This window comes from Copadichromis virginalis, linkage group LG11 (assembly GCF_057382275.1).
Source record: "Copadichromis virginalis isolate Kocher_CV1m ecotype Utaka linkage group LG11, C_Virginalis_male_GT1.1, whole genome shotgun sequence".
Lineage (NCBI taxonomy): Eukaryota > Metazoa > Chordata > Actinopteri > Cichliformes > Cichlidae > Copadichromis > Copadichromis virginalis.
In genome coordinates, this window is record NC_140628.1 from 10302531 (window position 1) to 10414962 (window position 112432).

At 42.4% G+C, this 112432-nt stretch overlaps 5 protein-coding genes, 1 long non-coding RNA gene and 1 pseudogene across 11 annotated transcripts; 5 read left to right on the plus strand and 2 right to left on the minus strand.

Moving 5' to 3' along the window:
* Positions 1-14218: 14218 nt before the first annotated feature.
* paqr7b (progestin and adipoQ receptor family member VII, b) lies at positions 14219-19846 on the minus strand. Of its 2 annotated transcripts, none has more exons than XM_085473074.1 (2): positions 19675-19846; positions 14219-16894 (listed from the first exon to the last, which is right to left on the minus strand). In XM_085473074.1, the coding sequence occupies exon 2, from the start codon at positions 16886-16888 to the stop codon at positions 15830-15832; it is 1059 nt and encodes a 352-aa protein (XP_085329200.1). In that variant the 5' UTR covers positions 16889-16894; positions 19675-19846; the 3' UTR covers positions 14219-15829. The 2 variants fall into 2 exon arrangements, with proteins under 2 accessions (XP_085329200.1, XP_085329198.1); XM_085473072.1 differs by lacking the exon at positions 19675-19846 and adding an exon at positions 19466-19627.
* Positions 19847-24775: 4929 nt separating this feature from the next.
* stmn1b (stathmin 1b) lies at positions 24776-27099 on the minus strand. Its single transcript, XM_085473077.1, has 5 exons — positions 26998-27099; positions 25903-25946; positions 25563-25735; positions 25266-25457; positions 24776-25188 (listed from the first exon to the last, which is right to left on the minus strand). Exons 2-5 carry the CDS (start codon positions 25916-25918, stop codon positions 25129-25131), a joined length of 441 nt encoding a protein of 146 aa, XP_085329203.1. The 5' UTR covers positions 25919-25946; positions 26998-27099; the 3' UTR covers positions 24776-25128.
* A 62-nt stretch (positions 27100-27161) lies between these two features.
* On the plus strand, positions 27162-32766 carry LOC146698089 (uncharacterized). Of its 2 annotated transcripts, none has more exons than XR_014922987.1 (3): positions 27162-27332; positions 29025-29195; positions 32626-32766. It is a non-coding gene; the product is annotated as an uncharacterized LOC146698089 (long non-coding RNA). The 2 variants fall into 2 exon arrangements; XR_014922986.1 differs by lacking the exon at positions 32626-32766 and adding an exon at positions 29883-30107.
* A 23-nt stretch (positions 32767-32789) lies between these two features.
* Positions 32790-44370, plus strand: serinc2l (serine incorporator 2, like). Of its 2 annotated transcripts, none has more exons than XM_085473076.1 (10): positions 32790-32808; positions 33910-34071; positions 37703-37890; positions 38014-38093; positions 38229-38363; positions 38601-38770; positions 40505-40595; positions 41694-41844; positions 41927-42136; positions 42624-44370. In XM_085473076.1, exons 1-10 carry the CDS (start codon positions 32806-32808, stop codon positions 42760-42762), a joined length of 1329 nt encoding a protein of 442 aa, XP_085329202.1. In that variant the 5' UTR covers positions 32790-32805; the 3' UTR covers positions 42763-44370. The 2 variants fall into 2 exon arrangements, with proteins under 2 accessions (XP_085329202.1, XP_085329201.1); XM_085473075.1 differs by lacking the exon at positions 32790-32808 and adding an exon at positions 33008-33167.
* Positions 44371-48302: 3932 nt separating this feature from the next.
* Positions 48303-86798, plus strand: hivep3b (HIVEP zinc finger 3b). Of its 3 annotated transcripts, XM_085473080.1 has the most exons (10): positions 48303-48558; positions 62144-62314; positions 72509-74858; positions 75197-75483; positions 75616-77649; positions 77984-78132; positions 82355-82530; positions 82679-82780; positions 83543-84210; positions 84386-86798. In XM_085473080.1, the coding sequence occupies exons 3-10, from the start codon at positions 72860-72862 to the stop codon at positions 85043-85045; spliced, it is 6075 nt and encodes a 2024-aa protein (XP_085329206.1). In that variant the 5' UTR covers positions 48303-48558; positions 62144-62314; positions 72509-72859; the 3' UTR covers positions 85046-86798. The 3 variants fall into 3 exon arrangements, with proteins under 3 accessions (XP_085329206.1, XP_085329204.1, XP_085329205.1); XM_085473078.1 differs by lacking the exon at positions 62144-62314; XM_085473079.1 differs by lacking the exons at positions 48303-48558; positions 62144-62314 and adding an exon at positions 67135-67197.
* A 3766-nt stretch (positions 86799-90564) lies between these two features.
* LOC146698092 (endothelin-2) lies at positions 90565-93237 on the plus strand. The gene is made up of 5 exons (XM_085472633.1): positions 90565-90849; positions 91281-91437; positions 91654-91767; positions 92387-92440; positions 92552-93237. Exons 1-5 carry the CDS (start codon positions 90732-90734, stop codon positions 92628-92630), a joined length of 522 nt encoding a protein of 173 aa, XP_085328759.1. The 5' UTR covers positions 90565-90731; the 3' UTR covers positions 92631-93237.
* Positions 93238-96113: 2876 nt separating this feature from the next.
* Positions 96114-101942, plus strand: LOC146698093 (histone H1-like; annotated as a pseudogene).
* The last annotated feature ends 10490 nt before the right edge of the window (positions 101943-112432 follow it).

The following is a 112432-nucleotide window of genomic DNA, read 5'->3' on the forward strand; positions in this document are numbered from 1 at the left end:
CAGCACACTCCTTACATACAGAACTATGTGTAAAAGAACATCACCAATGCACTGAAAAGGTATCATAGCTTAACTGTGATTAGATACACTGCTTCAGTATGTCTAACGTGTATATAGTATGCCTACTTCCAGTATTCCTACAGAGTTAGGAATAGAGTCATGCCATCTCATGCCAGTGCAAGCAGTCACTGTGGGCCTTATTACTGGCATGAAATGTGGGGCACATGTGGTCAGATTCAAACCCAGAGCCTTCTTGCTGTGAGGAGACGGTACTGACCACCGCACCACCCTGCTGTCCTATGGAATAATTCATTATAGATTTAGAGTATCATTAGATAAACAGTTCTTGGCTCTATGGGCTACAGTTGATTGAGTATCAATATTCTGTTAAGTTGTTTATATTGAAGCAAAACATTGTGTAAGCCTACCCTAGGTTGCTTTTTCCACAGACTGCATTTCCACCAATTAATCGATCATATTACTACTATCACAACTGATGTCAGAGCCTTGGAATGACATACATTAGTGATTAAAAAGACCTGCAAAATTAGTATCTTTGAGTTGAGTTCCTGTCTGAGACTACACATTTGCTTCCAGTTACTGTTTGCTTCGTATCTATTTGGTGTTAGGTGAGATTTAGGCATAGAAGTAATGGTTAGGGTGCCAAAGGGACGGGTGAATTGTTGTCTCTTCTCTTTCTCATGCCCTTCTTTCTGGGTAATCAATAAAAAGTGCATTTTGTCCTATAACCTGCAAGATATGAGGTCAAGCAACTGCTGCACAAAACATGTTTCTTCTTATGCTTGTTATGTTTGACATAACAATATCACTTGATTAATAACTGTAATCTGATTACACATTTGTTTAAAATATATGACACCAGCAGTGTTAGAAGCTTTATTTCGGGCTTCCAGATTTCTGAGCCCATCAGAAGGTGATATAGCCAGTGCATATTTTATATGCAATTATTCACACTCCCGTTGGGGGTTGCTTAACTTTAAAATGTAGCAACATTTGTCACCACATAACAGCTTCATCAAACAACCTATTTGCTCATTATCTGACCCGTCAGGTTGTTTTTATACGTTCAGATAACAGATTATTTTAGCGTATAAACATATTGTGTTGCAAACAATTTATTCCGAGTTTTGAAAGAGAGGCTGCAATTTGACCTACTGAGAGCCAGCCACTTGAATAGCTTCTGTGCTCACACCAGGACTTCGTTTTTGCTCTTAGAAGTAAAACTATTAACTGAAGTCTCATTCAGATGTGAATATAAGCGCTTCAGGCCTTGTTGTCTGAATTATGTATTGATTCCTGTTCCTGCATAAGCTCTGTGTTCTCTGTCACACCTTGTGAATGCTGAAGATGAGTATCATATTAGGAGAGGTATTAGAAATGGTAACTGAAATGGCAAACAAAGATTCACAAGTTAAGCATTGCACAGAGGATGGATTCACAGTACCAGCAGTTTGGAAATTGCTGTTGTTAGCATGACGGGTTTTTTTTTAATCATCCTTTTGCACACAGTAGCTCAGGGCCAAAGTCAAAAACAGGCAAAATTGTTGTTTTGAAGGAATGAGGTAGGAGCAAACATAATACAACTCTTTCTGTGATATTTCCATATCAGAATATGCAGCTGCAAGTTTGCTTTTTATTTTCCATGTTGTGTGCATTCAGATAGCTTTTTATGCTCAGCAGTAAGCCCACAGCACAATGTATTCTGGGACAAATATTCTGCGTTTTTCTTTTTTTTTGTCAGTGATTATTACAAGACTATGAATGCAGCCCCTAAATAGCACTGAGTTCCAGGGTGAATAAAACTTTGTAGAAATCCTCCTTGACCTTTGCCAAAACGCTTCAAGGTAGGCCTTTAAAAGCTTTGAAACATTATTGTCCCCGAGATATAAACTAGTGCTTGATTAAATATTCTGTGTAAATTCCCCCCGCGTTATCATGAATGAACCCCTACTCCTTATCACCTCATGCCAGTCCCCTCTATAAATATTTACCCCTGAAAGTTGTGCCTGCAGAAGAATACCAATTCTGTGTCAGCAGACCTTCGTGCTGAGGGGAGTGTGTGGCATGCCACTGAGTATTGGATTAACAGCAAGTAAATTAATACAGCATCTGTTCTTCCTCTCATTCACTTGGTTTAATATGCTTATATTTGCTCTGTATATGTGTTCCAACTGCATTACCATCTGTGCTTACATATACTCGAGTTTGGGCTTTTGGGTGGCGGCCACGGGTGTGACGGGCACGTCTGAACTACACCGCAATCTGATCATTTACAACATCCAGATTTAAGCCATGAAAAATAGAATTGACCAAGCCTGTTGTTCTCACAGCTGTAAACTCAGGAGCTTTTATTGTGAATCAAAAGAAAGACAGGAGCCAAATCGAAAGATTGCCAGACACCGACTCTGAATATCTCTGAATGTATGTCTTTATTATCTTGCAGCTGGGTGAGCAAAAGGAAAATGGTATTCCAACAATTTTTGGCAGCTCATGCGTCCAAAAAAATCACCTCTAAATTAGTGTAAATCTGAATTTCACTATTTTACATGTGCAACAATGTAGATCAACAGGTGTATGCATGTTTCAAAACAACTCCTCAAGTGTCTGACTCTTAAAATATCAGTTCTTAAGTCCAAGCTGAGATAACCCCGATGCCGTCACTGTTGCATCACCTTGAAAAGCTCCCCTCAGAGCTCAGAAACATAAGAGTTTTTGAAAACTGCTCTCATGTGCTGATTAAACTGGTCTTGATATCAGTAGTTTGTCCGTTTAAAGAAATTGAAAGCATTACAGATTCGTTTTGGAGCCAGTCTTTGTTTACAACTCTGTGATAGCTCAAAATCCATGCTCAGCATGTGCATCCATTTAGTGTTCTTGGAAACTATGACCTTCATCCGTTATAGTGATCGCTTACACTGTGAGGTATAGTGTTTTCAGATTTAGCTGCTCGGCAGATCTGTAAGACTGAACTCACACAAGGACACAAGCTTATGTCCTACATATAAAGGAATCTGAATAACATTTCACTAGAGACTTCCAATGCAATGCACTATAGAGAGAAAACATCTTTTTTTGGTTTGCTATTCAATCTATTTGAAAGATTTTACATTGAGCATTTGTTATATTTAATTATAGTACTGTGCAACAGTAACTTTGCTTCTCAGGACCCAGACTTTCTTGTAATTGTTTTAAAAGTGGTATTTAATGATAGTTCTCAAGGCATCCTGAAGGTCTTTTTATCATTTTTCTTTGGACATTTGCTGTTTTTTCATGTGTTTATGTTCAGTTGTGAGAAATGTTTTTTGCTTGTTAAGCCAACTGATTTCATAGGTCACTCAACACTTATCTATGAATCCTTCAAGCATTAAAAAAAGTAGCTAACTCAAAGTATGAACCAATGTCTGTCTACATATAGCAGACAACTTTATTTTAAATTGCAGGGCATTTTCTTGCCAGCAAGAGTGTATAATTTGTATGTAGTGTTTATATTCTTCATGCTCATTTTGGAGGGACAACAAAAAAACATTTTTTTAAACACAGATACTAGGTTTTTTAAAATCTACATAATCTTAAAATTGTTGCTGCCAAGTTTAATTTAACTGACTGCTTTAGCAAAGCGGGCTGACTCACAAGTGCATGTGGGTGTGCGCTTCTTAAACCACAAAGAGTCGCACTTCATCTAGCCTAAAATACATTGATGGTCCTTTTCAAGGGCATTTTCTTATAAAGTACACCTGAGTTTCCAACAAAAAATGCAAACCGCTGTTATCTTCAGAGCAGGAATTTATTTGAAGTGAGCATATCATCTGCCTTTCAGAAGATCTACAGATGGGTTTTTTTCTTTTGCGTTTCTGTGGACTGGCATCAATTCCACTCAACATCTCTAATCTTCAGATTGGTTGCAAATGGAATGCCGCCAAACTTTATATACATCTATCAGCAATTACACAACATGTTTGTTACAGACCTTAAAAGGCTAACTCCTGTTTTTATGTGTTTATATTTAGCCCCTTAACAAAAGAGAAATTAGATTAAACTAGGTGGTCGTATCAATACTTTTACCTAAAATCCTTTGTACACACTCGACATTGATATTCGCCTAAAAAACATGTTAAATACAGGTCACGTTCCCCACTTTGTCATACTCTCACAGAACTACTGCTCATGTTAATTAGGATCAGAAGGAGGTTCTTCACGACCCCCGGGCATCTCTCTAAAAAGTCTCACAGCAAGTGTAAAAGTACTGCTTTCACACAACAGAGGGGCTGGAAGAAAACCTTAATCAGAAACAGTGTGACAGTCCCAGAGTTTTTATCAGCCGTGTCCCTCCTCCCTGTGATTTAGTCATTGTGGCAGTGTTGTTGGGCTGAGAGCCATCTATCAGCCTCACAGAGCTGGGAGTTCCAAACCACAGCCACTGCCTCCAACCATTTCTTGTTTTCCCACAGACATTTCTATTTAGATTTTGTCAAGATACACTCATCGCATTATATGTATTGTTTCAGACTGATGGGCAGGGAGGTTCTCTTCTTTCCTATATCGTCACAATCGTTTCATTAATACTCCCAGCTCGACTCCTCGACAGATAAGAAAGTGAACATCTTACATGTACGCAGGGACTTGGGGGTTTAGACTATTGTGGGTCCTTCAACAAAGAAAGGTCTTAATTTCTGATATCCTAAGGTTTGAATAACAAAACTATTATGGATCTGTAAATAAAACCCCAAATTTCCCCTTACATGGTGTTTTGCTGTTTTACTCTGATGTATGTAAAATGGTAAATGGCCTTTACTTAGTCCCTAAGGACCCCAAAGCGCTTTACACTACATTCAGTCATTCATCCATTCACACACACATTCACACACTGGTGATGGCAAGCTACATTGTAGCCACAGCTGCCCTGGGGCGCACTGACAGAGGCGAGGCTGCCGGACACTGGCGCCACCGGGCTCTCTGATGTAGTCGTTTCTTTGTCATAGCGATTTACAAAGAACATATTTTTTTTAACAAAAACAGCAACACATATGGACAAAACTCAAACTAAAGATTTGCAATCAGTTTTGAGAAAATAGGAGCTGGGATAAGGGCACATAACCGGGATTAATCACCTCATCTTCAGGGCAGGTCAAAACAGGAAGTTGAATCAAAGGCAGATACTTTGTTACACTAATCCACTTCAAAGAAAAGTAATCTTTGTCATTGGAAATCAAGATCATTAAATTCACATTTAATCACTTTTTAAAAGAAAAACTGCATTATTATAGACTTTCTATTACACGACTCTTGCCTGTATCTATTATCCAGGATCACAGGCAGAAACGTTTTGTGAGCCCTGCCTGGTTATTTGTTTTCTCCATCTTTGTTGCTCTGCAGCCAAACCTATAACACAATATTCATCTGGAGTTGTGTTGCTGGCCAACATATTTAAGTAAAATAAAAACAACTGTTTTTTGCTTTTTTTATTTCTTCTGGTCTCCAAAATTTGAATTTATGAGAACAAGAAATTGCAGTATTGATGCTTTAACATGCAAAAAAGATATACTTTTGAACCAACTAAGTCTCTGACACATCATACCTTATGACAGCAACAATCTTTTCATTTATACCCAAGCTTGTCTTTCGCTGATGTGTCTCCTTTTTAATGCATATATGGAAATGGTTTGACGAATAGGTAAATGAGAGCAAAGTATTAGAAAAATGGCATGAAACCAGAACAACAGAGGCTAAAGAACTCCTCAGATTCTGTGTCGCTGGTGAGTCACCGGATCCATGGTTATTACAAAGCCTGAAAACACAGAGCTGCTGATGAGTTTGACAGTCCAACAGTGCAGTGCATCCTTGTAAGCTTTACGTATATATTTAATGCAAGGCCTAACAATCAAAAACACAACATCCGTCATTCTTTGGTTGCTCAGCTGTTGCTGACTAAGCCGGTTAAGACTGTAAAAAGGGGGATAAGAGAAGGTTTCCAGTTTCAAGCGGCTCTTGGGTCTCCTGCTCTTTGAACAAGAGCGAGTGTATTTAGCAATGCTGAGGCAATGTGCCACATAGCAATATTTGCCTTTATCATCTCTGTACCTTCCCAAAATTCAATTTAACAATTTTGCTACTAATCCTCAGTGTGGATGTAATCCCTGAAAAAGTCACAACAATAACTGAGCCCATCCAGTTGCATAATCCAAGAATTACATTTCAAGTTATCGCTGAAAACAGATAACTCCAATCATCTACAGAAAGAGCATTGCTCTGTCTTGCCCGAGACTTTCATCATTCACTGAGAGGAAAAAGGAAGTCATTTTAACCAATCCATCATAAGAACTCTTCAACAGTAATTTACAGTATAGAAAACCCTAAAGATATTAACAGCAGCGACTGCAGAGAAACTTGAAATGGCTTCTCATTTTCTATAGCAACAAGCGTGAAAAGCCTGTTCGTACTTCCGTCTGAAAATTGAAACCAGCGCTGCAGGTGCATGTGTAATTAAATACCGCGTATGAAGGAACAGAGATCGGCAGAGGAAGCATGCAGATGGGCCACAACAAAATGATCCCGAGCCATCTGGAGTCTTTTGAGAAAATTCATACTTTGGCTGTGATGGGGAGGAAGAGGAAGGGAGGACTCTTTGGCAGGTGATGGGTTTTCAGAAATGGAACATATAGACTCTCTGGTGGGAAAATAAGAAGTGAGAAGATACATTAAGTGTGTGTTTGATATCTAGTTTGAAACATAAGCAACTGCATATTCTATTCATCATTTAAATAAGCCACGCTGACACACACACTGTGGCCACATTCCAGTGTTGTGCGTACAGCCTTTACCGCGAGCTGACAACCTCCAAAAGTAACAAATCAAGTGATTATAACTGTGACACCGCAAAGGTATTGCAAACATTACAGCCAATATCGGACGGCACGATTTAGGTTGCAGTAAAGTAATTGCGCTGCAGAAGCATGAAGTATGGGTTGTCATATCTCAACTCCACTCTGAGCAAAAGGTTATTCAAACAATAACACCCACAAAATAAGTCTATATACCCCCTAAGCAGCTCTAGCGCAAGCCCGCTGTGAGCAAAAACACAGAGTCCAGGCATCTCAAAGTTTCCCACTTGCTGGTTATCTGGGTATAATGTGTTTGGAGTCTGTAACCCAGCTGTATACAGAGAGGTTAAAGGGTCGAAGGGGGGAATTCATTATCCTTGAGCGGCTCCGGATTCTGGCAAGAGAAGGAGAGACCTTCAGATAGGACATACGTGCTTCTTCCTCACCTCTCCCAGCCCCCAGTATCTCCTCAACTAGCTCATGATGAATAGGCCCGATCAGTGGGCGAGCTGATTGGTGAAGCAAGTAGCATCAAGGCAACTGCAAAGATGAAGAGGAGGTAAGAAGTGTCTCATTTAGAAGAGACGGAATCTATGAGGCTAATATTATATTCTGACAGTGTTGGAGAAGAGGTGCTCCAATATATATCTATCAGTGTTAGCAAGGACAATGCAGTGTCTGTGTGATTATTAAAATAAAGAGACTTATTTTTGGATTCTGTTTTAGTGGTGAGTGTATTAGCAATACACAATGAGCCAGTGCCTCTCATTGCCAGTTACATAGTCACTGTGTAACTTTAGAAGGATCATCAGCCTCACAATTGCTTTTAAAGCTTGCTTCATCAACTCTGTTATCTATATTGTATGCTTTTTATTCTTACAGTCTTTATCTGTCTACCACAGTCTGCTTACCAATACACAGTAGGGTGACTGATGAGGAAAAACGGCAGACATTCTTAGAAATACCAGAATAAACACTGTAAAGTACATTAAATTGCTGAACGCTGGAACACAGTGACATTCAACACAGTGCAGAAAGCGCTATTAAGGACAAGAATAGAGCTGCGCATACTGGGCTAAAGTAAAGTAATGTAAAAAAAAAAAAAAAAGAAATTTTCTAATCCGCATCCAGACTAATCTTTAAAAACCCAGAAAATGATTTCATCATCATGGTACTCAAAGTACAGTATATAGTAGTCAATTTTTTGTGACACTATATATAAAAACATATGAGAGTAAAGTAATGGATCCAATCCATTATTATTATTATTATTAAAGTAAATATCTGACTAACGGTGCAAATTTATGCTTTGACACAGCAGGCGATGCGCAAGTGTTTTAAACTTGCACTTTATCTGAAGGCCATCAGATGGAGAAAGCTGTTGTTGGAAAAAGACTCTGGGTCCTTTAGAAGTCTAAGGGAAAACAGCTTTCTGAACTTACAACTTATAAATGATGTCGTTAGCCAATTACAGAGTGGTCTCATCAGTCTATCACTGTGTGTACACTGCCTTTGGGTTCTTTGTAAAGCTCCATATTTTAAATGGCAGTAGGTTGTAGTCTTTTGGTGGTGTACTCTAGATTGGATACACGAAACATACCAACGATTTGTCAGGTCCCGAGGAGTCCCATAGGAACGCGAAAGGTACCCGTCCTGATACGTGCCCGATTGTGGATGGAATCCAATAGAATGACACATGTTCCAGCCGTGTATTCTCTCCCTAACCCTAAGCTAAAACCTAACCCTATACATAACCTTAATCCCTAACCTTAACCACAGTCCTAATCGTGTTAGACAGTGTTAGACAGTGTTTTCCAAAGCGATTCAGTTCAGTTCTCATGTTTCCTCCTATTTCCCCACGCATAACATAGGAATGTGTTGAGTGGCCGAAAGCATAACATACCAACGATTTGGCACATTGCGTAACATATTACGCTTTGGGAGTGAGAACATGTTGCTGTAGTAACCTGCTTATGAGTAATAAATAATAGAGGAGAAATATTTGACACTTGTGCAGCGTCTACATGCAGTGGCACCGTGCCATTATTATTTATGAGTACATTAGAGGGACTGGAGAACAGGTATTACATTTTCCATTTTGACTCATTTCTAATTCACAGTCTGATAATGCATTGTTCCATTCTTTATATGATTACATCCTTCATAACACAGTGAGTTTCCCTAAGCTTTTCTCCAAGTAATAACAAAAGCAGGAGACCATATGAAAATGCCACAATAACAAAGGATGTGGGAACAAAATACCTGGCAGCACAGAAGAGGTTCATCAAAAAAGAGAGATGGGAGAGAAGTTGGCTGTCTGTCACCTGGCAAAAAGAGAAGGCGATTTAATAACTCTGAACAAAGCCATTCCCTCTAGCAAGTCAAACCTTTAATTACAAAACATGATGTGAGACCAAGGCCACCTCATATTGCCTTGGTAACCTTGATACAAATCATATAAAGCAAATGAAGCATTTAAAAAGGAAAGAAGAGAAGAAATAGCTTTGTAGCTCAACTCGCAGACAGAAACAGAGACAGGCAATGGAGAAGAGTGAAGCCGGGAGAGAGACGGTGAGCTGCTCCAGAAGCAGGCATATGAAAATTGATGGAGTCTGAGGAAGCAATTGATAGTTAGAGGACAGGAAGCAGGCTGTAAGGCAATTATCACTATCTCTGCCATTTGATTTAGGACCGTCTGAGTGTGTAATACTGTGAATTAATCACATCCAAGGGAGATATATCAAGAGCCCATTTCAGCCTTAAATTCCAATGATTCTTTTCCATTACTGGAAAACGTAGTTTAGAGATGTTCTAATTATCTCACGATATGAATTTCCACTCATGCAGGGTACAAATGTTATGCATGTGAGCATGTAGGCAGACGAGAGACAGAAGGATGCGCCTGATGAGATAGTTCCCTCATATGAATGCACGATGTACAATGCAGCTTAATCATCATAAACCAAAGCTACTGACAAATAGCAAAAGGACGATGCGATGCAAACCCACACAAACTTATGTGGGAAAAAAAACTGGAATACAGACATATGTAAATAAATACAAGTGTTAACACCCGAGAGACTGAATCCACACGTACAGAACGTACATATGCATATATAAACCATAATGTGCCACCCACATCCAATCTTAGCAGGAAGCCGCTCCAGCTGTTGCTTCCAGATGAACAGTTACATGTAAGACATTAGATTTACTCGTGTAATATTATTCTTAGTCTATTAAGCAAATGTTTGCAGCAATAATTAAGTTTTATTCATTTTCACAGAAGGTTTAATTCAACAAAAGGGGGTAGCATAGACTGTTGTTCAGTAATCCTGGCTGCAGATGGCCTGTAATGAGTTTTGTGTTTCATTACAACAGTGGGTATCACTATCTACAAAAATTATTCAAAAGAAACAAAGAAAAACTTGCCTTGATGGATTTCATTTTAAAGTGGAGTTATACATCCATGATGTAAATAGATATGCAGACCATTTGTGCCCCCTAATGGAAAGATTTATTTTTCTTGTGTAACGAAAATAACAAAACAGTTCTTAAAAGATTTTGGGGTTTTTTGGTAAATGTTTTCTAGTTAGATACCAGTCAGAGCTCTGTGTCCAAGATGAAAGTTATTGTGTGCTACTCCTATTTGACTGTACCCTGGACAGATGAGGAAAAACACCTGTTTGATATTATTGCCATATTTCTACCACAGCATGTTCTGTATTAGCCTAAAAAGCTACTCTATAATCTCACAATAGTTTTTCTTAATCCTGCTAACAGTTTTTAATCAGCTAATTTCCATTCGGCATTACTTTGGTCTTCATGCATTTATTACATTTATTACAAAAGAGCCATTTTAAGTTAAGTGGGGGGTTTTCATTTGTTTTCCAGTCTTTACTGTATACCTTCATGTGGACAACTCTGTCTATTTTACAGTTATTGGGATGAAAAGTATTTTCAGCGGAAAGAAAACCTACTATGAAAACACGAACCATGATAAATACAACATTTGCTTTTGCTTATTTTGTTACCTCACAATACATCTTCAGGGTTTTTTACCTGAGATAAGTCGGTGTGCTGTTGGGCTACTGCCGCTTTCACCAAACGACAAGGCTGCCCTCTGCTGGTGACAGCAGGTACAGTGTGTCTGAGAAATGACTATCCTTGAGCATGTGTCTTTAGTGCATGTTATTTATTTTCACAGTCGCAACAGCTGTAGTTCAGTTTCATTATACTTCCTATGTTATATTATTATATTATTATGTCTTTAGTGCATGTTATTTACTTTTACAGTAAATAACATGCACTAGCTGTAGTTCAGCTGTAGTTCAGATTCATTAGACTTCCTATGTTATATTATCATAGTGTATTCTGGTGCTTTCAGTAGAATTACATGTACTGTTACTGTCCACTTCATTTTACCTTGACCTCTTTTACCTTCAGAACTGCTGTAATTCGTCATGACACAGATTCAATAAGGTGCTGGAAATATTCATCACAGATTTTGTTCATGTTAGCATTAAAGCGTCACACAGCTGCTGCAGATGTGTCATCTGCACATCCATGATGGAAATCTCCTGTTCCACCACGTCCTAAGGGTGCCCTGTTGGATTGAGATCTGGAGGCCAGTTGAGTACAGATGATAATGAGTACAACTCAGTATCATCTTAAAGAAACCAGTTTGAGCCTTGTGACTTAGTGCCTTTAACCAGCTGGAAGCAGATATTAGACGTGATCATAAAGGGATGGACATAGCCGGCAACACTAGTCAGAGAGGTTGTGGCTTTTTAACGATACTCAGTTGTTGTTTGCCAGGAAAATATCCCCCATGCCATTACGCTGCCATCACCAGCCAACAAACTGTTAAATACAAGGCAGGACGCTTCCCTGCTTTCATCTTTAGGCCAAATTCACCATCAGGACCTGTAGTCCAATCAGAAATCAACACTTCAGAACGAGGCCATGTTTTTTCAATCCTTTGTTGTCCAATATTTGGTGAACCCATGCAAACTGTAGCCTCAGTTTCCACTTCCTGCTGCTGTAGACCATCTGCTTCACGGTTGAACATGCTTTGCTGCATACCTTAGTAGTAACAAGTGTTTATTTGGGTTACTTATTCTTCTTATCATCTCAAAGCAACCTGTGCATTCTCCTCTGACCTCTCACTGGACAGTTTCTCTTTTTCAGACCATCCTCTGTAAAACCCCAGAGATGGCTGTGCGTGAAAATCCCAGCAGATCAGCAGTTTCAGAAATACTCAAACCAAGCAGCCACGCTGCGTTCAGAGTCACGCAAATTACCTTTTGTCACAATTCTGATGCTTGTTTAAATTTCAGCAGGTAATCTTCACAATGCCTACATGTGACATGTTGAATTGCTGCCATGTGATTGGCCAGTTGTTAATATCTGGCGTGGCTGTGAGTATATACTCACAAAGAGCTTAATTCTACAAATAAAAATAGGAACTGGAGTCAGTTTCTTGGGTCATGTTACAGAAAGTAACAACCTTGCAATATTTCGATGAGTGAGTGAGAGAAAAACAGTTTTCAGTCATTTATGATTCTTTAAAATATTTAAATCAAATGTCTGAAAGTGATGGACCGAGCAGCGAAGGAAACTTAGGCACAGTTTAAACATAATTGGTTAAATCATGCAAAAAGAATCCAAATCTTGGGCCCATAAAAGAGGTCAAAATAACAGAACTCTTCTCAAAGTTGACAACAATACTGATAAATGGTAAAATGGTAAATGGCCTGTATTTGTATAGCACTTTACTAGTCCCTAAGGACCCCCAAAGTGCTTTACACATTCAGTCATCCACCCATTCACACACACAATCACACACTGGTGATGGCAGCTACACTGTAGCTACAGCTGCCCTGGGGCGCACTGACAGAGGCGAGGCTGCCGGACACTGGCGCCACCGATAACTCAGACAAACTAACTTAAAGAGACAAAGGGGAAACTTAAATAGTGGCTGATCAGCCCACAAAAACACAGAGGGGTAAAACACAAAACCTAACTGAAACTAACAAAATGAACTCCAATCCCCCCCATGGTCCCGAGTTATGGAATGAGCCAATTTGCAGTTTTCCATCAAAGCTTGCTCCGCCCCTTTTCCACCTCTCGGCTCCTCAATCAAGGGACTGGAGCAGCTGCAACTAAGGTAACTCAGAAAACAAAAGATTAATCATACATAACAGTGTAAACTAAAATGTGCACACTTATTTTAGAAAGCAATGTCATGTGGATATGTGAATTAATTCTGAACCAAAACCAGTTATTAATTGTCCTGTAAATTAATTCCTATATTTAAAGACAAATGTGAATGCAATGTTGTGTATAAGGCTCTACACTATTATGGTGGATATCACCCCTGTGTGGCTGTAAGTGCAGCCATCACATTGAAATTAAATTTGGCAGGTAAAATTCAGACGTGACCTCAAACATATTCACACGGCTTCTTTCCCAAGGAAAATGTTTCACAGCTGTTCGGCTGGTGCAGAATTGGCAAACTGGATATTTCAGTTTCTTTAGAATCAGTACAAACAACATAGGAGAATTTCTGAATGTACCGTAACACTTTATTTTCTTAAATACAACAGAATATTAGTACAGTCAGTTACACGTATTTTTAGAGGCAGAAGACATTCTCGTCCCTTTCAACCTACTTTTCTGAACGGGATAAAGGGAAACCCTCAGTAGTATCAGAGGCTACGTTTGAACATACACACACCCACACACACACACACGCTTGCATGGAGTGCTGGCCTTATTCCAGTTAAGATCTCCGGTTTAATCGGCACGTATCGCAGACAACCTGTGACAGAGTGTCTTTGTTGCCACAAATAATCAGTTAAGCAAAGAAATACTTGTTACTTTGTAACTGTTCCCCTCCAGTTTCAAGAAAGTTACGTTCTCTCTAACACACAGAAAAGACATTATAATCTATAAAGTAGTTGTTTTGGTCCCTTTGATGGTCACAACAACACCCTTATGTTACAGATAGGGCTGGGCAGAGGTTTAGGAGACATCGGTTGCCAATTAGAAATGATTAGCCCATAATGGATCATTTCAGTGAAGACTGTGAAGACTGTGTGCAGAAAATCTGTTTTATACACAAGAGCTTCACAACATAATTTCTCTCAGCAGGAGTACAGACTTAACCACGTTATTCTGATTTATGACATTTGAGGAGAAAACCAGAATAACCGCATTATCAGCCTCCATGCATGTAAACACAGCCAGTGCTGTCAGCTACAATATATATATATATATATATATATATATATATATATATATATATATATATATATATATATATATATATATATATATATATATATATATATATATATATATATATATATATGAGTGTGGATTTAGACAGTGCATGATGAGACCAATTTATAATTAGGTTTATAATCAAGAGAATTATGGTTAAATCTCCACTCAAATCGATGTCTTGCATTCTGTCTGTTCATTCATCTTTCAGTAAAGCCATCCCTGAAGCAATAACAGATTCATTGGCACATTACAGCACTGTCATGAACAAGGAGTGCAGTCATTAATATAGATCATTTCTGGCATTTGAGATTTTGTGAGATAAAAATCCAAGCGGCGTTATCACAGAAGCCATATTTGTGAGATATTTTTATAAGAACTGCCATTAACCAAAGAGATAAACCAGAGGACTCTTCAGAGTGAGGCAGTATGAAATTACAATATTCATACCCATTACAGTCTGATGGGCAGGAGGACACAAAACACGCTCTGAAAGGAAGCAGCAAAAGAGTAATGTGCTGTATTCCACAGAAAAATATTGTGCATTCACCTCCGAATGCCATCAGGTGGGGAGAAAATGGGATGCAAAGAAAATTTCAAGAGAAATACAGCTATTTACAGGGTAAGAAAGAAGTGCAAGGCTAAGCTTTCATAGACATTCACACACTTATTATCCACGGTATATACCAAAAGACATGCGTAGAGGCACATACATATTCATCATACAAAAAAAAAAACCATACTAAAAGCAGGTCAGACGCAGCTTTTTCCTTTTTCCACGACTCGAATCGACCAACAATGAAAATGATTCACGCAAAGCACTGACATCACAGGACGTGAAAAGGCAAAAGCTGAAGTTCCAGCCCTTTGAATTAAAGAAAATAGAGAAAGATTAACATTGTCACAACAACAAGGAGACATCAGTAATCTTCCGCTCATCTTTTAACCAGTGTAGAGTGCCAGCCTCCTTTTCAACAGAGTGTCATCGAATCCAAGGAAAAGGGTCTGCTTTTCATAAGGAGGTAAAATATTTGGTTTTCAAATTGGGTTTCCATCTTTGTGGACTGTGTTGAAACATTAGCGTGGCCTAGTGTTAGCGCCTTGGGAAATGGAAAAATAATCCCTGCTTTGATATCCAAACCTAACCAAAACCCAAAGAAACACAAAAGAATATCAGGACATTGAGAAAAGCACCAGTGTAAAACTTAACAGGAGCTAAAAGTTAGTCTGAGGGACTATAAATACTAAATTCAAATGCTACAATTTGATTAAGACAGTCAGATTTTTTCCAAATACAATTAAGAAGGCAACTGAAGAAACTAGCCTCTCAATTTTTTTGCTAATCTGTGCACAAAGACTTTTTTTCTTTCGTAAAGTAAAACATTCCTTCAGACCGTCTAGAAAAGATAAATAAATAAAGAGAAGTTAGGATGTAAGGGTTTGTTGCAGGGTCCGCATTGCTACAGATGAGCTGCAGGAGCCCCCTTTTCCCCCCCCTTTAAGTCACAACAACACCGCCTCAGTCAATATTTAGTTCACTGTTGTTTGGCAGAACACAGAGAAGAAATAATCAGAAGTCACTATCACGAGCTGATAACTTTCCTTGACAAAAACATTTAAGTTATTTTAGAACAGTCACTATAGAGTAAAATAAATGAGACTTTGTTTGACTTGTTTGTTTTGTTTTTTTTAAATAGTCTAAACTCTCACTCTTCCTTCTCGTGGAGAGAGGCCCGCACGCGCTGGCGCACGTAAAACGCGGTGAGGGCGCTGCAGCAGGCAGTGAAGATGAAGAGCGCCACGGCGTCGTGCGCGAGATCCCCGTGAAGACGCTCGTACAAGGGGCGGCGCACTGTGAAGTCTGTTCGCAGCGCTTCAATCTGCACCAGGGTGCAAACCACCACAAACACGTGAAAGATCTGGTGGCCCTGCCCGATGAAGTCACACTTCCCAGGGAACAAGCTCTCTGGGTGAGGGCAGCAGAAGAAATAGGCGCTGATTAAGAAAAAGAGCACGTGGTAGAAGTGGTACGTCACCATCGGGTCGGAGCAGCCCTCCTGGTAGCACCTGTAAATGCGATGGACTACGGGGCTGATGTCTAAGCAGTAAGCCAAGGCTGAGGGCACCACTTGAAAGAGCTTGAGGACCAGCTTGGGCAGCTCGGGACTGGCATATTTGCCATAGCAGCAGCCGAAGCACGTGAGCCAAGCCAGGAATGCCGCAGCGGGCAAAAAGATCCCTTGCACAGTAGTGTGCAACTCTTTCTCTATAGCGTAGTAGTAGTGTGCCAGAGCGCTCCCGTACTGGTAAACGGCAACCCCCACGTAGTCGAGGAAGTAGAAGGTGTAGTAGGAGAGCTCCGACTTGGCAGAGAGGAGATGAGCGAGAGCACTGAATGAGAGGTAGGTGAAAGCTGCCAGGAGCACGATGAAGAGGGGCTGAGCGTGAGGATCTCGCAAGAAGTCCACCGTCTCCGAGATCTCCTGCCACTTCACCAAGATGATGAGGGCAGCCAGCAGATGGGTCCACACGTTGAGGGTCTCGTTGTGCCTTTGGAAGAGGGTGAGAAAGTAGTACCGCCAGCTCAGGTCCGGCTGTCTGTACCCCGTGTGGATGTGGCGCTCGCGGAACACCCACGGAACGTCGGACAGCTTTACAGTGCAAGGCAGGGTTGGAAAGGCCGACTCGAGCAGCTGAGGGATCTGCCGCAGCTGCTGCACGTTGATAAACAGGCGACCGATCTGTTCCATCACCACCGTTGCCATGGCGAACTGTAGACCAAAGAGGAGGGTTAGTCAATACCTGCCTTTGAGCCACACTTGTGTCAACATGTATGAACACATTTATAAACTGCAATACTACTGATATCACAAAGCAAATCTGAGCAGCGGTCATTGGATCACTGAGCAGAATGACACCCAAAAACAGCACAGGTTATGATTTTAGGTCATTTTGGGTGGGGGGGTTTAATCGTCACACAGTTCACCGTGGGCACTGGAGGACTTGACATCTTTTTCATTGTTCACTGCTTTTATTATTTAAAAACAATCAGCAGATTGACTGAATGTAAAAGCCATCAGATGCAACATGAAATTAAATGAAAAATTATAAACTAAATTCATTAATTTAATCTAATGAATTTGTTGGCCACCGGGGGGCAGTGAAACTATGTGACAACTTGACTTAATATTACATCTGTCACATGTCAAACGTCAGAACATTTCCGACTTCTTGGCAGCTAATTATGCAACTGTGTTTCTTCTGTTGGAGGCCCTGCTGGTGGTGTGCAGTGGGTTTTATCTTGAAAAGCTTTCTGCTAAAAATAACACGGCTTCCTCTGGCTAAAAGTGGGGTTGATAAGAGTCTAGATATAAACAGCAGTGATCTATAAATCGGTAGTTTAAACGGCTCCAATAAAGATGACCAACTAGTTGTTATTGTCTGCAGAGAGAAACAGTTTAAGCTCCCCCACAGCCTTTCTGATCCACTGTTGGTAACAAAACATTATGGCTCAGCGCAGCTTTAAGTGTTTCCCGTCTGAAATTAAATTAAATTGTATTTATAATAAAAGCAGATGCCTCAAGGTACTTTATATTGTAAGGTTAAGACTCTAAAGCTGTCATGGTCCTGCGACCATGATTCAGTGACTTTATGTTTATGTTCTTTATTGTTATTACTTTCATTATTATTCATGGCTGTTTTGGGATGGTTTGTGTTTGGGATTTTAGACACTGGGTTCTGGGTTTGTGCTCCCTCTGTTGGTCCCTGGTGTTAGTGTTCCCCTGTCTCGTCAGGTTAATCAGGTCCAGCTGTTTCCCCCACCTGTGTGTGATTTCCCAGTGTCTCTTTGTGTATTTATAGTGTGTGATTTCCTCTGCTCCTCGTCGCGTCGTCTGTGTTCATACCTGGTGTAATCCCCTGCGTGCGCTCCCTGCCGTTCTCCCTTCATGCTCAGGTTTGCTATTTCTTTGTGTAGTTTCTCCCAGTTAGTTCATCCTTAGTTCTGTTTTACCATCCCCACTTTATATTGGATATTATCAATAAATCACCCTCACACCTGAATAAGTGCTGCGTTTTGAGTCCTCCTTCTGCTCTCCACACGGCCGCTGCCCCGGACCGTGACAAAAGCAATACAGAGAAAACCCCAGCACTCAAACGGCCTCTTCGAGCAAGCACTAGGTGACAGTGGGAAGTAAAAACTCCTTTTTAACAGGAAGAAACCTCAGGCAGAACCAGGCTCAGAGAGGTGAAGCCAGCTGCTGGGACCAAAGGTAACTTATCCAAAATTTAATGAGCTGATTTGTGTGTCTGAAAGTGTCCTGAAGCCTCTACGCTCCACTCACCATAATGCATCACTTTGAAGGGTGGATGCACACCACGGGACCTCGGGTACAATAAAGCTCTCACCTCAGCTCATAAATTCTGCACTGATTGAAAATGGGGAGAAATTGCTTCCCAAAAAGTGCAGCACTTGACACACAGTGAATGTTTGCTACTCGGCTAACTTAAAAAATGCACGATGGGTTTGAAAATGGGGTTTGATCTAAAAGACCTGCAGCTGAAAAAGTGTTGCTATTGACATAGAAAGTACTAATGGGTAAAGCAAACTGACGACGGTAATCTACCTACAGTGTGCTACACAGTTATCCAAAAAGACACCGATATCACAGTATAACTAGCTAGTAGTAGGCATGATCTGTGCCTACTAAGCAGCCAAAGTACCACACAGTAGTTTAGCTCCTCCTTTTCAAATAAAGCTCAGTTTGGAGCACGATGTGGGAAAATACAAAGTTTCTATAAATCTTCCTGTAAAGACATCCTTTGTGTTCTGTTGGGCCAATTAAATCAGATTTTGTAAACTACGCTCAGAATGCTGAGTCACGTGTGCGTAAGGGACCCTAAAAAAGGTCATTTAATTCATCAATACTTCTTTTGATTAACATGTGGAGAAGGGACTAGGAAAGGCAGAGAGCGGAGGCAGCAGCGTTGCAGAGATCATTCTGTGTGGGATGAACAAGGGCCGGCGATCAGGAGGGATGGCGTGGAGTGATGAATGAGGGGGGGATTACGTAACATAACCCCATCCGGCGTCCACACCCTCCGCTTCCAACAATTGCGATGCACGTTGAAATATTTATGGATGAAAGAAAAATTCTCGAAAATACTGAAAAAGCGCGCTTGTGTGTGTGTGTGTGTGTGAGAGAGAGAGAGTGCTAGTGGGTATTAAACGCGGGCCTTTACGGGCCTGATGCAGCCAATTCCCCCCCGAGCAAGCCTGCACCTGATCACCATCGGTCTGCTTTAAACTTGACACCCAGTGGCCGGGATGAATTTGCATGTACCTCTCCACCGACCATCGTCTCGCTTCGATTCCCCGTGGACGCCACATAACTCTGCAGTTAGGCATTAGTGCTGAATGAGCCCGAGAAATGCCGCTGCACGATGATAGAAAATGACAGGGCTTTGCGTTCGAGGCGCATCCTTCCACTGATGCAACGAACGTTCTAGATAATTCATAGATTGAGGCTAATGGCAAAATAAATACACATACCTGTTCGACGGGAGAATCAATCCAGAGCCGAAGATACAGGAGAGGATGGACGAGTTAGAGCCGTGGAGATCATGGATAACATTATCTGACGGCGGTGAACATGCAGCGGAGAAACGTGACGGGAGCGGCACCTGGCGGCTCTCACGGCTCAATCGCTGGGAGGGCGGACATCGCTTGGTGAACGGACTGATGTTCTAGCCAATCAGCAAACACAAGGCTTCTTCTGCAAATCCATTCGACCAATGATAGCTAACGCCGGCAAACGAGCCCACTCCCCCACAGAAAATCTTCCACTGTCATATGTATATATAAGAGCTTTATACGTCCAGTCGCTGTTAGCTAAGTGTTAACACCTGTTCTAAAATAGTTTGAAGTTTATGTTAATAAGAGAAAAGAAGAATTTAATATATTTAGTTATTCCTCAGTCTAATGACCGTTTCGTTGTTCCAGCACCACAAAATGCAAATGCAATGCTGCATTTCCCCTCTTGTTTACACACTCACCTGCATGTAGTTTACCCTCTGTGGGAACAGGCTGATGAATCTTTCAGTAGCCCTGATAAAGATTTAAAAGTTTTTCAAATCAATCGTTTTAAACACGAGAGCCACTGTCACCACTTGTGCAAATGAGTTGCACAGTTGCCACACAGTTCTTCCTGAGTACTGTGACAAAGCACTAAAACACGATATCGTGAAGCCCATAAAACTGGACGGCACTGCTTCTTCAGTGTCTCAGCTTCAGAGATACCTTTCATAACACAATGCCAACTCCACTGGGTCAAATTTGCTTATCAAAACAGGCAATTTCCCTGCTTCTTAGTGGTGGTCAGATTACGTTTACAGCCTATAGTCTTTCCATTCTTTAACAAAGTTTCATTTAACTGCAACCAACCACCCTACTCAGTCTATATTCCCAGACGGATTTAAGAGGCGTGCCTAAAACAGAAATAATAATGTGTTGGTCTTTTGGGTATTTATCCTCTCTGTATCTTAATGTCAGCTCGGGGGAACATGAGCTGAACACACATCTTTGTGTAGCAAAAAAAAAAAAAAAAAAGTCTGTCCAGCAATCCAGAGAAATCCAGAAAATACTGAGAAACGATTCTTGAAGTCAGGCCAGCTTTTGTCCCCTGTGTGGTCAGACAGGGTAGGAGCAGTGCACTATAGGACATAGTTCCAGGCTGATGAGTTCAGCTGTTTTTCCAAACACATGACAAAGAGGGATTGTACAGAACTGCGCGCAAGACTCCAACACAAACACTCTTATATAAACATTTTTGCAGCGTATGGTGCACACAGAGTATTAAACTTCCAAAGAAAACCTGTAAGACAGTGCAGCATGGTGGTGCAGCGTTCAGCACTGTTGCCTCACAGGTGAAGGGCCTGAGTTCAATTCCACCATCTGGATGGGGTCTCTCTGTGTGGAGATTGCATGTTCTCCCTCTGTTTACAGTTCAGAGACATGCAGCTAGCGATATTAGGCTAATTGATGATTCATAGGGCAATTTAGAATGTGATCTGAATGGAAAAGAGTTTATCATATAGTCAAATGGATGGTACTGTTTCAGGTGTAGTTCTCAAAAATAGTAACATTCATACTGTTTATTGGATTTTAGCTTGGTAAGATTTTTCTTCTGGTCTGGTCCTGTTCTTTTTCTTTTTATATCTTATAAATATTTTAGAAAAAGATATTTTATATCTTTCTGTTAGATGACAGTTGTAGCCATGGTTGAACGCTTAGGATGGAGAAAAGGTCTTACACTGACTGCCATATAGGATATGTAAAAGATAAGGGTTGTGAAGGATTAGGATGAAAATATGCTGAAAAGAAAAAGGATCGAGAGACTGAAAGCAGTGCTCTGAAGCAAAGAAGGAGAGAGAAAGAAAAGGTTGGATCGTGTGGAGATTGTAGATCAGAACGTTCATGAGGATGAAAGGTATGAGGATTTTCATGGGGGATGGTTTGAGGGATGTTTGATCAGGGATGTTTGACACAATGTGTGTGTGAGCAGAGAAGAAGCATGTTACTGATAAAGTAACAAAAGGCAAATAAATCCATGTAGCAATGAAGTCACGGTAAATATTAGGGGAAGATAGGTTAAGAAGAGATCTAATGATTAATGAGCAGCAAAACAAACACCACAGATGTGATGTTTAATACGAGGTCTGAAAGCTTCTTTTTTTTATTTGCAGACAAATAATGAGGAACTGCATAGAAGTAGAAGTGCGGTGCTGTATGAGGAAGTTAAGAGAGACAGAAATGTGAGGGTGATTGATGAGGGAAGAGAGATGGTAGTGAGGTTTGCAGTAGAAGTGACAGATAGGTTCAAGTTGGAGGATGGATTACACACAGAGTCGATGTTCAGCCCTTTCCTTGAAGGACACGCTGGCAGACAAGATCCCACAAGAGCGTCTGTGGTCTATGCTGTTTGCAGATGACATTGTGATCTGCTTCAAGAGTACAGAGCAAGTCAGGAAGATCCTGGAGAGTATATCCTCTGGGGGAAAAAAAACCCCATGAAAGTCAGGACAGTGCATGAATGAGAGAGAGGACAGTGGATAGGACAGGTGAGAGGATTGGTTAGCTGAGGTGGCAACGGTTGAGGGGTCAAGTGACTGATGCGTGAACGAGAGGTGAGAGGTACGGTGGAGTGCATGTGTCAGAAATGATTTACCACAGATGGGCACTAGCAAGAGTGAAGACAAAGGTTTACACAATGGTAGTGAGAGCAGCTACTATGTTAAATGGACTGGAAATGGTGCCAATAATGAAAAGATGGGACCCTAAAGGATGGAGGTGGTGAAGGAGAATACAGGTAGCTGCTGTGATGCATAAAGATTAAAAGGACAGGAAAAGAAAAATGTGTTGACTTCTAATGGGACAAACTGGAAGATGAAGAGCTGACGTAAATTGGGGAAAAAAGGTTAATCCTTACACAGCACACAAGTCTAATACCCATGAAGCTAGACCAGTGCCAATCATTAAACTATTAACAGAGACACTATAATTTATTCTACAGAAGAAATTTTAATTTCATGTTCATTACATTCTGTAAATAACCAAGCAATAAACAGAGAATGAACTGTATTTCACAATGTGAATAAGATTCCAAAAAGAAAACAAAAATAGGGGAAAATAGGAAAAAAAAAAACATCCTAATATACCAATTAAGGGAATAAAATATGTTATACACCAAAACTTGAAGCTCTTAAAACTCTAAGACTTCAATAATCAGACATGTCAAGCAGGTCACTGAACACAATCAGCACTTACCCAGTGCCACTTGGCAACCGGTTACACACTGACTGCAATTCTGTGCAAGTTGAAGCAAAGGTAAACAAACCCATAAAAACTGACGAGAACTTTGTCCTTACACAAAGCGGAACATGAAAAAGTCCACAGCCACAGGTTCTTTAGGAAAATGTAAAGTCAGCCGTAAATAAGAAAAAACATTAAATAAATATAAGCCTCTAAAATTTCACATAATTTTTTTCAGATCTAGCAGCTAAGAGAGCATTTGACACTCCCTGAGCTCATCTCCCGCACAAGAATGCTACTTTATGACATTTTCTAACTCCACCGTGCAGTTTATGCCACTGCATTTAAAATGGCATTACAGTATATGTAAAGGTGCTCGGATACACGAGTTTTATTCTTTGGCATTTTGACCACTTAAAGAATTATTTGTTTCATTCAGAGAGTTTCACGTAATTTACAGATATTACATCATTAAAAAGAAATAGAGCAATATTTTAAAACACCATCCAGCATTTGATATCAACAAACGTGGTTAATCCCCGATCTAAAAGCTGAGGTATCAGGGAGCTCTAGGCTGTTTTTTTCAGTGAGTTTATTTCTACTGTTCCACCTGGGTGGTTTTAAGAGAATGGATTGGGTGTTCTCCAGCAGCTTTGACTCAGAGTACAATGCACTTCAGTCACAGTTTGATAGTTTAATTTAAAATCCACTGGACCTAAGTGTAATTCAGTGTATTTTCCCCCAGATTTTCCAGTCATCTAAAGAAGGGCATCGCGTGCATAACGAATTCATCATGAGATTTTTGTTGGCAGCAATCTGCATAAGTTAGAGATGAGCACATGCAGAAAATACATCCTTTCATCTGCGCTAAAAAGCACTTCTAGTGACAAAGTTTTGTCATGTTTTCCCAGACAACATGTAGCTGATGTGGAAATTGCCTTGTTGATATAAAGTATAATTCTTTTCACGTCTTGTATCAAATTATTTTTGTATTTAGAATTGCTGGCAGCACGGTGGTTAGCACTGTTGCCGCACAGCAAGAAGGTCCTGAGTTCAATTCCACCATCAGGCCGGGGTCTTTCTGTGTGGAGTTTGCATGTTCTCCCCGTGTTTGTGTGGGTTCCCTCCGGGTACTCTGGCTTCCTCCCACCGTCCAAAGACATGCAGCTTGTGGGGATAGGTTAATTTGATAATCCAAATTGCCATTAGGTGTGAATGTGCGAGTGAATGTGAGCGCGAATGGTTGTCTGTCCCTGTGTGTTGGCCCTGCGACAGACTGGCGACCTGTCCAGGGTGTACCCCGCCTCTCGCCCTATGACAGCTGGGATAGGCTCCAGCGCCCCCCAAAAGGAGAAGCGAATGGATGGATGGATGGATGGATTTAGAAATGCTTTATTGACCCGTGATACCATATCAGTGGCGTGAGACAGTGTCTTTCATTCAATACACTATATCTAGTCAAGTACAGAGGCTACTGGTAACTTAGTACAGCAGAAGCTTGTGCAATATCAAGAAGATACATTACTGTTTAAGTCTTAGCTGTGATCATACCTGCACAACTACAGAATTTGGTTCATGACCTTTTAAATAAAAATTCTTGACTCTAACATTGCTATCAGTTTGCAGTCTCACTGTTAGCTTAAGTTTGCAACCAGTTGAATTGGGGAGATTCCACTCCACTTTTTCCCATTCATATATGCCAGAAGGGTCAAAACAGCAAAAATGAGCAAAACCCTTAAAATGTAAAACTGCCAGCAGGTGTCAGAAGAGTCCTGAAACCATACAGCATGAAGCTATAACATCTTCATTATAATTAGTAGATGAATCATCACAGTACAGAAAGTTGAAAAAGGATAAAAACTTTAATGGTGTAACAATGGGACTGTACTGGACAGTCTACAATAACATCCAGCATTGCCAGCAAGAGTTTACAACAGCATGTGATGTATTAACATTAAGAAGTAGAAGGACCAATTTATTACCAGCAAATGCTTCTTTAAAGAAGGTAATATAACCAGCTGCCAAAGTGAAATCTACAGCAAGAAAGCCAGACTGCATCCTGACTCAATCTAACCAACTTAATCAGAACAGCATAATCCGAACAAAAAAAGAGCACAAAACTGCGTTTAAACGTCAGTCATGAAAATACAGCTTATCTTTGGAGGTGTGAAAACTGCGTGAGAGATCGAAAGGGGATTAATTCTCTCGCTCTTTCATTGCCTCCTTGTTCTTTCTCACTTCTTCAAGCTTCTTGTCCTGTTAAAAAATAAGAACACAACATTATTATTTTTAATGTTACACAAGCTGATGTTGGTGCACCACTGAGAGCCTACCTTCTCCTTAAACTTCTCATTGAGGGCTGCCAACCTGGCAGTGCGGTTCTCTTTGTTCGCCTCCATCTTCTGATTCAGTTTCTCCTGGGCCTGCTTGCTAAAGTTGCAGCTTTCCTCAATGGCCTTCTGGATGACCTCCTTCTCGTGCTCTCGCTTCTCGGCGAGATGTTTCAGCACTTCAGCTTCGTGGCTCTGACAGACAGACAAAACAACTGTTGCACTTTATAGAATTCTAAACACACGGGCTACACTTTTTTCCTTGTGTCTGCTTATAAAGCCAGCTGTCAATCTAGATACCCTGCGTCTTTCTTCAGCAGCATCCAGTTTCCTCTTAATCTCATCCAGTGAGGTTTCCTTTTTCTTCAACGGGGACAACAGAAAATCCACCTTAGCGTCTGGGGTCGAGGGGCTTAGGATGACCTCAAACGCTTGACCCGATGCACGCTTATTCAGCTCTTTCACTTGGATATCTGTAAAACAGGAAATACTAGAGTTGCCAGGAAGAAAGATGGAGCTGCAGGGTAACACTGAACTTCAAATATCAGCTCCACACAGCAACACACTGTAAAATTTAAAAGCAAATAAAGTGTAAAAGCTGCTAGAACAGAGCAAACCATTGCACACAATTTATACCTACCTCCAGAACTCGCCATTTTATCAGAAGTGCTGCCTTTAATACCACTGTAAGAAGATATTTAAAAAAAAAAAAAAACATTAATTAGTATCAACTGGGAGAGCATCAATGACACTTTGAAGGATGCAGAACTTTTCATGTACTTTCCCAATGTATAGAGCTGATGGTAGCAGCTCATGTTTTGGCATTTCACTGTCATGAATGTCTTTGGAAAAATACAAACACACACAGTGGATCATCATCAGTGTGGGCTCCCAGGTGTAAACTTAAAATCTGTCAACTATGCTGGTGTGAATTGATTTATTTCCTTTTTTAAAAAGTGGGTTTGCATGTGGATAAAATGAGTTTTCTCATTAACTCTAATTATAAAACAGGCACCAACTGCATATTCAGTTATAAACAACGTTATATAATACGTTAACTTACCAGTCACAACATGACTTTAATTTAATTGTCTAGCAAAACAAGTTCTGCACCTCTATGATGCCCCAGGTATTCTCAGCTCAACAGAGCACAGAACAAAACTGTGTGAATAAGCCATGCTATAAGACCCCCGCCTGCCCACAGGTGGAGACTGCTGCCTTTTTTTTTTCTTTTACAGGAACTTACATAAAGGCGGGGGCGGGCCAAGACCTCGTTGATTAGACGGTGCAGTGAAAACAAAGACACAAAACTGCACTTGAAAAGTTGTCTGGAAAAATAAAAAACGAAAGAAAACGAAACCCCCAGGTTTGCTAGCAAACTGTAACGACCGATAGACGTTGCATCATAACAATAACATCAACAACAACAAAAAATGTTAGTGCAAAATAATTAATTTACTCTGAAAGTATGGATACATGTTAGCAGAACATTTTCTCGACTATACTTGTCAAAACATTTGAAATTTAAAAATCTATATTTTTCATCTACTTTAATGCAATAAAAATCCATAATTTCTGCACAGCGGCCATAGCAATTAACTCCATTAATAACTACTTCAGTGCTGTGAATCTGAACCTCAAACTACTCAAAAAAAATGTTCAAAACCCGCTTAAAAGTCTGCCAGCAGTGGTCTGAACGGCTGGTTAAACACATACATGAGACCATTGTCCTCACCGTCAAGTGCTTCGTCTTGAAAAGCAGACCTCCACCACCTTATTCTTCCCTCTATTCAAACTGCTAACATCTGCACCTTGGCGCACAAAACCCACCGACCCCATACGTCATCAGTGAGGTTTGCGTTCATTGGTCTGAGTCCGCCAATCATAGCGAGTATTTGCAAGCGCGCGCGCCAGGAAAAGGAAGAGGTGAAAAAAAAAAACAACAGACACAGAAAAGCTGGCTCTGTGGGTAACTTAAAGCTGTACAGCTGTCAGTTAAATGATTATATAAACGGAATATGTCAGGATAAATGTGCAGCAAAGTAAATAGGAGTCTAAATAAAGCTAACGGTAAGCTCAAAGGGTACAGCTAAATAAGTGGTGTGGGTTTTACGGTACAATAAAACAGTAATAAGTTAAAAGTGTTTCATTGGCATACTCATATTAAGGTTATTTTCTCTTTTTTAGGCTAAAAAAATCTCACTGATAGAAAATAGCGTTGTGACTGCAGATCTTTGTATCAAGCCTTTACCAAGTAAATACAGGGCCAGTAGTGCCCATACCAATACTGATACTTTTAACTTATAAATGCAGCTTATGTAAGGGAGACCAGCATGCTATGACAAGATATATTAAAGCCAATAAATCACTGTGGGTTTTTAAACAGAACAAAAAAAAACTCCTGTTAGCTTTTCTCATATTTTGAAACTGTTTTTTACCCCACAGCTGTAAAAGGCTGATTGGGGCTATTGCTGGGTTTTCGGATGGATGAGGTGGACACCCAAGTTTTTGAATGCAATAACTCGAGAACAAGGAAATGTAAGATTTTCAAACCGATAACATAGGTGTATCTACTAAAGATCTCAGAGGTCAGTGACCTCAAGGTCAGAGGTCATGTTATCTGAAAATCTTGTGAATGTGATAAATAAAGAAGGAAGTTACCTAGGATTTATATAATACGTGCATAATCTTAAAATCTCAGACGAGTTCAAAATCTCAAGGACAGAGGTCAACTTTTATAAAAGTCACCTAGGATTTTCAAATTTATACCATAGGTGCATCTGATAGGAGGCAGAGGGGTAGCACAGGTGGCTACCAGTTTTCCAATACTACCAGTGTTTTGGAACACTTAAAATGTAAATGTACCTGTTTCCAAAGCACTGGGTCAGCTTCTGGTGTTTAAATGTGCTATAGGCTATATATAAAATAGACATGACAGTTAATGCAAAAAGGTTCAGGCAATTTTCACAGTGCACGTGTTAGGTGTATTTTTCCACTTTCAAAAAAATATGATTTCAACATGATTCAGTGAACTACAAACTTAACTTGGAGGCTAGAAACAAAGTATCAATATGATCATGCTGGTATTTATCTGATACCAATAACAGTGTTGGTATCGATACTATAAATATTTAAATTGATCCGCTCAACTCTAATAGAAAGTTGTTGAGGTGTCAACATATGTTGAGGCTCCATATTGGGTTAAATAATAGTTACTGCTTGCATAAAAGTCATTATTTATATTTTGGGTCAGTTAACCCTAAACTCTATCTATCCTGAGATAATGCATAAAGCCCTCTGTATGTTTGATTTTGTCACTTTGGCAAAAAATATATAAAAAAAACTGATTAGTTGCTCAGGGATGCAGAGCATGAAATCAAATATAGTAATTCATTTCTGGAAAAACAGGCTATGGGCCATTTGAGAGGACCTATTTTTTCTGTCACCGTTAATGGTAGCTGAAAATATATGGAGACTTTCATCATAGCTCAAAAGAATATTAAAGTTCAAGGGTCATTTAACTAGTAATGGACTCTTTATGAACTATAAGGTATCTGCTGTTTCCAGACAACCTCACAGTGCTTTGCTCTTTTTCTTTCTTCAACCTCTGTGTCTAATATAGTAGTGTTATAACACAGCAAATGTATTCATTCATTTACTGTACCGCCTTCACATTCATTTGCATTTCATCTTACAAGGCACAACAGCGAAACTTTTATGAAAACTGACATGAATGTTTTTCTGCTCTTGTGTCTCTTACAGCTCCTCCTTTAAAGAAAAGACTTCTGAGTGAGTGATGAAGAAGAAGTGATGGACGAGAGGGAAGTTGCAATCTTGGCAGCTGCTTCCTATGGAAAATAAAATAGAGAGACAGACATAAGCTGCAAACAAAGTGAGACAGAACAAAGATGTCATTATAGAGGAGTAACAGGGGTAAGTTGCTATTCCCAGCAGCTGACAAAGGTTTTACACAGAGAAGTACCCAATCACCCACCTGCGTTTTTAAAGTTGAAAATGAAGCGACTGATTCCTAATCGGAAACAGTTCCCAGGTGGCGCATTAGGAGAATAAACATTCTGACATTTGATAGATTTGGTCTTAATGTCTGTTTTTATATTTTCTTGTGACGCTTTTAAAATAACTAAAATTACACCACCTAGTCAAGAGTAAATGGATAAATCTTTTTCTTCTTTGTTTATTAGCTCTCTCCAACTGTGATTCATCTTGTCAGAGGCTTGAAAGGTCCTAAAAAAAGACATTTTGCAGCTATAAACATTCATTTCAGTATAGATTTCAGAAACATATGTGTTAGCTACATATGCTTGGCAGGGATAGCTCAGTAGGTAGAGTGGTGGCCCCCTGTTTGGAAGGTTTGGGGTGCGACTGCAGAGAGGAATTTCCCCATGCGGATCAATAAAGTATACATTGTTATTATATTATTTTTTTCATCCTAAACTAGTTGATAGATTTTTCTCTACTTGTGCTATTTCATGCCTTTGTGTAAAATGTCTCCATCTATAAATGTGAAATGTCACTTGTAGCTTCAGACTTTACTTACATAATGAAATCTGTGTACACTGTGCAAGAACAAGTGGGGAACAGGAGCTTTCCTCTCCTCAGGAACTCTCTGCAGGAGGGGGAGATACAGGAGAGGTGGAGGAAGATCTCAGCCTGGGCGTCTATTGTCTTATGTAGTCTGGAAGATGAGTGGATGGTGGGGTGGGTGCAGTTTTCTCTGTGGTGGGGTTGGGTGGACTGTCCCGGGCTCTGTGGGGCCGGGAGGCGCTGCTGCACTGGGCCCCGGTCTGGATGGGCCTGGGCCCCCTTTCCCTGGCGGGTCGCGGAGTATGGGGGTGCCTACTGGGGTCAGCGGGGGAGCTGGCCCCAGGGAGGGGTCACTTGCCCCTCCCTTCCTTCCCTCCCCATCTCCAGCTGCCTCCCTCTTCCCGCTCCACCACAACCACCCACACATGCAGGGCCTTGGAGTAGGGGTATGTCACCAGGGTGCAGAGGAGGCTACCCCCCCCCCCCCCCCCCCCTGTCCCCTTCTGGCTGCCTCTGCCTCAATTTTATCCCACAACTTAGACATTCACATTACTCACACTCTCATTACACATACATATAGGATCTTGGGGGTGGGCACGATACACGGAGTCCAAATTACCATCAGGGTGTACACCTCACCCCTGGCGTCGTTGCCCACCTCTCAATTTTGAATACACGTAGACATTGAGGGCTAGCAGGAGGGACTATGCGCTTACCTGCTGCTCTCTGGCAGGTAGCTCCATGCCCTCCTGGGTTTTAATTGCACCTTAGAACACACATGCATCAACACTACAATGAGCGGGTGGAGGGAGGTTTGGAGTCTTCTCTCACCCCCGTTCTCTGCGGCCTGCTGGAGCGGGGGGGCTAGGAGGAGTTGGCCGTCCGACTGCGGTCTGGAGTGTGGGGCCTCCCTGCTGCTGCGGAGTCGGGGCGGTCTGCCTCTCCCCACCGCAGGGAAAAGGGTAACACCACCTGGGTCTGGGTGCAGTTCCCCCCTCCAGGGGTAAGGGTACCTAGACCCGGTTCGTAGAGTACGCTTGGGGAGTGTGATCGTGTGTACAGCGTCTCTTCATGTCTGTCTCCACGTTGGTTGAGTGTGGAGTAAGTGTATATGAGAGCATGAGGGTGGGAATGGATGTTTGTGTCTGTGTGTGCCTGTATGTCTGTGTCTATATGTCAGGTTGGGTATCAGACGCCACCTCTCTGGGGACATCTCAGGCCCTCCAAGGTATGGAGGCCTATCTCCACCCACCACCACTTCCCCTGCCAGTGGTGGACTCCCTCAGGTGTCGGTGCGTTGGTGGTTCTTTGTGTCTGGGGATGGGCGTCCGGGTACACACCGGCTCACTCCTTGGCGGCCGCTTATCGGGGCCTGGAGCCTGGGGCTCGCTCGGGCCACTTCGGAGGTGGGGTGCCCCCGGCCTCTTGGCCTGGGGCTCGGTCACTCAGGCACAGCTGGCTGCCGGCGGAGCTCACGGGCGCGTCACTGCAACCCCCCCTGGCTTCTGCTCCGCGGCTGCTGAGTGAACCCTCATCTGGGACTCTCCTCAGCTCTTTCTGGAACAGTGGCGCGGCTGCCCCTCTGTTGGTCTTCCTTGGTCTCTTGTGTTCTGGGGGCCTCTGGATGTCTGGAGTTTTGATCTCCTCCATACCTGCTTCATACCCTGGAGGACGGGGCTGTGGCTCCCCACACTCCCTAGCAGATCGTTACATGGAGAAACCTTTGGAATGCAAGCATGCTGATCCACACAGGTATGCACACAGGTGTACACACGGGTATTCACAGACGCGGACTACAGCTTTCTTGGCTGCTGCCTCAAAGCACATTGTGCGCTGTCTATCTTGCATGCTGCACAATATTGTTTATTATTTAGTAACTATTGATATCTACTGCTAGCTAGTTTATTGTGATGGTGCCGTTTTTTTTTTTTATTATGTTGCTCTTTGTTGTTTGCTTTCTCTTCTGTTTTTTTTCTCCATACAGGTGACCCAGGTGTTTGTTTTTTTTTGTTGTTGTTTGTTTTTTTGTTTTTTTTTCTTTCTTCCCCCCCTTCTCACCGTCTCTTCTCCCCTTTGGTTTTCTTTCTCTCCCTCTCTTTCTTTCATTCTTTCTCCCTGTCCTATCCCCCAGTCATGTCTGTCCCGTTTGTAGCAACTGTAAATAAAATAAATTCATAATTATAATAAAGGTCAATCAAATGGACCAATATGGCAAGGCCATGATGATCCACTTGGTAAAATAAATCCGCTTGGCATCTTTCTTGGCCTTAAGACAACAATTCTGATGGCTAAAGATCCAAACGGGACACAAAAAAAAGAAAAAAAAAAAAAAGAACAAGTGGGGATTATGTCACAGGAGCTTCTTTAGCTGAGAGAAAGTAGCATAAACTGCTGGTTAATACTGCAACCTAGTGTTGGATATAGAAATTAACTTTTCAGTAGTGTTAGGAGCAGTGCCAGTTCAGTGTGGTGATGCTATGAAACGTGTTTTTAAGCAAGCAATGCTTTTTACGCCTCACTTGTAAATGACTGATGGGTTATTGCCGTCACCCCACCGGGCAGACGGGCAGCGTGGACACCTAAGTTTGCAAATGCGATGACTAGATAACAAATAATCATGCAGTAAGTGCAGTTTCACAGCTGAGGTCTCTGAAAGGTGATTTATTGGCTGTGTATTGTTACTATAAGTACATTTTTGACAAGTATGTTTTTAATGTTCGGTGAGTTGAGAAATGTTTGAAGTAGTTACTTGGGAAAAAAAACATCTTCTATTTCTCAGTAATCACACAGATTTCATTAAGTTTTTTCCACGTTACAGGTTATATTAAAAGGACTATTAATAACCCCATCCCTGTTTGCTCCCTACTGTGCTCATGAACTAGCAATACGACAACAGCAGGGACTTTAACGAGGCTTCTTCTGCCAGCACCTGACTGGCTCTCTTTTTGCATCTACTTTTAAACAGCAGATAATGATCTCTTGCTGAGGGAGAGGACAGATGGTAGGTTTCAGAGTCCGTGTATTTACTGTCTGGTTCTGCTCTGCAAAATGTTTCTTGGTTGACAGAACTCTTCAAAATGCTTCAGACTATATATAAACTCTTCTTCTCACACTAAGAATCTATGATTTGAGTTTTTTCATATAGAGAACATAGCGTAGTCTGTAGCTATGGGGTTGATTGATGACGTTTGAAGTATGCTTTTATTTTGAAAAACTCCAGTAACTTCCGAGTGTTAGACATAGCAGCTTTTAACGGGTTAGTGAAGGAACACGAAAGGCGTCGGAACATAAATACATACATTTCATCACATTTATGTGAAAATGGGGGCTTGCTTGGCTTTGTGCTCTTTAGCCAGCTGTGTAAGTATCGCATATGAATGTCTGTTTTAGATATTTCCGGAAGGCTTTTGTTTATTCTCCCACTGTTAGGTTAAACTAAGGATAACATTAGTAATTGGTGTCAGGTTTAAGTGTTAGTTGTGACGTTAGGCATGTGATAGCTTCAACAAATGTGAGACCATTTATAAATAGCTGATCATTACTGTTACTTGGGAAATCTGCCAATACTCGACGTTAGATTTAGGGCAGTTAGCGTAGCAAGCTAGTCAGAAGTGAACAGGCCATTTTCATCGCGTTGTTAATAAAATGGAAAGTTAGTGACGTTTGATGTTTAAAGCTGACGAGTTACTGACACCAGATGTAAGGCATGTGATTTTGATTGCCTTCGTAGGAAACCAGCTCATTTTTAGACCGGCTTAACAAGTGCAGGGTGTGTTCAACCGTTTATATATGGGAACTAGGGTATCTGTAAAGGTGGAGTGTTTTTCGTTGATGAAATAAAATACATGGAGGAACCTTGCGCTCTAATGTTTTTTTTTGTTTGTAATTAAGCATTTAAATGAGAGGCGCGAATTTCATGTTACTTGTATCTAAACATCAACCCTTGGAACTGCCATGTTTAAAATTTACCCACACAGTAGTTCAGCTAACCTATTTATGAGTGCCATCACACCTAAGCAGGTGATATATTTTTGTGGCTGTCTTCAGCTTCAACTCTCACGCTCTTTATCGCTCTCTCCTCCTACCCCTCCATCCTCGGCAGGCCTCATGTCTGTGTGGCTCAGCACCATGTCTTTTGTGTGGTTGCTGTCCCTCTTCAAATAACTCCACCATCACCCGCTTGGTTTTCTCCTTCTTCTTGCTGATGGGAACCTTTGTGTCTGTTATCATGATCCTTCCTGGAATGGAAACGCAGCTTCGCAAGGTAAGACCTTTGTTCTTATTGTCATATTTATGTATATAATGATATGCAATAGTATTTAACATACAACTACTCATAATATACACCATATAGTCCATACACCATGTAAGTGGTCCGCATGTGCGCATTCGCTGTCAAAATAAAAGACGTGCACCAGATAAGAAGTTGCAACGCGCGTTTGCGTCCATATAAAAAGCACTGTTTTTGTCCGCTAGAGTGGGATTTTCTGCACCACCTCTCTGTGCGTTCATCATTTGTTTGAAGCCAGCTCACCTCCTGCAACCACTTCTCCGAGAATACGCGCTTCTTTTGTGGTTCGGACTCCTTCTGACATTTCTTTGGAGGTGGAGGAACACCAAAGTAATTGCTTAAAGGAGCTTCTTCGACATCTTTAAGAGTTCTAAACAAATGTCTGTCCTCCAGAAAATCTTATGTACGCAAACACGCGTTGCAACTTCTTATCTTGTGCACGTGTTTTATTTTGACAGCGAATGCGCACCTGCGGACCACTTATGTGCAGCCCTGGTTATTTAGCTCATCATATTGCAGCCACAGAAATTCTTTTGTCCATGAAACCATAAAGCTGCACTTTCTTTTTGCCTTATAGTCTGATTTGTCATAACTTTTCCATTTTGTGGTCGCCTCTTCACCCAGACCTGTCTTATTTGGCTCAGCAGAACTAAAATATATATCCTGCTGCTTTTACACACGGACTCACATAACGCTCAGCGATTCTCTGCGCGATCAACCTTTCACATGTTTAAGGTTGCTGCAGGAGATTTCACTTGTCATGTTTGCATAGTAAGCTAACGATTAATAAGAGATGTCAGAGGAATTGGTGCGCAAATTATCATCACTCACAGATCAGTGCTGTCGCTCTCTATACACAGTTCGCGCAATTGCAAAGTGAAAGCAAAAAACAAGCGCAAATTCAAACGCGATTTCAATATGTCACATATTGACAGTGGCTCACCGATGCCAATGACATAATTACCCAGCTACATTTCCGAAAGAATGCAAAAGCATTGACATATATTTTTCCTTCCTCTGATAGCCCAACGGGCAGGGCAGAGAGAGATTTTGGTAGCCCAACTGGAAAAATCGCTAGCCCCAGGACGTCGGGCTAGCGATTTTGCGAGCCCTGTCAACTGCTGTCACAGTGGTAGTGAAACTGAAAAATGATGCAAACAAGAAAGACAGCACATTTGCCTGCAAAGGAGAAGTTTCTGGTTTGCGTCACACTTTTCAAGTTTCACCACAGTAGAAAAGTGTTTGCAGGCAAATCATTGTATCCATGCAGACTATGGGCGACCGTGACAATCTGGTAGCAAACAACATAGTCACAAGAAAGTTTTTGCAGCACCCTCTTGATGACTGACTTCACCTGGCAACACCCAGAAACTTCCAACAGCCACTCAGTAACCTGCTGGGAAATGCGCTTTTTTTTCCTAGAGACTGGAGGTTGCCAGGTGGGTCACCAACCAGTCTCTGGGTTTATGTGACCAAAGCCTTACTCAAGTATGTAAAATAATGCAGATCTAATGTTGGATCCTTTTCTTGTAGCTACTTTATCTCTAAATAATTTATTGTAAAGTTCTCATATCTCCATTTAAGTAATGTTACCTGAGAAGTCATATCCTGATTGTAGTGCACAAAATTAGCTGCAACAACAGCTTTTACAGTGTTGTTACAAACTAGAAAAATAGAAAAGGTCATTGTATATTGGTTTGTTTTTTTTGTTGTTTTTTTTGCCTGTCCCGTTTGGCTCTTTTGCATCAGAATTATTGTCTAAAGGCAAAGAAAGATGCCCAACGGATTTACTTTACCAAATTGACCATCCCAGCCTTGCCATAATGGTCCATTTGATTCACCCTTTATTGTTTATTTTATTTTCACTTGCTGAATACGGGACAGACTTGACTGGGGGAAAGAAGGGGAGAAAGAAAGAGTGAAAGAGAAACAGCTGAGAAGAGGGACGGGGGAGAAGGGCAAAAAACAAAAACCAACAGAACGGGCAGAAAAAAAAAAGAAAAAAAAATGCATCTATCAATCACCTGGATCACCTGTTGAGAAAGAAAAAAGAAAACAAGCAGAAGAGAACAAGAGTAATAGAATAAACAACATCACAATGATATATGGGAATATGACAGTAAATACTAAATATTAAACATTATTGTGCAGCACATAAGATCAACAGAACACAGTGTGCTTTGAGGTAGGAGCCAAAAAGGGTGTAGTTTGTGGGTGTGATCACCCGTGTGTACACCTGTGAGCATGGACGCGCTTGTTTTTTTTAAAAGGTTCCTTCATGTAATGATCTGCTAGAGGGTGTGGGGGGGCCACAGCCCCGTCCTCCAGGGCATGAAGCAGGTATGGAGGAGATCAAAACTCCAGACATCCAGAGGCCCCCAGAACACAAGAGACCAAGAAAGACCAACAGAGGGGCAGCCGCGCCACTGTCCCAGAAAGAGCTGAGGAGAGTCCCAGATGAGGGTTCACTCAGCAGCCGCGGAGCAGAAGCCAGGGGGGGTTGCAGTGACGCGCCCGTGAGCTCCGCCGGCAGCCAGCTGTGCCTGAGTGACCAAGCCCCAGGCCGAGAGGCCGGGGGCACCCCACCTCCGAAGTGGCCCGAGCGAGCCCCAGGCTCCAGGCCCCGATAAGCGGCCGCCAAGGAGTGAGCCGGTGTGTACCTGGACGCCCATCCCCGGACACAAAGAACCACCAACGCACCGATGTCTGAGGGAGTCCGCCACTGGCAGGGGAAGTGGTGGTGGGTGGAGATAGGCCTCCAAACCTTGGAGGGCCTGAGATGTCCCCAGAGAGGTGGCGTCTGATACCCAACCTGACATATAGACACAGACATACAGGCACACACAGACACAAACATCCATTCCCACCCTCATGCTCTCATATGCACTTACTCCACACTCAACCAACGTGGAGACAGACATAAAGAGACGCTGTACACACGATCACACTCCCCAAGCGTACTCTACGAACCGGGTCTAGGTGCCCCCGCCCCTGGAGGGGGGAAGTGCACCCAGACCCAGGTGGTGTTACCCTTTTCCCTGCGGTGGGGAGAGGCAGACCGCCCCGACTCCGCAGCAGCAGGGAGGCCCCACACTCCAGACCGCAGTCGGACGGCCAACTCCTCCTCCTAGCCCCCCCCGCTCCAGCAGGCCGCAGAGAACGGGGGTGAAAGAAGACTCCAAACCTCCCTCCACCCGCTCATTGTAGTGTTGATGCATGTGTGTTCTAAGGTGCATTTAAAACCCAGGAGGGCATGGAGCTACCTGCCAGAGAGCAGCAGGTAAGCGCACCATGACCACCATGGTCACCACCCATCTTGAGGAGTTTGCCCCCTCACCTATACTAATGTGCCACAAACAGGACTTTAATATCACCAGCCATTCCCATGTTATTACGGTGTATCCATATAAATGGCCCACCCTGTACCGTAACATTGTGTTTTTTGTAACAATTAAGCTGGAAACAGTGATACGTCTAAGTCACGACTTGTATTGCAGTGCCTCTGAAAACCAGTAGTAATTGAATTGCTATTTGATACATGGTTTACTTTTTTAGTTAAGTTTAACTGCAAGCTTGTTTGATTTGACTTTCATCTGTTCCACAGATCCCAGGATTTTGCAAGGGCGGAACTTCAATACCTGGTATTGAAAACCAGGTTGACTGTAATGTCATCGTGGGGTACAAGTCTGTGTATCGAATGTGCTTTGCCATGACCTGCTTCTTCTTTCTGTTCTGTGTCATCATGATTCGTGTCCGTAGCAGTAAAGACCCACGTGCAGCTATTCAAAATGGGTGAGAACCTTTTTTTTTTTTTTTTTTTTTTAATTGCAGAAGAATGGGTTCAGGGAGGGAGGTATGTGTACTGTACTACTTCTGTATTTCTTCTGTACTAATTGTAAGTTTGTAAATCTTCAGGTTCTGGTTCTTTAAGTTTCTGATCCTGGTCGGGATTACAGTGGGAGCCTTTTTCATCCCTGATGGGACATTTCACGATGGTATGAATATCTGTTTGCTGAATTACAAGAAACAGCAACTGTACTATATCCTTTTCTTGAGAAATGATAATGAGAATATACACATACCTGTTCAGCAGATTGAGGATGCTGTATCTTTTCCTTTTCATTTCACAGTGTGGTTTTACTTCGGATTGGTGGGATCCTTTATCTTCATTATAATCCAACTCATACTCCTCATTGACTTTGCCCACTCCTGGAACAAAGCCTGGGTAGAAAATGCTGAAAATGGGAACAAATGCTGGTTTGCAGGTAACGTATTCAAGAGTTTCGTGATAGACTCCATATTTGATACTGTAATGACTTTTTAAAATAATGATAGCGCACAATCTGATTTAGCATTGAGTTATATTGGTATGTGACATTTCTGGCATTGACACAGGATGAAGCAGAGCTTCTCTGCTGCCCGAGTCAATTTCATCATTTTTCTTAAAATAATAATCCTGTTATACCATCATTAATGTTATTGTGTATTCATTTCAATTCCAGGGCTGCTGTCTTTCACTGTCCTCCACTATGCACTGGCTATCGCTGCTGTGGTGCTTTTCTACATTTACTATACAATGCCAGATAACTGCACAGAGCACAAAGTCTTCATCAGCCTCAACCTTATCTTCTGCGTCATCGTCTCCATTGTTTCCGTCTTACCAAAGATACAGGTACAAACATGGAAACTGTATTTCTTCATGTTGGATACCGCACAGGAGCGATTGCAAGAGGTTAAAGGTATTTACTGGATTTGTAAAATGTGAACCACTAGGGAACGGTGTCTACCAGAGCTAGGCAAATGTTTTGTGTTGTAGCCCAACTCTCTTACCAGAAACAGAAAAACTGAATGTTGTCTAAGTTTGGGGCAGTGCAACAACTTCCTGGTCGGCTGGCTTTCTGAGTGTAGTTTGCATGTTCTGCAGTAACAGTAATCACAGTACAAAAACGTGTTTGTTAGGTTAACTGGTGTGTCCAAATTAGTCTTAGGTGTGGATGTGACAGTAAATGGTGGTCTGCGTTATCCCTGTGTGACACACATGTGACCTGCTCAGAAGTACCTCGTCTGTTACTCTTACAGTTGGAATAGAATACAGCCTCCTTATATGGAGGAGGTTGGTAAATGCAAACAATACCCTGGTTAATGATTTGGTACATAGCTGTTATTCACATACAGCAAACACATTGTTATTATTAGCTTAAGCAGAGTGAGGTTTTTATTTTTATAGTCAAAAAGTGTAACTTTTAATGTAAACAGCTTAGAAAATCTGAGAAGCTCTAAGAAAATTGTAATAACTTGTTCAGCCAACCTAATACCTAATTAATTACAGTAGGCTATATCCTCGTTTGCTGTGTGTGAACTCGTGTAAGCATTATTCAGTGCTCTCTAACTGATCTCCTTTTCTCTCACCTCCTGGGTTGGTAGCGACATGGCAGCTGTACCTTTGCAGCTACTTCATTTGTTTCATACACTTTAGCTTCATAGCTAACAGACAGCAGTACATTCATCGGCTGCAGCAGAAAGCCTGCCACCCTCCCTGTCGCAGTCAGCGGACTGAACTTGTTTTCTGGCAGATACCAGTGCTTGAAAGAAACCCGGATGTTTGCGTTTTGCTGCTGTTTGTATTTTTTTTTTTCTCTGGTTTCTTTCCAGGAATTAGTGCTGGTAGTAATAAGGGCTGCTTTCCAGGTCCTTCAGGCAATGTTTGCTGCCCTGATAACTAAAACCTTTCATATCTGCCTTGCCATCAGCATTTCCTCTTCCTCTCACATTGGACTTAGGGCAGACTGGTTGCTACACTATCTTGTGATACAAATTGGTGTATCACAAAAGTACACTACACCTATTTTTAAGTTCACTTAATGTCTCTTTTTTTATTTCTTATTTTCTTTTCCCCCATGTTTTGTATAGAAACTCATGGCAGTTGTTTCTTTGCATTCTGTTAATGGCTTTAGTTAACTTTTGATGGTTTAAGTACTTTTTAGTTTTAAGTACCTTTAAATCCTTTTAAGTACTTTTTACCACTTAGTTGTAAAAGGTTGATGGGGTATTGTCAACCTATGGGCGGGCGAATGGCGTGCACCCAAAAGATTGTAAATGTGATAACTCAAAAAACATGCAACGTAGGACTTTATTGGTAGATCAAACTATGATATTTATTTCAGTCTCAGATGAGTTAAAGTCTCTGTGGCCTAAACCTCAAGGTCAGAGGTCAGGTTTTCTGAGTGTTTTGTCAATATTCTTCCCCAAGTCTTTATGAATGAGTATTTTTTCATAGGCTCTGTTGAGTTTGTGATGCAAACAAGCAGCACATTCAAACACTGCTAAATAAACCTTCCTTTCAAAGCAGCTGAACATTTTATTTTATTATTATTTTGTTAAATATTTTTACTTTTTCTATTTACAGGCAACTCAACCGTACTCTGGTCTGCTTCAGGCTTCTATTATTTCCCTCTACACCATGTATGTCACCTGGTCTGCGATGACCAACAATCCCAGTGAGTCTTCTGGCTTCTTAATCCTAAGTCTACCTTCGGTTTTACCTGCATGCTTTTTTTTTCCTGTTTCCTGACTGTTGTCATTTATTATATGTACTTGCTGTTTATTTGTCGCAGCATTTTTATTTGAAAGGTGAGTTTTTCCCTGGGACTCTAAATAAACAAAGAGCTGCTTTTTGCTAATAGTTAGCACACCCTCTGTGTCTCATTTTCATGTGAGTTGCATGTCCCCTGTGAGTAGTCACAATGGGCAGTGTTGTGCTGACTAGTTACATTCATGTTAAGATGTAGTCATCTTAGTCCCACTGACGTGACGCTGAAGATGTAATGACTCGTCATCTCAAAGCTGTGGACGACCAATTTAGTGAATACAATAACTGGAGAACGAGGTGACGTCAGATTTTCAAATGAATACGATAGGTGTATTTGCTAAAAATCTCAGACGAGTTTGAATGTGAGTGACTTCAACCTCAAGGTCAGAGGTCAGGTTTTTTTTCCCTATTGTTCTGCTCACACTTTATCAGTACTGGCAAATGGCTGCCCATCCCTGAGCCTGGTTCTGCTGGAGGTGTCTTCCTGTTAAAAGGGAGTTTTTCATTCCTACTGTTGCCAAGTGCTTGCTTATAGGAGTTTGTGTGATTGTTGAGGTTTTCTCTGTAATATTGTCGAGTCTTTAACTTACAATATTAAAGTGCCTGACTCTTGTGATTTGCTACTACTATTACTATGTGTAAATAAAATTGAAGTTGAGTTGTGAAGCAACTTTCACACCAGTGAAGCACTAGTGTGAAAGACACTGTTGAGATGAAAAACATTGAATAAATAATTAAACGTTTAAATGTTAGAAGTTTAACAGTAAAGGGAAAAAGGTGTATTCATGGATTTTTGATACTTTAAAGTTGCATCTTCAGTGCTGTTAGTTACAGAAGAGGAAAAAAAACATTAAAAAATGTGTATTGCCATTATAGTCAAGATGGAAGTCAGAGACTTTAATTCATTAATATGTCATTTTGCAGACCTTCTCACTGTATAATAATGTGCTTTTCAAATCATTTTATAATTGGTGTGTACAATTTCTTTGTGGTCTTCTGTGCACAGATCGTAAGTGTAACCCCAGCCTGTTGAGTCTAGTGTCAAACGTCAACACCACTCAACCGTCTGGTGGCAGCCCTACAGGACAGGTGCAGTGGTGGGATGCTCAGGGCATTGTGGGATTGATCATCTTCCTCTTTTGTACTCTCTATGCCAGGTAAGATTAGCAGTGCCGGAAAATAATATATGTTCTGTTTTATTTGCTTTTGTTAAACTTCCTCATTCTGTCTCTCCCTCAGTATCCGTTCATCCAGCAACACCCAGGTAAACAAGCTGATGCAGACAGAGGAGGGCGGAGGGTCAGGTGGAGAGGGTGTGGTTGGAGAGGATGGTATCCGCAGGGCTGTTGACAATGAAGAGGAGAGTGTCACTTACAACTACTCCTTTTTCCATTTCCACCTCTGTCTGGCCTCTCTGTACATCATGATGACTCTTACCAACTGGTACAAGTAAGTACTCACAGCAGACTGACAGACATGAAGCAACAGGTACGATATGAGACTTTTGACCCTGACGGTGAATTTAAAATCCATAATTTTCACCTTTATCAGTTACTTACATACAGCTACTTGTGATCGCGGCACAGTAGCAGTGGAGCTCCTTGGTAAAACATTTAAAGATAAAAAACAAAACAAAGGATAAAACATGTTTCAATGTTTATGTGGCGGTTTAAAGTTCTGACACCCTCCAATCGAACCACCAGAGGGCAGACTAGTTCACCTGAAAGTTCTTCATTCTTTCAGCACAGATTGAATGGCAGCCTCTTGAATCATCTCGGTTTAGATGAACCTCACCCACCACCAGAGTATCTTTGTTTTTTCTTTCTTTTGTGACCAATTCATGTATATAGAGGAAGTGTGGATGAATTTCCAAACATGTGGTAGGTTGAGTTGGTGTAAACTAAATTGCTGCTTTTCACTCTGTGTCCTCCAACAGACCAGAAACCAACACCCAGGTCATGCAGAGCACTATGCCAGCTGTTTGGGTGAAGATGAGTTCCAGCTGGCTGGGCCTCGGGCTTTACCTTTGGACCCTCATTGCCCCTCTTATTTTCCCTGACAGGGATTTCAGCTGAGCGTGCATCATCTTTCACTTATATTTGATTATTTGTTTTCTGTTTTTTGGCGGCTGGTGAAGTCAAGTTGCTAAGAAGGAAACAGAAAGAATGTTATTAAGAATTTTTATTTCTTGATGTTTCTGTTTTGTTTTTGTTTTTACATTTGTATGTGTTGTTATTGTGTTTGTGTTGGTTTACACCTCTTGGTTGGCTTATTTGGTGTAATAATTAAAACAGATATTGTTTAAGAAGATTTTAAATGTTTGGTAAGTTTAGAGTCTTTACTTACCCATGGGAATTTTTCATTTTCCAGTGACTCGCATTAATAGGCTTGCCGCCCTACCTTCTGTAGTGTGAGCATATAAGCACCAGTACCTCCGTTCTAAGTTTTAAATTCCATAACAACGACTCAGCAACAAGGCACTTTCTCAATACCTCAGACATTTCAGTTAGATTCCCTTTTAAAGGTCTTTCAGATCAGAGCTCTCTGATTGGCTCAATCTGGAATACCCCTGATTAGCTGTACTCCTTTACTGCAGGGGGCACCGAGGAGAGCCCTGATCGGGAGCCTCAGAATGAGGTGACTGTGAAAACTAGATAAGACTAATATGGCACGCCCTTCAGATCATAACAGGGCTTCCCCGCGGCTACTAGGCTGCAAGCAAATACATGTGATTGCACCTTGAGCAAGAGTGTCCTAATAGACAGCCAGTCTAATCTCAGCTCTTCCTCGTCTGCTCCAAGCTAAGATGATTTTTCTCCGGTGCTAAGCTTTTCCATGCCTCTGACAGCCACAGACAACAGTGTTTACGTCATGTATAGCAAACTGTTTGCAGCAAGGATTCTTGTATTGATCCGTAGCAGTCAGCGTCATGCAGTGTGCAGTGGTATGGTTCAGGAGGTGAAGCATAAATCCCACCCTACCTGCATTTACAAATGCCATTATAGTAAGGAGGTTGCACCGTGAATTATTAGGCTAAAAACTGGATTTTTAAATGTCTCAATGTACAAAACAATAATAATGCATTTTCAAATTGCTGTTATTGATTTTTATTGCTGGTATTGACTTTCATAGTGATTCGATGGCTGTAATGGTGATACAGTACTCTCACATATGCATTATATAGTTGTTACCTCAATTTCAGTCTGACTGGAATGAGTTGAAATAAGGTGAGTATATTTTGTAATTGTGGAAAAAGTTTTTGGTACAATCCTGATTTTCAGTTGTCATTTTCAGACATTTCGCTGGACACACACATGAATCGGATGTTGTGTTTCTTTGGCTGCATATGAGTGTAGTGAATGCAGTTTTTCAAAAGTTTTCTGATTGATTTAACTTTTTTTTTTAACGTTGTTTATATATTTTGTCACATTAAGGGGAATATTACAGATAAATTTCATGTTGGATCATGTTTTAAAATTTCATAACACTATTAAGTGCCTTTCTGTAGTTCCACTTTTCAAAAAGTATCCTAATAGATCACTAATGCTGATGTGCTTACTACACCTTGCCTTACATCGTGGCGATCTGGTCATTGCATGCCATAAAGCACTGGTCTGTAACATAAACTGTAAACGTAATTTATGTATAGACTCAGTTTTTAATAAAGATGAAACGCTTCTCCACTCATTGTTTTAAATGAGTCTCAATACAAACTTTGGATTAAATAAATAAATCACAACTACAAACGTGGAGTTTTACACCAAAACCTGTTTGTGGGCAGAGCTGTGCTTGTTTCTTTGGTGGCTTTGCCATTGTAGGGCTATTCAGGTTTCGTGTTATAGATTGGACATGAATCCTTCATGCTTATGGGTGCTAATGGTGGACGCAGGCTGATTGCACTCTTTTCCTAACATGTAGATTAAAGTGATGAGGCACCAGAGTCTGGGACTGAGAAGGAGCTCACAGGCGCTAATGTGCTGATTTTTATCTGTCCATCAGTTGTGTGATTGGGGGACACTCATCAGCTGCTAATGCTTTGCTGATTGTACTTGTAGTTATCTTGTTGTCACACGAGTACAACGCTAAACTGAAAGTGAACCATTTCCAGTCTATAAAAGGGTTCAGCTCTCACCATGTTTTACACATTTGTTCTTAACTCGAAATCAAAGCAGCAAAATGTGTGCAATCGCTCCTCTCTGCTGGTACAGAGACAGCACAGTGTGTGCCAATCTCCGCTGTGTTATTTCCTCCTTGCCTGGCTGGTAGACAGGACATGTTGGTTTTGGCTGCTGCACTCACTCAATCCAGTCGGCTCTGAATGTGGAAATATTCAGGACATACTGCCTCCTGTGGACCTCCACCCTCCTGCAGCAACACCCCTCCATCAGCCTATCCATTTCAATCCTGAGTTGATGGATTGTGCCTGTTTGACAGACTGAAATCTGATTTATTTCACTTTAAGCTGAGGAAACAAAGACTTCCTAAACACTGTGGGGAAGATGACAACACTTCACTAAATCCTTAAAGAAAACAGCTCTGAAAATATTATGGTGTGCAAAGTGCATTCTTCCATTTCTGTAAACATGTACGTTACTTGTTGGAGTCCAATTATGACTATTCAACAGATTTAAATTTGGACAAGCCGGGAAAACACAACTGCCACAGGAGAGGACAGCAGTTGTGTGGCTACAGCAGTTGTGTGGCTGCAACATCTGCGTAAAGGACTTTACTGAAAAACTGAACAATTTTTAACTGCAGCTGCAGGCGTGATATCCAATGCTCTGTTTCTGCATTTGGCTTGTTGTGATGTGGTGATGCTGGAACACTGCGCATTGCATGCATGTTTGCCAGCCTTTCCTTTTGGCTTTTTGCAGTTTTTGTCTGCATACTTGTGCCTGACATGTGACTTCACTTCATGGAGAAACAGAGTGCATGTCAAGTCTTGTGTAATCACTGTCAAACGCACAGGCATTTGTAGTAAACTACCAAAACTGAAAGAAGCCATGTCTGTCCTCTGACAGGAGCAGGCTTGCAGCACATCCTCCAAATCTCTGACGCTTTGACCCCACAAAACTGTTTTATCTCCTATTTCTTCATTTCTCCCTCACTGACTGGAGCGTTTACATTATAAAACAATCAGACTTATTAAACAAACACTCTTCTTTCATTAGCCCCATCTGAAATGTAACAGCCTCTGAATTCAGGCAGCACCAGCACCCGAGAACAAATTAGCCAGGCGTCATAAATTTCACTTTTATTTCCCCTGCTATCATCAGGTGTACAAATGTGAGATCTGGTTTTCTCATTGAGTAGATTTAAGACTCTCTTCGTCTTCGGCCATTGGCTCCAGCGTCATAAATCTCACTTTCATTTCCTCTGTTATCATCAGATGCAATTTGTCGCCGTAATAATCGGGAGCTGTAATGTGCTGATTATGAGCCACTTAGTGTAGCTCTGCAGCCATGCTTAGTTAGGCCTGCTGGGATTTTTAATTTTAGATTGATTCAGACAATCGTTATCACTTGCAGTGTTAGCCCTGACCTTAATCTCGGCTTGCAAATGTCAGTGTTTGGCCGCATTTTAGTCAAGAACGAGTTCTGCCTCCGCACTAAAGCATGAGACTATTTCAGTTTTGTTTCGCACTTTCATATTGCAAATATTGAACAGTGAGCGGTGTTGACTTCTCCTGATGCTGATTTAGATAAGTACCGTTTTTGTTAGGGGTTATGCATCCCTGACCACCTCTTTGACGGAATGACTGGAAATGCCTGTCTGAGGTGTAATTGGGTTTTAAGAGTGGAATCCAGGCCCATTGGATTATGCACTGCATGCAGGGGAGCTAATTGAGTTTGGACCCTGCTGGCATACTGCACGAGCACTGGAAACATTTACCCAACATTAAGCCCCAATTAGGCTTTTCGGGATTGGAAACTTGTTGCTGGATGATGGGAAGATGCTGATGCCCGACAGACTGCGCTGTGCAGTTTCTCTCCACTAAATATGTATGGTCCGCTAACAGCTCTGCTCGTTCCTGTTGAACTGATGAACTTCCTCTGTATTTCCACGTTCTCGCACAGCACAGGCTACAGTGCAAAGCAGTCCCTCTGCTCTAAGCTGGAAGTCTACAAGTCTGAGTGTGTGCGCATGCTCTCCCTCAGCTCAGAGGAGCAGCGAATGCAGTTATATAATAGTTAGCGCACCCGGCGTCTGCTGTGAGCCAAATGCCAGGCCGGTCTGGTTACATAAACTCGTCAGAGTCATATTGTAGCACTCCGGAGCGCTCACACCACAGCGTGTCCCCGCTCCTTTCACTGTCTCTTCCTCCGTCTCTCACTTCCTAACGCCGTTTTTCTTTGCTTTCCCATCCTCTCGTTTCTACACCTCTCCTCGCATCCACCCCTCCCTCTCAACCTCCCTCGCACTTTTCCTTTCCTTTTCCCCTCTCCGCTGCAGAGCTGTTCTCAGCCACGAGAACAAAGAGTTTTTGTGCTGGATGCAGATGCACAGACAGCTCAGAAAATATGAGACACAAAAGAGCAGGACTAACTGTACGCTCACAAGTGCATTCTCCAGTGAAACATCAGGACATGTGCAATTCAGTTGCTGGATGCCTTGGCAGTGACGATGGGTGAGTCAGGTGAAGAGATAAGCTCCGGCTGCCAGTTACCACAACTCGTGCACTCTGATGTCCACTGGCCTTTGATTACCATTTGATCTCCGGGAATGCCTTTCTCATTGACCTTTTGCATCTACCTCCCATAAGTCCCTACTTATGGGCCCACAAATAGGAGAAGGTCAGAGAGCCATGGTCAACAGATCAGCACCCATTGCAGCCGGGTGTCTGCCAAAAACTGCAAACTAGAAGTGAGCAGATCGATCCAAATATCGATAGTGTCCATCCCTAAACTTGTATTGATATTGGAACGGTACTAGCATGATAGCAGGATAGGCTTAATACTTATGTGTCTGTCTCTGAATCATACCCAATATGATTTAGAGACAGACACATTTACATACCAGGCCTGTTATAACGTTATATCAAGCAATTATTGTGGAAAGTAAAAATCAGTAATCAATTGGCCATTAAAATGGGTTCAACTTTGGCTAACTGATGATCATTCATCTCATAAACATAACACGGTTCCCTACATAAGCTCCCTTTAAAGGTTAAAAGTATCCTTAGGGATATCGTTACATTGGCCCTGTATTTACTTGGTATCGGGTCCTAAAACTGCAGAATGGCACAGCACCCTTGCGCAATTGAAGTTAATTCATTTATGGTTTCAGCTCATAACAAATCATTGTTAAGATCTTTTGTGTGATGTCATCTCAGTCACTCGTTCAAGTAGACTGTTGTGGTACAGGATGGAGGTGTGCGGTGATGGTGTAGGTCCACGGAGGAAAACAAAGTGGATAAACGGCTCAGTTTGACTCCAGAACTCTCACGCTCACTGCGCGAGCTTGTCTAGCTAATTAGAATTAACAGCATTAACCAGGAACCGCTCCTCTCAACCAATGGCGTCCTTCTACAGCTTATGATTATTCATGAGGCGGGGCTCGGCGCGCCAGCCCACTGGTGGAGGCTGACGGGAGGGCGGTGCCCACCGGACCTACCGCGCGGGGTGGTGCGGAACCGCGGAGTGTGTCTTGCGTAGGGCGAGATGTTGTTTTTTTGTGGCGATCTGCTGAACGTGGCATCGCTGTCCGGTCTGACACAACAGTGGGAAGCACAACCAGCCCCTCCGGTCCTCCCTGCACAGAAACCCGGGCGCACAGCAGCTGATCCCGGCGCATCACAATCCAGGAAATGCGGACTTCTGGCTCCTTCGCAACGGGATAAATGGCTGCAGCGCCAGCACTGTAGCAAGCTGGTAAATATGAACCGTGTCGGCTGTTTGTTACTTACTTTTATTTGGCTTGTGGTGCTCGTCAGAAAGAAAGCGCGAGAGAGACAGAGAGGGGAGGGGTACACGGTGTGAAGTTGACAGCTGATCCCGGCCGTATTTTATTTTATTTTTGGTGTTTATTTATTTTGAAAAGCGTGAGTGTGATATGAAGTTGAGCGATGCGTTTTGGTGATAAATGATTAAAGATGTGTTGCGTGTAGCGGACCCGAGCAGCAGAGCGAGTTTTTTTTCCCCCTTTTCACCAAAGTACTGTACGCTGAAGTAGCGGCAGGGGCGCTGCACATATACAGCTGACAGCATATGCTTCATCATGCACCTTCACTCACCCCGGCTGTCCTCAATAGCTAACCGGCTGAGGAGAGCAGGAGTGGTGGGGATGGGGGGCTAGCACACGCACGCTACGCATACACACGCGATTCACGATCAGGCCTGTGAAGTTATTTGTAATGGGCTACACCTACACTTGGCAGATTTTTGGACGATGACATCATGCTTTTGTACTCTGTTGATCTGCTTTTATATGATAGATGGGCTCAGTTAACAAAACAGGGTTTTTTTGTTGGTCTTTTCATCTACTTGAAGTTGTGTCATTGAGTTTTAGTGTAACTCTGTCTGTGTAAAATCAGAAGTTGGCATAAGGCAAAGTCATGGTTTTGCACCTCTGATGTTACTTTTACAGGAAGTGAGATATGGATAGATAAGATAAGATAAGATAACCTTTATTAGTCCCACATGTGGGAAATTTGTTTTGTCACAGCAGGAAGTGGACAGTGCAAAAGTTATGAGGCAAAAATTAGAATACAATAAGAATAAATACAGCACACAACTGTACAGAATAGAATAAAATAAAATACTATATACAGTAGAATAAAATAAAATAAATATACAATAAGATAAAAATAGAATACAAATACAAATACTATATACAACTGAGTAAAAATACAACGATGACAGAAAGGATTATTGCACTTAGTATTATTGCATATGTATGGATGTGTGTGCTTGATCAGTTAAAGTCTTTATTATGGAGTCTGACAGCAGTGGGGAGGAAAGCATTGAAATCTGAAATCATAGCACTTGAAATCTGTTGTTCTGTGTAGATGAAGACCACAGCCAGCTGATGCTGTCTCGTTTTTGTTTTGTTTTGTTGTGTTTTACATAGGAGATGAGGTTCAGTACCTCATCAGTGCAAGCATTTGAAAAGGAAACAAACACAGCAGCCTCTATGCTGCAGCGTCCTTGGCGACGTCTGCCAGCTGTACTCTTTTAAGTCCCACCACAAAGATACAGTAAGATGTCACACCATAGTGGTAAAGGTGGTGTGGGGTGAAAAGGGAGAGAGGCCTATATGCAATTATTTCTTAGTGAATCAGCAGAAAGTGGCGAACTTACGGTGCTCCACTCTGGCCTGGATCAAGACCAGTTTGTGGTGTTGCTGGCTGAAGGAAGGCGCTAGCTCAGCAGGCACCTGAGGAGAGCGCCGCTCCATTTCCTTGCAGAATTCCAAGACTGTTCGCGTCGTGGAGGATTTGGTCATTGGACAAAATACCTGCTGTCAGAGATTACTACGTCTTAAAGTTGGAAACGAAGGTCTTGCAGAACCTGTTTTTATATATGTGTGTGTGTGTGTGTGTGTGTGTGTGTGTGTGTGTGTGTGTGTGTGTATACACACAAGTCAACGGATTAGCAATGCCAGTTCACTATATAAAAAATATTCAGTGTCGTAGCTGAAGTCTTGAGCAATAAGTTTGATCAGGCACAATAAGAGCAAATATAAGTGTCAGGAGTAACAGTGATTACTAAAGAACTTCGACTCTGCTCTATGTCTTGGTGTCTCTCCCACTGGCACGAGTACCACTTGAGAAAACAGGCCAGTTCTGGTCAATTAATAACAGCTTATACCCCATATCCCTACTTTCACGTGCACCCACAGTCACCTGGCATACCCTCTGCAGCTCTCGCACTCTCACTCAACCTTGCAGGTGGCAACGTGTTGATTTACTGCATGAAATGCCATTGGCAGCAAGGGGTCTTGTCGAGTTCCTGCTCAAACCTTCAGATGCATCCCCTGCAGACAGCAAGGTCTGATAAGCACTGTAGCACCGGAGCAGGAAGGTCGGGGAGCATGTGTGGTTTTTTTCAAAGCGAGCTTGGCAGTTTAGACTGAACCTTTAACGCGAAATGTTTCACGGACGGCATCACACCTTTCTACAAAAATTCAAACCGAGCGTTGGCTCTGGTGCTGTTGGTGTGTGCGAGCAGGTTTAAGTCTTGTTTTCTTCGAGAGGATGTTGAGGGGTTTTATTGGGATCTTCATGGGGGAAAAAAGAACACATGTTGAAGATGTGTGGTAAGAGGGCACATCTTTCATCTCTCTGTGGCTGGTCACTAATCCTGTTCCTCCGAGGCACCGGAGAAGAATAGATGCACTGTAGTGCTCAGAGGCAGTAAACAGTAAACCAGGAACAAGTCTTGGATACACAAATTGCACAAATGCACACAGAGTAAAATGGAGGTCAGGAGTGCCAATCTGGCAACTTCACAAATGCCCCAGTAGCCCAATAATCCTTTTGCAGGCATTCAGTAACATTGTAATGCATTCTGAATATTAAAAAGCATTTTCTTCACTTATCTAGCCCTGTGGCCTTCTGTGTAGTGCATGACTCTGCTTTGGTGTCATTTAGGTCAGTGTGTGTGTTTGTGTTTGTTTGCAGGGGTTACAGTTGTTTATCAGTGTCTGGCCTACACTCAGCCTCCTACCCGGGCCTGTGTATTGGCTGGCCCCTTCAAATGGAGTTTCTTTGTGTTTGCCAGGCAGGGACCAGAGTCTGTGCCGTATGTGTGTTAGTGCCGCCACCTGGCCCGCTCCCAGGTGTGCTCGTCCAGGTTATACAATGATAATCTTGGACGGTGATGTCCGTGCAGGCAGTGAAGGTTCTTACAGGAAGAGAAAGCGCAACAAAGTGGTTACTCGCTCGAACACTCCCTCCGTAAGCGTTAATCATTACCCACTCGAGCACCATTGGTAGCCAAGTGGAATGTCGAGAGGTTTGCTGCACGTAATGACAATCCTTCTTCGAAAATAGGCGACAAGTTGATTACATCCTAACTCCCAACTTTTCTCGAGACCCAATAAATTGCCATTATCACCAGATTTGTATTTTCTGTTGTCGTCTTTAGGATATGCAACAATCTGTGTGTTTTCTCCTTATATCAACACGGAGGGCATTTTTGTGCACGGGGTTCGCTGTCTGCAGCGGCCGGCATTTTGCAATACTTATTGTTGTAGTATGATTGTAAGCCTCTGTGCTCCACACCACAGGTATGTCTGAAAGGGGGCTCCGCCAGGATATCACTGCTGAGCTTTGTGTAATACTGGGGGCGAGGCTGATCAGTGCTTGAAAAAACACAAAAGCAAAAGTGATAACACGCACGATAAAGTTTCAGCTTTAGAGTTAGCAGTTATGTGAAAGAATTAAATCGCACTTTTTGGAGGTCAGGCATATAATCCTCCAGTTTGTTTGTTTTTTTTTTGCATCTGTTGGCTTGAAAGAAAGAGAACGCACCCAGTGTGCGTATTGATCGATGGTGCAGGCAAGTTATTATATTTCACTACCAGATATCTCCACCACTTTCCAAATCTCTCGCTTTCACTCGCCGACTCCCAAGACACCGCTCTGACCACACCCCTCAGCGTGCAATGCATCTGCACAGATTGCAATCTCCAGATGATGCCTGTTCACCGCTCTAATCTGTGTTCATTAACTGACACCTGCAAAGATAACTAGTGTTTACCTCTGCTTTAACTTCTCTGAAATCCTATTGCTGTGTCCTCAGATGCAGGCTCTCAATCTGTCTCATCTTATATCAGTCCCATGAGAGTGTGTAAACTATGCAGGCGATGCAGACACAGAGCTGATCACTTATATAGTTATATATATATATATATATTTATATGTGTGTGTGCATGTCCTCATACTAGCTTTCCCTCCTCTCTTTAGAGCTGATTTCTCTCCTCTCCTCTAATGGAGTCCTTTGTCTCAGTGAGTAAGGCACTCCTGCAGGAGCAGTAAGTGAGGATTGGAGGGGATTTCTGCTCCGCAGGAGGGTAAGAGGGCTTTGGGAGGGCAGAATCCTTCCAACCCTGCCGTGGATCTGCCGAGCAAATCAAGACAGCAGGCGATGCTCCAGCACAATCCTCCCCAGCCATGTCACTGTCACTGAAGTGGGGAGGGAGGGAGAGTGCGCCGTTCTTTCTTACTTGCTGTGGCTTACATGATGTGAGCTGTGTTGGCTTACGGGGAACTCCGGGGCATGCCCTTATTTATTTATTTCTTTACATATATTTGCCATGCCCTGCGGTGTGATCCAATATATCGGTCGAACCGGTGAATACGATGCTGTATTAAAAATATAATTAATCTGAAAAATGCACACGTGGGCTGTGGGCTGCACACGTGCATCTATTTGCTGTTTCTCACAGTCTTTCTAGGCAAGCTATGCCCTGACGTTGTCAGGTAAGGTCATGCAAAGAACACCTCACTTTAGATGCTGTTAATTATGCAAGAGTGTGGTCAACTGGTGTCAGTTGGGAAGGCCATTCTCTCTTTATACTTTAAAGGTCATGAAACTCCCCACATTTTGGTCTGCGTTTGTTCTGTGTTAGCACCAAATAGCTCGTGTTTTTTGTGGTTTTGTGATGCTGCAGATGCTTTGTTGACATCCTGTTTGAGGTTAAAACTACCTTTATAAGTCTTCAGATTTTGCAGTTGTCAGTACACTGGCATTAAAAGGAGGCGTATTGACACACGATGTGTTTACATACACTCTGCACACTTAGATGTATTCTGTACGTGTTTGCCTGTACGATGTTTTTGCTGATGTCTCCATATTGCAGCCCCTAAGCGCGGGTGTCTGTTTCACCTAATTGAAGGTCAATATTTGCATGAGCATTCCTACAGATAACTTTCCTAGCTTGGCCTAGACAGAAGACAGAGCGACTGCTGTACTTCAATAAAATCAAAGTGCCTGTCATATTCCAGTGTAACACTGTCAGATGTATCTCTTCACGCTACATTGGTGCCGTTCCAAAGCAAAAGGTCTTTCCTTGCTTGCAATAAGTGCAGGGGATACGGGGGGTGGGAAATCTTCCTGGTTTGATTTTGTCGAACAGGTTTGATTTATTTAGGCAAGGTCTAATATTTGCAAAGATTACAGGTTATTTTGTTAAATATGTCCAGGAACTGATTCAGAGGAACTTTTTTTTTCACTCGGATAATTCACCAACTTGTGGCAGTCTCCCTAATCTGATGTCGTTTTTTGTCAGGCTTTAAATGAAATAAATCCAGAAAAATGTAAAAACAAAACTTGTTTTTGTAGCACAGCTTTGAGTCACTGTTTTTAATAGTCAATCTAAGTCGAGTTAAGCTTTTAAAATAGCTCCATGTGATCAACAAACCCGTGTTTTTCACAGGCAAACAGAAAAATTATCACCCTGGCTGTCATTGTAAAATTCCACCAGTCCACAGACCCGTGTTTTCCTGTTTATTGAGGAATTAGTGTTATTATAGGTGTGCTTCACTTTCTGGCTTGGCCTCTAAATGAGGAGGGAGCTAAACAGTGGGCTTTCTGACACTCTGATTGTCTAACTGCTTGCATTTTGTTGCCTCATTTTAGAAGCAGACGGATGCAGTTTGGCCCTGAAAACGTTGGGCTGTGACAGAAATCTGTTTGTCTTCTTAGCCTGAAATAATGTTTTAGTTTCTTGTTTGTTTTTGTTTTTGTTTTTTTTTTAAGTTTAAATTTTAAATTTCAGGTCTCAAAACCACGTTTGCTTTTTTAGTTGTCTGTGTGAAAAGCCTCATAAATCCTTACTGAGACGAGTTTATCCGTCAGCCTCAGAATTAACCAGAAGGCCTGCAAGTATGTGAAGGATGTCCACAACACGCCGTGGCTTTAGTGAAGTAATCTCATGACACATTTGTGACACAATCTGAGCGGATCAGCAGGCAAAGCACGAGCCCCATTATTAGGGGATGTGTGGAAAGAAGGAAGAAAACTGTCTTTTATATTTTGGCTCTTTTTTTGTTACACAATTGTAAATATATTTCTTTCTGCACTTATCATAATGACCACGAGGTATTTGACACACACACACACACGCACGCACACGACTGTCTGTACCATGCTTCCTCTAGAAACTTCCTCACCCTGGGAGAGGATACTCCCTTCCCTCTCTCCGCCTCCTGCCAGTGCAAAACCCCAGAGCTGCTGACACAGACTCACCCAGTGTAATTGGGAAAATAAACAGATGATAGAAAATGGGAAAAAAAAAAAAGCATGTGGATGTTTATCCACAACTGGATGCTAAAAGTCTTGGCTTTCCCGGGAGCTAAGATGAATGAGATGTGGGTAAAGTTGGGAGGAGACCCCTCTCAAAACACAGGGCAAACTGTGGAGGCTGAAAATCCTGCAAAATAAATCTATCCATCCATTCCTTATTCGCCCCTTTTAAAGGATTTGCAGTACTATTCAGCTAGCGGCACGCAGCGGTGAAATTAAATTAACTGGGTGTTATAAGTCAAGTCATAATTAAGGATTTGCCACCATAACAAAAGCAGACGACTGCGGGAGACATGAGAGCGTTTATTTTTGGAGGGAAAAGACAGAGATTGCTGTAGGAAGCTCTTCCTAAGTCTGAGATGTTACAGTGGTTTTTATTATGTAATCCTGCTGTCCTCAACAACCTCAAACAGTCAGCAGTCCCAATGTTTGCACCCAGGTAGTTCCCCACCTCCTCCCTGTTTTTTCTCCCAGCTTTGCTCCGTCAGCACAGTGCTAGGGAGCAGCCCCAGCTTAGTCACTGCAAACGCTGTTTTGTTTTTTCTCATCAACATTCTGCAACTCTAATATGCTTAATGGTAGTGCCCTTTTCCTCTGAGGACCCCCACCTTCTCCTCCCCGTGCCTTCTATGTCTGCTTAATGACAGGGTTCCCAGCCAGGAAAGAGGCCAGAGCTAAAGGAAAAGTTGGGTCATTAAAGCAGTCTTACACCGTCACAGGGGTCCTCTGGCTCAGTCTGACACCAGCTTCCACAGAGAGCGCTTGAGATGCACGGCTGGAAGCATGCGTTGAAGTAAAAGACAGAGGGAGAGTCCTTTTCTCTTTGTTTCGCCAGGCCCAGTCTCTGTTTCGCACTCTCTCAACAGCCTCCAGGTTTTAGTGGATGCTCACAGCAAATCTGAGAAGCTGATATTCACGAGCTGGAGTGGCAGGGGCTGGATTCCCACTCGCAGCACCCTAAGTAGAGTGTCCATTACTGTGGGAGTGCCTAAATAACACAGAAGAAGGAGATCAGGAGAAACCCTAGTGAGGGTTTGGGAGAGGACGGGGGCTGGAGGGTGTAGAATGGAGAGCTGCATTCTCCACTGAGATTGTAAACCCGGACTGAAATTGCTCTGCAGGATTCGATGGTTAGGTGCATGGCGTGCACTGTCTTATGAGTGCGAGCTGTGCGTGTTGCAAGGATAGAAACTCTCTTTCACTGGTTACAGTTGTAACTACTGTTCACGGGGAGCATGGTGAAACACGTGTCATAGGTTAACTGCTGTTTTCATCAAGAAGTTGAAAACGTTTTTTTCTTCTCCTCAACTTTTTCTTCTTTCTTTCTTCCTTTTTTTTTTTTTTTTTTTGCTCATGAAGCACTAAACCCAGGAGCTGTGGTTTGTTTTGTTGAGGGTACCGGTGTTTTACCCCATCAATCTATGTAATGCACAGTTTATTGCTTTTCTGTGTAACTACAGTGTTATCAGATTATCCCCAGTGCAGTTTTTCATGGTGACTAGTGTGCTGCATTGTATTCTGCCTCTCATTTGCCAAGGCCTGCTGACTGTGTGTCATCGAAATGCGCCCAAATAGCGACGTTATCATTTTAAAGCCAAAGGTTGTAAAATGCAGCAGGTTCTTCTATGGGTGGGAGTGCAGTAACACACTTTCTACTGTAACTGCTTAACACCCTGTTACTGAAACTGTCCAATTCAGTAATCTTTTTCACATTTTAGTTAAGATTTAAGTTAAGATTCATGCCGAAGCTGACAACACATGCCAAACCACAGTTGCTGTACTCACAGGCTGGGCAGGTCTGCAAACTGATGTTCATTTTTTTAATCTATCAGTTTATGTTTATGGTATCGGTACAGGAAGTGTTCTCGCTGACTTTCAATCAGTCGTCACTCGTCCACTTGTCTTTCGCTCCATCTTCTCAATCAGAGCCTCCTTGATTTCGCCGTTTTTGCAGAGAAACTGTTTTACTTCGACGGTATGCACAGTCGATGTTTTCTTTTTTTTGAGTCAGACTGCTACAGTAATGAAAGTTATCCTATCTGAGAGTCGGCAGATTCGATTTTCTGTCTTTAGATTAGATTTTCACTCTCAGTTTAGCGGCTCACTGGAGGGCACATCTTGCCATTTGTTTGAATTTTGTGGGTTCAGACTTATGACTTGCTCATCAGCTTTTTACATGGTCTCTAAACAAGTTTCCGTACTTTTAGAAAACTCTGTCTATCTGTTACCGGAGTACACGGCCTGTTTTCATCTTTTACTCTTTTCACGATGACATTAGACACTCGGGTCCAGTTCAACCAAAATAAACCTTATTTTGGTTGAACTGATTTGTTTTAAAAATGCATTTAATTGAACTCTGGTGCTGTTCTCAATTCATGTGCTTTCTTTTAGTTGAAACTAGACTGGATCTGTAGAAGCTGACCATAAAAACCAATGAATCAAACATGCTCTTCATCAGGGTTTCCCTTATTTTTCAGCTTTCTAGAAAATGAACAGACTTTAGTGACTTATTGATTGTTTAGCTTGTAGTGTGAATGCAAACACTTGCACTTGTCTTTGTTACAGACTGAAAAGAAGACAGAAAATCAAGTCTGTATCTTTTAATCTTTGTTCCACGTTCTCCTACCTCACAATATTGACACTCTGGCAAACACCGCCTTACTGCGTTATACGTAAATACTTTATTCAGCTAGAAGAGTAACCTTCACACCATGCAGTAAACCTTCAAGGCTGCATGATGACTAAAAAAAAAGATGATCTAAATCTAATATCAAAAATAGCTCCTCCTCAAATCAAGGGCACAGATTTGTTTTGTAAATTTAGAGTTTGTTGAGTTTTCTGAGAGGTTCATCTAAAAGTGCTCTCTGGGTCCAGCAGTGGTAAATAAATGGCCTGTATTTGTATAGCGCTTTTCTAGTCCCTAAGGACCCCAAAGCGCTTTACACAACCAGTCACACACACATTCACACACTGGTGATGGCAAGCTACATTGTAGCCACAGCCACCCTGGGGCGCACTGACAGAGGCGAGGCTGCCGGACAACTGACCACCACCAGTAGGTAACAGGTGAAGTGTCTTGCCCAAGGACACAACGACCGAGACTGTCCAAGCCGGGGCTCGAACCGGCAACCTTCTGATTACAAGGCGAACTCCCAACTCTTGAGCCACGATCTCCCAGAATGGGGAAAATTAAATCAGACAATCTGTCCAGCGTGCATGAAAAGGCATCTCCTCCTGTCCAACTATGATATAAAAGCTTAGCATGTAAGCTTGTTACATGGAAGCCATCCAGTTAGAGCTTTTCTTTTCCTTAGAAGAGCAGTTCAGCAGTTTGGAAACACACTTATGAGCCTTCAGTGGATATTTAAAGTCGGAGTCGTTTGTTATGGTAAAATGCTTTAGTATAATACAGACACACAGTCAGTCACAGCTCTGTCCAGTAATAAAAACCTGCCTGATTTTTAAACAGGTTAAACAAATCACTGTTTTAAGGAGATGCCTTATGAGCTTTGTGAGAGGTGCCGAAACTGAAACAGCCCATCCGACCTTCGTACCCTTTTAAGCTGATTGGCTTTAAGCTGTAGCCTCATGTTCAATGGTTAGATATGAGCGTGGTATCATGTTCCCTGAAACCGCTTTAACCGCATGTTTAGTCTGGAAGACACCTGTCAGCTTATCACGCTGAGCTTCACCTCTCAGTTAGCCTGCCATCCAATTATTGTTGAGCGTGCAGGATTTCCCCATCATCCAGTGATGATTTTAACCACCTTATTTGCTTCATTTCTCACTGCTGTCTCTACAGTTTATGCTGCACAGAGCTTTGCTCCTTCACCTGGTCTGTGAAACTCCAAGGGGATCTCTGATTGGTTGCTATTTATAAGACTTTGTCCCTAAACACTTTGATTTAATCTGCAGGGTTGGAAAAGCCTCTGTGTTCATGCCACTAAGTATCTATGTACTTATTTAAAAGGTGGACGGTACGCAAAGCAAATGGTGCCAGGCAGCTAGTTTCTTCCAAATTCTCCGGTGGAACCGGAGTACCACATTTAAACAGGAGTCTGAGTCTGAGTTTTGTGACTTGCATTGTCAAGGTGTTGTTTTCAGGTGTTGTTGTGCCTGTGTTAAACTGCAGTAAGAGTATTGGTTAGGATAGCATTTAATTAATTGGTGATAGAATTGATACTTTTGCTTCGTCATGCACTCTATCATGCTCGATTCTCACAGAAAACATTCTGAGCGGTAACATAATGATCCACTGTGTGTATACTGAGACAGAGAAGCCTGTGAAGCCCGGCTTAGGGCAAGTTCAGAGACCGTGCTTCAACCTGGATTGGATGACAAATCAGCCGTACATAACCAGAGAAGAACTAGCAGGAAATCAATGTGTCTGTCCACCTATCCTACATCAATACAGTGTCTCATTTGCTCACCATATGCCTGTTGTTTTTGCTGTCTTTCTCTCCTTCTTGTTCTTTCCCTTTCCCCCCCCTCTCATCCTCTCTCTATTTTCTCGCTCTCTCTGCAGTGTGGTTCTTTGAAAGCACACTGCAGACAGCATCTCTATTTTAAGGACACCTTTGTTTCTCTGCTTTGTATTCAAATGATTAGGCTCGCAGGCAGAAGGATGCAACTCTGGAGACGGGAGGGATGGAGGGAGAGGAGGGAGAAGAGGTGGCGAGTTGGCTTTTGGAGTCAGGTTTCCCTTAGAGGAGATCTTTACGGGCCGATAACAAATGGAGGAATGCACAGTTAATACCCCTAAAGCGGGTCACATGACCTTTGGGCTCAATTATCTCTAGTTTGGGTGGTCAGGAGAGAGAATAATGCTCATGTACAGCGCGTGTGTCACATACCGTAAATGCACAATATGACACTTCATGAGCAGCGTGTCTTTGTAGTGATACGGCAGCGTTACCATGTGCGGCCATCCCAAACGGCCAAACTAGACTGTACATCCCAGCGTGAGTGAGTGTAGCCAGTGACACATTTCTGTCTGTCTGGGGCATTTGGTTTGCAGGAGTTTTTGCCATGGTTCATCTAAAGCGTAAACAAAGGCATCACACATAAATTCTGGATCTCTCACACACTTGTTAATAGCAAATTACCTCCGTAAAGTAGCACTCGGATTTTGGTATTGGAATGAGAGACAAGTGCAAGTGTTTGCTCAATGCTGGCACTTTGTTTCTAAGCAGCGTGCAAGTGTTGACACACTCATCTTGACATCTTAATTCTTCCTACCACGTGTTTACAGTACAGTGAAGCTATGTTTCTTTAGCTCTCTAGGGTTTTCAGCTGGAAAGACGAGATGAACGCAGGGAAAGCAGCACGATGATTATGCACGTTTGTTCTCATTAAACCTTCAGTATATCCATATTCCATCTGTCTTGTGTTATCAGACTGGATATGATTTCATCAAGCAAAAACGACAAGCTTTCCAGTTGAAAACTTACAGTATAGTGAGATAAAAACATATCAGGGCAGGTAGATGCTTTATTTGATGCTCTGGTTTGGTTGAAATACAATCTGAATACATTTCTTTACTTTCAGCGCAACGGTGGTCAAATATTTCTGTATTTATTCATTGTGACAATTGTTTTTCACCTTGTTAGTGTGCAAGGAGTGCGGCCGATTGGCAGCCTGTCCCAAGGTCTCACCCTATGATAACTTTACCCTCCCTCGGACCTTAAATTGGATACGCTGAAGCTGGATGGACTGATGGATGTTTGTGGGCATCATTCAGTTTCCAGGTTTTGGAAAGGTGGTTTGTGGCATTTGATCGCAGATGTTGAGGATGGGGTGCAATGCTGACAGCGTTAATGCTCACGGAGCTGGGAAAATTAAAAATCTCATCACTGTCATTCATAATTGCTTAAGGGAAAAGTAAAAACTTATAACACTTTTCTGCATCTGTACATGTTCATGACTCCACAAAGAAAACGTGCAGTTTGACTTTTTGTTTCGATTTCTGTGCGTGATTGACTAACTGTTTCATTCAGACCGGGGGCATTGGTCTCAAGACACAGAGGCTGAATATTGTAAATGCATTTGACAGCCTTTTAAAGTTGGTCTCAGATGGCAAATGGATCATTGAGGACAGGTTGTAGGCACTTTATGAAAACACGAAATGACCACATGCGAGAGCCTTCTCTCTCTCTCTGTCCCTGCCTTTCTCCTACGCATTTGCACATTCTGTTCTTCTCTGTCTTGTTATTCTGCGTCTCGCACTCTTTCCTTCTCTCTCCATAACACACACCTCCACTTTCAGAGAAATAAACACACAAACAGACGGGTTGTGGCACACGGCGTTTGTATATAAGCGCATCGGGTCTGGAGGCTGACGAGGCGTTGATGCGTCAGGAGAGGCTCTGTTGACAGGCCACTAATGCAGCGTGGCACCAAGCAGAATGGTCAGCAGGGCCTCGCAGTGGAGGAGGGAGAGTAAACTGTAAACCGACACTTAGACTGAATGGAGTTGTTTGTCACTGTGGGTAGCAATTACTTGGCCTGGGCTAGCTTTGAGTAAACTCCCTGATCAGAAGAATGCCCTTCTGCCAACCGAGCAACAGGAAGGTGGGGACCGAGGTTTGCTGTGTTGATACTTTCTGTAGGCCAACTGTCATGTTTGAACACACTCAGGGTGAGCGTCCACCTGTTGACTCTTCCCCCGTGTCTGTGTTTGTGTAGGCCTCAGTAAAAGCACGAGCAGCTCCAGCATGGCGGCGTGAATTAACAAAATAACCCCTTACTTAGATGTGCAGATAAAGCTTGACGCCGGGTCACACACCAAGCAGCCAGCGCTAAGTCGTACCTGTTGCAGCTTCACACAGGATGCAGTACAGCAGCTGCAAAAAGAGGAACTAGCACCGGCTTTTCCATCGCTGGGGAGCAATCCACTTGGGTGACTTCATCGAGAAAAATAGATCGATTCAGCAAAAACAAAAGTAACCGCACCAAGGGATCGCTGTCACAAGATAAAAAATCGCTTGATGTGGGAATCTATAAACGCAATCAGGGTGCTCTTTGACTATAGCATATTTCCCCCCTCATTGTTGGGTAATCTGAGAACTTTCTAACCTTTTTATACAGGTAACCTGCCAAGAGATTCAGGTGGATGCTTTTCACGTGCTCGTCACATGGCTTTAATACCAAGAGCTGCATCTTTGTCCCCTTTCCTTTCAATTAACTGGACACCTTCATCTCATCGCAGGTTTGCCTCGAGCCAACACTTTTCAGTTCGCACCACAACTAAGAGAGCAAATTTAAAGCAGCCAAGTGTGAACGGCGGGTACGGTGGGCTGCGTGGGAGACTGTGCACTGTGATCTTGACATCTACGCATCACTGAAACTTGCGAGCGCTGGGAGGACAGCTTTTGAAAATGTCAGTTCCTCTTTCTATATTTATCTGCTCAAGCTAACCCCTCCCTCCCTCCACAATGCTTTGTCACTCTTGTATGTCATTTGCATGCTGCAAGTTATGCATTCAGATGTGTGGCACTGAGCTGTCCGAAGACAGGTTTTGTTTCTTTTTTTCCGTTTGTTTCACTTCTGTTACAGTAACTCCCCATTCAGCTGCAATGCGTTTGCTCACTTTGAAGTTGTTACATGTCAGAAGACCCTTTTTGCCTTTGAAGTGTGAGTCAAAATGATCTCAGAAGACTTTTACTAATACTGTGCAGATATATAATAACCAGGTTTAGCCGTTACACTAGAAATTGCAAATGATATATTGCCTCTATATATGGTAACACTTACCAATGAGCACCAAGCTACTTTCCATAATCACTACCCTCTGCAGCCATGCGGACGCGATTTCCTGGTAGCTGTCCTCACAATATAAAGCTTACTTTGTCAGATATATAGACACTGGCACTTAATGATGCTACAGCAGCGTGGTAAAGAAAAAGATAATGAGTATGCTGTGCGTGGCTAAAGTTTACCTTCTTTTGTTTCTCAGAAAAGTTAGAGGAATAGCCAGCAAGAAAGGGATTTAGCATTATATTATTTAATATTTAGATTATTTGTTTAAAAAATAAAATGCAGAGGTGCTGAGTGGAAAAAAAAAGGCTATGAATGCTTTGCAGGGTCAGATATCACATCTGCTCTGGGTATGTATCAATCGGCATTAACAAAAGACTTGCATGTTCAACTCCATTAGCTGGCCGCTTGGTTCCCTTTCTGTAACTGGTCATTATAAGATCAATGGGGTTTTTTGATACTTTGGATTTGTAAATTTGGCTTTGCTACACTATATGGACAAAAGTACAGCTATTAATCTTTGAAGTCAGGTGTTTTCAGTCCCATCGCCACTGAGTGTCTTTACAAACATTTGTGAAAGGATAGGTCAATCTAAAGAGCTCATTGGATTCAATTCAGTTCATTGGTGCCATAAAACTGATCATTTTCTTCAAGTTTTCTTTAGATGTTGAAATGATTACAGTGTCGTCTGCATACCTCAGGTTATTAATTAGGCGCCACTGACCACAATTCCTGGCTTCATTCAATCTTGCACATGATGTGCTCGCTGTACAGAGAAAATAGGCCAGGTGGCAGCACACACCCTTGCCGTACACCTCTTCTGATGTTGACAAATTCTCCAATTTCATTGTTGCTTCTGATTGCCGGACTTTGTTCCTAGTAAAACTTCTCCATAATTCTGAGGTCTTTTCCATCATCGTTCAAAGCTAATAATAACTTGATCAAATGTTTATGGCTTCACATAATCAAAACACAAGTACAGATCTTTTTGGACTTGAGTTGCTATTTCTGCAAGAGTTCTCAATATTTATATAGCGTTTGTTGTTCTTTTGCCATCGTCCAGAGCTCCTCTGGCATTAACATCAGAACAGAAACTGAGTGCAGGGAGCTTCATGGCGTGACTTTCATGCTCCTATAGGTGGAGCAGCACTTCTGTCAATACAGTTTATTTCCTTAATCCTGTTGAATGCCAACAAGCAGGTACCCTCGGGAAAAACATGTCCAAAATAGTTATGCTGACAGCTTGTTTTAGATTTATGGATATTTTTCATCGATCAGATATTTATTGATTTAAACCACACATTTATTTTACTGCTTCAGGCGACATTAGCAGCCTCTGGTGGAAGGCACACAAATCTCCAATCTTCCATCGTCTGGAAAATAGTACCAAATGTGCTAAAATGTAGCAATTTCACGTTTTCAGGAAGTGCCTACAACCTGACCTCGACATCCGAATATCATCTCGACATCGCATCAGCATCTTAGTTTGCGATGGATGGATGGACATTTAGAAATGGATGTTGCATTTTAAACTTTGGGTATCACATTAACTGCTGGAGCCTTTGCATGTGGAGTTTCTCCAGGTACAGTTTCCTTTGCTTCCCTCCAGCTTAATGACATGCAGGTTACTTTCGCTGCATGCAGCCCTGAATGTCAGAGCAGTGAACAGGGCAGGCAGCAGATTATCGTCACAAAGCATGTATAACATTATTTAACTCAGGTTAATTGAAGATTCTAAATCGGCCATACGCGTGGATGTAAGCCTGAATGACTGTGCTGCTCTATAATGAGCCAGTGTTCGTTGCCCAGGAGGTACCCAACCCCTGGCCCATCATCAGCTGGGAAAGGTTTAACTCCCCTGCCACCTTAGTGGGATAAGCAGTTCAGAGAATGGATGCATGTTTACACTAAGCCAAGGGATTGTCCAGCAATCCTTTTTCCTTTTAAAATGACTCCATTTGACCTCAGCTGAGCAGTGCTCACTGTTTATTGGAGTCCTACAGTCAGGAGTATAACCTGACGTGTGGCCTGTCAGAGATATTGCTGTGATTAAACTTGTCATACAAAGTTTATATTCTGAAGTGGAGGCTGAGCATGAAACAGTGACACAGTCAGAGTGTATTTTTTTGATTAATGACCAGATTTAGTGGTTTAGTTCTCAAAAGGCACTCTTCTTCTTTGTTTTGTTTTTTTGTCTTCCAAATATAAACAAACAGGTAGATCAACACCGAGCCACTGCAGCTTTTGTAGACTAGGTACGCTCCCTCTTTAAATGACTCTTATTTCTATCATAATACCACAGCTTTATGGACAGAGGGGTTCAGTTTACTGGAAGACCACAAGTCTGAAATAATCTGCCCGTGGAACAGAGAGAACCCTCTCTACATACTACCGTGTTTGCCCACTTTACTGCCTATGTCTGCAGTTTATGAGGTGAAAGTCCAAAAATATGCCATCTCTATGGTTGTCTGTAAATGCGCAAACCACTCATTTGGTCTAAATTATAGTCTGTGGCCGATTCAAAACGGCACAGTGTTTCTTATAATACAATGTTTGCATTTTAGGTGTTTCTTGTCCCTGCATTATGTTATATATGAAGGTGTCTGCAGTACACATGAAGCTGCCTCGTGTGACCGTACCACAGGGGAGCCTTTGTTTCCATTTACTGTAAATGAGCGCAGCTTTGCATACTGTAAGTCTTGCTTGCTTTGGGCCAGTGGGTAGTATACAGTTACCATTTATTATAGCCTAATGAAAGCTTTATGTCCCACCTTCACAGTTGCTGCACTTCCCATTTTAATTTACTTTTCAAAATATGATCTGTCCTGTTCTCCTTAAGCCATCCTAGCTTTCTTTCTTGCTCCAAATCCGACTGTTTATCTGCTGCTCGTTCCCTGGCCTCACTAATCATTAGGTCTGCGTAAAGCGACTTCCCTGTCAATCACTGCCATAGTGGCAGTTTTGTTCCCAGGCGTCAGCCTCCACCCCCGACATCCCCACCTTCCCGTCAGAAGTCTTCAGTCTTAGGAACAGAGGACAAAGGGATGACGGATGGGTGAAGGTCCCTCACAGGGAAGTACAGTATAGAAGGTGCGTGCTGTAAATGGTGACAATGAGCACATTCAGGGAGACACAATACAGTGCCTCGGCCAGCAGCCTGTGAGAGTAGCCCAGCATCAGGCTAGCACAGTCCCCTTACAGCAGTCAGCCGCACAGAGCCAGGGGTAATCACCAAGTCCTGAACAAAACTGCTATTGAATGCGACCAAATAAAACAAGAGAGGAAACACGAACCAGAGGAGGAAGAATGGGGAGACATGTGGACAATCCAGCCGTGGTGCATGTGGAAGAGGTGACGTAAGCAAAAAAAAACGTGAAGAGGGGAATAAAAAGATGGTGTGTGGCAGAGAAGGTTGAAAAGAGAAGCATGAAAAGAAATATGGAGAGCAATTAGAGCTGGAGACAATCATCTTTTTCCAGGCGGTGAATCCCAACCAGGTCAGCACGTGTTGCTGGCCTGCATGGATCCATGTTCTCTCTGCCTGCCTTCTGATCAGCGGGCCAGCCATCCGCTCGTTCTGTGTGCCGGCTCGACGCCGTGCGAGTGTGTTTATTTTAGAGTGTGTGACTCACACTTCCTGTGCTCTGCCAGTGAGGCAAAGCTCTGTGGAACAGCAGGACCTCCGTTCATTCTAAATTCTCTCTTTCTCTTTCTGTTTCTCTCTCCCTCGTGTTGCACTGCTGATAGGCCTAGCCCGAGTTCTGCGTAATGCGGGGGCTTGCTTGAATGGATGCCACTCTGGAATTCATTTACAGATGCGGCACAGTGGCACTCTGGCTGGAACTGGAAGGTTTACGTAAACGAGACACGTCCATGTCAGCAAAAGATTTGTCACTTAGGAACGAAGGCTGCTGCTGTGGCACAGTTGCCACTACAATAAGATAAGTTTGTAGATAAGGAGGCGATAATTGCAAGGAATCGCCTCCAGGGTTCTGCGTTGAAGGGAAAACCCCGTGCAAGACCTGTTTGTAATCCTGTCTGTCGAGGTGTGCCACAGCCGCGCAATGTGACGAGTTAAAGAAACAGCAGCCGACGATCCTGTCCTGATCGTGTAAGCCGGAGGGTTTTGGTTTCACTGTGACGGTTCTGTTGGCACTAAGAAATGTGGCAATTAATGATGTTACTGCAATGAGGCGATTTTTTTTTTTCAGATGCTCTGTGAGTGTGAGTCGCCTTTACTTTCTTCTCGCCACATCTTTTTCCTCCTCCCTTTGCATTTGTACAGTGGAAACATTCATTTAGTGTCTTTCTCGCTCCCTCTTTCTCCATCTCTCCTTTTTTGCTTCACCCCAAGCCTCTCCCTCTCTCCCTCTCTCTCTCTCTCCGTCTCTCACTGCAATACACCCACTCAAACAGTCATATCCGCTCTCACTCTCTGGCTCTCCCAGCTTGTCTCACAGTGCCTGTGAAGCGTCTCTAAGGGGGAAGACCAGACTGCTCTGTCAGGTAATCTAAACTCTGTCTGTTTCTTTCCCTCTCACGCTCTCTCTCTTTCTCTATTTGCACCCCACTCACCCTATCCTTTTCTTCCAGCCTTCCTCTCTTATTTTGATCCATCTAATCCATTTAATCTTCCTCGTTTCACCTTCTCTTTCCCTCATCATTACTTTAGTGTACTTGTTAGCCACAGCAAACAGGCTAGTTAGTTATTAAGAGTCACATTGTTGGTTATTGTGTTTGAAATATTTTTTATTGAAATTTAAAAGTTTAGTTTCTTATTTTTGAGTAGTCAATAACCAGAAGAGTTTTTTTTTTTAGTTGAAGGATTCAAGTAGTTGTCAATAAGTCTTTTTCTGTGGTTTCTCATTAAGCAAATTACAGTATGCAGACATTACGATACAACTTACAGATTTAGTTAATGTCAGAGTCTCCCTCACCATCTGAGTCTCTGAGGAAGTTTTGTGGAAAAGTGGATGTAAGTGTAGGTTGTCGCCAATTAAAGGTGAAGACTTCTGAGTCAAATTCTGGGTTATAATTCAAACTAAGTCGCTACAAAAGAAACAGATGATTTAAATCCGAGAAGGTGTCAGCCATAAATAAAACAATGCAAACCTGGCAGCCTGCAATTAGCCCAAGTTGTAGTCAGTTAATTGTTGTGGTTGATTTTTGTGAGCAGAGCGGCAGATTTTGTGCTGCCAGAGATGTAATTCAAACACGGAGGTGTGCATTACCCAGCTGAGCTCTCCCTTGTTTGATTTAAAGACCGGTATTGACCTGCAGTTCGCTGGCTTGTGTTTAATCAAAATGAACACGGCGACAGTTTGTGAACTGCCAGTCTTGTTGAAGCCCTGCGAAATCCTTCTTTACACCCAGAGGTACGGCGATCCCAGCGCGTCCCGCAAAGAGCTCAGCGAGGGAGGGAGTGAGTGAGTGAGGACTCTGGTATGTGGTGTTTTGTCAGACAGCGTTTTCCTTACCACGCGGCTGACAGCGCTGATATCCCTTGGCGAGTGTTTTTTCCCCCCTCTTGTCTATCAAATCAAACTATTCCTGCCTACGTTTCAGACTATTGTAGCATTTTGGGTCCAAGTTTGATCGACAGTTTTTGGCGATGATGGCAGGGGTATTAGGACTTTTCTCATTTTCCAGTTACCTTACAATTTTAGGAATGCAGTAAAACGTCTGTGAATGCTGAAAATGATCAATTATTGGTTCAAGCTGTCATTAAAAAGAGGTGGGTCAGGGGTGGGAGGGGTGGAGTTAGATGTCAAGGGTCATGCCAACTTGTCAGTGCGTGCACAGGCCAAGCAGTACCTCTCCTCACTTCCTGCTGCCAGTGTGCGTCTGTAGTCAGAGAGGATGCTGGGAGATAAATTTAGACCTCCAGCTCCCTCTCCATCTGCCATTGCTCAGAGTAGGCTGGTTTCCATGGGAACCTGCACCAGGCTGCTGCCAGTAAGAAAGAATGGGATGGGGTGAGATCTGTGTGTTTGTGTGTTTGAAGGGTATGACAGCAGATTTTTTTTAGACAGCACGTAAAAAGGTTTATTAGTTATCAGAGTGCAAAGTATTCCTATGCATTAATCTTATCCGTCATAACCAGCTACATGAATATGTCAGAGTCTCGATGAGGATATGACGAAGGAACACAAAACCCTCCTCGTGGGTCAAGTTTGAACTTTTGACAAAGCTCCTGTGGTGGTTATTGAGCTAAGTGACGGATATACTGAAAGTCAGAATGAAAGTTAGTTGCGTTGTTGTACATGTTAATCGAAACCAGTACAGGAAAAAAAAAAGTAATTAACAGCCAAACATATTATTTTGCAGATATTTAGCGTTATTTGAAAGACAAGTTATCTGAAATAATGTTTTTCTCTGGAATTTTAGCATTTACTTATATATATATAGATAAAAAAAAAGGTAAAGCTGCAATGTGTAACCACAGCTAAGTACATGCATTTTCTGGTGAGGGTTTTACAGTTTTAGAAGTATAACTGCTGGGCAGAGATGATGAGTGGAGACAGGGTGTGACGGTGTGTGACAGCACGTGTGTGTGTGTGTGTGTGTGTGTGTGTGTGTGTGTGTGTGTGTGTGTGTGAAAGAGATGGAGTGTGAGCTCTTCCGTGTGTCAGGGCTCCCTTGGGTACCTGCAGTAACGTCTGTTTCTGCTGACAAAGCCCCTTTTGCACGCACACACACGCACACACTCTGCACTCGTTGCTCACTCATTCTGCCCTCTCGTCTTTTTGAGCTGGTTGGTTATCGCATTTTTGGAGCAGATATAAAAAACTAGTTCACGCCACAAATCTCTGAATGCACCATAAGGCTGCTACAATGGTTCAGGACAGATGAAATCTTTTTTTTTTGGGGGGTGGGGTTTGATCTGACATCACCGATAAAAAGAATATAACACTGTATGACAGCTGCGCTGGCAACTTCCTGCTCGCACCTCAGTCTAGAAATAGAGCAAAGATCGACCTTGCTTCACCCTCATCAGTATGATACAAGGTCTTAATGTGATCTTTTTTTTTTGTTAAGTACACTAGTGTATGTATTAGAATCATGAGGAAGGAAAACCCCTCATCAAACTACAGGAGGATCGGTTGACGGGGGTAGGTCACCTCGGGGCGCTGCGGCTGATTGGTCGGTCAGATCTGTCAGAGTGGATTTGGGGCTACTAAGTATTATAAGGCATTGCTGTGAGGAGGCTAGTGCTGTTCACTGTATGTACTCTGTAAGCGGAAGAGTCTGTGCGTCTGTGTGTGTGTGTGTTAGGGTTTAATGTCGCCTAGACTTTTGCATTCCTTTCCCTCGTCTTCCTGGGAAGGCCTTAACTGTGTGCTTCCCCATTCAAACCTGGCAGTCTAGACTGCCATGAATAATGTAAGCAGTGCTCTTCCCAACCTTAAAGCCTTCTAATTGCCCTGTTTAAGGGCTGCATCAACAGCTATGCTTGGGATCATTAAAATTACACCCTGATAGCCGACTACATGAAGAGAGACATTTATTACGGCAGGGTTAAGGAAGGCTATTTGTCTGCTTTTCTCATGCTCACTGCACAGAATCGTCCTTCTACACACTTTCTTTTTAACTGTCTGTCTGGCTACATTTTTCCTTGTCCTTTTCTTTCTCTCTTTTCTTTAACCCACTATATTTGTTTGTCATTTTTCTTTTCTTAAGCGTGTCGGTATTTACCCTTCAGTCTGTCAACTCTTCATTTACTCACAATCTAACTCATTTTAATTTGGGCCTGGGGAGTAATGTGTCCCCATGACTTAACACACAAAAGCTATTGCTGAACCCTAGACAAAGTCCTCGCGTAAAACTGAGAATATGGAAGCCAGAAAAGTGAAGATGGAGAATTTTAATGCTGTTTTGGTTTGTTATGTCGTGTAATTGCTGAGTGTTGATGGTGAAAGTCTGCTGTAATCAAAGCACTAGTCTGCTTAGAGAAACACACACTGTACAGATAGATGATGGGCCCTTAGCAGATGTGTGGAAACGTGGAAATGGAGCTGAGAATCTGGCGAGCTTTTTTTCCAGGAGGAAGAGTGATTCACTTTCTTTTTACTCCACTTTAAACTGGCTCTAATGAAGGCTGACTGTGCTGTGTTTTTCTAGACATATGGAGAGAGTAAAAGCGTAGCTCGTTATAAAGAACTGTCATTGCTGCCTTGCCACCCCTTGCACCTTAAGCCGCAGTCTTCTGCAGGGTCTGTTTATTCAGCCACTGGATCACTGATTCAGTCTTTTCTCTCTTCCTCATTCCTCAGCTCTCTCCTTCCTAGTACTTTATATGCATGTATAATAGGAAATAGGTACATTTTCACCCCCTTTCAGTCGGTATCTGTGCGGCACGTTAGGTGCATGCTGTCTGCACTGTTGCAGAGGTCTGCAGCTGTGAAGTGAACACACGTGGTGTTCTCCTTCAATGAGCAGTGAAGCGCAGATTCCGACACAGGGAGCTGTAAGCACTATCAGCGTCTTAGATGGTGACTGATACTCTGGACGTGACTGTGCTGGGACTGTAAGCAGTTGGGCACGGCTGCTCAGCAATAATGTTATGATTGACCCAATCCATTCCCACAGTGTGTTTTGATTGGCTTTGGTACAAGAATCCCGTGTCTTGAGTTGAGATGGAGTGCAGGCTTGGCAGTAAGTGGGGAAATATTGCAGTACATACATCTTGATAAAATATGAAATTTCATCATAGCCTCATCTCTGACTCTCTGATGAGCTATACTTGGCTCCTCATAAACACAGCTTTTTAGTAGTGTAAGTGTGAAAGAGCAGATGAAAGGTCTTACAGGACCGTGTCACTGTAGACTCTGTGTGAAGACACTACTCATAAACACTGCACCCTGGTGGCAGTGTAGTGCGAGAGGCTAACACTGACACCCAGCTGCTGTCAAGTTCTTCTTCTCCACTAGAAAACAACCCCCTTCATTTACACCCTTGAGCTTCGGTGCCAGATCAGATATGCAAGGACTATATTTCGAACATTTGTTTTGACTCTTTGCCCTGACACTGCGGTCTCCTTTTCTGGTGCCTGTAGTTTGGATGTTGACTTTCTGGCCTCGGGCTCCTCAGACTCCTGCCCAGTAAGCAGGCCGTCAGTTAGATATGATTGTGATTCCACTGTTTGGAGTAGAAGTCTTAATTTCTAATTTGTCACAGTCTAAGGAACTCAAGAGCTGTGCACACACCTTGGGGTTGTGTGCATACATCAGATGAGCACATGCTCAGTTTCCCATGTAGAACAGCTTGACCTTGCATTTTAATATAGATTTGCAGTACCCACTATCTTAATAAGAGTTTAAGTGAGGACAGATGAGAGCAATAACTTATTGATGCACTTACCTTGTCAGTGTCGTCATGACAACACTGACCCAATTCAGTAGCAAGAAAGGTAGCCCAATTTCTCATAATATGATATGTGGAAGTATATTTTAATATGACATTTGCTAATAAGACACCAATGATTTTGACCTTCCCCTTTATCGGTGTAACTCTTTTGGTTTTTAAAAGCACACTAAGTCTTCCTCACAGGGCCCACTGTGTTTTCTGTTTCTAAATATGATCTGTTGATTTCTTACTTTTGACTGCAGTCAAAACAGCAGGACCTTAATTGCTACTTTGTCTTGTTTTGTTGGTTTTATTTAGAGGAACTTTGCTGGAAAGTGAAGAAGGGAAATGTTATGTTTACAGTATTTTCACATGGACCTTTTTTTGAAAGAAATCTGCTTGATGATTGATTAATTTTCCTTTTTCTCATTCAGTGCTTTCATTGCTTCCTTTGCTTTTTCTGTTTCTCTAGACCCATTTAAAAGACGAACAACTAACAGTCTTGCCAACGAACAAAAAAGATGCAAAAAAGACCTTGGGAGGACTTTTAAAATGGCTGAGGCTAGATAGAAGCAGAGCTGCTTTGAACGGAGAAATGATCCATGTTTACCTGCATCCATGTGGCTCCAGGGCACCTTTTAATGATGCCTCATTTTGTCCTCTTGCATAACTTTTGGCCCACTCTGAAAAAGGTGCTCCATTTTGATTTACAACTTAGTCTGTCAATGTTCCTATGCCTCTGACCTCTCTGCTGCCATGCGGTTAGACCAATGAGGCTCCGAGAGCCTTTCGTTACGAGTCTGTGAGGTCTCCTCCCCACTCTATGGAGGCTGAGCCCAGCCATCCGGCTGATGGGGAGCGCTCTGGAAGGCAAGCGCAGCAGCATGTGACATCTGAATCTTCATTGGGCTCTTGTCCACCTCAGCAACCCCAGCAGCCTTCTAATCCTCGTCCTGTACACAGAGCCTTGGGCCGCCTACAAAACCGCCAACCCAAGCGCACTGACCTGCTTCGGTTACAGCAGCAGCAAGCAGTAGCATGGCAGCGTTCAGATACCCCAGGTCCCTCAGGAGGCAGCTTCTTCTCTACAAGCTCCTCGTCAACCTTATCCCTCCCCTCTACGTCCTCCACCCAGGGTGAGCATGCTCACGGCGTTCCAACTCACTCCAGTCAACAGGGCCTAGAAGGGGTTAGCTCACCTAGGAAAGGGGAGAAGAAACCACAAAAACCAGGGAAATATGTGTGCACTTACTGTGGCCGTCCATGTGCCAAGCCAAGCGTTCTTCAGAAACACATACGATCACATACAGGAGAAAGACCCTACCCATGTGCGCCCTGTGGGTTTTCCTTTAAGACCAAGAGCAACTTATACAAACACCGCAAGTCCCATGCCCATCGTATTAAAGCGGGTCTGGCATCCAGTCGAGATGAGCCCAGTTTGAGTGGTGCAGAAGGCAGTGGCGCTGGGGAAGACCCTGAGGAACACACAGAGGGAGAAAGCACTGAGTCTGAGGACGAGACTGGCCAGCACAGAAAATCCTCTAAAGAGATGCTGGGGCAGCATAGGAAAGGAGGTAAGGAGCGCCTGAGAAGCTCAGAGGAGAGCCAGAGGCCTGAAGACTCCCACGCTGTCAAGCAAAGACTTGCACTGAGGCTTAGTGAGAGAAAACGTGGGCCCATGGCTTCTCCAGATGACCCACCCTCTTCCCTCTCCACATCATCTTCTTCTATTGGGCCTGGCAGTAAAGGCAGCACAGAGTCGGGCTACTTCTCCGGATCAGGCAGTACTGACATATGCCAAGTTAGCCCTCCTAGTTCCAGTGCCAAAACCTACGCAGAAATTATTTTAGGGAAATATGGAAGGCTGGGAGGGCAGCAGCGGAGTCCCCACCAGCAGCAGCCTCATCCCTCACATTCCTCACCCTCAGGAACCGAGGAGAAGAACATCTCCTTCGCCGTACCCAAAACCCAAGTAATAGAACACATTACCAAGCTCATCACTATCAATGAAGCAGTAGTAGACACGAGTGAGATTGACAGCGTTAAGCCTCGACGCTCCTCCCTGTCACGGAAGAGCAGCATGGAGTCACCCAAATTTACTGCCCCCAAAGACCCCTATGCCTTTGATCCCAAAGGAGAAGCCGCAGGCCCCAGTGGTTTGAGGCACATCCATAATCCTGACGCTGATCCACCGGGTACGCAGGACCAGTCAGCAGTGCCTCTGCTTAGAAGCCACTCAATGCCAATATCAACCAGCCAAGGAGAGCCCTTTGCCTCTGGCACCATGTCACCCAGAGGTTACCGCCTCTGCCAATCTTTTGATGAGCAGCAAGCAGTGGTCGCAGAGATGAGGATCGGCCATGCGCAGCGTATGCTCAAGCGCCAGCCTGCCATAGAGGTTCCCCTGGGAGCCGAGTCAATGTTGGAGGAGCCCAGTCCCACCACATCCTCCTCCTCCTCAACAAGAGGCACCGAACTACCCAGACAGCCACAGCAACAACAACAACAGCAAAAGAGTCCCGCCGTGTTTGAATGTGGAACATGTGGGGCCCGCTTTCAAGAGAGTGAAGTCTTCGAGGCCCACAGAAGCATCTGCCCAGGGCAGGAGCAAGAGAGCAGGGATGCAAGCAAAGCGTGCAGTGTAGATCGCCCGCTGATGATGCACCATAAGTTTCGAGCGTTAGCCATGGCTGTGAGGAAGCGGAGGAAAGAGGAGAGTCTGGAGGAGGATCCTCCCAGTCCTGGATCTGTAGCTGTGTCTGGCAGCTCTGGAGGCCTCATTCCAGTACCACGCAGACCAGAGCAGAAGCAGGCCCTCTCAGGTTTGTCTCTCATACATACAAAATATGTTTTTTTAGCTAAAATCATTATGTTAAGTTGCATAATCGATACAGCTATTCTCTTGAAGACCTTTTCTATGCCATTTTAGCATCTGAGACATGCAGATTATCATATACCTAAAAGTTAAAGCAGTGAATATCTAAAACTACATCACTGTCTTAACATAGTTAAACAGAAAGCGGGAAAAACTACTACCATGTAACCCGTAGCACTGTACAGTAGATGGGAATAGAATCCACAAAATGCTAAGTTGCATCACTCAAAAGCACAATACTGATGCCCTATAATGGGAGCTAATTTTTCTACTGTTTGTGTCTAGGTGTTTCCTTACAGACTGAACCAAACCAACAGCAGCAGCAGGACAGGAAGGGTGTGTCTGTCATCCAACACACTAGCTCTTTTGAGAAGCAAGAGAGTATATCTATGGAAAGTCAAGATCCAGACCTCAGAGAGAGTCAGCAAACACAACCTGAGCCAAAACCATCACCCTCTACATCTCGCCTCATCCGCCAGCCAAATATTCAAGTGCCGGAGATACTTGTTACTGTGGAGCCCGATGCTGAAATGCCACCTGTGTCAACCCCGCTGACAGCATCCTCATCAAAGGTAAATGTACCTTTTTGAATTATGTTTTTTTTTCTTGCTTGTTTACAGTCTTCATACAATGCATTTGTCCAAGTTAGCATCATTACCATTGACTTAAATACTAAATTTATAAAAAAAATGTATCTGTCCTAGGAGGCAGAGAGAGTAGAGGAGTTCCACTGGCCTCAACGAAGTCAGACATTGGCCCAGCTCCCTGCAGAGAAGCTGCCACCAAAGAAGAAAAGACTCAGGCTGGCAGAAGCTGCCCAGTCCTCTGGAGAGTCCAGCTTTGAGTCTATGTCTTTGCCTCGCAGCCCCAGTCAAGAAAGCAACATTTCAAACTTTTCTGTTTCTTTTGAGGATGTAGCACAATCAGAGCAAGCTGCCCGAGCTCCCAGTAGCCAAAGTTCCCAGATGTTGATGGTGCCATCTGCTTCTCACCAACACCACCAAAGCCACAAGGAGATGAGGCGCTCAGCCTCAGAGCAGGCCCCAGCTAGTCCACAACAAACGGAGCAGATCCCAGAGATCAGAAGTAAGTCCTTTGACTATGGATCCCTGTCTCCTCAGCAGTCTGCATCCTCCTGGAAGGAAAGGAGAAAGTGTCTTCTAGTGAAGCATGCTCCATTAGGGGAACCAGAACAGGAAGTAGGAGGCAGAACTAGTCAGCTGCCCAGAGCAGAGAGTCCGCAACCTGGTCCTTCCTACTCTAATCTTTCTCCTCTGTACTCCACTGGAGTAAGCTCCCAGTTTAGCCTCGATGCCACTGGAAAGGCTTTGCAGCTGTTACAGCCACAAATTTCTTTATCCTCTCAGGAGGTGCTTCCTTTGCACCCCAGAGGGCATCAAGCATTTCCCCCAGGGTCTTTGTCCCAGCTCCTCCCGGTCACCACAGCCATATCGGAAGTACTATCCACCCAAATCATTCAAAGAGCATTTCTACAGTCACACACAGAATCCCCGCCTGTACAGATACATCCAGTACAAATCCACATGGCTGAAAGGTTGGGAATACCCCTCCATCAGCTTCCTCCCCCTTTTCCTCGCCATTTTTCTTCCAGGAATACATCGAGCCAGGCCATGTACTTGCCCGTTCCTCCAAGATTTACCACACACATTTCTTCTCCTCAAACTACAGAAAGCAGACCCCCCATTTCTTCTGTGTCTTCTTCACTGACTCAGGAGTCCCTTGTGACAATCTCCTACCACCACCCGAGGCCGGTCATCGCCACATGCCTGGCACAGCTTGCACCAGTAGTGTCTCTCGTGGTGCCAGTACGCCTCCAGACTCATATACCCACATATGCCAGTGCAATGTATACCACACTTTCCCAGATTCTGGTTTCCACCCGCTCACAGGAACCAGTTTCTTGCACGGCTATGGTCATCATGGGCCAGGTGGAACGGGAGACACTGCAAAGGAGCTACTTGAAAGTCCCCTCTCCAGATGTCAAGAGCCTTCTTCCTCTGTCTCTGTCATCAGAGCTGGCCTCAGGATCTGGAGATGGATACGGTCCACTAGGGGCAGGAGGAAGTAAGCGCATGCTGTCCCCTGCAGCCAGTCTTGAGCTCAGCACAGAAGCCCAGCGTCACCAGAAAAGAGTTAAAGAGGAGGAAGAAGAGGAGGAAGAGGAGGAGGGCCACCATAAGGAAGAAGAGGAGGAGGGCCGTGTGGAACCAAAGGTAGTACAGGAAGAAGAAAGGAAGGCAACTGGGAAAAAGCTGGAAAAGGAAAAGAAGAAATCGGATACATTAGAAGTAACGAGTGTGGATGTGCATGGGCAGCCAGAAGACCAGCCAAGGAAAAATGACAGGGAAGAAAAGGTGGAAGAGAAGGAAACAACTGAGAAGATCACCCAAAAAAAGGAAGCTGTGTCAGCTGTGGAGGTGGGCGCAAGCACATCTTCGTTCCCCAGCCTCCACACTTCAACCTCAGTCAACTGGTGCTACCAGAAGTATGTTAAACCCAACCCATCTGCCCAGAGGGACCCCCGCACTTCAGTTTATTCAACCTGGAGCGTCAGCGCTCACAACCCCAACTTGCCAGGCATCAGCACAAAGGTCGCCCTGTCTCTGCTCTGCTCTAAACAGAAGCACACTTCTGAGATTTATACCATGGCTACGGCCCCTACTCCAGCCGAAGTCAAAGTGGCCCCTGAAAACAGCAGGACGCCGCATGTGTCAGAGGTAAACATAAACACAATAAACATACATTTCCACTTAAATGTTGACCATGTTTAATTTGCTTACATCAGAACATTTCACGGTCTGTTTTTCTCTTGAATACTTCTACATCTTAGAAGTCAAAGCTCTGCGGTCTTCATCTCTTTAGGTTGCTAGCATAGTAGCATACTAGCATAGTAGCATACTATGCTAGTATTTTCTAACATGGTCACCAATTGTGCCATTAGAAAAACATAATGATAAACAACTGGAATTATACTGAATCTTGCTTTAACAGCACTTAACATTTTATTATAAGTTGTTTTGAATTTTTTTCCCATGTGTGTCTTGAGTGTAGGTACATGCCACCCCACCCAGCACCCTCACTGAAGTAAAGGAACAGCAGCAGCCTGAAAAGAAGGAAGAAAATAAAGAGATGCGAGAAGTGGAGAGACCATCCACCTCCAAGCAGAGCGAGCCTTCTCGGGTTTGCATCTTTGAAGGAGGGTAAGAATTGTTTAATTCTATAGTTTCAAAATATGGCAGCTCCTCATTACACTTCTTCATAAACCAATGCCCGCTGACTGCAAAACAGCCTATGGAGAGCTGACAAGAGTGCATGGAGAAAATACAATAACAGATGGGAGGCCACGAGTCCAGAGGGACTTCATTTGTACCTGTAGCCAAGCTTTTTCCTCTCACTGCTGGCACGAATGTCTGTGTTTTAGAGGTGTTAATTTGGAGAGCTAGCAGCGTCTGTGTGTGTATGTGTGGGTTTGTGTGTGTGAGAGGGCGGAAAAGGTTGTCTCCAACTTTGTGAGGCTCTCATTAATATTTTTATGGCTATAAAAAGTCACACGGAGGCACAGTATGAAGCAGTCTGCAAGCAGTCAGAGTCACAGTCGAGGCTGTCATATTTGTCTACAGACCAGATCAGGATAACACATAAATGCTTTCCACAAATGTCTGAGTGATTTTCCTGCAGCACCAAGTGCTTTATTCCCGAGGTTTGAGTATTCCGAGCTAAAGTTTCCCCATTAAATGTATCTGATTAAATCTTTATTTTATGATTTCCTCCTGCTTGTCCACTAAGCCTTTCATGGTTTGACTCGTTCCTTACACTCCTATTCAGCTTTCAGGTCCCCCCAGTCAGCTGATGACCGTCCCTCGGTCTAGATTTAAACTCAGAGGAGTCTGGGAATTTTCTGTGTTTGCCCCCAAACTGTGCAGTCAAATCTGCTCCCTCCACTGAGATTTTGAAAGCTAGACTTAAAACTTGTTTTTACGTAATGTCATTCGAGTCTGCCTACTTGCTCACTGTGTCTCCCGTGCCTTTTTTGACTGTGACTGCATGTTTAGCACCCACTATATCTCATATCTATGTACTTCTTATCTATTCCCTTGTTGTTTTCTGTACAGCACTTTGAAAAACGTGGGTTTTTTTAAAATTTGAATTGAGTGGAAAAGAATAAAAGGAAGGTATACAATGTTGCCTTACGTGGATAATTTCCTATGATACTGGTATTCTTTTTGGTTTGGTTTGGTTTTGGTAAATTTTCTATTTTTGAGTTTTTCTCTTCCAGAGTGTTAACACTTGGCACACCCTGCATTTCCTGCTTAGGTGCATGAATGTCAGGTGTAAAGAAGCTGTCCGTGTAACAGTAGATAAGGCACTGAACTTCAGGAAGTGCACTTTCATCCACAAAAAAACCCCAGAGGTGTTGCCCATTTCTCTCTGGCAGCTCTTCCAGTTTCACTTACCTGCACATTATTTTGTTTTCATTCCCTCCAAAACCTCCTCTGTGTCCTTCCTGTCTCTCATCCCTGCTCCTTGATGTTCTCCTGCGTTTCCACCATGCATGCAAATGGTCACAGCTACTCAATCTTGAAGAGAACAGAATGCTTTTCATCCCGACTCATTATCCCTGTCTCCCTTTTGTCAAGACTTTGAAATCATAGCTGTGTGCCACTCATTTCATTCTAGAAAGCAGTCTTTTATGAATATGTATCATGCAGCTTTGTTTATGTTCCAGTGGCTTGCCAGATTTTATCTGCTTCCAGGCTTCTCTGGAGTTTAATAGTACCACACTGTCATCTCAATAATCGATTTCAGGAAATGGGCAACAATAAATGCTTTTTACTAGTCATGGTGAAAGTCTGGGGAAGTTTATGTGGGCAGCAGCTGAACTGATTCAGTGAAAAACATGATTGTTTTCTCTGGTGCAAATGGTTAACCATGCATGTTTTGTTACACCCTGTAACACTTTACCCGTGCCACTCAGACAGACTGAGGACAAAAATATTAGTTTATTCTGTTTCTTTCTGTTCAAATGAGGATTAAATATGTTTTAATCATCTTTAGTAGCTCCTTTTGGTTAGAAGCATTATTCTTCCCAGCATCCAACAAGGCTCTCATAAAGCTAAAACATGATTTTTGACTGAATGTACCGAGAGATATGCTGCTGATTTAATGCTAGATAACTGAAGTGAAGTTCTCTTACTTTACTTTTTTTTCTTTTCGGATATGTGGGTGGATATTTTTAGCAGTAGCAAGAAATACACGGCAGGTAAACAGTAGCCAGCTCCTGAATGAACACAACACATTCTCACTGTTGAGGCTATTTTTCAGTTGTGTAACAATTTGTTATGATTTGCCGTTACTGGTTCTGTTATACAACGGGGAACATTCACAGCCTGGTGTCTCGTAGATGTCGTGACATCCTGTAATTAGACACAGTCGGCACAGATTGGATATTTACAATTCAGAATGATTTGTGAGTTTCCCCATGAGTAGTGGATTTTTCATAGAGGACAATTCATTCAGATATAAGACCTCTGTGCCACGCCGTGTCTACAAATAGCCTTTTGGTAAACATGAAGTTTGTGCATAAACAATGTTTTTTATAGAGTAGACCTAAATGTGTTGCTTGATTTTTATATGTAGTATCTATTTTAGGTTGGTGGCCATAGCCAGGCTTCCCTTCCCTCTCTTTAGCCGCTGATGTTGTTGGCAGGGCCACCCGTTCAGAGCAGAATAGCTGCTATTCTTTGCACCAGGGTGTAGTGGAGGGACTCAGTGCTGAAGGGGTTTTGGTGGGGCTTCCCCAACCTGCACCATAAAGAAAGCCTTGTTTCTCAGTTTTGTGTGTGTGTGTGTGTTTGTGCATGTATCTGTGCTGCAATCACTAACTTCCACAGTTATCTTTGTTATTATCACTGAATTTGCTCGCAGTGCAATGTGAAAGAAGAAAGAATGATGACTGCACTCTGCAGTAATCCTCCAAGTATCTTTGAGTGCATATTTTGGGCTTTGGGGTTTGCAGCTTTCATTATCACCTTCTGGGCTCCTAGCAGCTGTTTTCAGGGTTTAACTGAAAACTAGCTGGCGAACATAATGCTCTGTCTCTCAGATAAATCAAGAAATATGTGTATGTGTGTCTGGCTGACTTAGCTCATCCTATCTCGTCAAACATTCATCAGATCCACTTTAAACTTGGCAGGTGCGCTGCCGAGGACACGAGTAAGTGCAGTGCCAAATTTGAGGTTATCTGGATGAGCGGGTCTCATATTTTATCTGCGGTTTTCTATTACCTTTGTTTTCCTCAGGTTGGCCGTTCTGCTCTGTGCTGAATGGGTTGTCATTGTGAATACATTCGTTGCCCTGTTGCAATCTCAAGGCCCATACCGCAAAGCTAAAACATCACAACTAAGTGCCAAATCGACTTTAAAAGGTTAAAAAAAATACACAGTCTGAAGTTTTTATGTTTTTTAAGTGTTAATGAACAACGATCAAAGCTGAATTATATTGACATAAAAATAAAAAAAAGCTTTTTAAAATCACGCAGGAAGGAAAAACACACAAACTGAACGCTGAGCAGAAGGTTTGAAGATGGGTATTTCTTGCTGTGAGGCCACAGTCGTACTCCGGGTACTCCCACACCTCAACGACATGCAGTTAGTGGGGTTAGGTTAACTGCTGATTCTAATCTAACCCTTCTCATTCTAATATTTTTGCTAATAATTGTTTTCTGTTATGCTTTCACACCCTGCTTAGCGGACCTTTGTATATATTGTAGAAATGCCTGAACATTTGGACACAGTTTCAGAAAAAATGGCTCTCATCACTGATTACTTAGTCCCCAGTTGTTATGTAATGGCAAATAGTAAATGAATTGGTTCTTATATAGCGCTTTATGCAATATGCCTCATTCACTCATTCATTTCTTCCATGCTTAAGTGTTTTCTGTCTGTCAGAGTGTGACTGTCGAAGCAAACATCTAAACAAGTCGACTTCCTGTTTGATTATTTTGCATCTGCCTCGGTTGGTTCTGGTCTCAAGTTCACTTTATGAGTATTTATTAGCAGTAACACACACACACTCATTCAGTGAATGTATGCTTATAGTGGTGCTGTTTTCAGTACAGAAATAACCGGTCTTGTCGCTTTCACATCAAGCGACACATTCAGGGACTGCACCAGTTTAGAAGATAAAGAGGAAAATGTTTTTTCGAGATGAGACAGAGACATAAAATCAGAAAGAGGAGGTATTACTGGACTTAAATGTTATGTTGCCCTGCATCTGCTCACCATAACCGTGATAAATTTGCAAATGGGGTAATGTGAATGTTGTGCTTACAGCTTGTTCCGGTTTTCCTCAAGTGACCTAAAATCTAATAAATGCAGCCTTAAAGTTGCTGTCTCTGATCTCTTACCTGTCTGTTTCTCATAGGTATAAGTCCAACGAGGAGTATGTTTACGTGAGAGGTCGCGGCAGGGGAAAGTACATATGCGGAGAGTGCGGCATCCGCTGCAAGAAGCCAAGCATGCTGAAAAAGCACATCAAAACGCACACCGATGTCCGTCCATACATTTGCAAACACTGCAACTTTGCCTTCAAAACCAAAGGTGAATGGAAAATTTGGGTTCTGTTTATTAAAACGTGATGAGCTCTAAATGTAAAAATGCTGTTTTTGCCCAGTGATCACATTATTGGCTGTGCTGCTAAAATGATCATCTCATTTGTCTTAAACTCTCTTTCTTTTTCTCTTCCTAGGAAACCTTACAAAACACATGAAGTCAAAGGCTCATGGGAAAAAATGCCAGGCAATGGGTGTATCTGAGTCATCATTGGATGAGCCGGAGAGCGAGGAAACAGGTACTTCAGGTGTTGGATGAATCTCACATACTTGCCTTCCCCCTGTGGAGAAATCTTGGTACACAGCTGGATGAACTCCTGCCTGTGAAGAATAGTAGCTGTTCAGCACTGACAGCTTATGCAACACGATGTTCTATTCTCCTCCCTCTGGCCTTGCATAAGAAATTTGAAAAAGTATAAGATAAATAAATGAAGAATACAGAACATGCCACAGCGTCCTGATGTTGTTGCAACAGTCTGGCTGCTGTAACCTGTCCTTAAGGATGAGTTCTTGGTATATAACGAAACAAAGCTGAGCCCTTTTGCCACAGCTGACACCTCCCCGTCAAAGCTGGAAAAAAAGCCTCAAAGCCTTCACGATCTCCTCCCTAACCTTCCTCTGCAACCCCTCCTCTCTCTCGCTGTCTCTTTCTTGCCAACAGACTACACTCATCACAGCCAAGGATGCGCCATTTAAACTGTCTTTCCATTCACAAGGCTGCTGAGATAGTTTGTGAATAGAGGCATGGCGCTTTTCAATTAAATTCCTTTTCATTCTCAGTCTATTTATAAAGTGCGTTTGAAGGGTGCCGGGTTTGGTTTGTCCTTTGCTTTGACTGTCCTCACGCTTTGTGCTTGTTCCTGTAAATCGCTGTTTTGTGACTTTTGTGTGAGGATTTATTGCACGACTTTGCGCATCCAGTAAATGAGATTTTAGGGCCCATGGTGTTGGCATGAATAGATATCTAAAGTCTGCGTGTTTTTCTGTGTCTGCACAAACAGCAGGGAGTGAAGAGCGTGTGTGCGGCTCGGAGGAACAGGAGGAGCATCAGTTTTCTGACGTGGAGGAGTCGGATGACGACGAAGACAACGACGACGACGATGACGAAGAAGAGGAAGAGGAGTCCACGTCCCACGAGAACCCACCGTCCTCTGTATCGTCTGACACCCACCCATCAACAGGGGGGCGTTCAAGCTCCAGCAGGCACTCGAAGCAAGGCACTCCTGACCCCGAGCCTCCGGGTCCCATTCCCTGCACCAGTCAGGAGCCCTCCCCACGTGGAGTTTGGCCCGGCAGAAGAGCTGCCTCGCCGGGGAGCAGGAGAGCAGTGTTCTCCCGGCGAGGCTGGAAAGCATCTCCAAGAGCCTTCTCCCCAAGCAGTGAGAGCTGTTCCCCCAGCCGCAGCCTCTCCCCCCGCCTGGAGTATTCGTCACCCATCCAGAGCCTCTCTCCGAGGACAGAGCTCCCCTCACCCAGCCGACATGTCTCACCTTCCCCCGAACGAGGACCTTCTCCCATCAGACCCCTTTCTCCTCTCCTTCCCCTTTCACCCAGCTGCTACCGATCGTCACAGGTTCCAACGCCTCCCTCGCCCCTGGGGATGCAGCACAGAACCCCTGGGTACTTACCGTGGGAGAACCCTGGTACATCAGGTAGTCACATGAGAGTGGTAAGTCTATTTTCTAATTAGTTCATAGACGAGTCACAGATATGTGGCTGCACTTTTAACCAGATTAAGCAATCCATATGTCTTCTCTACACTGTCTCTCAAAAAGCTCTCAGGACTTTGTGTACTAGAGCAGGCTCATGAGCTAGCAATAACATAGTCTTTGCTCCACCTACAGGAGAAAAGCAGAACAGCAGGAGAAGGGCCAACATGGTCAGACACCAGCTTGTTTCCACCTGCTTTTCGCATTTCCACTTGTGAGGGTTATCCTGGCCTCCAGACAACCGACAACATCTTCAGCCATCTTCCCATGCACTCCCAGCAAGCCAAGGTCCCTTATTCGATGATCCCAATAGGAGGGATCCAAATTGTACAGGCAAGACCAAGGTCCCACGCTACTACCCCGACGTCCCCAACATCACCCCCAATGGAGGGGCCATCACTGGCCAGGTTTGAAACATACTGGGGCGGGACCCCCAGGACTCAAGGGCTTAGGACTCCTGGAGACCACTGGTCAGAGCACCAGACAGCAGGAACCAGCCAGTCAGGGCAGCAAGGTCTTAGCACAGCACTAACATTTTCCAAACCAGAGTTGGAGGCCACAGACTCAAAGCAATATGGCAGCTCGCACAGCTCCGTCCACACCCACGGGTCCTCTACTGAGACCACTGAGCACTGCGCCAGTGACGACCGTTCAAGAGCACCCCCTAGTCTAACACCCCCGGTAGCCTCGAGTGTCATCGGACAACAGCCAGAGAGGGAGGAACGAACATCTGGTAGTGATATGGTGGCGGGAGGAGCTAAAGGAGACTCCGCCACAAGAGACCAGAGAACTTGACAGCGTCTACACTTCGATGCATCGTGTATCCCATTTTGCTTTATTGTTTGCTACACTAGTCTGTTTTGTTTGTTTGTTTGTTTTTTTGTAATTGCTTTGGGTTTTATATACATTTTCAATACTATTGTTCATTTAAATGTTTGTTTTGGCAATATTCAGGTTTGTTATAAAGATGCACTTTTTTCTTTATGAAAACAATGTTTGTGCATATATATATATATGTGTGTATATGTATATGTATATATACATATATATATGGTAATAATGTAAATACAACCCTGTTTCCAAAGGAAGCTGGTACACTTTGACACTTTGTAAAATGTACGGTAAAATAAAAACAGAATACAGTGATTTGCAAATGATTTAAATCTCACATTAAACTGAAAATTGGTGACAATACAACAAATGTTGAAAGTAGAAACATTAATTTTTTGAATTGTATATGCACATTTTTAAGTTGAAGTCATGTTAAGCACCATCTTTAAAGAACTTCGGGACAGCAGCACAACCCTTTAAAACACCAAGTGTTGTGGAAAGGAGGGCACCGCGTTCTATAACTCTGAGAGCACCTTTTTTTCTTAGTTTTGCTTTAAACACAATTTTAATACTCAGAACATTTTGGGATCATTTTGCTATATTTATTTCTACATTTCTTAAGAAAAATATTTGCAGCAGTCTGAGTGAGAGGCGGGCAGCGCTGGCACCTGGATGGAGCCTCGGTGCCTTCATGGTCATATGCAGAATGTATATCACCATGCCTAAAAAAAGACAATCCACATAGCACCACATGCTGATCCTAAACCTGATTTAGCACAAGCCAGATGTATATGTCTTTAGCCTGCAGGACACAGCATCCATGATTTACAGAAGAATTTAAAGAAGTTTTTGAGTATTCGAACCATAGCACCAGTTTTTCACGTCATGGTTGCCTGTCTGTGTGTTGATTTCTTTTATCTAGCATAACAAAAACCACAGTAAGAATATAAAGTAATAAAAGTTTTGCTATTCTCATATTAGGGTACAAAACGTGCACATTTAACTGCACTCTGTTTTTATGCACATTTTTATCCAGGTCCTGACTTTGTTGGAAACAGGGCTGTCAATGTGAAAGGAATAGAAATACATTTGTAAATGACCAAAATTGTTCATCAAAAAGAATTCCATTTTTGTTTGTCCAGTATTACTGAAAATTGTAGTTACTTGTGCCTTTTATGTCCAGGTTTGTGTTTTTTGAGATGTATAGTAAAGAGAAGGCTGTGAAATTTTATATCAGCTTTTTTAAAAATGTTCTTCTGGAGGGTTAATACTTTGTCCCTTGATTGTTTCTTTTGTAAAGGCCATTGCTTTAATGCCAGGATAACTAAGAGTTGTATCGCAGACGTGCTGAAGGGGCAGCAGAAATGTGTCAAAGGAAATGCACTGAAGTTCTATTTTTATTACAAGAGATTTTAGACTAGAATATATGTCTGTACAGGGAAGAGTGCTTCTTATTTATTATTCTTTGATGATAATTATTATTGTTTCAAGGTTTTTTGTTTTTTGGGGGTTTTTTTTAAACTTTTTGTTATTGGGGGGGGAAAGAAACTTTTTATTACATCTGTGTGTCTTTTTCATGATGTTCTTGTATCTTGAACTGGTGACAAAAAGTTAAGACGCCGAGTCGTCGGCTGGTACCAGAAGATCAAGTGCCCTGCGGATTTCACACAGCAAAATTTCTAGTCATTAAAGAAATAAAAACAAAAAATGCACCAGACTCTGAGGTCGTGACTTTCTTCTTTTTGGCCTTAGCGGAACATTTTGAACAGAACAGTTTGTCAAGTTTAGGACAAATTGTTTTCACACATTTGATGATTTCTTAACATTATCAGCATTGGCTTCAGTTGAAAAGCAGACAAAACGTTAAAATCATATGATAAATATCTACTGTTGCCAAAGTGCTTACTCAGTGGGGGTCATATGATTGTCTGGGATTTTAGCTTTGTACTATTGTAGGGTCTTTACCTTACAATACAAAAGCGCCTTGAGGTGACTGTTGTTGTCATTTGGTGCTATATAAATAAAATGCAATTGAAGTTATTTTGATGGGAAAATGGGAAATGGATGCAGTGATTTATTGGAACATGCAGTGCATGAGGCACAAACAGAGCTTGTACAATCTAACCTTTATTCATCAAGACATGCTGGACGCTCTTAGGCAAGCTTGTAATTTCTGTAAGTATAGAGCATAGACCTTCAGCACAGATGCTTTAGCCCAGGGGTGTCAGACAGAAGGCCCACACCTCATGCATGTCCCCTGCACCACTAGCCGTTTCTTCTCGTTTTTAATGCCCTACCTTACCTCCTTTTTTAAATAAACATTCATTCACCTCTCTTTAATATGTGGGGATCTGCCTGGCCTTCCCCAAACTGCATTTTTAATCTGTGCTCAAACCATGTGCCATTATCTATTAGAAATGCAGTCAAACCTAGATGAGGATGTGGTGAGTAAATGTGTAGTTAAACATTTTTATACTGACAGAAAGGGGAATTTCACTGGTCTGGCCCACTTAGGATCTCCTCCAGTTTTCTTCTGTTTTATAATGACATGACTTAAGATACTGTTCATCTGCCGTAGGTTGTTTTTTAGACCTGAAACCCGTGTTTGCCCTGCACTTATCAAGTTTCCTCAATTTTCTATGGAGCACACCATGCTGAGATAACCTATGGCATGTGCCACAGATTTAACTAAACAAATGGGAACAAATTATGTTTTTTTTTATGACAGTCTCCTATTAACAGGTAAAGATTATATTTAAAACTGAAAATGAGTGAAAAAGCAGCCAACTTCCAAAGAAAACCACTGAAAAAACCTTCAGAAAGCTCAAGACTTTTGCACAGTTCAATATGTGTTAAGGTGTGTTAAGATCTAGGGTTTGTTCACAATATGTTCGTGCAGATTATCCTTTGAGCTCTCGTGCCTGTAAAGCAGCAAGCACAGTAATCACAATCAAACTGAGTGTTCGAGATGTTTCTGTCAGCGAGCCAGGCAGCTGTACAGCTTCAGCACCCCCACTAGATGTCACCAGTTTCAGATGAAAAATATATTTCTCTTCCATGAAGCTGCTATGCTAGAATCAGGGCGTACTCCTAAGCCTCAGCTCAGAACCACTGGAGCAAGTCTGCTTCCTGGTCTCACTGGCTTTAGATTTCATTGGGGTCAGCAGGTGACACACCTTCTAATTCTTAACCAGAAGTTATAAGTTCCAAGAACTGTGACTGTCTATATGTGTCATTCTGTTACTCCCATTTTTTTTTTATTATGAAAGCACATATATTTATCACTTCTAAAGAATTAGTTTGAGATTATGAAGATCAGCTTTATCAAGCCTCACAATCTTCTGATCACGCTGGCACGCGCAACTCTCGGTGTGCGTCGGGAAGTGTAAAACAAGATCAACACACAGGGCAATATTCAGATAAACAGTATCTCTCCCATCGCGTCTCAGGCCATCCGGTGTTTTTGGTCTTACTTTTAGTTTGCACAGCAATGTTTAATCACACAACCAGCAAGAGATTACGTAAAGCTTACTCAGCCGTTACACGCCAGTTTTTTTGACGAGGAGCCAAAAACCTGAGAGCTGGTGTGAATAAAATGTTGCACAGAAAGTATTAAAAAACAGGCAGCAGTGGGGCACTTTTATTTTTAGACACTTAGTCCATCAAAAGCAGTCTGAAGCAACAGATTCGTCTTCCTCCTCCGAAACATTGCAGATGCCAACGCCTTACGGAGCCCTGCTGGGATAGTAGGAAGTTTTATCAAGGAGTCAACTGAGGAGGGTGGATTTTTAATTAAAAGTAAACAGCTTCCAGGACAGAAGCCTGCAAAGACATCATTGTGTGGTTTAATATAAAGACACTCTCTGGCTATTCCTCTTGCTTGCTGTCTTTTCCACTGCTTTGCATGCAGTGATGCAGAGGGCTGCCTAATGTGACACGTCGATCCCCGGGGGTGTGCTTTAGGAGGACACATCTGTGTTTCTCAGGGAGCTGAACTACTAACCTCTGGGAGACAAATGTGAAGAATTCACCCAATCACAAAGCAGCAGTGATAGCGGTCACACCACATCACACAATCCCCACATTTTTATGTAAGAGGAAAATGTGTTCCCCTCCCCTAAACAAGACTGTCAGATTACATCTAGACACTTGATAGACTTGTGCCAAGTTGGTGTAAAAGAGGCTGAGCCGTAGAGTGCACCACGTATTGGGGCGACTGTGGTTCAGAGGGTTGGGAAGCTCGTCTTGTAACCGGAAGGTTGCTGGTTCGATCCCCTGCTCTGTCTGTCCTGGTCGTTGTGTCCTTGGGCAAGACACTTCACCTACCACCTACTGGTGTTGGCGCGATATGGCAGCCTCGCTTCTGTCAGTCTGTGGCTACCACTGTAGGTTCACCTCTTCCTATTTTATGTTTAAGTCGCTGTCTTGTGTTTTTTCCAGCATACTTTCCATATCCAAGTGTTTTCCGGGCATGCCTGCCCTACAGAGGAAAAGTGCTGTCTGCTTCCTGCTTGTTCTGCACATTCATGCGTAAGCTTTCATCAGCTCTTATAGCAAACAAACAGTAGATTCTGTCATCCTCTCATGTCCATCTGTCACTGGCAGCTTTGCATGCTTCCTCTGTCATTAGAATCGGGAAAAAACAATGGCTAAAATGTATTGTTTCATCATAACAGCTTGACGTACTCAAAATTTTGCTATTCATTACTTCATTTTCCTATCAGATAGCTGATGAGCATTTGGGAAATGACAGCAATGAAGCGCAATAGTGATAATCCAACGTGTACTTAATGTATTTACATGTTTGAAGGCGGCCATTTGGCTATCTGCGTGACTCTGGCACGGCTGACCTGCCTTGGCTTGACTTGACCGAGAGACCAAGTGCATGTGGGCAGGGATGAGCCACACTATCTGTGTGCTCAACTTCACCACGGATTGAGGATGGAGGGGCGTGATTTTGATCTGGTGTCACAAGTTTTCAAAGCACACCCACGGTTTCATGTTATACTTCTTTGGGTTAGGGTTACAGCCTTGATTACTCAAGAAAAAGGGTCACAGTGTCTCTGATATATCTGCATGTTAATCTTTGGAAACAAAAAGCATTGTGCTGGGATTCTGGAAATCAATTAACCTTTATTCTATTGATCATTTGATACAATACAGAAACTGTTACTGAGAAGACAAAGTTAGTTTAATTTAAAATGTCTCCATTGCATACCAGCATATCGCAGCATCTCCCCTCCCACAGTGGTCACAGTGATCCATTGTCTTGTTCCTCCTCCCCGTGTTTCCGCTTTATTAGATAAACAACTCTTCAGACCTCACGTCTTCCTCCATCCCCTTCTTCCACCTCTCACCTTATCCACCAGCACAAAGCCAGGCAATCCCTCATTCAAAATCAGACCGGTATCATAAATGTCATTCAAATGTAATCTCTAAATGACATTTACCTCTGTTACAGATGACTTCCAGAGCAGCAGATACTTGGAAAATGTGCCACAAGCTCACACATCCTGGGGTCCTACACTGAAAGTCCATGACAGGCAGATGTGGGTGGAGCTTTCAATGTGTCATCAAGTGAGAGGGGCGAGGAGATGTATAAAAAAGAGTGGCACAGTTCAGACAGCTTCAGACCAGACACTGCCGGCACATGAAGAACACAGTTGCAACTGTATGGATAACAGTCTCTGCAGAGCTCCATCCGTCCACTATGTCTGCTCAGAGCAGCGTTCTGCTTCTCGTCACTCTTTGGGCTTCAGTGCAAGATGGTAAGTGCTATATATTCTTTTTCAGTGGGGTGTTCATGGCACAGTTTTTTGTAAGACAGCAGCCTACAATCAAATATTTACACTGGCATTAATCACAGCCACACTGTGCGCAGTGACATGTTAAATATGCAACATACAGCAGCTTGTTTGTAACACCTTTAAAGCTGCTGCTGTTTTTAAACCTAAAATCACAAAGAGAAACTGGAGTGTTTGTGAGTCCTTATTATGCCAAAGTATTCATAGATTCATTTGCTTGGTCATTGTAAATGATCAGAATCAATTTGAATCTAGATCGGTGTTTCTCTCTCTATATATATATATATCTTTTTAAATATGTGGAAAATAACGAAAGTGAGCCAGACTACTGACAGGTATTGTTACTTAGCTGGAGCTGATGTTGTGTTTGGTTAACCCTTCCCATCTCTGACTAGGTTTAGGTCTACCAGTGATGAACCAGATGGAGGTGGAGGTTCAAGAAAGAGTCCCAACACATCGATTGAGGACCAAACGCTGTGCCTGCTCTAACCCGCTGGACTCAGAGTGTCACTATTTCTGCCACCTGGACATCATATGGATCAACACACCCAGGTGAGCTTAAAAGGAAGCGCCGTGAAAAATGCCTGAAGGCTCTGAGCATATTTTCCTGTATAGTAGTGACACATCTCACAGCCTTGCAGCCCAGACGCTGCAGAACAACTTTGCTGTCATTATCACTGTAGTCGGCAGCAGTGAGATATCAAAGAGCAAAGTCTGCAGGCTGGTTATATCACGAGCAAGGCACTGACTTTGTATTTCTCTCTACAGCAAGACGACAGTTTATGGTCTTGGTGGTGCTTTTTCTCGACGCAGACGATCCACTGGCCGCTGCACATGTGCCAACCGCGATGACCAACCCTGCACCAAATTCTGCTATCTCAGGTGAGCACCTCATACAGCCTCAAAACCTCAATGTAAAGCACTAGATTAAAGGCAAAGCTGAGAATATATGTTTAGCTCACTGTAGGTAAAGGCAGGTAATATTTCCCTTTGAGGATGACAGGGAGAAGTAGGTATAAGGAAACAGCTCGTGCTATTATTAGCCTAAATATGTTTTCACTGAGTCCCACTTGTCCAAGGGTGTGACTGTCAAAACAATGCAGCTGGAGCTGAGGGAGTGGAGTAAGCGTACAAAGTTCAAGCAGGTTGTTTCTGATCGGCTTAGATGTGCAGATTACACAGATCGTGTAATAAAGCCGGCCTGGTCCCTGTCCTGTGATTTATGTATCTGGATCTGGATATCAGTGAAGCGCTAAACAGAGAACACAAGAAGAGGCATGGTTGAATGGCAGCATTCTTCAAACCTCGACAGAAACGATAACTGCTGATTGTGGGCCTGGAACATAAAACATTTAGTGAGCCTGTAAAGATAAGAGTCTTTTAGGTTAACACAGAGTGCTAAAAAATAAGCAGCGCTGGATCATGATCAATAAAAGTTTTTAAAGTGACAACCTTCAGCTTAAGCATGACTATTGGTGTTTTATTGGCTCTTTCTCTGCAGCCCTGAAATCAAAACTCTGCAAAGACAAAAACGGCACTCAGTCAGCATTCTCAGGTGAGCTGTGAAAGTTTTTAAAATGCCTTTAAAACCGATATATAAGTTATATTATGATGATTATGATGATATTTGAAGTTGGTGGCTGACGTTTGTCTTTTTTGTGTGCAGCAGAGTGAAGAGGGCGCAGGGTGCACATGATTCAGACAGAGGCAAGTCTCCGTGGGCTCAGGTGAAGCGCGCTGGCTAAACAGTGGAGCTACTGGAGCAGGGGGAAAATGAGAGAGAGAGCAGTGAGCACCTGAACAAATTACCCTCCTTTGATACAGAGGAGGGGAAACAAAGGGCTGAGAGATGAGTCCCACACAGGAAGGCCATGGAGAAAAGCCAAAGCGCCACAAAGATCGTCTGTTCGTACCTGCAATTAGGGGGCGGAAAATATGCCGCCAGTTCTGCAGGCGTAATGGAAACAGAAGAAGAGGATCGCAGCTGATATGAGTTATCAGGTCATGTGTGACTTTTGCCTTTTGGTGTGTCAGAGCTGTGTGACTGTGCAAACAGGCCAGGCCAGCACCGACTAAGAAGACAGAAAGAGGAAGAGGAGACTTGTACTTCGTATGTACGAGTCATATTTTTGCTGTTGCATAAGACTCTATTTACTATATTATAGAGCTCTAATACTACAGCTTATAAAATTAACTTTTTCACTATCATTGGGGGTTTTTGACTTTGTTAAATGAAGTTTTTTTTTCAAGGATATTACAAGATTTCTGTACAAAAGCATATTGTGTGTAAAAGTAAATACATTTATAAAGCTGTCAGTTCTTTTAATCAAACAATAAAGAAAATGCACATGACGTTGTGTGCGTTGTCTTATGTTATGTCTCTTACGTTTCACTTTGTGGCGTCCTGTGTTTGCTTCAGGAAAGCAGAGAGGTGATTACTCTTAATAAATCACATGGGAAAATTGATCTGAGGGAACCATATTTAGCAGCTGTTGCTATTCAATTGTGTGTGGATCAAACATATTGTCAGAGATCAAACAGAGGCCTGACATGGGTGAATGGTTCAGGAATCTGCGCTTCACATCAGTTATAAGTTTACCTGCTGTTCAAAGGCAGCACAGGCTTTGTTTTCATAAGGATCTATGGAAAGAATGCATGTTTTTGTAAACCAGAGGGTGAGAACACGCTTTGAAATTCCCACTCGCTCCGTGTCTTACCGACTGTTTGTACAGCACATACTCTCCGTTCACACGTGAATATGTAAGAGGGCAGATGAGCGTCAAAGTCCCAAAGGAAGCAATTATCAGAGATGATTTATCCGGCCCTCACTTTCTAATCAAAAAACACTAACAGCTACACACGAGTGATAGTATGCCTTTTTATTTCTGGAGTAGGATTTCCTGCTTGACTGCATTTCTTTTCAGGTCATAACTTCCCTTCAACGCTTTCTGGGGAGACCCCCTGCAGCCCACTTTTCCAAACAGGCCTGAACACAGTCTCAGCTTTTCCTCACAAACAGACTGCCTGAATCCACAGTGGACACAGTAATAGCAGACATCTTCAGATGCAGTTTCACAACGCTTCACACAGCTCTGATACTCTGCTTTATCCTTGCCTTACAAGCTACCTGCAATACATGAAAGAAGAAGTGAGAGCGGGGAAATGACAGGAAGTCTATATACGTTCATTCGGGGTTGATGTTGTGGTCATGCATTTTAAATTAGGGCATTTCCTCATTCTGCTTGCCAAGAGGGACCAACAGCAGTAATAAACAACTGTAATGACTCTGCTGTAACGCAATACAGAGATAAAGATGATTAAAAAAAACATTCACATGATTAATAATTAACTTACAAAGAAATATGACTGTGTCAGCTAAGCTGTGAGAAAGCACAGGCTGTCTCAGTGCAGAACTCTGTCCATGGTGCTGGAACAGGAGAGGCTCTAGTAAACCACGTTACTGCTGATGGATGAGCTTTACTGGTTTCCACCAACACTCTGGCAGTATTTCTCCATTGCCAGTAGAGAGTGCGCTACTCAGGCCTTTTCTAAATGATCAGCTTTTGTCCTTCAATATAAATTGCTTTCCAATTTCATTCAGATACAGAAAATACAAGCATGGTGCATAAAATAAAAAAGTTAGTAAATTAAGATGTAAAATTGAAATGTGTGTATGAAAACAGGCTGGAAAAATCCAAAACAGTGGACATGCACTATGCCCTAAATTGCACGTGAGTGAGTTATCTCTTGATCTAAAAAAAAAAAAAAGAAAGTCTGACAAACATTAAACTGAATTTTATGCACTTGCCAATTTTGTGTTTAATTGGTTTCCACAAAGACAAAAGCCGTTTGGGTGTAGCTGTTATGTTTCAGTGGTGTGTCTTACAGATACCTTGTGGGAGGTGTAATAGACAAGTGGCTGTACAATAATAATACAATAACAATGTTTCTCCAATTTTGTGTCAAATGATGATTAAAAAAGAATCATGTGTCGATGTACAAACACCTGACCTTTGATTTTGTGAAACTTTGTAGTGGTTGTGTAGCTGTTCTGCAACTTCAGTGTCTTAGTACAGCGTCACTGCACTTGTAACCACATCAGGATGCTGTTTTTTCAGTCCTATAAAGCCACACTACAGGGATTAATAATGGTGAGCAGGTAGATTGCCCTTCATTTCCAATTATTTTATGAATATTTTTAAAATAAAATAGATAAAGTGGTTAAAGCTGTGGCAAGAGAAGAAACAATTCATCTACAATCAATCAAATTATAGGTAATAGCTCATAGTGCACTGAGCAAATACACTATATTGCCATTGCTCACCTACACATATGAACTTGATGTGCATTCCATTCTTAATCCAGTGGGATTATTATGATGTTCACCCCTTTGCAGTTATAACAGCCTAAACTGTGCAGGAGTGTTTATGGAAATTTCTGACCATGTTACCTGAAGTCTGTTTGTGAGGTCAGACGCTGATGTTGAACGGAAGCTGTTCCATCAGGTCGAGGTCAGCACTCTGGGAAGTTCTTTCACACCAAACTTGGTCATCCATGTCTTTATGGACTTTGCGCACTGGTGCGCAGTCATGTTGGAACAGGAAGGGGCCATCCCAAATGTCTTGGTACGCTGAAACATTAAGAGTTCCTTTCACTGGAACTAAGGGGCCAAGCCCAACTCCTAAAGCACAAGCTCACACCATAACCCCCCTTCCACCAAACTTTATACTTGGCACAGTGCAGTCAGACAAATACTGTCCCCCCAGCAATTACCAAACCCTGGATTGCCAGCGTGATTCGTTGTTCCAGTTCTGTTCAATTCAGTTTTATTTATATCTTGACAAATTACAATAAGAGTTGCCTCAAGGCCAGAGAACACATCTCACTGCAGCTGGCTCTGTGATTTTTCCGTGGACTACTGCTTTGTTGCTGTTGTTCCCAGTTGCTTCCATTTTGCTATAATGCCACTAACAACTGACTGTGGAATATTTAGTGGTGAAGAAATTTCATGACTGGACTTGTTGCATCCTATCACGGTACCACGCTTGAATTCACTAAGCTCCTGAGAGCGACCCATTCACAAATGTTTGTAGAAGCAGCCTGCAGGCTTAGTGGTTTGATGTTATACACTTGTGACCTGGATGGGTCAGGGAAAAATGATGGCAGTACCGTGTATTTTATCGCCAGTTCTTCTGTCTTTATCGTGACTTATTGATCATGATTATTGTTAGATTTGTATTGTTGATTGTCATTTATGCTTAGAAATATTTACTTATATATGCTTAGAGTTTTGTAATTAGTTGTAGATTGGTAGAGGTTTTGATCCTTGATAGTCTGCAAACTTTGTGTGTATTAGACAGCACTTTGGGAGCATGAGAGGTCATACCGTGTCTTATTGTTTTATGGTAGGATTAACGTAGTTGCGTCTGTTCTAGTCTAAGTGCTCTTTGTTTAGATGAACTGCAGGACTTCCTCACCGTGTTATCTAGGATGAACCATCTAGGGTGAGGGGGAGGCTACCCTCTTCCTGACCAAGGATGTTTGACCCTTTGATCAGCAGTCCACACACACACACACACACACACACACACACACACACACACACACACACACACAGGCAAGGTACTCTTTGTGTATGTAGACGTCATATGTTAATGAACTTATGCATATTCATGTAACCTCAATAAAAGGACAGTGATATGGGAGAACGGACGAGAGCTACTGGGGTCAAGCGAAGGAACGGTGCCTGTCCGGTTCTCTCCCGTGCACGAGTACCATGAAGAAGTTTGCCTACTTGTGTCTTGCTTGCAGTGTAATTATATTGTCTTCAACGTTCCAGCGAATAGGTTTATGCTACAAACCTATCATTAATTGGTCCTTCGATGCCGGAGCCCTGGAATCGCATTCACCGAGGGGAGGAGAGGCACGCTGAAAGACTGACGTCAGCCAGGAAGTTCCTGTGGATTCGCTGTATGTCTTTTCTCCTCGATGAATGGCGATCGGCGGGATTCGAGGCTGATATTACACGCTAAGCAACACCGAGTAAGTTTAGAGTCCAACTCTATAACTGTACGTCTTCGCCGCTCAGTGGGGCGTTGTCCGTGGCCGCTTAGTGGGGCTAAAATTACGTCTTCGCCGCTCAGTGGGGCGTTGTCCGTGGCCGCTCAGTGGGGCTAAAATTCGCCGTCTAAGTGGGGCGATGTACAAGGCCGCTCAGTGGGGTTTTTTGTACAGAAGCATTAAGTCGCAGAGTTGCGCAGTTCGAACTTTTTTTGGTTCGCCGTCTTAGTGGGGCGAAATACAGACCGCTGTGTGGGGTACTGTAGTGAGTTCTCCACCGCTCAGTGGGGTGTTGAGAAGTTCCGCGGGGTCCAGATTGTGCTGGACAGTAGGCCTATTTTGTGTTGTTGTCATTGTCGTCGTCGTTGTTGTTGTTGTTGTGTGTGCGGAGCAGAACATGTGGTCTGTGACACCGACTGTTGTTGTTATCATGGGTTTCTAAGCAACCAAGAGTGAGTCGGAGGGAGACAGACGTTTGTGCTGGACTTTGCTCCTGGCAGCACAAAGTATTTATGTAAAAAAGAGAGAGAGCGACGGCTCCACAGCTGCGCGGGTTCACGCGAATGCGGTCACGCGGACCTGAGCCGTGCGGTTAATCGCAGGCTTATAAATGGAAGAGATTCAAATGTTAGAAGTTTTCAGAAAACACACCAGCCTTGGAGAGCTGTGGAGAAGGCCAGCCCACATCAGCAGCACTTAAGATATGCTCTGGTGAATGGCTTTCCCCCCACCCCTTGCTGACACAATGTTTATTCTTTAGCTTGCCCTGATCGACAGCAGCCTGTGTGCCAGACCATAGATTTAATTGAGGTGGATAGTTGTTAAAAGTAATCTACATTAAGCTTGTGGTTGCTTAAATTCAGTACAATGACATGTGAGGTGAAGTGATATAGGTAAATATTTAAACTCATGAAGTGCATAGAGGCACTTGACCTGTGTGGAAGACTGTCGTCTTATTATGAGCCATTGTTGAGATATAGAGCACATCTGTGAAAACAACTAATATGCTCAACCCTGTATGAAACATCTAAAAATACATGATGGAGAAGCTGTGTTGAATATGTAAGTGTAAGACTTTGCCACTGTGGGCAGAGCATGCAACTACTGTGTGATGTCGCGTTGCAGTTTTGTTTTTGTTTTTTGAGCTGATGAGCAAGCTACACATTATCAGATCAAGAGCTGTCTGAGAACTACTCAAAGAGAGGGAAACAGAGAGTGTGCAGCGTTTCCATGAGCAGTTTTTCTGCACCTTGACTCGTGTGTGTGTGTAGCATCAGCATCATGTTTTTGTTTATTTGTTTTGTTGGATTAAAAATAATTAAATAAACTGGTGATCATGCTTATGGATCACCATGGCACATATCTCCAGCCATATGGTTTATTTATGCAGATGAAAAAGTGAGTGTGAATGTGTCTGACATCACAGTGTTTTTGTGCACTGTGCAAAAGTGATTGCCTCTGATTGTGAGTGAGAGCGGTGATTTTGCAGACCACCAGCTATTGTGAAGAAAAAAAAAAAGAGTGAAAAAGAGACAAATTACTACATTGTAGACGAAGAGAAATAATCATAGGAAAAAGGTTTTGTGTTGATCAGCCGAAAAACAACTACAATGTCATTTTCTGCTTTTAAGAAAGGATTGTTCACACAAACACAGACAGAGAGAGAGAGAGAGAGATGTGTGTTGATTAAGCAGTGATGATAATAATGAACATGTTTTAGTTTGTCACTTTCAGGTGAAAAGCAGACCTGTATCAATTTTCCACATGCAACAGTCGGAAGAAAGTTATAGTTTAACATCATTGGAAACATGCAGGCCAAGTTTCTGGCTGACTTATTTACAGTGCCATGTGTTTCTCAACCTTACAAGCGAGCTCACTCCTCCCTGAAGATAAGGAATGCAGCTCCAAAGCAATAACATGATAAAGAGACAGCAGCAAGTCCTGAGCACAAAAAGTCCCAGCAAAGCAGCAGCAATGTGGATAAACAGCAGCAGAAGAAGAAAGCAAACCCATCTTCCTGTCTGATTGGTTGAATTTCACGGAGGGGCGAGCAAGATGGCAGCGTGAAGAGGAGTTTTTGTTTGAGTTCTCAGCACGAGACACTTATTTGACGTCTTTCTGGCCTTCGGGACTTTTTTGGAAATCAGCGCGCTAAACTTGCTGGATCTGAGGCCAGGGTCTGCGGCGGCAGCATGTTGAAATGCTCAAAAAGGACTGAGTGACTCGGGCAAGCCACATGCGGCTAGCGACATGAAAGAAATGGACCCTTCATGATGCGTTCAACGTGCCAGCGCTGTGGTGGGAAAGGCTCCATCATAAACACGCCCTGCGCCCTGCGCCGAGGTTCAGGCCAAGAAGAAGAAGACGATGACTTCCAAGCCCAAGAAGGTCGGCCTCAGCGTGGGCGAGCTGATTGTGAAAGCCGTGGTCGCTTCCAAGGAGCGCAACGGCCTGTCTGTGGCCGCTCTCAAGAAGGCTCTGGCTGCCGGAGGCTACGATGTGGACAAGAACAAGGCCCGTGTCAAGACCGCCATCAAGAGCCTGGTGGCGAAGGGCACTCTGGTGCAGACCAAGGGCACCAGGACCTCCGGATCCTTCAAGATGAACAAGGCTACTGAGAGCAAAGCCAAGAAGCCCGCCGCGGCCAAAGCCAAGAAACCGGCAGCAGCTGCTAAGAAGTCGCCCAAGAAGGCAGCAGCAGCACTTCAGCTACTAGACAGGACAAAGCTGAAGGAGAACTGCCGGGACTGTTGAAGTGGGAGAGGACAAAAGAGTGAGAGGACAACAGAGTGAGAAGACTAGGTGAGAACACATAGGAATTATTTAATGTGGGAAATCAAAATTTGGGTTAGCAAACCTGGGGAAAAGAAAACTGACTGCTTAAGTTGGAAAATTGAGACGGAGTCTGAAACATTGCGAAAATAGAAACATATACAAAATCACACACACACAAGCAGAACATGCATTAACCCTACTAACAATTCCAAACACAAAATGACTCATGAAGACTCATAGCACATTAGTTAAGAAATGATTAAACAATAGTAGAGAAGTGTGTAGGAAAGGCAGCTTTAAGAACATGCTCTGCTGGAGATGCAGCTCCACAGACATGCATTAGACCTGCCTAATAACACAAACACATGCAATGAAAATTAGCTTGTTATCTTTCATCAGTGTTAAAATAGTGTCAATTTAGCAGACACTTGTTATTAAATACTGAATTTATCCAATGCAAAAAATTGACTCTCCAGGTTGCAGGACAACAGTTTAACTTTTGTGGGAAAAAAGATCCTGGTTTGACCAACCAGTGATCAGACAATAAATTTAGTTGTTAAAATGGTAAATTGGGAGAAGCTTCCTGCTTGATTGAGGCAGCACATGTAATTTACTGTATGAGGGAAATTGTCTTTTGTGATACTATTTTGAACATGCTTTTCTGTCGTCCTGTCAACTTAGTGGGTTAATAGCTGATATGCAAATTAGTTGATCGGTTTTAGATTAATGAAAGGTGACTGAATTCTAGTATGAGTGAATGAGATGTGTTGGAGTTGTTGTGTGTTGAGTGGAGACTCTAAAACACTGAGTTTCCTGTTTTGATGTGCGAGTGAATCCTGTATTTAGATACACAACTCTGAATACATCAGAACAAACGTCTTTTGTGAAGTGCATGACAGCATGTCACATGTTTTATGATGAAGGGAAAAAGGAAAAATTGAATAAAATAGATCTGTGGCTTAAATGAGTGAAGAGCACAGACCGGGTGATTAAACTCATAGCTAATATGACATTAGGGTTATGTTGTGTGTTGTGCAGTTGATGGTTGGTTTGGAGTGAATCTAGCTGATGATTCTTCTCCTGTTGTGAAGATGATGAGGAGTTTGTGTCATGACTTAACAAGGCCTTTTTATTTTGATACTTTCACAGTGCACTGAGAGTTTGGTTTGATAATCTCTGTTATTTTTTATTTTTCATTTTTGAACAAGCACTGATTTTTGCTTGTGAATTTCTTTTCTTTGAGCAGATCTGCAAGTCGGGAATTAAAAGCGTTACACGTCGTCAAGAAAATTGTTGCAAGTGAGTTTCTCCACATTTAAAATGGGTTCAGGAGGAAGCCACTTATTTGGGACAATTAGGAAATGAGAGTCCCCCCCCAAAAAGGATTCAACGAGGAAATCCAGTCTAAATTATTTTTCTTTTTGAAATAACGTCGTTTTGCTGAGCGTGGAAACGAATGCGATGATAATTTCCACAATTAGCAAAAGAAGGAACCACTGAGTGAATGAGTAAGAATTTTAAAATAACTGACTGACTGACTGAACATGATTGTGTGAAGCTAACCCCCACCTGACAAAGGTGCAGATGAACCCATGTGTTTCCTTTTACAGGAGCAGAAAGATGACAGCAACACTCGAGGTTGCATGATGATTTAACCTTTTAAATGCCATTTTCTGTGTCTGTGCATTTATCAGGTGTGTTATTCATAGGCTTGTGTTGCTCACAGAGATAACTGTGACAAAGTATGCATACGCCTGCGCAAGCGCTAATATTTGCATTTTCTTTTCTTACAGCATGCCAGTTCTTCATGTGAATTGATGATGCGATTTATACCAGGACAACTGGTTGATGTTTTTTCCTACTACAGGATTTCTGGGTTTATGTGTGAGGAAAACTGTGTTTACAGGTTATGAGTGGTGATGCTGTTGCATTGTGTTGATGGGAAAATGTGAAGGTTACTTTGATAATGTGAATAACCTGTGTGAAATTTCCTGTGTTGAGAACTGGTGTTACTTCTTTCCACAGCTAGGGTTGACTTTATGGTGTTTTTATGGCACCTCTGGAACCTGTTGACCTGTGTCTGACCTCTGTCTGACTACAGTCAATGTGTATTGCTAATGTTAGTTTCTTTGAGAATGCTGTGGAAGATTCAGCTGAAACGGACAAGTGACATGAGTAAAACAAATAAGAGATACAGTGTTTCTGGGATAGTTTGATATGGGCTCATTGGCTGGCCACTTTTGAGCCCATAGTAATATATAAGTGGAGAGACTTTGCTTAAGAGCAGTCACCGATTACATTGATGTTGCCTGAGTACATGGGATGATCCATGTCTGAGGCGACTTATGAAAATAATTGTAGTTTACTGATTTGAGAAAACCTGCACATGACACTTGTCTTGCTGATGTTGAATGCTTCTTGTCCTTATGATACAATTGTTTACAGGTATGGAGTTTGATTTTACTTCCAGATTTTGTTTTCCAGGCCATGATGGTGTGTATGCAGGCTCCTGGGAGAGCCAGGTGTTAAGCAAACTTAATATGCAAAGCACACTAACATTTTCATTGCAGGATTATAGGTCCAGGGTGGTGCTGCTCCAGGGGAGGAGATGCCCTGATGTTGCCTGGGATATGTTCTAGCTAATCTTTTTCTTTAAGACAGGAATCCAGGTTTGGTGAGTTGACGCATGGGTGTGTCCATGCGTCAAGAGGAGGGGTCCAAGGATTAACATTAAACAATGTTTTTTATTATTGTTGCAGTGATTTGTGTGATTAGCCGTTTTATTTACAAATATTAAACCTATGCAAGTGGTGCACCCATGTTCAGATGAGGCTTTGATGGCCTATAAGTGAAGTTCACTGAACTAAAGAATGTGGTTTGATGATTGTTGACATACTCTCCAAATAGTTTGTCTTCCTAGCAAGGAAATACAGGTGCAGCAGTAATCTCCTGAGAAATCTTCAGAGGCCCAGTGAGAAGCGCATAGCTGACAGGACCAGGCAGTGGTTGAGGTCAAAGATCAAGCTGGTTGGGGCCCATCATGAAATCAGACCTTGGAGCCACAGCAAGGACCATGAAACTGCCTGCAAAATAGAGGAGAGGATCGTCCACAAGATGGGAGAGAGGCTTCAGGAGGATCAGAGATCATCTTCAGCACAGCAGACATCACACAGAGAGCTGTGCTACTAAGCTTCCAGGGAATCAAGAGGAGACTTCCCACAGCAAGATTTTAAATACAATGAAAGATTCAATATTGACGCTGAGGAAGACGACTAAGGTGTACGACGTGCTCTGCCTTAAACCTTCAGCAGCGTTGGAACATAAACACTCAGGGGATGAGGAGCGTGCCAAGCTCCATCGACAGCGTAGAAGGAGTTCGAGGATGACATCATGATTCTGTGAAAAGCACAGGAACCAGAAGCTATGGTGGTGATAACAGCAGTTTCCTATGAACATCACCTAACGCTGTGCCACTGTACTGTGCATACGATGACACTCTGAAGGCTGCTGGGATCATAATAGCAGTAAGACAACCCTGCACCCTTTCCACAGAGGTGTTTTCTGCAGAGTATGGACAATGAAGGAGTCATAAATATCCCCCTCACAGGACGAAGGCCTGAAGTGAGGTAATGGGAGGCCATAAAACTAGAGTGCTGAGAGGTCTGCAGCTTTGGAAATAGCTGAGAACCATGTTGACAAACAACAAAACCAACTGGTATGTTTGAATGTCTATTCTACATACATTTGGACTCTGGTCCTATGGACAACGATGGAAACAACTGGAAGAGACATTCATGACGCCCTGCAGAACTCAAACCACTCTGCAGAGAGACATGTGATGTGCACACCTGGAGGAAGCATTACCAAGCTGAGATGTTTTTGAAAATGTTACTTTTTTATTTTCACTATTAAATTAACAATTTCTTTGTTTGCTCGTAAGATGCAGTTTGCCATGAGATGAGCTCAATGAATGGGATAACTGCTAATACATTTGTTGAACTGTGTACCTTTTCAGTAATTTAGGGTGATTTGACATATGCTGAGTATAAAAATGTTTGCATTGAAACTGTCAGACATGAGGTATTCATACCTGGGAACTTTTCAGGCATAAAGGTCAAAAAGGGGGGAAATGTTAGATTTGTATTGTTGATTGTCATTTATGCTTAGAAATATTTACTTATATATGCTTAGAGTTTTGTAATTAGTTGTAGATTGGTAGAGGTTTTGATCCTTGATAGTCTGCAAACTTTGTGTGTATTAGACAGCACTTTGGGAGCATGAGAGGTCATACCGTGTCTTATTGTTTTATGGTAGGATTAACGTAGTTGCGTCTGTTCTAGTCTAAGTGCTCTTTGTTTAGATGAACTGCAGGACTTCCTCACCGTGTTATCTAGGATGAACCATCTAGGGTGAGGGGGAGGCTACCCTCTTCCTGACCAAGGATGTTTGACCCTTTGATCAGCAGTCCACACACACACACACACACACACACACACACACACACACACACACACACACACACACACACACACACAGGCAAGGTACTCTTTGTGTATGTAGACGTCATATGTTAATGAACTTATGCATATTCATGTAACCTCAATAAAAGGACAGTGATATGGGAGAACGGACGAGAGCTACTGGGGTCAAGCGAAGGAACGGTGCCTGTCCGGTTCTCTCCCGTGCACGAGTACCATGAAGAAGTTTGCCTACTTGTGTCTTGCTTGCAGTGTAATTATATTGTCTTCAACGTTCCAGCGAATAGGTTTATGCTACAAACCTATCAATTATGCTGTGCACAGAGATATACAATACAAATACCAAGGTCTTGCTTCTGCCATCTTCAGCCATCTCCAATGCAGGAAGTTCCTCTTTACCAATCAGACAAACTCTCTTTATCTCAGTGATAAGTCCAATTGTCCATTATTCTCCCGGTTCTTCACTCCTTCTGTGTCACATTCAGCATTGTGTTGCATACATGAGCACTGATTTGCCCATTGACGACTGAAGGCTACACACACCTAAAGTCAGTACGAGTTACATATCATGGTCACCTGGTTTATTGATTGAGTACAGCTGTGTTTTAACCTTTGACAAAGTGGTGAAGATGTGGACCGTACTGTCACGGCGGCGTGGGAGATTCTAGCTTGCGCTGCAACGTTTGTGCTTTATATTGAAACGTTGTTTTAATTAAACACAAGAGCACAAATAGTTTCTACAGTGTGCTTCTTTCTGAAAAGCCAGTTTGTCTGTGAAGCTGCTCCTTCCACTAACACGCAACGTACAGCAGAATTCAGGCTTGACATAAATACCTCTCAGAGCCATAGTTTTCCACAGATATAATTTCCTGCCTATTCCTTTAATCATCTTTCATGGGATGCAGAGTTTTGGTGAGGAACTGTAGTTCGTGGAATGATGACTCAATAATTGATCAGAATAAATGCATGTCTGGGATACAGAGCATTTCTTCACCTGCAGGTATGTGACGAAGCTGTTAAACCCCTCTAAAGTCATAATTATTACTTGTGTTCTCCTAATACCAATACTTTCAGCTGACAGCTCTCCTAATATGAGTTATGTAAGTGACAGATTGTGTTTGGGTTCATGCTTTTGTAACGTGAGAGTTGTTTTCTCAGCAAACACAGACGCTGACCTGTCAGCTGAAATATTTCATACCTGTCTGTGTATATTTCACAACTAGGCAGACATCATACAGTCAACACCGGTTTCCTGAAAATCCATCTTGTTTATTCACATGGTAAGCATGATGCAGTTGCACAACACTGAATTCTCCAAATGACTCATTCACCGCACCGGCAGTGACCCTGGAGTTTAATTAGCTTCAAATGATCACATAACATAACACACAGCCCCTACTGATTCAGCACACTCTGTAAACATTCCTGAAATGCTTTGGCTTTCTGCACTCCGCTTTACTTCAGAAGGCATTTTCTGGGTCACAGCCAACTGGCATTGATCAGGATCGTTAACAGCATGTTCCCTTAAAATAGCCTGCTGTATCACCCATCCTTAACCAAGAATAAAAGCTCAGCAGTAAATCAAGAAAATGTGGACATGTTAAATGTGTAAGATAATTGCATAGGAATTGAAAAGCCCTCTGTCCTCCTTCTGTTCATCCTGGGCACCATTAAGTGCGTTTAATGGTGTTTGCTACTATAAAGGAGTGCAACCTTGTCAGTTTGATTTAACCTCCTAGGACCTGGCGTCCACATATGTGGACATCACATTTTTGGTTGTCTAGACCAAAATACTAAATTTTGCTCTACAAGTGCCTGATATCCACTTACGAGGACATTATACTGCCTCTGTTTCATCAAAATTTAAAACAAACATCCTCATATGTGGCTCTCATTTTTCTTAGAAACAAAAATTAAGTTAAAAAAAAAATCTGGTGATTCTTTGTTTTTGCATTCATCGGATCTCAATATGCCCAAATATCAAAGAGAAATTAAAAATGCATGCCATGGAAGAGTTCAGGTCTTAGGAGGTTAAAGAAAGAAAAAGCTAGTGTTCTGTTTAAAGTGTAAATAAAAACAGAATGTAGTCATCTGCAAATCATTTAAAGACTCTTTGAAAATACAACATAACAAGCTGAACTGTGTGCTGACGGCAGATGTTGAAAATAAGACATTTTTCATTTTGGAAAGAATGCATCACTTGGAAAAAGCTGGCAGAGGAGCATGTTTGTCACTGTGTTGCATCAAATCTTCTTGTAGCAAGTTTCATCTGTCATACTTTGTCAATGGTTGACTGCTTTAGCTCCTAATCTTTTTTTTATGACTGAGCCATGCTGGTCCATCCTGTAAAAATCTTTCACCATAATACTGTTGCAGATGTTTGCTTTAAACCTGTTTGCAAAGAACACACCACGTGGCCCTTCTCTTTAGTCTAGAGGACACAGTCTCCTTCATTTTCAGGAGAAAATCTGAATTTACTTGGTTGGACCACAGGACTTCAGTCCACTTTAAATGATCTCTGTTACACAAAAGGTGGCGTGTTATGTTCTTGCTTAAACCTTATTTTACAAAATGTATCGCAAAGAAGCATTTCAGCGTGCAAGAACTGTATTCAGAAGTATTTCCAACCCCAAGCACCAATTTCAAATAGCACTGAGAAATGTTATTGTTAAATTGCTGAACCACTCATGCGTGAAATATTTCACAGTTTGGTGAACCTCTTCCCATCTTTTCACCTGATACACTCCCTCTCAGATCACATTATTAAATAACTTAGTTTTCACATACTCCAGCGTGTTAAGCATTACTAAGTATTGTATAGGAAGTATACCATCTCAAGTTCTTAATGTGCTGCAGGCATCAAATTCAGAATGAGTATATTCTTGTTTTTCTTGGTTTCAACTTTTAATGTGTTGCTTTTGTGCACTTTTCAATTAGATCTGGAGTTTAAACGATTTTACAAATAACTGCATTGTGTTTTTGTTGTTGTTGTTTTTAAACAGGACTGTATTAGGTATTCATAAAAATTCTTATCAACAACTACAGACTGATGTTGTCACATACACAACTGTTCTCTGGGTATGTAGACAAGTCAAGCCAACTTTATTTATAAACAGCTTTAAAACAGCAAGCACTGACCAAGGTGCTTAACATTAAGGAATGCATTAATACTAATACTACTAATAAGAATAAGAATAAGAAGAATATATTTAAAAACGGGGAAAAGTACATTAAAGCACAATTTGCATATATGTATAAAATACACAGCAATAGCCCAGTATGTTAGCCACATACAGTACAGACACATACACATTACGCTCATATATGCACACAGCTGTTCCTTTATAAGGGATGGTTTTGTTTTGTTTTTGTTTTTATTTCCAGTCTGTTTACTGAATCTTGCGATCAAAAACACAAAATAACCTTTACAGTAAATCAAGTGTGAGTTTTACCCTCCATTGTGCACTGCAGTCATTCTTTACCACCAGAGCACAGGATCATTTTTCTGTATTTTGGCTGAAACAGCTGCCTGTCCCATTCATGTCAACATATGCACCACTTAACCCGTGGAGGAGTCCACGCTGTGCAGTACCTAGCTGTTTTTTTTAAACTTGGCTCAGAGAAATCAGCAAAAAATTAGGATAAAGGACAAAATGCAAAGACCTGTTTGAGAGAAGGATAAACTGATCCTTTATGAAAGCAGAAATGTGCTCTGTTGACTTTTTCAACGACTCTTTCGCTTTGAGTTGTTACAAGATCTTGTCATGATTGTGGAGTAAATCCAAGAAAAGCCATTTTCAAGGAAGGTTATCCATTGGTTATTTTATGCTCAGTTTATCAGTGATAGCAGACCTTAGCAATATTAGCAGATTAAAGCCTCTACAGAGGCTCTAAAGAGATTTCTCAGTGAAAAACACTGAGAAAACTCTCAGTGATCATTTGAACATTACAGAATGTGGCTTTTCTTAGTCATCTGTTTCTTGATAGGCTTTATTGCTGTAGATATGCCCTCAGCACTCCCTTAACTAGGAACACCTGAAACATCTAAAGCAATCATGATGTCATAAATACCTGTGCTTGGGATGTATAAACAGTTCAGAATTTGCTGATGTGACCACAGTGGTATACAGTCAGACTTTCCACACAAAGTGTGCAGTGCTGGGGTTATATTAATTAGAGATAACACCTCATACACTCCCCTCCTAAACTGTACTCATTTTCGTTTTCTTTCTTATCTTACACAGTGAGGATTTTGCTGATTGCACGCACTAGATAAACAACTGAAAGAGGATTTAAGACATTTATAATAATATAGTTATATAGTTATTTTTTGTTGTTGTTTATAACAGCCTTGAACCGTGCTGTTGTTATGTTATTAAATTGTTGGCACACTTTTACAAAATAGACATAAGAATACGCTCAAGGAAACCAAGTTGCATTGTGATGATAAAGTTATAGTGAAAGTGAAAACTGTGTATTTGTTGATTGGAGTGAAGAAGCATGTCATCACTGCAGTTGACCAGTAGATGGCCTCTGGTTATCATTATTTCACTTGAGAAAATAATAAGAAACAGGTACTTACTATTGACTTGCTGCTCAGACTTAAAGCTTGTGCTTTCAATTAAAAATAGGGGAAAGTAAATCTGGAAAAGTTTGTCATTAAAACAAAACAAAACAAAAAAACTGCCCCACCCCAAACACAGAGTATTTGAACACTGCCGGGACACACATTGGCTGATAATTTGATTCATATTGAAGATATATAATTTTTAAAATAAATAAATAATAGTCCAATAAAAATTCTCAACAGAAAGATTGTTTAATCAAAAAGGTTTTAAACTATTTATTATCAAAGTCAGCTGAATGTACTGGTATACTGTTCCAGAGCTTTGGTGTCACAGACTAAAACGCTCTGTCTTCCCTGGTCTTTAGTCAGGTTTGAGGAACAACTAACAAATTCTGAGCCTGTGAACAAAGAGCAGCAGTGAGCAGCAGTGTGTTTTGTAAAATGGATATTAAAATAAAATAAAAAATATTTGAAACGATTCCTAAGATCTATTGGGAACAGGGGCGGCTCTAGAGGAATTTTCTTTGGGTGGCATGGAAATCAGGTGGGGTGGCAAAATCAAAGCCATGTCTTTACACGTATGCAGGTGTTACATTCTGTACTCTATATGGTTAAAATGCATCAAATGCAGCAAGTATATGCATGTTGCATGTAGAAATGGTCTGTATGATTCCTAATGGATTTAACCTGAATAATTAAACATTTCAGTTCAGTAAAATCCAGAAAACAACACAACATGAAGTGGCTCATTTTAAGAAATAATCAGAGATCTGCTCTGTCATGAAAAAAATGGATGTATATTTCACCAGAATTTTTAACATTAATTACACACACCTTCACGGCATTGTCATTGTAACAATCAAAACCTGTGTTGAAATCTGAAGTGCCCATGATTGATTCAAAATGTGCTCTGGTGTTGGTTTGTTATGAAAACAAGAAATAAAGCAGCTTTGGATGCTATGGGTTCAACAACTTTTTAATGGGGTTGGGGGCAGGGTAACATTATGCAATATATTAAGTTTTAGAATTTATGTTCAATGTTAAATGTAGCCAGGCTCAAAGTATCAATTTTAGCTTATTTAAATAAAAAACATGAAATTTTTTTTTCCAGTTCAGCTGAGGAGACTCTAGAGAAGAATTAAATATTCTATTTTGATGGCTGGATTTAGCTTTTGAACAAAAAGAAGCAAGACCCTTATTGATTTAGGATATAGTTCAAGAGGAGTGTCTTGATGCTCAATCATCCAGGTAAAGAAATCCCAAAAAGTTGATTCTGTTCATCTGGATGTAGAATTTTTGGTGGGAGAAACATTTCGTCACTCATCCAAGTGGCTTTTTCAGTCTCAGCTGACTGCAGGTTTCCTCAACGTTATAAACAGTACGTTACACAATGACTGAAACCAGATCACTGGCAAGCAACGGGCTGTGAAGTCAGTTTCTTGATCATTAATATGCAAAATGTCATGACCATTGATCAACAACCACTGATCAAAGACTATTGATCAATGATCAATGGCCATGAGTACCATTCACAGAGAGTTGGGGAATGGCTGCAATCACAGCATTGTAAGATGGCGACAGATGTACCCTTAGGCCCCCTCCTCGATTCAGAGATGGTCTTTCCCTTTTCACCTAAATGGCCTCCTTGACTCCACGCTCAAACCAGCGTTCCTCCCTGTCCAGGATGTGCACATCCTCGTCATTGAAAGAGTGTCCACTGGCCTGTAGGTGTGAATAGACTGCGGAGTCCTGGCCTGACGAGTTAGCTCTTCTGTGTTGTGTCATACGCTTCGCCAGAGGTTGTTTAGGTTCCCAGATGTATAAATCCCGGCAATCCTTCTGGCAATCAACAGCGTACACTACATTACTCTGTTTGTGCCAGGAGACCTGATCCTTGGGGTGGACCAATTTTTGACTCAATGTGCTTTGGGGTTTAAAAGCCACAGAGACTCTGTGTTTAGAGAAAAATACGTCTTAGCTGTTCCGATACTCCTGACACATAAGGGATCGCTAAGGGTTTTCGTTTAAACAACAGTTGTCCTTCTCTCCTGGATTGTCTGGAGCTTTCTGTAGGTGCCTTCCTAGCTTTGACAAAGCTGGGATAACCTCATTTACTCAGGGCCTTCTTGATATGATTCTTCTACTTCCCTGGTCGCTGTATCTGTGGGGATGGTGTTTACTCTGTGTTGTAGCGTCCTGATGACACCCGTAGGTTTACGGTGAACATCGACTTTTAAATGTGCCCCATTACTGATGGAAATCTCACAGTCTAAGAAGGCTAACCTGCCTTTTCATTATCCTCCCTGATGAATTTGATGTGTTGGTCCACCGACTTAATGTGAATAGCGAATAGTGGTACATCCTGAGATCTGATTTTCACCCAGGTGTTATCCACATACCTGAACCAATGACTTGGTGGTGTTCCAGGGTAGGACTATGATCAATCGTCATGACAGTTTGCATATTAATGATCAAGAAACTGACCTCCCAGCCCATTGTTCATCAGTGGTGTTAGTTTCATTCATTGTGCAAACGTACTGTTTATAAGGCTGAGGAAACCTGCAGTCAGCTGAGACTGAAGAAGTCAGTTGGATGAGTGACGAAATGTATCTCCCACTGAAAACGCTACGTCCAGATGAACTGAATCAGCTTTTTGGCAGTTCAAGAGGAGCTACCACCGTGGTCTCCATCTTGTTGAAAAAAGGTAACAGATCCAGTTAGTAACCTGGATTTTTAGTGGACTAGGGTCAACAGCCTATCCAGCTTATGAGGCTTAAAAGACATATACAACTGAATGTCATCGGCATATAACTGATAAGAAATGTCATTAAAACAATAAATAATGACAGTTAATGGAAGCAAGCAAGCAAGAAAATAATAATGGTCCCAAAACTAACCCTTGTGGGACCCCATATGTTAGAGAAGCATTGTTAGAGGTTAAGGTTTATGGTTAAGGGTAGGGTTATGTTTATCCATTTGGCACACCCAAAATGAAAAACAAAACAAAAGAAGTGAAAGGTCCCATTAATACAAATATTTCAGAGCATTTTTTAAAGGTAAAAGTATCTAGTTTTTTAAAAGAAAAAAAATGTCCTTAACAAGTAAAGCAACTGTATTGGTGAGGTTGTGGATGTTAAGAGATAACTGATAACAGTTCTATCCCACCTCGAGAAATATATATGCACTATATACTAAAATGCTCCCATTACACAGACAGCTTTTATACACAGTACATAAACAGTTAAAACTGAAAGATTTGTTAAGGAATTAATTCTCGAATTCACTACTTTATACTTTATACTAATTTATCTGTTTTCATCAGACAGTTAGCATGAGGGCCCAGACTGCATTATGCTGTGGCTGTGTGGACCTATCTTTACATATGTGGCACTAGCTACATTCAAAAGAGAACAAATGCACATACATCTGCCAAGTGTACTTATTCAGTTACAGTTGAGCAACTGAGCGCAATCTCATGTCTAACTTTGTTTGAGGGTAGTTTGTGAACTTGGTGCCTCCTCTAGGGAAACAACAGTGTTCTTATCTGATTCACTGTCAGCAGAACATGCTGGTCCGCTCACTCAGATAGAGATTTGATCTGGGGATGTAACCTGTGATACCCAAAAGTTTGAAAAAGACAGTTTGTGGAAATTCTGGGGAAGCTGTT

Excerpts from the sequence above, each read along its gene's own strand:
- stmn1b (XM_085473077.1), bottom strand. Across the intron at positions 25,458-25,562 it reads CTGCTGAAGAAAGACGCAGG|AGCCACGAAGCTGAAGTGCT; the intron begins GTATCTAGATTG and ends TCTGTCTGTCAG. Across the intron at positions 25,189-25,265 it reads ATGAGAAGTTTAAGGAGAAG|GACAAGAAGCTTGAAGAAGT; the intron begins GTAGGCTCTCAG and ends ATTTTTTAACAG.
- serinc2l (XM_085473075.1), top strand. The coding sequence starts at position 33,129 with ATGGGGGCTTGCTTGGCTTTGTGCTCTTTAGCCAGCTGT. Across the intron at positions 38,771-40,504 it reads CCGTCTTACCAAAGATACAG|GCAACTCAACCGTACTCTGG; the intron begins GTACAAACATGG and ends TTCTATTTACAG. Across the intron at positions 40,596-41,693 it reads TGCGATGACCAACAATCCCA|ATCGTAAGTGTAACCCCAGC; the intron begins GTGAGTCTTCTG and ends TTCTGTGCACAG.
- hivep3b (XM_085473080.1), top strand. The coding sequence starts at position 72,860 with ATGGAGGCTGAGCCCAGCCATCCGGCTGATGGGGAGCGCTCTGGAAGG. Across the intron at positions 75,484-75,615 it reads TGACAGCATCCTCATCAAAG|GAGGCAGAGAGAGTAGAGGA; the intron begins GTAAATGTACCT and ends TATCTGTCCTAG. Across the intron at positions 84,211-84,385 it reads CAGGTAGTCACATGAGAGTG|GAGAAAAGCAGAACAGCAGG; the intron begins GTAAGTCTATTT and ends CTCCACCTACAG.
- LOC146698092 (XM_085472633.1), top strand. The coding sequence starts at position 90,732 with ATGAAGAACACAGTTGCAACTGTATGGATAACAGTCTCTGCAGAGCTC. Across the intron at positions 91,438-91,653 it reads ATATGGATCAACACACCCAG|CAAGACGACAGTTTATGGTC; the intron begins GTGAGCTTAAAA and ends TTCTCTCTACAG. Across the intron at positions 92,441-92,551 it reads CACTCAGTCAGCATTCTCAG|CAGAGTGAAGAGGGCGCAGG; the intron begins GTGAGCTGTGAA and ends TTTTGTGTGCAG.